We start from the raw sequence: 144,179 nt of genomic DNA on the forward strand, positions 1-144,179 counted from the left end.
GCAAATGATTATTTTGCATTTTTATCTTTTGTGTTTGATTTCTGTAATTCATTGAATTTTTGAAAATAATAATAATGGACTATAGTAAGTGTTTTGTACTGTGTGTATTTTATAATACGTGAAGCATCTTTCTGAAGTAAAACATACTTATTATCCTTATTTTAACGAACAATCTGCATGACATGGCATATTTCGATGATTTACAAACAAAGTTTTTTGGAACACTCTTAAAATTCTTAAGTCCTTGCTTTATTGGGAACCTGAATTCCCCAATGTAAAAATTTGCATTAATTACAATTGGTTTAGAAAATGCCAATTTTTAACTAAGATATTACATATATATATTTATACAATTTTAAAAATCATGCAGTACATAACACAATCAAAACAAATAACTATAATCATAAAATGACACAGCACGTAAAAATGCTTAAATATAAATGTTATCTTTTTGGCTTAACACAATCAGTAATCACACGACTGAGGTGTTATTCGAAGGCTGGGATAGGTTACAAAGGAGTAACGGAAAAATTTCTGTTAGGTTTTCCAACCAATTAACAGGTATGATAAGTTTTACAAAACTGGGAAACATTTTGAACTAATTTTTGACCAATAAATATCTCATAATTTTGTCACACGTTTTTTATACACCGAGACTGTGTATATCTGCGCTAGCCGTGCCTAATTTAGCAGTGTAAGACTAGAGGGAAGGCAGCTAGTCATCACCACCCACCGCCAACTCTTGGGCTACTCTTTTACCAACAAATAGTGGGATTGATTGTTAAATTATAACGCCCCCGCGGCTGAAAGGACAAGCATGTTTGGTGCGACGGGGATTCGAACCCTTGGTGCAAATATACCATTTTTCTCAAAAGTTCCATAATTTGCACTATCGCTAGATGGGCATAAACCATAAAACATTTACATAAATTCCCTTTCGATGTTAATCCATAAACTGATATGGAGTCTAGTTTATAAACGGCCTTTTTGTTTTATTTAAATATATATATTTACTGGGGAAAAGTGTTTAGGACTATCCTCGTCATGTAAACAGTATCTGTATAGTTCGTTTTTTCTCTAATTTTTGTCAAAATAATTTATTGTACAATGTTGGAGTCTATCTGATTTTGTTGCTATGTTTGCGTATTTATGCATGAATTCTGATGAGGTAGTTCTGGGTAAGTAGTGTATTTTGTATTGTTTGTAGTTTGGCTTGTACTAGGTTTTTACTTGCATTTATCCATGCATGAGCGACGTGGTCAAATTACGGGTCTAATGCATGTTTTATATATTTTTAAATTATTATCTGCTGTTGTTCCACTGTTTTTTCCAGTTAGATTCCTAGTATAGTTTGTTCTTCGCCAAATTTTTGTTCTAATATTATTAAGGTGGTTTATTCATGTTAATTTAGAGTCGAGTGTTTGTCCCAGGAATTTTGCAGATGTAGCAGTCTAAAGGAGTGCTCCATTCATATAGATTTCTGGTTGTACTTTGGTTTAATTAACTTTGTGAATATCACTAGTTGGATTCTAGCTGTGTTTATTTTGATTCTATATTTCTGACAATATTTACTTATTCTGTTTAATTGTGATTGTATATTTTTGGCTACTATTGTTGGTGTTGCTGCACTTTTCCAGACTGTTACGTCATCCGCGAACTGTGAGGAGTATCCATGATTTGAATCTTTCAGAAGCCGTACTTATACAACACCTCAAACCAAAATTAAACCTACATAAAGGAACATCCTTATTATACCTTATACCTATACTAATTAATAACCTAACATCTAACTGCAACGCCCTCTACAATCCGATGCATTTTACACTCTTGTTCCTAAGACATGTTTTGTACTTTATTTTAATTAAAGTTTTAATATCAGCCGTCTTCGAAATGATACATTTCTGAAACAACAATATGACATACTACAGCTTAATCCTCTAAACCTGGTAGATTTGGTGGTCTCTATTTTCTCATCATTTTTACAAAAAGTAATCATTTGGAACTTTTTCAAGCTCATTCTTTGGGAGTGCATATTTAAATAGTGAAGAGGCATGCGGGTAGTTTTCTTGCTTAGCGAGCAATTTTCTTTTCGCAAACGGAACTTCCCGTGTTGAATCAGCTCCCTCGCATTCATCATTGTCGCTAACTTAAGAATTGTCAGTAGCACAGTTATTCACAAGATCCCTAATAAGTCCACAAAATGACTGACACAAATCTATAATATCATTCCATGCAGAATTGTCTATCATTTCTTAAAATTTAATTTCTTAGCTCGAGCTCGAGTCACAGCACACGAGGGAAACATATTGAGACTCTCTTCAACATCATCATCCTTCGATGAAACAGAGACTAACTCGCTAATCATCTTTGGTTAAACAACAAATTCTCCCCCAGCCAAATCGTTTCCTAACGATAATAATAATACATTCTGAATTTACAGAGTTGGTCTCACCACTGGTCCAGAAAGTAGGTTTGATGTTAAATAAATATTATAAAGAGGAAAATTGACAAAACCACCCTCAATACCTTGAGCAATAACAGATTCATCAGTGGCATAACTCGAATCTGAGAGCAAGATACCCTCTAACAACAATGAATGTGTCGCCCCATACACATAGAATACATATGGGTTTATTAGTATCATTTGTCAAAGACACAGAACCAACAGACACGAAAGGTTTAATTTATTTTATAACTACATCAGCCTTTTTATCAGTGACACAATCAATAACACCGGGTGATCTGGTAAACCTACATCCATATATGGACACGAAAACACTGGGTATTGCCTCATTTTCTTTTTCAAACACCAATAATTGCACATATTTTGATTAGGTTTTTTTACAATAGCATACGGGCCTTGATGACTTTAATGAAGTTCTATCCCGTCTGTAATAAGATTTCGAGCTACAGAAACTGAATTTTTAAAAAAATTCTGAATTTTACTTAATTAAACAGGTACAGGTTTTTCTGAGTCAACAGAAATTTCTTTTTGTGAAAAGTGGTTTTATATGTTAAAATGTAATCATCTGAAAGAGCAATTGCTTTCTGTAGTGTTACAACTCTTCATACAAGTTTTTAGGTCGTTACTTGTACAGCGTTTAAGCTCTTCAATTAGATATAATTCTCTTAATTTATCGAAACTGCTGGCAATATGCATATAATTACAGCATCAATCAAAATAAACCTCTTTCTCGTAGGCGAATTACATATAAGTTTCTTTATCTTGCTTGCAATAACCTCAAAACTTTTGGCGATAAGCCTGTGGTACTAACTCGTATGCTTTGAGAATAGCTGTTTTAACCTTATTATAATCTGGATAATCTTCTAAAGAGATAGTAGCATAGGTTTTTATGCTTTAACAGTTATAACACTGTGTAATAATAATGACCATTTTTCAGTGTGCCATTCTATAGTTTGGACAACCTTTTCAAAGTGTTGGAAGTATTTATCAACTTCACTTTCATTAAGTGGTGTTACCTTAATATATCGATTGAGTTCAAAGTTGTAATTTCGCATTGGTCAATTAGAGTTAAGTTTAATTTCCATTTATATCAGCATAATGTCTTTGTCAGCTTCGATACAGTCTTGTTTGGTTTCAACACTTTTACTTTTTGTTTCCGCTTTGATATGGGTTTGCTGTTTTTCTTTTTCGTCTTCTACACGGGCTTGCTCTTTCCGGGCTTTGATGAGGGCTTGTTTAAGGTCGATTGGCAAACGATCATGTAACCCGATGAGTGGAGGTCTCGCAAAGTGCCATATCTTCACGTAGAATCGTCAGCCTTCTCATGGTCAAAGAATACTGACACAGGATGTTCTTGTTTCAGAAAGGCTTTTCTGATCAGCGTTTCAAGTCGAATCAGGTAGTCCACGGAGGAGTATTGTCGTCGGAACTCACACTAGGTGGGCGAAAGTTGTTTGATTCGAGAAACCAAATAAGACGAGCATTAATCATTATCTCTAAGATCTTACAAAGACAGCTCGTCAAAGCAATTGTATGGTAGTTTGAAAGCTAAGAAGAGGGGAGGAGAATAACCCGGTGCCAAGCATCACGAAAAACATTCACCTTCCAGATTCAGTCAAAACACAACCAGAAGAATTGCAAGAGAGACAGAGGAGAGATGGCGCAACGTCTCGTAGTGAATATAATTAAGTCCAACTGATGTAGTGCCAGAATGATTTAGAGCTAGCTTGAGATCAACCTATGTAGAGGGGCAATTATAGTCATAGAGATTATCAGCTCAGAAGGAAAGAGTCGATGACTCTGCCCGAGTTTTGATGGTTAAAAAGGTGGAGGATGAAGAAGAAGTGATACACGTATGAAAAAACGTTCACTGAGAGGTCATCACTAACTTCCTAGCCATCAGAGAGCATGACCAAAAGGGGGACAGACGTACACTACTCACTACCTTTGTACCATATGATTTTAGAACGGATAGTAGAAGAGATGCTGGTTGTGTACTTAATCTAAGATTCCTTCTTCCTTTGACGCCATACCTGCTGAACTAGGCCCACTGTGCACAGGCCCACTGAAAAGCAATGAAGTTTGAAAGATTGGATACCTACGAAAGGTATCCCAAGCCTATTTCTGAGCTTTCCATATCATGTGGTAGGCAAGATTCCACTATGGACGAGGATACCATAAAAACATGTGTTTTAGGAATACATTGAGCAGTGACGTGGACAATAAAGTCAGTCACTGCTGCAACACAGTCATCTATTGATGACTTACAGACGACGGTAGAATCTGAGAGAGCAGTGAAAGAGGGCTAGTTGAGTTGGTGCAGCTTCTATCAAGGCATCGACCACAACTAGTCTTTCTCAAAATGATCACTGTCCTGTGGCTCACTGTCAACTCTCCAAAAAGGGGAGCAGATAGCGAGATTAGCAGTAGTAAAAGACTGACTAGATGCATGAAAATAAGTATAAGAACCAGTATTGAAAAGAGAAAGGCTGTGATTCAAGAGCATACTCTTTATGAAATGACTCCTCCCATTACTATCAGCACTACACCCGTGGGATTAATGGCAGTAAAATATCCCAGAATTAAAAAAGGATACGGCAACTGTTCAATGACAGCATCAATGTCTGATTGATCACAAGTATTTCCAGGAGACAGGGAGAGAGAACAAACAGTGATGGTATGGCCCAAGGAAATATGGATTGGTAAGGCCTCTAAGCGTGTATCAAGTGGCAAAGACAGGGCTGGCGCATGTTGATCGACCAGCAGTGCCACCCTTCACGTATTCATTCATTCTCTACAAAGAAACCTGCCAGAAAGTGATTGCATCGACAGATTTCAGAAAACTTTCCTGTAAGGAGCGACAACAGGATGATAAGATTGAATCAAATCTTTCATGCCATTTTTGTTCAAACAGGAACATCTACAGTTCCACTGTATCAACGTGGTCATTTTTATTTAGGTGTAGAACTTAATGGAGAACCGTTAGGTTTACAAACACGTCGTTTTTCTTTATTAGAAGAAGGTCTTTCGACTTTTATGGATTCTGCCCCAGATTGAGTGAGTAGATATCTGTCAGTAGATGTAAAATCCAGTGACTGAGGTCAAGAACGAATAATCGTTCAATATCTTGGGACCAAATAATATGTGCCTGAGCATATGTGAGAAGCTGATGTCGAAGGAAGTGGACCCGACCAGTCTCTGTAAAGATTGGTGGGAACAGAGATTGGAGTAGATGTTGACTCGACTACTCTTTTTACCAGGTAGGACAAAATACTCTTCACATGGTTGTACAACGACTCTGTTGGAGTCACAGAAAAATATGTCTGCACTCCCACTGTAGCAATAGAATGGAGTGAAGCAACATTTGTCTGAGGTGGAGTGAGGGACAGTAACTAACTAGCCTTGGGATACAAAATATTGTTTGCAGTTTGTAAGCGTTGCACCTCTTTCTCTTCCACCTATTTAGGACAAGATCGAAAGTACGAGGGGTGTGAACCACTACAGTTAACATAGTGTGATTTCAGTTCACACTCGTAGGCGTGATGGTCCATACCACCACAAAGAGTACACAGTAAAGGTTTTTCCTACACATAAAGTAAATATTATATTCTATGAAATTTTGACGAGTTTTTTTTTTAAATAAAGACGATAAATAAATTTCCGCTTATTTCTAAATATATTTTTCCTTATGATTGATTTATTTTGTACATGGCATGTTTAAATATCAGTTGTAATGCAGAATTTACCCGCTAGGTGTCGCAAGTAGACTACGAAGACAAGAAGTGTCATCATGTTTAAGTGATTTACATATAACAATAAAATAAAATATTTTCATTTTTGTGGAAAAACTTATATAGTAGGAACCATGGGATGTGATGGAGGGACAATTCCCAGACGAGATGAATTGGTCCGTATGAAACAAAAGCCCGAACAGGTACCAACTCTTATAGTTAATGTTACAACAACTCTCGGGAGATCGCTTGAACTAGTTGAATATTTGTTTCGAAACAACCATTTGGTTCATTTGAGTTATCTGTGTTAATCTCTCTCTCTCTTTTTGTTTTGATTTTCTACTAATATATTTCAACTACATACATAAGTCTCTTTAATTTTATTCATCTGATCCAGCATCTTAAACTGTGTTAAATTTGTTCAGTACAAAGTTAGGCTTAGCAAGATGTGCAAATTACAAATCACGCCTAGACCTATATTTCATGGTATTGTATAATATGACACCATCCAGATCATCTAATAACAAACACAGTTCTGAAATCTATGCTTTTTTTTGTATATCGTGTTAATTAAAGTGAAACTGAACACCTACATGAATGGTTAAGTCATTGTCAGTTTTTGTTACTGTGGCAATGCCATCTCATTGTATGAAAGATTTATCGAACAAGTTTATTCGTAGATTTTAAAATATGACAAGTTTTTTAAGTGTTTTTTTTTCTTGAGCTTTCTAGACATTGTGTTTTATCAGTGAAAAAGTGATATAATTTTCAGATGGATCTGCAGGAATATTGAATGCTGGTATAAGAGCCCATAAGAAATGACAGGAAACCAAAGTGGGTCAAATTTCAATTACCTAGTATGCATATACAGTTGTGCTGCTCATAAAAAGATATAAGAAAAATTAAGATGTTTCTAACTTTGAGAAACCAAAGCCTCTTATAAGTAATATCTTCTTCACTAAAAGTATTTTCGTTGATCAGTTATTTTCTAATTGCATATACTGCATTATTGCAATAGTTGGCTTTGAATCACTTTTATTACAAATTCTTCATCATGTTTCAAACAACTAGCAAATTAATTTAACTCATTCCTTAATAAATCCTCGGTATAATAAATTTCTCTTTGACAAGCTTTTATATTGCAGAAAAAGTGATGAAAGTTAGGAGTGATATATGCTCGCGTTAGTAATTTAATTCAACTAAAATTGGCAATGAAAAGAGGAAGTATTATAGAAGAAAAAATGTAATTTGACTTGTGTAATTTGCAAAATTTGGAGAAATCAAGCACGACTAACTAACTGGCTTTTATGATTATAGTAAGTGAAGAGAGGTTATGTATTTGTACACATCTTTGGTTAGACCTCTTTTTTAGAGTATTGTGTTTTGTTTTGGGCTGCATAATTTAAAACTCTATAGAGATGTTGGAAAGGCTTGAAAAGAGGGATAGTAGAATTATTTCTGGAATGGAGGGGCTACAAGAACAGGTTAAGTTTCTTAAAAGAGCTTTGTGTTTAAAGAATAGAGGCCCAAAGTTACCCATCTTTGGGGCATTCATCATGAGAGGGTGAAAATGCTCAAGTTTAAAAAAGGACGTGTTCCAGTTCATACACTTCTAGCTTTCTCACAGGGTGATTGTTTTATGGAGTGAATTGTCATTGACATTTTTGGAGGTTAGCTTTGAAGAAAGTTTAGAAGTAGAATCAATATTGCCTGAAAAATAAACAGTTTTGAAAGAACAAATAGTCCCTAGTTGCCCATATGTTGTGCATATGTTTGGTACATTTAACTGCTGGAAATGAATAACAGTTTCTTTCTAGTTTGTTTGCCACTACTAGGTTTAGATTCTGCATTAGATTTCACACTAGCAACACGTATAAGTAATATAATGTAATATCCACTGTTAACTATAACAGTAGCAGGCACCATATGATCTTTAATGTGTTAGCTCCTACATGATCCACAGGTTAGTTGTAAACTGTTTTCTTTTTAAAGGGCTACTTATTGGCTGGGAGACAATGGTTACATATACACTCTTCCTGAAACAAATAATTGTAAAATGATTAGTGAAACCCTGTAAAGTATTGGCAAAATAGGCTTAGGAGTCAATGTGTTAAATAAGTGTATTTAATTATTAAATGAAAAAGGGAACTAGTAATAATAAGCCTATAAAAATGTGTTAACTTATCCATACATGGTATTTAGGTACATTCTAAATAAGGGTTTAAATTTTTGTTCTATTCCAAAAACTATTCTGTTGTGCATTAACTGTTTGAGGAATGTTCCATGATATGAAAGCATAAGAATTTGGTATGTTGTTGCATATGTGATGCATTAAGATTCTGGAGAAAGCAGAGTTCCATTTCAGAATGGATTTCTGTCAATTAAAAAAAACGAAAAAAAAACTGGTGATATTGAAAATCCAACTTCTTAATGAAAGTATCCCAAAATACTGGATGAACAGCTATTACAAATATATGCTTACTTTGCAACATTTCAGAAATGCTGTAGACCAGCATGTACATATTAATAATGTAGTTTATTGATAGTGTTCAGAAGTGAAATATGCATTACATTGTGATGGGCATGTTTTGTTTAAGATGCGAGATTTGTGTTTTATTTACAATCTAGATCTATATTTGTTTTGTTTTGTCTGCAATGGGCCTAAACTTGTGAGTGACTTAGCCTGTAACAACTTAATTTGTTAAACTAAACAGACTAAGGTTAAAATGAATAATAATATCATCATAAGCATGATAAGGTTAGGTACTAAGGAGGCTTGCTTGACTGCATTATTAGTAAGCCTACAAGGTCATAATGCCAATAAGGCCTAACCTAAAAGTTCTATACTAGATCTAATAGTATTATAATATAAAGCTACATCATAATTCCATTATTTTAGTAGGAAAACAAATACAAATAAAGTTAATATATTACATTCAGATGAAGTAGTTTCTTGTAGTTTTGAATGGTACTGAAAGTAATAAGAAGGTGCTAGAACTTTTAGAAGATTTTGATGTTGATGGAGCTCTCATTAAAGTGTAATTTTATGGGAAAATATTAGAAACTGGCTTATTGCTCAGATATTTTAATGGTAATTATCATTTAACTAAAAAATAATAATGTTCCTTGCATATTCTTGGAGAACAAATTCCTTTATTTTATTATGGATAAATTATGCAGTCATCAAGGAAGTGTTGTGTTCTTATAAGTAAAACTAACAGAATTTTGAGGAGAATTTATAGACATGTTGGAAGTCTCCATAAGTTTTGTGAGGTTTAATGAAAATTGTACTTTGTCTAATATGATAACCGTTTTGGATCCTTTACTGGTCGTTTGATTCTTATCAAGAAATAAATACTTTTAAATTCATATCCTGTTATTGTTTGGCATGATATTGGCCATGCATTCAGTTGTTGTTTATATACACAGAAGTTATGTAAATTCATGATTAATGAAAACTTATCTTAGGACATAGTTGCATCCCTTATATGTAATTGTAAAAAAAATACAAAAATGTCTATAAAAACCAAAACACAAAATGTAAAATTTTGTGTGTATCTCCATGGATCCAACAAACCTTCATGCTAGATTTGGTGAAGATCCATCACCTAGGGTCAAAGCAGTGTTAAAAATGCAAAACTACCTATAAAAAATCATAAATGTAAAACTGATATTTTAATTTATATAGATTATTGATATTACGTGCCTAGTAATATGACATTTTTGAAATATGTTGTTGTATACAGCCATCAAATATTTGTGAGAAACTAAGCTAGTGTTTTAACGTTTAAATTGTAAAATTGGAGATCAATCACTAGCAAATTAAGACTAACAGGAAGTTTTATTACATTTGATCATGATTTAAATTATTTCATGAAATCATGATTTAGTGACATTCTTTGTATATGCCTCAGTTTAACTTATAGCACAATTAAGTCAATACAAATTAATTTTTTTGTCCATTTTTGTAAACAAAAATTAAAGATATATGATGTCAACTCTCTGAGATATTTTATGGACTGTTTGTGAAGAGTTGTTTAGAGCTTTCATGCATTTTTTAAATCTGAAGGACTGATGTCAGTTACAATTCAAAGAAGGAAGTCATCTCTATATAAAATCGTTAGTTAGACATTACTTAAAATACTGTACAAATGTTTGGTCTTCTGATCAAAAAAAGAACATGTTTATTTGCATTGATATTTATATTAACTATTTCACGAAAGGTAAAAGATTGTTAATTACAGAGGAAATTGGTGTTCCTGGGACACACATCTGTATTTTCTGCTATCTGATAATGAAGTTTTACTAAAAAAAAAAAAGGTATTTTGTTATTAAAGATTATGGCTTAAATGCCAAAAGCTAGCAAACTATTAGCAGCCATTAGGCTTTAACTGTTATGGTATTCCTGAACCAATTAAAAGGATTGTAGAAAAAATATGCAGTTTATTTGATTTCTATTTTATTATCTCTAGTGAGCAAGCACTTCTGCACTATTTCTAAACATACTGCTGGTAATATTATATTGCAGAAGCATAATGGTCTGAATCTAGCTGGCTGGTTGTTTTAGCAAGCAATCAATCAAGTAGAAGTTGTGGCCTCACTATCTTATTCTCTGTTTCCTATATCTATATACTTAACCTTGTATGTCGTGCAGCTCAAATGGGGGATTCCAAATCTGATATGACATCAGAAAATGAAATTCTAAATTTTGCTAATAACAATTGTATTTACCTTCTGTACATGTTTAATGTGTGTGTGTTGCATATCTTCATGTTGAAATATGTGCTTGCATTTTTTATTTGTAGTGTCTAAGTTTTCTGTTATTAATTCTGAGTCCTGATTAGAAAATGTTCAAGGAGGACTACTAGGATCATTCTTAGTAAGGTCATCTTAAAGAGACCATTGAGATCTCTTTTTCTTAAGACAAGAATGACAAGATAACTATATTGAAGTTTACAAGATTACCCAGGAAGTAATAGGATGAAGAACTCAGATCTTTGTGCTGTATTCTAAATAGGAAGAAGCATGAGTTTAAGATATCAAAAAGATAGAATAGGCTGAAGTTAAGGATTTTGTTTTTCTGACAAGTTGATTAACATACCAAATGAATTATCATTGATACCAGTGAACAGATTCTTACAGGAGTTTAAGAGGGATATTTATAATTTCTCAAAAATAAGTGGTGGGCATGCAGGGATAACTTTGAAGGTTTAAACATTCTTGTTGTTTTTGTTATGTTTACTTTTTTATAATTAGTTTTAAGATTTAATTCCAGATACTTGCAAAAAAATTTTAGTTATGACTTGTGGTTTGTTGATGAGTTACAGGTGGCTCTTTAATACTCCAAAATCTAACAAATTTGATTTTGTAATAGGTTAATTTTAGTCTAAGAGATTTAGTTTTGTTAGTGGTAAAAAGTAAGATACAAATTGTTTTTCTCATTTATAACAAAATCAATTGATATGGCCCTATATATTTGACAGAAAGACAAAGATGCTGAAAATGTAGCTAAATGGAAGCATTGTGCTATCACCCAAGAAGAACTTCGAGCTCCTATTGTATCATGTGAACTTGGAAGGTGAGTCTTAACATATTAAAAACTGAAGTTTCATGTGTTTTAACTTTTAACTTGCTATTGTGTTGTATGAACTTGTGAGATGCATTTGAAAGCAGTAATAGCAAGATAGTTTTGTGTAGCTTTTAAAACTGTTCATCTGTCTTGAACATTCTTTCAAACGATGTGGAAATATTTTCATTTTATCTACGTCATTATATGCTCTTACATGCATCATTATCATATAATTTACAGTAATTAAAATGTGGTGTGAATTGGTAAGAAATTTGTTTATTAGAAAGAAACATTAACAAAAGTCACTATTTTTTCAGATTGTATAATAAAGAGTCTGTTTTGGAGTTTCTTCTGAATCGAGATGAAGCTTTGCACTTGGCTAGCCACATAAGAAATCTCAAGGTTAGTATGTTTACTGTGTGATATATATATATATATATATATATATATATAAAAAAAAAAAAAAGATTGTTTGACAAATTCACACTTGTGAAAAATTTGTCATAGTAACACACAAAATAGTGTATACTTGTGTGACATCATTCAGCTTTTCTGTATATTTTGAAATATCTGAATTATGAATGGACATGTGTTGTACTGCTGTAAAAATAAGACTGTAATAAGTGTTCCTTTATTTTATCATTATGCATCATAAATATTTATGTATTACTATGAAATTAAGTATTTCAAAAAAAGGATCACTATAGAATAAAAAGTGTCTATATAGTAGACACAAAAAACTTGACCTCTATTGCTTAATTATCAAGGTGCTAGGATGACATCAAACTTTTGCAAGTGATCAAGGAAAACTAATTCAAATAAACAATCAAAACTGTTCAGTTTGAGTCAGGCCAAAGATTAATCAAAAGTATGGTTTTTATTATAGCTGAAGCTTAAGCTAGCTTTTATTTGATACAACTGGGTAAGGTCAAAAGTAAACCATTGTTCTCTTTGTAAGTTATTTGGTTTTGGTGTTTAGACAAATCTACTTATGTAAATTTTAAAAATTGTGTAATGAGTTTTGTTTTTCCACATTAAACTTGAGGTATTCTTTTAATGTTGCTTATTTTTGAAGCAGGTGATTTTGCTAACCCTTTTTTTTTTAATTAACTTAATTCTACCTCATTATAGTTACCTTTATTTCATACATTCACCTTTTTGTACATTTCTGGAGCATGAATTCCTGAATCAATGTTATCACTTTGACAAGTGCTTTATCTCAGGCGTCAGGTGTGGATGACCCAATGGGAGATTTCAGTGTTCATTTGCAGGGAGATTGAACATAATCTGGGTCAATCTCTGTCTCCAGGCATTGCCCCACTTTCTCCTGCACATGTTGAACCTGTTCAAACTGAGGCCTTTGACTGTCTATTTCCACCTTTTCATGAGAATTCAGTTTAGTCTTTTTAAGATTTTATTTCTGAGGTATGTGATGTTTTATCCCTTACACCTATTTCTCATGACTCATTGCCTTCCTTATTGCAGGAACATTCTTCCCAACTCTGTGGTTTTTAATCCCCTTCCCTAACATTTGTGTCCATGCTGAACAATTTATCTGACAGCTAAATGACAGCATTAGTATATGTTGTACCTCCATAGACTTCAAATCAGTCTGCCTTCACTTATCATTGTGAACACTGTTCTTCTCTTGATCAGCAACTGGTACCCTTTCATCAATGATGTTTTTGTCAGAGGGATTTGAGATTCCATTTCTTGCCACACCTTCTTGTATCTGTTTACTTCCCTCCATATCAGGATCTTGTCTGTCAGCACCTGTAGGAGACATTTCAGGATGTCCTCATTCATCAGGCTATCAAACCTGTTCCTCATTAATCACCAAGTTTTTACTCCTGACTATTTATTGTTCCCAAGAAAACTGGGGACTAGAGGCTTGTAATTGATTTGTCCTGCCTCAGTTGCTTTGTTCACTTTATATGTTTCATCATGGAGTCCTACCTTACCCTCCAGTGAGTATTTTCTTTAGTTTTATGGATGACCAAGATGGATTTCATCAATGCTTATCTGCACATTCCTCTCATAACATGGCTTCATTCACATATTTGGTTTGGTTAGGTACCAGTTTTACACCCTACCCTTTGGACTTGTTTTTGTACCTTTGTTTTCTTTTAAATGGTCAGGGCTTTTTCTCTTCATCCCCCATCCCCTGTCTGTTCTCTTGGTTTTCCATGAATCGCTACTCTCCAAGGGCTTGCAAATATGCATTTCTTACAGTGGACTCTGCACAGTTAATGGAACCTTTCTTGGGATCCCTTGGCTGCTCCTATTACACTTCCTTCTTCCCTGGTGATGATCTGCTTTGGTTGTTGAACAAGATTTGCATATTGGCAAACTTCCTGATTACTCCTCCTCCTCCAGATTTACATTTGTTTATTGGTGCAGCTGGGGAACATGAGTTGATTACCAGGAAGTTTCAGGAGTTCAGTCTGTTGACAAGTGGTCCTCACATATTAATGCCCTTGAATTTCTAGCCATCCATTGTACATTAGATCACTTACTACATCCAACCTGACATTGTCTCATGATGATTCACTCCATCAATTTGATGGTGATGGCATATATCAATAACCAGTGTGTGTTTTTTACATTGGATCTTCTCTGTGATGCCTGCATGCACCACATTTGTTTAATTGCACATCAGGTTCCACGTACTTTTAATCTCGTGGCAGATTATCTTTCCCACCCCAACATGATCTATCTGATGGAGTGGTTCCTTGATCCTCATTTTTTGGTTGGGATTTTCTCACATTGATGAGGTTGTCACTGCCCTAAATCACAAATTATTTCTTTTGGTCACTAGTGCCTGATTCTCAATGCTTTCAGCCAAGATTGGTCCTAAATGTTTATCCTCCTTCCCAATTGCTTCAGAAAAAGACAAAACCATTTCACTACTGAGTAGGGCAGTGATGTGCTGCTTGTGTAGATGATGTGGTATCTTCCAGTATGCATCATACAATTACTATGGTGTGAAACTTTAAATTGTAGTTCACCCCTTTGGTTGGGAATCTTCATCCTACAACCTGTGCAGATGTTAGCACCCCATGGCTGAGTTTTGAATTGAGAGTGAACCATTAACATGAGCTCTCATGTACATTTAAGGTTGTCTTTCTCCCTCGATTGTGTTCCCACTGTGTTATGGGTCACAGTAGGGGTAAGGGGAATTATATGATTCTATCCTTTTGTTATCCACCTCGGTGTGGATTCCTGTACGTGGTGAGGGGACCTCCCAAGGAAGGTTCTGTTCTGTTTGGTTACCTTCTCAGGATCTGGCAGGAGAATGTTTTTCCTGATGCCTGGCACCAGGCTATTATTTTACATTTCTCTAAGCCAGGGAAAAATCCCAAGATTCCTTCAAACTACCGTCCAATTGCTTTGACGAGCTGTCTCTGCAAGACCGTGGAAAATATGGTCAATGCTCGTCTTGTTTGGTTCCTCGAATAAAACAACCTCCTCACACCCACCCAGTTTGGGTTCCGACGACAGCACTCCACCACAGATCACCTAATTCGACTTGAAACATCAATCAGAGAAGCTTTTCTCAAATGCCAACATCTTGTATCAATATTCTTTGACATTGAGAATGCTTATGACACAACAAGGAGGTATGGCGTTTTGCGAGACCTCCATACATATGGGTTACGTGGCCATTTACCCATGTTTATTAAAAATTTTTTACTGGACAGGAGATTCCAAGTTCGTGTGGGTGTGACACTTTCCTGTTCTTTTGTACGGGAACTTTGGGTCCCTCAGGGCTGTGTTTTGAGTGTCGCACTTTTCAGTATAAAGATAAATGCCATCACTGAACAACTCCCTCTCATTGTTGCAAATGGGCTGTATGTCGACGACTTTCACATCTTGTGTCGGTCGTCGAACATGAGATATATTGAGCGGCAACTACAAACTGCCCTCAATCATGTACTGAAGTGGACTATGGCAAATGGCTTTAATTTTTCTCTCTAAAATTGTTTGCATGCACTTTTGCCACCAACGGGGTATTCACCCTGATCCTGAACTTCATATCAGTGAAGTTTTGCTGCCAGGGGTCCTGGAGACCAAGTTCTTGGGGTTTATCTTTGACCGTAAGCTGACCTTTATACCACACTTAAACCAGCTACGGGTCAAATGCACAAGAGCACTGAACATCCTCCGTGTCCTCTCTACTGCCAGTTGGGGAGCAGATCGCTGTTCTATGTTAAAGGTATATTGTGCTCTTATTTGAATTATACATTCAACTAAGGATCAGTGGTCTATGGCTCTGCCAGACCCTTGGCCTTAAAGATGCTGGACCCCATTCATCACCAAGGACTTCGACTCTATTCTTTCCCTGCACTGGTCCCTCCTCCTAATTGATGTAGGATTCTTGCTAATCGTGTAAGGTAAGAGAAGTGTTGCGTCAAAAGTTATAATTTTCCTGTACTGTAAATGTATTTCTGATAGGTACATCCCAATTCTTACCCTTTTACTTTCTCTTCTTTTCAATGCTGTTTTGTTTTACCTTCATTTCCTTTCATGAATTTTGCTACATTTACTTTATTTTTACCTTTTTACCAGACATTTGGTGCAGATAGCTTAGCTACTTTGTGCCATAAAACACTAAATCAACCAATCCTATCCTTTCTCTTCACTCTTTTGGTGCCTCTGTCTGCTGCCAAACTCCAAAATGATAGTTTGGTAGAGGGAGTCATATGCATCATGTGAGTGTACAATGTTGCTGTTGGTGGGAAGGTGATGCATGATGATTTACATGAGTCACTTTGGAATCACTGGATTCTAGTAGGGTAGGGAAGTAGAAGGCTTGTGGCATGTGTGAACAAAAAGTTTGCTTATAGGGGGCAGCAATGAACAAGAATAGTGAATTTGTTAAAAAAGGGAAGTGTGGATATATATTTGCAGTATGGGAAAATTAATACTTTTATAAGGAAATGTTTTTAAAAAATTGTCATTCTCCCTCAATATGAAAATTGCGATATTTGCTTTCTAGGTTTTTCCTTCATTTATATTTTTTTTCATCTCCTCTCCAAGGAGTTCAGATTTTAATGACAGTTATTAATTATAATATAGGTATTACTCAGGCAAAGCATCATTTTTGTAGTTTTCGATCTTGATTGGTCACAAAGCCATAAACTAGAAACTTCGACCCTCCCCATCTCCTCTTGCCATACTCACTTGTCACATCCTCTCTTACACAAATTGTCAGTAGTTCTCCCTGATCTTTAATACTACATCATTTAAAACTAATAGAAAGCCAGAGTTTTAATATATAATAAATGAAGTATTACGGTGTGTTCTATACAAAGAATTCTGTTTTGCTTCCAATTCAAACTTTTTTCTCATGGAAAACACATCAAGGAGCTTAGCTGAATTTTTAACAGCTCTTATTGTACAGGAAGGATGCTAAAAAAATTGATTTATATTAAAATTGTCTGCTTTTTACGTAGTATTAAACATTATCAGATGTTATATTGAATTTAAAAAGATTTATTAGAGTAATACTATTAGGATAACAAATTATTTCCTAATCTTTCTGTGGTGGTTACAAGGTCTGTCAAATTGGCTGACCCTATATAAGGTCATAGCATAGAAAATAACCAATGAAATAAAATTTTACTTTGTGGTGGAAAAAAAATTTGATATTTATTTAGGAGGTTTTTAGGGCTTAAAAGTAAATGAAACATGAAAATTTTCAGATGAAGAAAAGTATTTTAATATTGACATGAGAAACACTTTCACTAGGAGCAGTCAACACCCTGACATAATTATGGACAAAGTTTTAGTGAAAACATTTAATTAAAAATTTTTATTTTTTTTTTATTTTTAGAAGACTATTAATATTTACTGAAAGCTTACCAAATTTTATAAAGACCTATTGAAAGTCATAGTATCTATAACTTTGCAGTAATGTAAAATAAAAGGTCCCTTAAATGATCTTGGCAAATTTTTTCTTTATTAAATTTATGTTGTTGTTTTTGGAATTTCGCACAAAGCTACTCGAGGGCTATGTGTGCTAGCCGTCCCTAATTTAGCAGTGTAAGACTAGAGGGAAGGCAGCTAGTCATCACCACCAACTGCCAACCCTTGGGCTACTCTTTTACCAATGAATAGTGGGATTGACCGTCACATTATAATGCCCCCACGGCTGGGAGGGCGAGCATGTTTGGCACGACTCGGGCGCGAACCCGCGATCCTCAGATTACGAAGCGCACGCCTTAACGTGCTAGGCCATGCCAGGCCCTTAAATTTATGTACATTATTATATAAATTTTGAAAATCATGAGATTTGAGTTAACATTTTTGCCTCATATAATTTTAATGAAACCTTAAGTGTTAGACAGTGTAAGCATTTTAAAAGTAATGTTTACCAAAACATGAATTAAAACTCTTTAACAGAACGAAATTTTGTTGAATCTATTGATTTTCTGTCTGAGATTTTTTACATTCCTATTTTTATTCAGCCTAGTAGCTACCATATCAAAGTGCAGACTGCACAAAGTCTTAATTCTTCTCAAAAACATATTTGAACTACTAATACATTTTGGAAGTGTAGCTATAAATTTTAGTTTAAAATGATAACTGGCTCATAAGGACTTTAAATTTTTTTTGTTTTTATTTCACTCTTCATATTTAAATATTTTGATGTATTGTGGGTCTCTGATGCATTAGATAATATATTTTAAGATTTGTCAAAATATTTAAAGTTTTTTTGAGGAAAGGTTGGATTAGTGCTCATTACTATGGTTACTCTATGACTTCTAAAGTTGATAAATGTTTTGTCTTTCCTCAGGACATCAGGGAACTGAACCTTACAGAGAACAGTGGCTACACTCAGAGAGGAGCTGAGAAAGGAGATCAGTACATTGATTTACAAGCTTCACGGTACATATGTCCTGTTGTTGGCCTTGAAATGAATGGAAAATACAGGTTAGATCAGGTTCTGTATATCTCTGTAATGGGAAATAAGCATAGTTTGTACTCCACATATGTTTGTACAATGGAAAATACAAGTTAGTTTGTACACTATACATGTTTGTGAGTACTGGTTTACTCTTTAAATTAATTTCTGGACATATTGCAAAGTGTTACTGAGTTGCATTCAAAATTTAGTTAAATTACTTTATTAGCTCAAACTTGATGTTTTTATGGGGATCTAATCATCTGAGACTACTAAAACCTTCCTCCTATGATCAGTTAGCACCCTGGAATATATCTTTAATCAACACAGCATTGCAGTCCATTGCACACTTATCATTGGCCACACACTTTACATCTAATATTTACTGTGATCCTTAACAAGAATGATTGGCAATTTTTCCAACTATGAACTTGAAAATTTGCGTCCTCACAAAAATATTTTTTGGTCCATTTTTGTTGTTGTTTACTTTTGTGATTGGCTATTAAACTTTCTTTAGTGGATAGGTTGTACCTTTATGCTGCTTTGTGCGTGTAGAATTTGTGTAGAATTTAATTGAGCATGAATGGCTGTGTGGTAGCACAGTACAGTGTATACAACTTAGTTATTTTTTTACCACACATTGTGCTGCGTGATGTTTACGCGTGCATACATGTATTAGTGAAAATTAATACATTTGGTGAAGTTAAGTGGACAAAATCACAAAGGACTGCTTTAAAAACAGTAAATCCAAATTCTGACTAATAATATTAATTTGTTATAACTTAAAAAACAAGTTGAAAGAAAAAATTAAACGAAAAAAGTTCCCAGGGTACAAACTGTGATGTAGGATTATAAAATATGTACCCTAGGTTTTGGAGGTGATAGTGGAAGTAGGACCCACATTGTGGTGGGGATACACCATCTATCAATCTTACCTCCATTCACCAGTCTCACATAAGAAATAAGAGTAGCAATAGATATAGAAATTAGGAGAGTGAGATGTGGGTGCTCAAGCCCACAATGCCCCACGTCTATATCACCCTTTGTGAACTGCAGATGTTTATGGGAAGGTGACTGCTCTCCAAAGTAAAGAAGAAAAATTAATTCAAATAAGAATAAGAAAATAAGGTACAACCATTTTGGGGGTAAGTTGAAAACTTACCTCTTGAAGATAGCATTCCAGCCTCCAATATAGTAGAAAGGTACTAATTTATAGCACGGAAGACAAATTATACTAATATGAAGTATTCCATCCAAACAAACTAGTATAGCTCTAAACCACCACTCATTTATTAAGCCAACTGTGATTATTATGCTCTAAACAAGCCTTTATACATGACAAGGTGTACATCCTCATAAAGTAGTGCTGAGTTGTTAAATGATCTTATTTATAACTAAAAATCATTAGTAGTTTTAAGTAAAATTTTTCTAATTTTTATATTTTTGTATTTAACACATTTTTACAGATTATTTATTACAGGATAGTTTAATAATTTTATTATAAGTTTCTCTAATAAATCTATTAACTATTAATTTTTATATCAGTTTTTCAACGTTACAGATAAAATATTTTAATTTAGAAATTTTACAATATCTGAATAATTCCAAAGTTGTAATGTTTATAACAGAAGTGTGTGGTACATTACTATTAAATGAGGGTAAACCATGAATTGGAAGGGTAAAATATTTTATTTTAAAAAATATTTACTTTGATATCCTTATTTATTGTAATTTCTAAATCTAAATAATGTACTTCTGTGTTAGATATTGAAGTATTTTCAATTTCTAATTCTGCTGTATAAATAGTGTTAATAACATTTATATATTTCAGGATTATTTATATTAATTAAATCATCTATATATCTGCAAGTTAGTGTAAAAATGTCTGGATTTGTGTAGTTTTCATTAAATATATTTTCATGATATTAAAGACCTAAATTTGCTATACAGGTAGAGTAGTTAGCTTCCATTGGAACTCCTATTACTTGTTTAAAAAGCTCTTTATTGAAAATTATATAATTACTGTAAACATGTGTGTGTGTGTGTGTGTGTGTAGTCATGTTATTTTCTGACATCTCTGTGGTTCATCTGTTGTTTATTTTGGTGTAACCTGGTTTATACTGAGTATATGTATGCCATTGTATTCAAAGATACAAGATAAAAATGCATTACTAATAATAATGGAGCACTTAGCACTGTAATTTATGTAATACGTGTATTTGTAAGTAGTTATAAATTGCCTCTCATGAGGTTTGTTTGAATTATTGTAGTGCTTTAGTAACTTATTGAGCAATAGTGATATTAACCCTTTTATTATGGGTTGGATGGATTCCACCCAGCTCTTAGCCACAAAAGTATTCTAGAAAGTAATTATATTTTTGACAATGTATGCACATGTTTATAAAATTTTGGAGGTTATTGGTGGAAAACTTTATAAGGTTTTCATTCACAATATATCAGGTTTTTGAATTAACTTCTGAGGTTTTATTTATAAGATGTTTTCTTTCAGAATGTTGCCTATCCAACATGCAGAGAAATTTTCATTTTAAGATTAAAAATGCTCTTATGTACATTTATAACATTCAAATAATTATCAATCTTTTTTTTTTAAACAAATAACTTTTAATATATTTAATATATTAGTTGTTATTTTAGGTATTGTTTCTCTGTATAAGTTAGATTGATTTGACAAACTTCATAACCACCATAAAAATATTAGAAAATAGTTTTTTGTTGTTTTTTTCCATTCCAGAATGACTGCAACTTATAACAGAAAAACCCACATGTTTAGTCTAAATAGCTTAAATCTTGTAACATTATACATCGTCGATATATATATTTTTAATTTATGGACACTTCAGTCATGCCTGATTAATGAGTTGCAGTGATGTGATGTACATGTGATGTTAATACATCAAAGAATATAAAACTGATCTGTACAAAAGTAACCAGTCTTGGTTGTGTTGTATTAGACCAGCATTTTGTAAAATAGTCACATTTCAGTTACAATACATTATATATGTATATACATTATTGCTACTTACAAACAAGTTCTTAAATTTATTTTTCTTAAAACCTAGAGTAAATAAACAAGTATAGAAAACTAATCTCTTCTAGTTATGAAGTCTGTACACAGTTGCTGTAAGTTGCTAAGCCTTATAAAATTTTGTGCAAGGAGGATGTAAAACAAAATAATTGTTTTAAGGTTTTATATATGCATTTGAAATAACAAAAACATCATAAAATATTATATAAGTATCACAGAATTCCATTATAATTTATCAAGTTTAGTAACTAAGCTGTATTTTGGGTCTAAAAAAATATGATTTTTCTATCTCACCTGACCATTTGGAATGTGGTTTGTAGTGTTAAGGAATATTGGTTACAACTGCTAATTAAGTTTTAAGGTGATTTCCAGTATCTATGCACATGGTATAATTGTTGGATCACTTTATACATATGAACTCATAGGTTACAGTTACTTATGTCAATGCACTCTTGCCAAGTAAAGTTAAAGTTGTATAGAGGGAGAAAACTGGTATCTGAATTTCTTGGGTAAAAATCATAGCCTCAAAGCTGAGTGTTTCCCAGTATCTAGTTCACCATTCTGTAGATCAGGAAAAAAAAAAGCTGCTGATTTGATATCCTTATAGAAATGGTTGAAGATATAACCATTTTGTAGATTCAAAGTTATAAATTAAATTCTGTAAATCACATCCTTATGTATTCCATATTTTATAGATTCTGTTACCTTCGAGAATGTGCTTGTGTGTTGTCTGAGAAAGCACTGAAAGAAGTCAAGTCATCGGTTTGTCTGAAGGTAAGTTAGTTTACATTCTTTGTTAGAAACAGCTGTCTGAGTTCTAATTCCAGTTTTGAACTAAAGAATGAAGTGACCTGAGTATGTTAAGCATGTTAAGTGTAAACATGAAAGCTTTAAATAAAGTTTTGTTTTCTTTTTAATTAATTCTGAACTTTAACTCCTGTGTTAAAAATAATACATTTCCTGGGAAGTATAATTTAATTAGATAACTGTTGATTAACTTTAGATGAAACAATTTAGAGATGTATTTTGTTAGTTCAAAGAGCTACATACTGTATGATTTGACATATAAGGTAACACCTTTTTATCACATTTTTGCCTGAGTCTTGACTGATACACCACATCGACTTATCCACTTCATAAGATAAATGAGTTTCTGTAGCTGTGAAAATCGTCATATGATGTGCTTCATAAAGCATGTTTAATTAACCAACCAACAACAAACCTGTGACCTCTTGACACTTTTCAATCTTCATCACAAGTATAAATTCTAAAACAAAAAACACTAACTCTACTTCACCTCACTACCACAGTTTTCAAGCTAGAGGTCTTGAAATTTGCAGAGAGAAATGGCAGGAATATTGCTGTACTTGACCTGTCATCATCTTTTACTCCACTTCAACTTAAATAATGAATGGATGTTGAAAAATGAGAAGTTTGGTCCAATTTGACTTGTATTTCACATTAACTTGCATTCCAAAAATGACAGTAATGGGCTATCTGTGCTCTGTCCACTGTGGGGAATTGAACCCCATATTCTTGTCATGTAAGGTCATAAATATACTCAGTGACCAACTGGGAACCAGTTTTATTATTTTAAAAATAAAGGCTTAACTTATCATGATCAATTTAAAGATATTTTGTCAGATTTTGCACACAGTGCTTTTTGGCCTTAATATCTTGTTACCTAACAAAAACTCAAGTTTATTTACCTTACTTTTATTTTATAGTCGTATAAAATATTTAAAAAAAAAATGTTACTCTTCCCCAGTAATCAGTTATATTGGGACTTGTGCATAGTCAGAGACAAAGATGCTAAAGTTTTAACTCATTTATTTACTTGAAGCAATCTGCTTTAAATAGAATTCCATTAACAGAAATATTGGTAGAATTTAGCTGGTTAGTTCACCCTTTGCAGTACATAGTTACCAATATAATCAAAAGTACTTTTTAAGTCAAAATTTACCAATAAACGTTTTTGTGATTTAAACTAATGCCTCGGTTGTTAAAGGAAAGTCACGTGTTTAAGTGTCTGATTTTTAAAATGAAAATGTAGTTGCTTGCTTTGTAACAAAATAATAATACAAGAAACTTGTTTGTAATAAAACTGATTTAATTTTTTTTCTAGTGTGGTAAGCCATTCGAGGAAGATGACATCATAATTATTAATGGGACAGATGAAGAAATAGAAATTCAAAGACTGAAGATGGAAGAACGGAGGGCAAGAAGCAAGTTGGAAAAGGCAAAGTTTATTTAAACTATCTTAAAAATCTTATTTTGTATAAGAAGCTTGTATACATACATGCGTGTGTGTGTGTGAAGATCTTTAAAGAAAGACATTGAAGCTTATTACTGGAGATTTTTGGCTATAATATTACAATAGCATGATAATCACTATTTATTCATCATGATGGGGAAAAAATCTAGGCTGTAATTATGTAGAAAGTAAAGGCTAAAATGAAAAACTAATGGCCTATTGTAAACTGGTATCGGGAGTTATTAAACGAGTTTTGTGGTTAAATTTCCAAACCACTGAGCTCAAAAGATGTCATTTTTACGTGACAGAAGTCATAAGGTTCTCACCTAATGTATTTCTTTCATGCAGTCTGTTGTATTCCATTTAAACATAGTAGTTGGCTTCAGAATGAAGGTTGTTTGCTGCTCGTTTTAACCAGTATTTTCTTTTTTTCCCACCCCAAGTTAAGTGATCATTTTAACTATCAGTATGTACAAGCTCCAGTTTCTAATGTTTTATTAAAAATATTTAACAATGAGTAAAAAATGTACATAGAAATGAGAATGTTAAGACTTGTTCAAGAAAACAAGTCTTCATACCTGAGAGCATACTTCAGTAAGATTACTTTTTTTTTTCACACTTAGTTGTTCATAAAGTTATTCATGTTGCTTTCAAATATGCATTTTATAACACAAAATATATATTGGACACAAATAGAATGTCTCAAACCTATTGGTAATTTTAAATGTCTTCTTATCTTATTCATAAATAAATTTAAAATATTGCCCCCCTTTTTTTTTTTCAGCAGTAACTTTAGTCAACAAATTTCTAGACTTCCTGCCAGTTTCTGGCTTTGGGTGAGAAAACAAAATAATTTATGTGGTTCAGGAACTACTTTTTCTCTTGATTATGAATATGTTACATTTTTAAATATAAAAGTAAACAGGAGGGGGTATTGTAAATATAGTAATATTTCATTAAACCAAGAAGACTGGACATTCAAATTTTGTATTCTGGCTTATCAGTGTCTACAGTTTAGTTTCTAATTAGTTACACTCTGAAACCTATAAAAGGATAGAAAGAAAAACTAAAATTAGGTATTCATAGTTGAGTGAATAACAATAATTTAAATATTAGCTGAAGTACCCATACCTTGGATGGAAATTATGTAAGTTTGTGATTAATGCTCTGAATACTTCTTACATTTTTCAAATTAAAACTTCCTATAAAATAAAGAAATAGAATTTCACATTTTATTTATTTTCTTGTCTATGAATTGAAATGGTCTGTTTCGAAAAATACTGATACTATGGTTGTAATATGTGCATTTAAATTTTTGCATTTAAACACTTTCATAGTAATAACTACCAATATTGATTTTCCTTGAAATATAAAAGCTTTATTTTAACATTGTTTTGTCTTAGATAAATTTGGCATATTTCAATTTGCATGCATGTGAAACTTGGTATGAAAATGTGACTTTGAATTAAAATTTGTAAATTTTCCAAGTTTAAATTTCTTAATTTCAAAAAGAAATATTTAAACATATTTAATTTTCATTTTTGTATGTTGTTTTATGTATTTAAGCTCCATTTTCTCTGTCAGGATTTTATAACACCAAAAAATAGGCTTCTGTACTTTCCAACTAATTAGAAACAAATTATGTGTAACTATAAGCAAAAATCCAAAATTTAAGCCTTTTACCTTTTTTGATTTACTGAGATGTCAATAAATTTGACAGATCCACCAAAGTAGCATTTTACCTTTTTTTTTTTTTTTTTAAGTTTTGAGACTTTGATATTTGAGGGAACGAAATAATAATTTAACCCAAATACCTACCTAGGAATAACATTTCACTGTGGCTTTATTGTGTTGATACTTGGATTATTGATCCAGTCATTCAAAGTGCAGTAGTAAAACCACAAAGTTATAAGAAAGTAGGTTTGAAAAGGGTAAAGTAAAGATTGAAGATGTTAAGATAAGTAATGTAAATCCTTGTGATCTGCAGTTGGTGCAGTGGTAAAAATAGTATTTATTTTCTTTCATATTTTTGTTTTTTATTCCACTGTGATGATTTTACTACAGTTAGTGTTAGGGTAAAGCATAAAAATTATACTGAAAAAAATTGATAATCACTTAAAATGTCCTAGACAATATGCAAATGAAATTCGATAAAAATAAAGGCTTCATAATCTCATAGGCTAATTTTTAGTGAAAGAACCTTATTACAATATCTGACCTTTTTGTACAACAAACTTGTAATGCTTATTGAAATATTTTCAAATTTTATGAAGACACAATTAATAGATTCAGAATTTTAGTAAACATTGTTATGTATAGCTTCACAGATACAGCACTGTGTAATTTGACTGAGCCTGTGAACAGAGGGTTTACTTAACTAAATGTCAAGACAGTTAAGTCAGATCTGGTGAAAATATATATAATTGTTTTAAAATGTTTGTCTTAAATCTAATTTTTTTCATAAAAGCCCTATGAAGTTGAAGCCTGGTTTCATCAACTACTCTCATTTTCTATCAAAAAATATCACCCAACTTCCACCCTTTTTTCGAAAGTACTAATAATACATTGCATTGTGATTATTAGATATGATGCTACAAACTATACTCCCACCTCTATAGTTATAGTAACACTACCTCTTCCCTTAACAAGAATTTAATATTTTAAGTAAATCTGGATAAATGTATCAAGCCCAGTTTTCAAAGTTCAGCCTTTTTAACCCATATATACTGAAAGTTTTGTTGTATATATTGCTAGTTTTATATCAAGATCTTGCATACTAGCATCTTCTAGAAAATATTTGAAGTTAAAAGTAACTGTATAAATGGTATAATTTATTCTGTTGTTGTGTGCATCTATAATGAAAATGTAATACACACACAAGTGTACAGTCACCTATCTAAATGCAAGAACAGGAATACTATGTAAGTATTCTCAACAGTCATGTGATACCTTATATGAAGAGTATAAAAACCTGTTGCACTTTCCAAGTGAATGATCAGCAGTACATTAAAATAATTATAGTTAACAAAATTCCAAAAAGGGAACAGTGGTTGCATGCCAGATGTTACAAATGTCTGGCACCAGATAGTATCAATTATGGATATTCATAGTGCAGCTGTGCAGGATGTAATTACAAGATAGAAGGGTTGGGATTATGCTCACAACTTTCCCTAATGATATGTTGATCTAAGAAACTGATACCAAGATCCTAAAGAAAATTCATCAGGGTACTTGTGCATTACCAATATTCCTGCACAACAGAACTTACTTGGGAATTTTTCTAGTTAACTGGAACTACTATCAGCATGAAGACAATGTGATAGGAATAGTATTAACTAAATTTCTGTGGTTCTGATGCAGTTTACAAACCTCTCGGATAATTAAGCAGGGTGTTTTGAACCTTAAACTTTGAAACTGGATGTGTAAAAAACATGTATAGATAAATTGTAGTTTACAGTATTCATATGCAGTGGGCTGGTGTGAGTGTGACAACAGTTGCATGGATTCTGTGACATTGATAGTGTTGGACTGGGTGTGAAGGGATCTGGTAGTTCTGTTTTGATATAGATGTATTTTTACTGGTGTGGACTTACTCCAACAGTTGTGAACAAGGATCATCTTACTACCAAGGAGTACTTGAATATCTTAGACAATATAACACTTCCAATAGTCTGTCAGTTTTATGGAAATAGGCCTTTTATTTTTCCAACAATGCATTGCTTCTTGCCACAATTCCCACATTGCTACAGACTGTTTTCAGATAATCACATGGATGTATCATCATGATTTTAATTCTTTCAAGCCACCATGAGGTGTTCTATATTAAAACATTGGTTTATTCCACAAGCAGTATTCTAGGAACCTGTTGCGAGTGTTGGCTAAAGGTTACAGGCAGTCATCCAAGTCAAGAGGCTCAACCTGATGCTGATCATGTATCTTGTAACCTCAAAATAATTGATGATATAAATGGCTGTACCGGTTACGTATCTTAGCTAGTGTTCCAGGTTCGTCATAAGAGAAATTGAGTTTGCGATATTTTGTTTAAATCAACATAACTTTGACATGTTTTTTTGTTTTCAGAAATCCAAAAAACATAAAATAAAGGATGGAAATATAACTGATACAACTGAAAAGAAACAAAAGATAGAGAATGGTGAATCAAGTGCATCAAAAGCTGACAAAAAAGGGAACCATAATGGTAAGATATAGTTAGTTTCTATAGAGGTTTTCTTTTTGCAAAATAGTAATTAAAAGGGATGAAAACAAAACTCCATAAATATATTTTTTGTTATTTCAATAAAACTTTGCAGTCAGTAGTTTAGTTGTCTCGTTACAACCTAATCATATTATAGCACTGATCTTTTAGTTCTTTGTTTTGCTAACATAGAATCATGTTCACGTTACATTGCATAACACTAACACCAGTGTTGTTGCATTGTGTTAAAAATGGACCATGTCAATCATCTATGAACTACATATAGTCTTGATGTTGATGTCCTTTGAAGAACCTTATCTGGTTAACTTGAACTCAAAATTTAATTATTTTGTATTGTATCACTCGCATATTTATTTAAACTACTGTCTACCCTTTTCTTTTGCTTAATTTTTCTTTTGACTTTTTACCATCTGTAACAATATAAAGTGAAACTCATTATAAAAAATTTAATATGACAAGTATATTGGCCTATTTAGATGACTGCATCTCAAACTTTTGGACATTATGGTCATGGATTTTTTTTTCTTTTGTAAAACTATGCATTTGGGCTAATAACTCATTAATGTAGGTAATCTGCAGATCAGACTCTTGTTGTAGTTGTGACTGCTCAGTGAGACTAGGTTTTACTATGTTATTAGTTTTATAATTATTCTAAAAAATATACTATATTTGTTTTCACTGTCTATTTCCCCTTCATGTTTTTATATTTTATATCCTTCCTGCAAAGGAATGAATCATTTAAATTTCATTCAAGACCAGTAAGAAGAAAATAGTTTTTTGTTTTTTAACAAAATCATGCTCACTCATATTCTTAAATCTTACCAGAAACTTTGACTCATAGTCAAGGCAAAGGTGCTACCACTTTATTTGGCAACAGTTTAACTAAACAAGTTCTTCCTTTTTTACGTAAAGAATCATTTTCAGGGTACTTCACTGTAGATTTTTAATTTTATTAGCCTTAAAAAGACAACATATGTTATGCTACAAGTGTTAGTCAAATACACATTAAGGTGATCAAACTAAACTTTCATTACTGAGCAGAAAATACATTCTTTAAGTTATGTTAATTAGCACTTTTTTTATATCTAAAATTTGGAACAGGTGAATGTTGTAATGTCATACAATTGCTGGAACAACCTGAATGGTACTAGATGTCAGATAGTCTTAGACCTAACAGTTTTGAAAAAGATTGGAATGAATCTGACTTTATGAATACAAGCAACTGAAAAATGTAGATGAAAACAAAGAAATTATAGTAAGCAATACTTTAGTGAAGAAAGTATGGTAGTAATACTTACTACCGTACCTGAAATGTACAGAGCTAAAACGTGTATCTGATTAAGTGTAGGTTACCCTAAATTATAATCATAAAGAGAAATTATTTTGCAGACTTAAACTCTATGGACACTACAATTTGAAACAGAAAATGATAAATTGTGGATGTGGTCTGTGTGTATCTGCAAGTATTATAGGCAGGATTGGGTTTACAAAGTTTTGTTTAATGTGTGCAATACCAAATATTCATATATAGAAACATATGGTTTTGCAGAAATACATCTTTCTCATCTGATAGTTTTTGAAATTTTATGAAAATTGTTTTGTAAAGATACTAAGCAACAATCTCATTTGTTAGGTAACATATCCCCTATTGGTTACACAACTCACTAGGTGTTACACACTGAAGTGATTTAAACTGACATAAAAACTTAACCATCCAATTAAAAGCATTTCTTTTGCATTTTTCTGTTAAGGTTTATTTATAAGCTATTTTAGTCTGAATATTTTAAGGATATTACACTGAGGTTAGCATAACAAATCTATAGTATTTTAACTTCAACATCCTGTTCCTTTTAAATGAAACTAATCTAATAGAGTTTTTATTGAATAATACTCAGGTGATATCAGGAACTGTAAGCTGGCTGGTTTAGGCACCAGTAAAAAATCCAATTCGTCATCAGCTGGGACTTCTACAAAGCTGACTGTACCTGACAAAGCACAGAGTAACTACAGCATTGCAAAAGACCCTCGTGCTAGTGAAGCATACAAGTCTCTCTTTACATCTCACAAAAATGCCCTGAACAAGCCCACAGCACACTGGGTTACTCATAACCCACTCTATTATTGAACATTTATATTCATTTTAACTTGTTTTTAATCTTACAAACTATAAAAAAAAATATATTATTTTGCTTTCTTGGTCAATGTCGAGAGATGCTGTTAATACTTTTGATACAAATTTCATAAGGAATGCACAGAATGCTGTTCATTGGAAAGGTACTTGTACTTATGTAAAGTAATAACTTTTGATGGAAAATCATAATTTCCTAAAATAAAAACAAAAGCTTTTAATAAAAGTTGCATTTTAGTATTTAGGAAAATTTTCACTGATTATGGACAACCATTAAATGATTATTAAAATATTTGTGTCCAATTATTCAAAAATTAACATTGTAGAATTACAGATCTCTTGATAATTAATATTGTTTAAATTAAAATAGTTGTGATGGAAATATACTGTGTATTAGATAGATTAAAATAAAAACATATTTTCAGTTTATTTTTATAGCGAATGTATTAAAGCTAGTTTCCACTATTTTATTGGCAACACTCAGTGTGAACTGTTGGACTAATCTTTACCATTGATTAGTGTGATTGAGTGTATTATTATAATGACTACACAACTAAAAGAGCAAACATGTTTGGCACCAGATTTTGTTCTCATGATTTAAAGTATCTGATTTGAGCAACTTAACTATTAGGTCATGCTAGGACCCCTGCTATGTGTATTTCACATTCTGTTATGTTCCTTTAATATGATATACTTAATAAATTATTCAAAAACTGATATTGTGTTGGGTGTTTTATAAAATTAATCATGTAAATGTTAAAGAAATAATTCGTTCATACTTTTCAAGCTGATTTATTAAAATTATAATCTCAGAAACATTCTGTAAATTCATGTATCATCAAGTCTTCCCATTTATTTTACCTTCCCTCTTTCACATTGTCTCTTCCAGTTACGTACATTGATAGTTAAATATTCTCAATTATTGAAATACAAAATTCAAATAATACTGAACAGTGTTAGAAGTTAAAATGTATTGGTAATTCTACTGGTAACTCTCTCTCTCTCTTTTCATTACGGCCCGGCATGGCCAAGTGTGTTAAGGCGTGCGACTCGTAATCTGAGGGTCGTGGGTTCGCATCCCCTTCATGCTAAACATGCTTGCCCTTTCAGCCGTGGGGACGTTATAATGGGACGGTCAATCCCACTATTCGTTGGTAAAAGAGTAGCCCAAGAGTTGGCAGTTAGTGGTGATGACTAGCTGCCTTCTCTCTAGTCTTACACTGCTGAATTAGGGACGGCTAGCACAGATAGCCCTCGAGTAGCTTTGTGCGAAATTCAAAAACAAACAAACAAATCTTTTTCTTTTTTTACAGTATCAGCTATTGAAAAACTTGTATAGATAAATACAAATTTTTTTGCAGTTTTCTATTTAAACAAATTGTTTTGGAGAATTCTTATTTGTAGGAAATTAGAGACAGCAAATTAAACTAGTGTAATATTCAGTTTCACGAGTCACCCAGTGCTATCATCATCGGATGGTTGGTAATAAGGTGTCAAACCGAGTTGTCATCCCAGATTCTTGGTCACAGGGAGTTGAGATGGAAGTTATTGAAAATCCATGATCTCGAGAGTGTAATTTGTGCTGAAACTAACAGTCTTGCTGAGCTATGATTATTACCTTTTTAACACAGTTACCTGATATTACATCTTGAAATAATAAAACAAGCAAATGCAAAATATCTATATACAATTAGACGTTGCAGTAACACTGTTGAAAGATATCTATGCCATATGACTGAGTACAGCAATATGGTTTTTCAAAAGGCAACAGTTAATCCAATTAAGGTAAAATTTCCAGAGCAGCTTATGAAAAAGAACTGTAGGTTTTTCCAGGATGAGGCATCAAATAAGCCTATAACACAATGTAACACAAATGTTATTCCTGGATAGTATGTGTTATTTCTTAATTGCTTATGTTGTAAAAGTACAAAAAATGGCCATTATTCCCTTCAAACTTTGCTTTTGTAGCCTGGATAATGAAATTTAGAAATTAACGTATTTTCTATGTAAAAATAGGCAAATTTGCACATTTTCATTTACATAGGGTCTGAATAAAACAACATATTAATCAAAATTTACATGTATTTATACTAAAGTTATACAAAAATGAATAAAATTGTTTAGAAGTGAGCAGTTTTTCGAGATTTGCGACTGTAATGTAAATCACTTTCACATATCAGCCCCCAAATATAGTCTCCCATCATGTTTTCGTTATACGCTCCCAGATCACAAAAGTAAAGTTTGAAGAGAAAAGTAGGCCTTTTTCATTTACTTTGGCCAGGTGGGTTAAAACAATATACAGGCCAGTGCTGGATGGAAGGGCCGAGTGGCCGATAATAAAGTTTTTTAATTTTATGAAAAATGTGCCTTTTTAAAACAGGTAATCTTAAAATTCATGGCTTATTTATGTTAAATATATAGTAATGTGTACAGAAGAAAGTAGTCTTACTAAACAAGAAGACTGAAAGTGCAATACAGTACGATACAGAATATCTAGATTGTAAATTGTTTATGTTCTAACACTATCACTAATAGAGTGATAGAACATTAACAACAGACCTAGTCATTACTCACTTAAAGGAACTTCGACTTACCCACAAGTAAGATATGTAGTCAGACGACTTTCAGTGGCAGATTTAAGGTTGTGTGGGCCCAGGGACTAATAATTTTTATGGTCCCTACATCCCACGTAATTTTGTAGAGATTAAAATTATCAATGGTATCCCCTTAAGACTGGGCTCTGGCGCTAATCCCATTCTAGCCCCTACTTGAATACGCCACTGACGTCTTGTACATTTTCCACAGTCTTGCATCGTTTACCCAGCCGGTCACAAAATACTTGAAAGCATCAAAGATTTTATAGGGCTTGAACTGTTTGCCGATATATTTATAAAGAAAAATGTTGTCAAGACTAAATAATTTACGATATCTATATTCTCAGTCTGTAGGGCTTTAACGTTTGTTTATAGGCCTGACTCGGATCCTCTGTTTGCAAATTCGATTAATATACTACTATACCATTTTATCTGTAGATCAGCCCTTATTCATGCAACTATGACAGACCAGTTTTATAATATTTTGACATAGTTAGGCACGGGAATTTTCAACAGAACTGACTATCAGTATTGACCTATTAACAGGAAGTTTAATGGATACCATATCAAAGAATATGGTTTTGTGCTTTCTTCAAACTCACGTTGACTTTTTCAACAAGGAACAAATTGTAAAAAGTAAGTATCATTATTAAGAAAAAATAGTTATTACAATTATTCATAAACAATATACATATATATTATACATAAACATTACAACAAAACACAGGTAAATGTTAAAGGTAGATATGTTGAACGACGAGAGAGATATAAAAATAAACTTTATCGGTTTTTCTCATGAGTCCAGTGTGAATTTCTCTATAAGCTATAAGAAAAGGAAAATGTTAAAGTAACCCTTGAAAATTAACCCTTACACAAATAAATATTACGTTAAAAGTGACTGAAGTGAAGAAAATTGTAAGACCTGCTTAACAGGTAACAACCTGACTTTGAAGAAAAACTCTGTAATAAAAGTAACCTCAACTTGTTCATGCCACGCTCCCTGCACACGTGACTTAGAACCACATGCATTCCAATATACGGACCTATAAGTCTTGGGTTATTACCCAGTTCATCAACAGGAAAGACAGCTGTTTATCTCAAAATATCACAACGGACTAACTCGAGGAAATTTTCGGTTGGAATAAATAAGCGACTCTGAGACTCTCTGATTATATTTTCAATAGCTTCCATTAAATTATTCAACACCACCAATAAGTTATCGATAAAGAAACGGCAATAATTTATTTTACAGGGTTTAAGCGGAAAATATTCGACAAACTCAGCATGGTTGAAGACATGGCTTTCTTCTGAAGAGACTGAAGACTGTAGATACTTTTAGTACTCCACTGGGAAACTGAGAGCAGATTTCTTTGGTGGCACAAAACTCAATTTCTGACAGACGTTATTTTTAGAGTTCCTTTCTCAGTTTGAGGAGACTGATTTTCTGGCCCAAAAAATGTGTTCTTATACTGAATCTTTCTGGCGTTCCTACGATTTTTCAAATAATGTGAACATCTACCAACAAGTAGGTCTGACACATAATTGGTCGATTTTTGCAATTTCATAGTGATTCTTGGAACTAGTTTGGTTTGATTTGAATTTCGCGCAAAGCTACTCAAGGGCTATCTGCGCTAGCCGTCCCTAATTTAGCAGTGAAAGGCTAGAGAGAAAGCAGCTAGTTACCACCACTCACCGCCAACTCTTGGGCTACTCTTTTACCAACAAATATTGGTTTGATTGTAACATTATAGCACTCCCACTGCTGAAAGGGCGAACATGTCTGGTGACGGGGGTTCGAATACGCAAACCTAAAATTACGAGTCGAGTGCCTTAACCACCTGGCCATGCTGGGCTATCTCGGAGCCAGAACCAAAATTACTTGACCACTGGCTGCAGATAAAGTCCGTAAATTGGCAACCTACTACTTGCTTGCATCTTTTCTCGCATTTTTGATATAGATCCTACATCAAAGTTCTGATGGATCCTTTTTTTTTAAGTGTGTGTTTGTTAATGTAAATATTTTTTGTAGCTTTCGCTCTGTTACAATGGCATCTGTCTGTAAATAATGATCTTGTTCTCAGTCTTTCTAATGAGGCTTTTATAACTGTTCTCTTGGCTAGGGTAGCATCAGTTTATAAACATTATAAGCATCTCATCCTATTAACGTATATTTTATTTATTTTTGGCATACTTTTTCATTTGGTCAATCTTTGTAAAATAGTTTTTTTAATGCCTTCACTAGGTGTACACTACAGTTCTCTTTATTGCATATATGGAGTACACATCTAACTTTCCTTAATAGGAATGTATCACAATACTTGAAACATTTGTGGCATTTTTTACCTTTTACCATAATTCAATTATTTCAAGTAAAGGGAGGCCCTTGTTTAACAAATTGGTTAATTTGTTTGCTTTGTTTTTGAATTCTACATAAATCTACATGAGAGCTATTTGTGTTAGTCATCCCTATTTTAGCGATGAAAGACAAGAGGAAAAGCAGCAAGCCATCACCACCCACTGACAACTCTTGAGCTACTCTTTTACCAACAAATAGGGATATTGACTTCACATTATAATGCCACCATGGTCGAAAGGGGTAGCGTGTTTGTTGATATAGAAATTCGAATCCATAATCTTCAGGTTTTTAGTCAAGGGCCTTAACATCTGGCCATGTCGGGCCTGTAAATTAGGATTGTTTGTTTGTTTGTTTTTGAATTTCGCACAAAGCTACTCGAGGGCTATCTGTGCTAGCCGTCCCTAATTTAGTAGTGTAAGACTAGAGGGAAGGCAGCTAGTCATCACCACCCACCGCCAACTCTTGAGCTACTCTTTTACCAACGAATAGTGGGATTGACCGTCACATTATAACGCCCCCACGGCTGAAAGGGCGAGCATGTTTGGCGCGACGGGGATGAATAAAAAAAAGACCCTGGTGAATATCATGGAAGATATTTAAAATATTTAAGTTTATTATTTTTACATACTTGTTTAATATTTGTGTATCGTGGATCATTCTCACAAAGTCATTAAAATTTACTGATTTCTACTTCCTTACGGTATAAGTATTGTACACAGATCATAAGTACTAATTAAATTACATAGATTTTTCTGTCCATCCAAGTGCTGTTTCCCTATCCTTTAGTCATTTCGCAACATTTAATTATTTGTGGGTATCAGTTGGTAAGTTTAGTTTGGTTTATTTGAAGTTAACCACAAAGCTATATAATGGGTTACCTGTACTGTGTACACCACAGGTATCAAAACCCAGTTTCTAGCGTTGTAAATCCGCAAACACACAACACAGTGCTACTGGAGAGGAGCTGTTGGTAAGTTGAATTACAGTCTAAACTAAACCATTTCTCAATTGTATTTAGCAACATTGATTAATTAATTTTTAATTATATCAATACATATATTTTATGATATTTAATCATTTTGCTATGCTACTTTAAAAAAGTATTGTGGTAACCTACATTAGGAGTTAGTTATCACCATTAGATTCCATCTAGGAACATAGGGCCGCAATCGCTTGCGGATTCTTCAACAAGTATTTAAGTGAGTAGGTTGTTAGCCCACTGCACCGAGCCGTCCCTAATTTAGCAGTGTAAGACTAGAGGGAAGGCAGTTAGTCATCACCACCCACCGCCAACTCTTGGGCTACTCTTTTACCAACGAATAGTGGGATTGATCGTCACATTATAACGCCCCCACGGCTGGGAGGGCGAGCATGTTTGGCGCGACGCGGGCGCGAACCCGCGACCTTCAGATTACGAGTCGCACGCCTTACGCGCTAGGCCATGCCAGGCCCACATTAGGAGTACCACTGTAATATTATTTTTTTATCATCATTTTGCTATTATATTTTTATTTTCTAATTAACTTATTTTGTAGAGTTGGAGTAAATAATAGGTTCTCTTGAACGTGTTAGTGCATACATGTTATGAATTTAAATGCTTGGCATGGCCAGGTTGTTAGTGCATTTTCTTCACAATCTGAGAGTCGCAGGTTCGAATTCCCATCTCACCAAACATACTTTTCCTTTCAGCTGTGGATACATTATAATGTGATGGTCAATTCCAATATTTGTTGGTAAAAGAGTAGCCCATGAGTTGACAGTGGGAGTTAATGAATAGTTGTCTTCTCTGATATTTTTCTCTGTTAAATTAGGAAACGCTAGCACATATAGCTTACATTTAGCTTTGTGCGAAATTAAAAACAAACCGAACCATAATTTAAAAATTCATCAGTTCAGCATTAGCTAAACCTTATCTGCTACAAACGTCGCCCTATACATAAAAAATATTCATAATTTACTCTTGTCTCTTGACCCTCCCCTAACTTACTAGATTTTTTATATTAAACACAAACTTTACACACATTATAATAATATTTTATTGTAATCCGCCATCTCGTCAAAATCAAAATTGAACGTTACGCAACTTACGCTTTGCCAAAATACCAATAAAGCTGTAGTGCTACTAGGTCTCGTGGTTTTAGCACATTATTTAACATACTGCTAAGAATATTGTTAACCTTTCAACTTTCTCAGTGAGTAGAAGGCGCTGCTACTTAGATATGTCAAGGAAGTGTTTCTAAGATATGTAGGGGTAGGGATAACAGATGCTATTTTCCGGTCTGTATTATGCAATGTTTGTTGTAAATGAGTCACTCTCCTGACATCCATAATTATTTACATAAGGTAAGAAGTTCACACATGAGGAACCTTTCCAAGTTAAATGAAAAACAAAGAAAAACAGTGTAAACGTAAAGCGTGATCAGCCACTTTGACAATGCATCGAGTTAATCAATTAAGACCTCGCTGGCTACTGGTATACAAAACCATATCGTATTATTCAATGTTATAGCCTTATTGGTTGCCATTTACGGGATCGTAACGTGTTGATGAAACACGCAATCGAATATGTAGCTGCTCATTATACCAATATTTTAATGTTCCGATGGCTTGGCATAAGTGTTCAGTGTATTACATTTATTTCAGTGGGATTGTTGAACAAAAATTTTATTCTTTAATGACGATTCTTTCAAAGGTTTTATTTTAACTTTAATAATGTCATTAAAACTTATAAAAGGTGAAAGAAGCTTGATCAAAACCTTATTAACCCAAATATAGACAATATGTAGTTAAAACACATTTAGAAATGAGATTTAATGCCTAACGCCTACTGAAGAAGCTGATTGAAGGCCGAACGGTCGACCTTTTATCTTTAGCGTAGGGTTCTTTCATCCTACATTTTATAACTGAGCCTACTCGAATCATTCGCATTATTGCTATTCAGATCATATAGTTTATGAATAACATTCCTATGTCTTCGAATAAGAGTGCTGAAACTACCAAGTATATACACCTAAAGAGTTAGAGTTCGTATGCAACCATTACTTCTTTTAGTGTGTTAACATTTTGATAGTATTCTATGTCTTGGTTTTACATTTTTGCTGAGGTATTGAATTACATATATGTTTAGGGGGAACATATTCAACTTAATTACTTTTGCTTATTGTTGTAACATTAAACTGGAACTGAAACTTGAAAATATTAATTAAAATGACTATGTTTTTCTTTTGTTTTTGCAACACCAGAATAGTTGGTCATAAAAGAAAAAGATGAATAGTGTTCCCACAAATAAAGTATGAAAGTTCGGCACTACAGTCGTTGTGTTCGTGGCTAAACTAACAAACAAGTAAACTACACAATGGGCTACTGGCTATGTGTTCACAAAGTATCAAACTCCGATTTTCCTCTTTGTGTTAAATGTCTCCTTCGGTACGTCAGCGGTAAGTCTACGGTCTTACAGCACCTAGCCCGGCATGGCCAGGTGGTTAAGGCACTCGACTCGTAATCCGAAGGTTGCGGGTTCGAATCTCCGTCACACCAAACATGCTCGCACTTTCAGTAGTGGAGGCGTTATTAAGTGGCGATCAATCCCACTATTCGTTGGTAAAAGAGTAGCCCAAGAGTTGGCAGTGGGTGGTGATGACTAGCTGCCTTCCCTCTGATCTTACACTGCTAAATTAGGGACGGCTAGCGCAGATAGCCTTCGTGTAGCTTTGCGCGAAATTCATCACAAACCAAACCAAACCTTATAGAACCAAAAGTCCGGAGTTGATTCTTTGCGATGGACAGTTTGTAGACAGTTCATTGTGTTACTTTGTTTTAAGAAAACAAAAGCGTTATAAACTCTCAAACTTATCGTTGCACTACTGGGGACAATATATTACATCACAGGATATAATAAAACTTGATCTTCAGAAATCTGACATGAAGAATGTTTTTGAGTGGCATTATTTTCTCATAAAATATTAATCACATTTTCTTGCAACACATATCGGTTATTTGTGGTACTCTTCTTCCGCATATTTTGACAGCCCACCATTTGAAAATCCTATTAATTTGACCAGAAGTAACAAAAAGGTGAGCATCTATAAATAATAAAATAAATTTCAGAAAATGACTATAGTTAGTAAGTGCTTAAAAATAATATTATATGTATCTAATTTTATAATTCACGAAGGGTGAAATAAAAACATAAATCACGAAACACAAGAAACCTGAGTGAGTTTCGGCAGGTAAATTTTCCTTCTTCCAGTTACATACGTTGTACTTTTCCAATGCTCTTTGGTTAAGGAGGTGGTTCATTGCTTTGTAAATTATATATAGATAAGTAATATTGTGAATACCTAAATAGTTTAATAAGCGTCACACCTACAATACAGGAGTTATGATTTATGAAATCTATGCACTACTTAAACCAAGCACGTGACTACAAATCATGAAATCGTATAAACGAGAGAAATATTATTCTCGTGATGACGTTATTATGGGTAATAGCAACATAAACGTAATTTTTTTTACATCACACTGTTTTATTGCTGATTCGTAATTCAAAATACTTCATTTTTGACAATTACGAATTTATTATAACAGACATTTATTTTCCTCTTTATTTTCTTACGGGAAACGCAAATCTTTGACCAGGAACGTGACATTCGACGAGTATGAATTAGACGCTGAATGTAGGCAAACTGGTCGGTTAAACTTAAAGCGGCTACGAAGAGAGAGAAGTGAGGTGGAACTTGGAGTAGTCGTTTTTTGCATTGAATTAGAAGGTACTGTCGCTTAAGGAAAGAACAGGTGAGCGCATGTATGACATTTTGACATTCAGTTGGAACATTATTATTAAAACGCTGTTATTATATTTTTATAACATTGCTATCTCTTCAGTGGGTCATAATCACAGTATTCAAAATTCCATTTCGTTAGGCCTAAACCGCATAAACTTAACTTGGGCACTTTGAATTTGACATCTGTCTAATTTTCTGTTACATTTAATATAACATTTGAATTGAACCGCTGTGTACTTTGTCTGAAAAAGTCAGCGTCGTAGGAAAGTGGTGAACCTTCTGTTCGAAAATTTATTTGACGCTGTGAGGAAATATTTAACTAATATTAACAAATATATTACACGGCCGATTTCTCTCTCCTTATGTCCGAAGAGTTTCAGTCTACTAGACGAGGAAGAGACTTTTGGATATAGCTTTACAGTAACTTTTCTTTTTGGCAAATTATGTCATATCATAGCTGTTAGTGTTATTACATATAAAGTTAGATATGAATAAGGTGCTTAACTAAAATATAATTTAAACGGTTAAAATTGCAGTGAGAAATTAAGAAAATTGGCTGGTTATAATGGTGTAATATACAGTTTTGATATTATTGAGTTGGTGAAATAAATTCTGTATAATATTGATGTAAGAAATGTTAAAGTATTTTAATGTGGTTTATTTTAGGGCTGTGTTGGAAAGGTTAAACCTTCAAAGACATGCTCTTTTCCAAGGAATTTGAACTTGAAGATAGTTTTAAGCATTTTAAGATTTGCCAGGTGGCATTTAAGTAGACTTAGTTTTTCTTCTTGTGAACAGAAACTGAGTGTTAAATAATAACTGCACACAATGTCATTCACATAGAAAATTCAATATTTTAATTTGTGTAATGCCTACTAGCACCAAAAGGTTATACAAAGCTATTCTTGTGAACAGAAACTGAGTGTTAAATAATAACTGCACACAATGTCATTCACATAGAAAATTCAATATTTTAATTTGTGTAATGCCTACTAGCACCAAAAGGTTATATAAAGCTATTTCGTTTGTGTATTAGAACATAGTATTATGGGAAGGTTGGGAATAGGTCTAACAGTTGGAAAGCTTAAAAAAAATGTGATTGATGTTTGTTATATAGGTAGAATAAGTACAAAACATAAGATGAATACTAACACTAATGGTAAACCTCCTTGATGAGATGTGTAGGGAATTAACAGTGTTGTTCTTTAAGATATTTCTGGCCCATTTTTTTCACCTTTATTTTTTAAAAAATAGATATTTGCTAATTTAAAATGTCTGTCAATTTTTTTTAACATTCTATCAGAACACCCTTACATAATTCTCAAAAATGGTGTGGAAAATCATAATGTTGAAGTAAAAATTAAAATCGTCCCACATCAGCCATCAGAGGAATGAAATTTACAGTGATTTGTAATCTTTTTAATATTAATTTTCTCTCTTTTTTTTTTTACACAAACTCAATAAAGTAGAAAATACTGTAGGGAATAAATGAAATCACAGCTTGTAAAAATTACATTCTAACCATAAGAGGTCTATAACTGGAGAATTGATTTGTAGTGTTGAAAATAAATACATATTTTCTTCTGTGATAGTATAACATTTGTTTGTTAGGTTCATGCTTTTTCCCTCTTCTTGATTAAGTTTTAAATTTATGTACAATTTAGTTAGGAAGTATATTTAATTTTCAAAGTATTGTGTTTTTAGTAATCTGAATCCAAACTCATTAATATGTACATACTAGTGAAAAATGTGCATGATTAATTGGGAGTGAATAGCTCTTTATTTTCAAGTTAATGTTTGATGTCCTTAATCCTTGAGTACAAATCTAGTAATGAGCTATAAATGCACCTTAAGGTGTATAGTGAATTATATGTGAAATGTTCTCTGTTAAAATATTTTCATTTTTGAGTTTTTTTGCATTTTTGCTGAAGCCAGTATTGGGCAACGGTGTTAAAAAACAAAGGTAACAGGTGATAGTATTATTGAAAGTGTTACTGTAGTTAAAAGTTTATTTTCAAATTGAACTGTCAGTGCTATTCTTTTATGGCTTGCTATTATTAGATATGTTCAATTAATTTAAGATTATATTAAAAAGATTATAACTGTTAACCTGCTTTACTTGATGAATGTTAGGATTTATTTTGCTAAAGTTAGCTGTAGTTGTTTTGTTAGTGGAATAGGGTGCTCTTGTAATGTGTACTTACCATATTGAACATAGTATCATATGTGTTTATGAAAAATTAATATAAAAATATGATTACTGTTCGATATGTATTTTTATACAGTGTTTTATTTCATTGATATGGATTACCAATAGAATGAAAAGATTTTCAATTAAATATAAACTAGAAGTTAGTTATGCCTTCAGTTAAGTAACTAAATTAATATTGTCAGAAGTGTGAACTTTTGTTTAATGGTGTTTCTTGAACTTCAAGGGTTAAAATTTACCCTCTGTTGCAGTCCCTAATTTGTTTAGTAATAAGTAGTTTTTTTTTTAAAGACAAACATAGCATGGACAGTGAGGGACCATTTGGTTCTTTAAGGCAATTTGTATACATCCATGGCTGAGAAAATTTAAATTTGTGTTTATTTTTAAGTTGAAGGAAGTTGTGATGACTTTCCTGTAAACTCCTCAAAGAGTTGGCTTCCAATTCTGTTGATTATAACTTACTCTTTAAGTCAGTCAGTGTATTAATAAAAGAGAACTTTGTAGGAGCTCAACTTTTCTTTTCCAAATCTTTGTTACTACACTGTGTCATTTTCAGGAATTAGCTCAAAGTAATACAAAACCTTTATTTTATGATTACAGGAATAAACTTGTGAACTTCAGTAAGATAACAGTATGGAAATTCTTGATGGGTTGAAAGGATCATCATGAGTATAATTTATACATATTCGTAGTTGCCACTATAAAAAAGTACATATGTAACAATCTTGAACAGAGCCAGTGAAATGTAAAACTAAAGTTCAAGCAAATTATGCTGTGAGATGAGTATGTAAGAGGGCTGGATCTTACAATTTGATTTTAAAACTGTCTTGATCAATGTAATAAAAAGATAAAGTATTAGATAACTAGTGGAAAGCTAATAGACTTTCAGCATTTGAAATGTAACTTAGGGTACAGTATATTTTGGGAAACACGTACCTTAAAGAACTTAATAAAATTAGAAAATAATATCGTCAGTATTCACTGGCATAACACTTGCTAAACCTGTTTAGAAAGTGACCTAGTTTTCCTGATGTGAGAATAAATTAGCATCATATCATTGGCAAGTTTAAACATTTGGACAGAGTAATTTATTTGTATCATATGTTAAAGAACTGTACATAAATAATGACAAACATATTCATCAATTAAACCTTTTTAATGAGGTTTAGTGATTGGAAGTCTTTACAACAATGCTTGTTTTAAAACGTAATTCTGATGATGTTTTTTTGTCAGATACTTGAAATATATTATAAACAGAAAATATATAACAATTATCAAGAAAATTGGTGATTACCAGTGGTTTTGGGCATCTTCAAAACTTTCCAAGAGTTTATTTACATTTATGTTGGAAAGAGTGAAAAGATGAACTAATATGGTATATGGTTTAAGACATTCAAGCTGATGATGAATCATATTAAAAATAGCTTCATATAGAAGCCTGTCTCTAACACACCCAATTAATTTTTTGTATTTCAAAATCTTAACCAAATTCACATTATTTTTCATCAGGGTATCACCACTGTTGTACATAAATAGGCCTAAGAATTTCAACAGAGGAGAAAAATCTGCGATACTAGAATACAAGTGGGTAAAGTTAAAAAAAAAAGTATTTTGTAACAGTATTAGAAACAGCTAAACCAAGCCTTAGCCAATTATTGAAACTATGTGAACCAATTGAGCTGTTTTTAATTGTTTTCTAATCCCTAAAATATAAGATTTTATTTCATTTTTTTTACCCATTTGTATAATCTGTTTTACAGATATATATGATAATGAAAAAGTCAAATGCTTATTTAGGAAGTTATTTGGTACTATTTCTAAATTGTAAGACTTTTTTTTATATGTTTATGTATTTTTTGCCTTTTTTCCCCATTGTATTTTTTTACACTTTCTATTTTACCCTTGTCTTTATTAATGCTATCGACAATATGTACATATGGTCAGAATTGTAAATGAAATCTATAAATAACCAAGGAAGTATAGCACAATATAAGGTAGTAAAAGAACCTTTATACTTGTATAATGAATGAATTGAAGATGTGAAAGTATTGTAACATTTGATTGGCTAGAGACTTTTAGTATCCTTAATATCTGTCTTGGGGTACAAAAATTTACTAACTATATTGTACACCACAAATATGGAAGTAATATTTTTAAATCTTTTGATTTATTGAACTTAATGTAATAATATTTTCAGTGTTCAACCTCTTGTTAGAAAGTTTTAAAATCCCCAGTTTATTATCATATCAAAATAAATAGCAGCCTGTAAAGAATGTACATGCTAGTTTTTTTATACGTAAAACTGTACACTTTATAATAATGGTTATTACTAATAGTTATTATGATTAATGGTTTATATACAACAGTTTTACAAACTTTCAGACAATACTGAATCTTGAACTGAATGTTTTATTGATGATCGAGGTCCACAACAAGAAGATTAGTTCACAGTTGATATTGTTACACCTTGCTGAATCTAGCTATGTTCATTGGCCTCGCACAGCTGACTTTTACCGATGATATTTTATGTATTTGTAGAAATTCTGACTTCCAAAGTAATTCCCAAAGTTGAATGGTTTGTGATGTTTGAAACCTGTAAACGTTCCTGGTCTAATTCTGTAGTTTTCTAATTGATAGGCATTAGTTACAGTTACAGCCTCTGAGGTCTATAGCACATTGACTGTAGTTTACTAATAATATTCATTGGCTCTTATTGTGTTTGGTACATAAAAACAATCATGCAAGTTTTTAGTGTTTTTCCATAAATAGATATTGTTAATTGTCCTTTTCAAGAGTTCTAAAAGTTTCAAGAACAGGCAGAACTTGTATGTCACATGCAAGAAAGAAAACTATACAGAAACAAGTGTAGACACTAAAAAGGTACAATGCTAGATCTGTTACAATGTGCAAAGTGATTTTTCATGTCAAGATTAAAAATATTTTTCTTCATCTGAAAGTTTCCAGATTTAATTTACATAATCTCTTAAACCTTTCAAACAATATACAATGTATTTTATCCATTATTTTCTTTACTCTTACTTTACATGCACTTGTGTGATTTGACTGACCTTGTAACAACCATAAAAATTACAAAAATATTCCAATATAATCACTTCATGCACAGAAAGCTGTTCTTTTCAAAGTTGCATTATCTGCCTAGAAACTTGCATGTCACCAGCTATGTGAAAACTCCTGCATACAATTAATGTGAATTTGTGCTACTATTTAACATTGTACAGTAAAATTTTCTAACAGTAGAAGTGCAACACACCTTGTATATATGTCTTGTTCATTCACCTGTGAAAACCCCCATTCTTTTCCTCGACACTGTCATGTGAAGATGTGTTTAGTTTTTCTGAGACTTGAAATATTTTTCGTATTTGTTTTTGAAACATTATGTCCTTCTTGCTTTACAGTGTCTTCCTACTTAATCACTTAGTCTTTCTCCATTCTAGGACATTTATTACATGGAGTCAAATTCACACCATACATGATGGATGCTTTGTTGGCTGTGTTACTGTCCAGTGCCTGAATTTTCTTTTTCCATTTCTTAATATCTTTTTCCTCTCATGATGATGAACTTCACTATTCCCCTAAGTGGAAATTCATACTCTCTCTTTTTTTTTCTCTCTCTCTTCCATGGCGCCTTTAGCTTTCTCTGTACTTTCACTTCTAACTTGTTTCTTTTATTGTTGACACCTCGGATATAGACACTCTACCTTTCCATGCCTTTTAACCTTCTCTTTTCTTCATGATCTTCATTTTGCCCCCATCCTCCATTAAGAGATCCTTGATAATGTCACTGATTCCCTTGAGCAGCTGGAGCAGCCTGCCATGGGTTTATCCTTCCATCACTAGTTTCAAGTTTATCCCAGTCTCATTCCTTTTCATCCATCACCTTACCTCACCTCTTCCTCCTTCCATTTCAGTTCCAGTTTCCCTGTCTTCTATCTCTTTCTGTTCTTCCGTCCAATACCCTTCCTATTCTCCCAAAAGTCAGTGACCATACAATTGGTTCAGGTTCCATGGGGTGCTGTCTGTCTTAGTTGTTCATTGTGGGCTCATTTTGCTACAGGGAGATAGATCTCCTTCCACTCTTTAACCCTCTGCCTTACTTCCCTCATCCTCTCTTATTTTAAGTATGACTTTTTATCCCTCTTAAGCTCCAGCATATCTTCATTGTATAGATGAGGTGGTTTTTAACCTATTGAAGAAGTAATCTATAGCATAAATTCCCTATCCATCTACAGGCTATTATTCTCATCTTTTCATTGTTGCCATAGATACCAGAAACTGGTGTCCATTTACTTGTTTCTCCTGTTGTAGGATATTAAGTTACCTTTGTTTTCATGTTGTTACTGCTTTTTTTTTTCTTTGTACTTAAATTTTCTGTTTTTCTACTAATATTGCGTGACTGGGATTTAATTGTTGTTCTTCATGCCCTCACTGGGACTTTTGTCAGTCTCTCACTGCTTGGTTTTTCTATTACTTTTCTCATAAATGTTTCCTTATTGGAAATGCTTGTTTATCGTTTTGACTTCTGCCCTGTTGACTCTTCCTAAATTCATTTTCACGGTTGGAACATTCTTCTATACTCTCTATCATCCTATCTTTCCTAAGTCTTCATGTGTTCTGGAAGATGATCTCTCATTTTTCCCCATCCTTTTGTTTTGCATATTTATGGATGTTTGGCTGTATAGCCTTTTTGGTCTGTTCTGAGTCATCCATTTCTTATTATTCCTGTACTTTTCCCTGTAGAGGTTCCTATCACTGTATTTTAGATCCTTTGCTCTTGAGTTATGGGTAGTTAGTGACTGTTTCAAGTCTCGCCAGATGTTTTTTCTAATAGAGACTTTGGCAGCTGCTTGATGATATTCTCTGGACTGGCATGTAGGCTAACCAATACTCATCTCTCTGTCTTCACCACTAGGGTGTTTTATTTCTGGTAGCATATAGACTTCCTCCGTTGGCCATTGTCCAGTTGCTCTGCATCTGTAATGGTTGTGAGGATTCACATATTCATTCCGTCTTTGAATTCCAGCAGCTAATGTTGTCTCCAAGGCAGGTCTTGACAAATATTTTGAGATCTAGGAGTTAGCTCAAAACTTGTGATCCAGGTGTGATATAGAAAATTATGGAATATATTCTGAGTAAGTTCTGTGGTTATGGCACAAGAATAAGGTTTTACACTATTAAGAAAACAAAGGATTGTTTATTAAATGCTAAACTTCATTATGCACAGCTTAACTACCAATAACTTCATGTATAACTGCTTTTGAAGTCCATCTCTTTTGTAAGTGGCCTTTTGTGGCCATGCACCTGTCTAGAAGTTTTATTTGATAACTAAAATATCAGTGATCTACAGTTTTTTAAAGCATGCAAGTCTTCTAGTGAAGGCCTATTCATGCTATTACACATCGTAATTAAAACTATCCACTTCCATTGATGATCTCAATTTGCTTTTAATGAGATTCATCAAGATAATTCTTCTTTCACAACAAACAGTGCAAAGAAACAACACTGACATAATAGACAACAATTCCCTAAATCTGGAAACTTTTCACTGTTAAATAGAACTTTATTCAAAAGTTCAATGAATTTCATTTCTTTCTCAAGGAGTTTGAATACATACTACTCACTGAGATGATGATGTGTAAGTTTCACCACATATTTTTGGATATGACGGTTGGTTTTTAAGATGTTGAGCCAGTGTTGTTATTTCTTCTTTCCCAAACTTTTACAAATCCTTTGTTGGCCAAGCCCTTCAGTGTGGATGTCTATATGTGGTGAGGGGACCTTGAAGTTTACTTCCTCTGGGATATGAACATCCACCCACGTTTTTACCATGTAAGGCGACCCATGAGGAGGAGAAGATTTTGGTAGTTCAGGGGTTACTGCTAAGAGGGATCTTTTTAACATCAGAGATTTTCACCTGTCTTCCAGTCAAGGAGTTTTGGTTATGCAATGTATCACTACTTACTAAGATATAGTATTTCAGCCTATCAACCTTCTCATTTTGATGTTCACTTTTTCATGTTCATCTACATCTGTGAAGACAGGTATCTTGCATTGTAAAGTTTGGCTCTATATTTGTAACTCTTTTTTTGTGTTTCCAGTGCCAGCAGTTTGCTCATTCTAAGACCTCTTGCCACAGCTCTTTGCCACCACAAAAAGCACAGCACAAAGACTATGAGGCAGACCTATGTGACCAGGGGCCTAGCTTCAATAACTGTCTCCCACCTCTTCCTGTTCTTTTCCCAAGTGGATTTAGAAAAAAGAGGTACAGTACCTGAAGGCTCTTAACAACATCTGTACTGAAGGGTGGAAACCTTTGTCTTTCATGCTAAAAAAAGACATGTTGCTGCCCTCCACTTTGCCACCTTGGTAGGTGTGCAGGCTGACTTTTCTTCCCGAAGTCTCTCTTTTTTTTTTTTTTCTTTTTCTGTTATCTTCAGAGGTTGTTACTGTCTGTGCAAAATGGATTTGAAAGGTTCACACAACTCTTTTGGTGGCTGCTTGGGTCTCTTTTTGTTGGCCTAGAGGTGCAAAACCTTTGAATGGTCATGCTCACATTTACTAGACTCATCGTATTCTGACAGAGATCTGCCCAATCAACCTTGAGTAGAATCTAGGGAGGTCAGTAGACTTCTGTTTTCTAAAGAGAAGCAGTGTGGTTGCAAACCAAAGAGCTCTCCACCCTCATCCCCTACTAACAATAGCTGCACTAATACAGCAGAACTTTTGAGACTTATGCTCCAGTTTGGATGACATTAAGGCCCTGCTTGATTCAAACCATCTAGCCCCTCTCTTTTTACAGGACCTTGCAGGAATCTTTCCTCCACCCTGCTAATGCCATTACTCTTTGGAAGTTTTCCTATATAGAAAAGAGAGGTTGTGTGATGGTCAAACTGATGGTGGTGTAGTTTTGTTTGTTAGACCCAGCACATGCCTAGCCACTACACTTGGTTGTGACAATTTCTATTTTGGGTTGTACCATCAATATCTGTTTTATTCTGTTCATCTGATGCTGTGTCATTCTTGTGCAGTTGAGCATAATACTTAGAAATGATCAGTGATTCTAAGTGTGGCTTTCAAGTCTTATGAAGAGTTTATTTCTACTTATGCTGGAAGAGTGAAATGATAAACTGTTGATATTATTCTTGGTAAAAATATGTATTTTTTTTTCATACCATGTTTGGGTTAGATGTCAACAAAAGCCATGTGTTCTATTATATTCATGCATTTTTAAAAGTTTATTACCTTTGAAAGCTCATTAACTGACATTATTGTTTTCAGAATTCAAACAATAACAAAAAAAAGAGATGTTTATCCTCACAGTTTTGTGGAATTAAATAGGATCCTTCTTTTCTCAAATGTCTGCAAATTAATTAATGAAACCTTTACGTATCCTCATAAAAATAGGCTTGGCACAGCCATATGGCTAGGGAGCTTGACTTGCAATTTGAGAGTTGCAGGATTAAATTGCTGTCACACAAAATATGCTTGCCCTAACAGTTGTGGTGGAATTATAATGTTGATAGTCAGTTCATTCCACTATTCATTGGTAAAGAGTAGCCCAAGAGTTAACAGTGGGTGGTGATGACTAGCTGCATTTTCTCTAGTTTTTTGCTGCTAAATTAGGGATGGCTATCACAAATAGTCCTCTTCTAGTTTCATGCAACATTTGAAACAAATAAAATGAAATAACTTTTTCATCCTCAGAATCATCTTGTATTACTTCTGAACAATTTCCAGAAAATTTATTTTCAGATTTCCAGCAGAGTATACATATTTACAGATTTCTTAATACAGTATTAAGAAAACTGAAACAGGCCTCAGGGTTTTGATTGAAATAAATAATACATTTGTTACATAAAATAATAGAAAAATGACTTTTTTTTTACTTTGACTAACCCATTTGATGCTGATGAAAGATGTGGTGGTTGAGATCTGAACCACTTGCCTTCATCTCTGAGATACCACGATGTTATCTTTTTGAAGTTTGGTGATGAAATGATCAGTATGTGAGTTATATAAGCAGATATACATGAACAAACTTCTTTGAAGTTGTTTAGATTGTAATTAATAGTTCTACTTGTAAAACAAACAAGTGAATTCTTAAGTCTTCAAAATTAACAGAAGTATTCACTATGTTGAAATGTAGTATAATTACTAGTTTAATTATTCAGTAAGCAAATACATGTCAAAGAAACTTTGTTCATGCTTCCAATGTAAATGTTTAATATGAATTTTCACTCATGCCAGTAAAATCAGTTGTACTTACATTTGTGGTTGTGGTTAATACCCTAACTCTTAGATTTTGATGGAGATATAGATTATTAATCATCATAGTTCGGTGTTTGTAATATTTAATAAAATGCAAGACGTCTGAAATTTGTGGTGAGCTCTCTGTTTAGTAATAGTCATAACTTAAAATTCCTCTACTGCACATTACTTCATATTTTATGTCTTTTTGTCTTTCAATGTAGTCAAAGATTTTTGCTAGATCTGCTCACAAAAGGTTTGTTATTATCCTCATAAAAACGTTGAGGTTCTTAATAGGTTAAACATGAATAATGTAGGTCTGTTGGCAGTTAAGCCTAACAGAAAGGCTTTATTGGTAATTTTCTCTTGTTTGTTATCAATTTTTGTGAAGTAACTATTGGTGGAAATGGTTACATATGTAATACGTAGTTTAGGCTTAGTGTTTTTGGTAAGTTTATTATAAAAGTTATAAGGTTTTAAAATTGGGTGTAAACACAAAGGTACATAGAAAAGCATGACAAATATACACACATTAATAAAATACTACTTGTAATTGATCTATAAATGAGGAATATTACTGATATATTCATGCATTACATTATATTGCATATATAATTTCTTTGGTTGAAAATAATGCCTTTTTATTAAGATGCATTTAATGAAAAAGTTTTACTGTTCATTCTTTCAAGTATATCAATCTCAAACGGAGCATCCTTGTTTTTTCAAGATTGAAGGCTCCCACCCATTATGTCGGGACCATTGTGCGTGAATGTTTATGCCACTAGTGCAACGACTGAAAATCTGAGTCGTCATGAAATGCTTAGTTGGGTTAATGACTGTCTACAAACCCAGTATGGTAAAATTGAGGAACTGTGCACAGGTAAATACATCTAAGTTTAATCACACACTCTTTATTCCAGATTTCTCTCTAAAGAGTGCAGTTGAGTGTTTTATTGGAATATGCTAATTTATTAATGATAGACTTGTTAGTTGATTTAATTAGACTTGTAGATTATTCTTACGTGAGAGTAGGATAGTTGGAATAATGACAAAAATATTAATAATAAAACATCTAATTTTAATTATTTGATCATTTTGTGACAAACTGATATAACTGTTTTATGTGACATTGATATAATTGCTTAGCAGTTGACTACACCAGTTAATCATCAAGCTCTCATAAATAGCTGTTTAATTAAAATACATATATAAAATACGTGATTTCAATATTTTTCCCTTATTTTGTAATTAGCAGATGTTAATGTGTATTTTGGAAATACTTCATGCAGTATTGCTGACCTTTAATAATATTTTAAATGTTTCTAAAATCTTTAAAACTGGTGATGTACTTTTTCTATTTTGCATCTTGCATGATTAATAATTTTCTAAAGTAAAAGTTGGTGTTTCTTTAGTCAAAATTCTGCACTGCAAATAACCAGCTGAGTAAAACTAAAAAATTGGATATGGTTCATCGTGGTATTACTATATCTTTAAAGAAAGACAGTATTTAACAACTGCAGGGAATGAAGTGTGAATGTGTGCACATGTTAAGGAGAAATATTTGATAGTTACAGAATTATGGTGAAGTTAAATGGTTTTATAAACTTGCATTATGTAACAAAGCACATTTCCAAGTAAGATTTAAGTACTAAGCAATCTGTTTTATGGTTTTGGTGTTTCATTGATGACTTTAAATAACAACCAAGTCATTCAGAGATTATTGACAGGTAGAATACAATTAAGTCTGCATTAGTTATTTCAGTATGATTAGTGATACCGTTCATCAGTGTGAAGAAAATAAGATGAAATATGAGAATGGGTTTTCCCAATATGGCATATTGTGTTATGTACTACTATGTAGCTTACCAAAAAAAGATGGGGCAAGTTCCACCACCCCAACCCTGTAGCTAACTGGAATAAACACCTTTTGTGAAATTGAGCTTGACCAACAAAGAGGTAGTCATATGTTGGTAAATTCCTTTGTGAGCCAGTCAAAATTAAGATCATTCCTATAATGATTTTGTGGTGTATTCTTAGAATAGTTATTGATAAAAGCTGGGTAGATTAACAACTTATATAGAAAAGTCAGTTTGTTTTGATAACAATATGTTCTAAAAATGACTTTTGTCATGTTGCTTGGCAACAAAAGTGTATAACCTAATATTGTTAGTACAAAATGAAAGCTATGGACAACAAAACTGGAAAAATATTTGTTACCTTCTTAATTTAGTCTCAGTTGATTAGAAATGTTTTTAAAATTAAAAATGTTTATAACAGAAAACAGCTTAATTCAGAAACTATTTAGATTTAAAACTGAATATATTTTTACTTTCATGATGAATTTCATACATTAGAAGATCCAACACTGTCTTTAATTTAGGCTTATTATGACAACACTTGTTTCATGGAACACTCACCTCTTATAGCCCCTGTTACAAAATTTGTAATGGGCAGACAGTAATTGAACTATTTTGGTTTTTATGACTTCTCCAATTTCAGTAAATCAAGCATGATGTAATATTATGCACATTGGGTTGTATATAGGTCAGATTAATTCAGTAGTTGAGTACTTCAGTCTCTGTGGTAAAGAATATTAAATTATTACTCGAGTAAATAAAATATCAATTCGAAACACACAAGAATTTTAGAGTTTTTTCCAGAGTAGATAACTAGTCTGTTACAGTCTTCAAAACTGATTAGCATCAATTATCCCATCCTCTACTTTAGGAAGTTTGTAAAGTATTGTTGAGAATGTGTCCTTTGTGTGATTTGTGTTACTGAGAAAAAAAGGGGGGGGAGTACATAACACAGGTGCTTAGGTCATAACTTAATTGCTTTGTGTTTTCTTATCTTTATGGAAGTGATTTTTTATGGTTTTCACACACAAAGCAGATTTACAAACTGTTTGTGTTGTGTACCTTTTTATTTTGGCCAAAAAAAAAACAAATAATCATGCATATAAATGAAGTAAATAGTTTTACTATATTATTGTGAAATAATGTGTATTTGAAGTTGACTAACCCTTACATTTTTTAGGTTTTTGTTAAAGAATTGTGATATTAAATTTGGGAAATTTGTGGTTTCTCCATCAGGTGCTGCTTACTGCCAATTTATGGACATGCTGTTTCCTGGTAAATTCTATATTTCCTATATGATTTAACTATTAATTTTTGAAGTTTGAATAAATAATTTAAAGAATTCCAATTGGAAGTTCAATAAATTCTTTATCGTCCATGATGACGAGAAAACCCACTTGTAGAGAAAAATATATATGTAAAAACGGCTCTACATAGAGCTTTCTCCACCCATACCTGCAGTTTTTACACATAAATTCTTTATCAATTGATTTAGATTTCCCTAATATTCAGTGTCTTGGTCAAATTACATATCCAGAATTTATAGTTAAATATGCAACATCTGATTAAGGTTAAATTGAATACCTTGTGCTATTTCAGACAATAAGAATGTTTTTTTGACTGTCTTTCCTTTTGCTGGGTGTTGTCAGGTTATTTTAAATAGAAATTGCATCATTCTAAAATCATATATAGAAAATATAGTTATAAACAAATTTTCTTGTTTATTTTCCAAACAAATTTTATGTGCACTTATCTCTCTCTACAAGTGCTCGGTCATGTCGATCGACCATGTGACTGCCTTGCACTGATTTATGTGCACTTATCTCTCTCTAGACGTGCTCGGTTGTGTCGATCTACCGTGTAACTGTGTTGCACTGATGTAAAGTTAGTTTTTATACTATTAACTTTTAATATAGTATGTGTATCTTCACAAAATTTGGCAGACTTTCAGTAAACATTGCACATCTTTCACAAAAAAATACAATTTTATAGTGAAGTACTTTTAATAAACTAAAGATTTGTCAGTGAATGTTTTTTTATTTTATTACTAGTGTGAATACAGAGTGATATGCTTGATAAAATTACTTTATCTGAAAAATCTCTAATTTTCAAGAGTATAGTTACTAAACCTTCCAAAATACATTGCAAAAATTTGTTTCTAGGAAAACTATATTTTGTCTGTTTTCTCAACCTCAACTCTATACAAGGTTAAGCAACTTAACTGTTTTCATAACAAAATTGCAATAAATCTAAGTTACCCTCTTTTTAAAGAATGACTTGAATAAATTGTAACATGAAACTACACTTGTTTATCCTAAGTAGTTTTAAGTTGATAATAGTATACATCTATTTACACTTACTTACATTTTATTACCTTTTGAACTATAATCTGTGTCATTAAAACTTGTAATTCACTTGGGGAACATGGGGCTTGTTTTACCTGTTGAATTACCACATTACCCTTGAGATGCTTGTATGCTTACCTCTGAAACATTTTAATTGTATTTTTTTTTACCTATTCTGATCTAAAGATTTTCTTATTTTGATATTATTGTTACTTTTGTAGTAATAAATAATACACATGAAAAACAAAAAATAAATTCCTCTAATATTTTTCTTGCTGTTGATTTTTGATAACATTAAATAATTTACCAAAGAACATAGACTAATAACTTGCTAATAATAGACAGTGTTTCATAACTATCTCAGTTTTTAGCTTTGTTGTGTGTCACAAAAGCTGTTATAAATTCATCCAAGCTAGTCAGTATGCTTCCTGTGGAAATGAAGCCTATACTAAAAGAGAATTGACTATTCTCTGTTCATAAAATGATATATTTAATTTGATAGATGAAAGCTTTGGCTTTCTATTTGTTATAAGTAATATAATATTAAATGTAAAGAGAGAACTATTAACAAATCCTGAAAGAGAGGATGTAACAAGAAGGTTTTGATTTTCTATTTGATGGCTCTGTAACCAGTCAAGATTGGAGTGATGATGACATTTAATGAGTAATTTACATTAAATGTTCTCATATTTATGAGATGGGTGATGACTAAATTGTTAGAGGGGATACCTAGAAAAAAAATGTAATGTTTCTCACTGTAGGGCAATTTCAGAATTTTTAATATTGCCTTATCAAATTAAAAACTTCAATGCTTTTTGTATACTATATTGATATAACATAAAAAGCTGTTTTATTGAATTTTGAATGCAAGTCACTAAAAATCTTGTGATATGTTCAGTAAAGAATACCTGTGCAGAGAGGGTTAAGGAAGTATCATTAAAAATAATTTTATTAGCATTGTTTCAGAATATCTAAGTTAGGTGTACAGATTTAGAAAATGTAAATTTTAAATACCTACATTAAATGTGATACTTTTGATTAAAATCATTATTCATCTCATTGTTAGATGTACAGATTGTTGTTTATAATTAGTTGCTAGTCTCACTCACTGTGTGCTTACTTTAAAAAATAATTTGGTCATTGTTGTGTATTGTGTATTTATGAGCATATGCATTCATTTTGTTTTGATTTTTACTTTTAGCAGCTGTCAGGGCTCGATTAATAAAAAGGTATAGCAGACAATTACCTACAAGTCCACTGTGTCGAGAAACCTACAGTGTTTTGTTCTTTTGAATAGTGTTTTTTGATAATTTAAGTTAAATTTTAAGATTTTAAATGCATCAATGTTGGTAACATAAAATAAACTCTTATTGAAAATGAATGTTTTGTTTCAAGAAAAAATTTTGTTGCTGATTTGATACCACTTAATTATGACTGTAATACTAATGTTGGGTGCATGACCCTGTGGTTTTCAGCTGTGATTTAAGTTTTAAAAAGAGGTGATGAGAAGTTGTGTAATTTTATATAACACAATTTTTTTAACTTAAATTTCATCCAATCAAGAACATTTTCTTTAAATTAAAATTGTTGAATATAACTTTTTTTGAAATTATTTAAATGATAAAACATTATCTTAGTGGATATAATACATTAATTTTGTGCACATGGTGAAATATCTATCTTAGCAAGTGTGTAATAATTATGTGAAAGAGAAGTGTATAAAAAGACAGAGGATTGAAGTGAACAAATAAATGCTAACAGAAAATTGTGTAAACAATAGGGAAAGATAAAACTGTAGATAAGCAATTAGTAGATAGAAACTGTTACAAATGTATTTCAGTTTGTTGGAATATATAGATAAATGTGACACTTGCATGAGTGGGGTTAAAGTGCATGTTGATGTTTTACAGAGCTACATTCAAAATTTTAAAAAATTATCAATTTATGTCAGTATACTTACCATCAAAACAGTGTTAATAAACAAAGTTTTATTTTCATAATTGTAAAAGGAAAGTATGTATTTTCAGTCTTCTGTGTATCATTTGATGCTTATTTGCTCCAACTTGTTCATTTAAACATTCTTTTCATCCTACTTGAGTTGCTGAATTTTAATACAACTTGCAGAGATTAAGACCAATCTAATTGTCTTGATATAGAGATATAAACCAGGAAGTCAAACCAATATGCTAGTCCCTCCAATCACACACTGTCTTTCAAAAAGATGTTGGTAATTTTCTTACATTTACTGTTAAATTATTTATAACTAGTAGGAGAAAATTCCTAATTTACGGAACTGCATACACTGCTAGCTTGTTCTCATGATAGCTTTTGTATTCAACCTACAGATTCAAATGTGCTATTACTAAGTTCACCTCGTATATAGTAAAGAAAATTATTCTAATGAATTTATAACTTAGTTTAAGAAGCCAGTTAAATTATAATAGTTATAGAATGTTGTATTCTTTGTGCAAGTTATTTTGTGTTCAAAATTGTATATTTGAAGTAAATAAAAATTCATCAAAATACTAACAACAACCATGCCATAAATTAGGGCTAACTTTTCTTGAATTTGAATGCAGAAAGAATAAGACCTACATATTTATACTAAATTGGTTTTTATGTATTTTTTACTTATTGTTAAAAAAGTAACTATAATATAAAATAACTTTTATTAGGTTGTGTAAGAAAACAAATTACAAAGAAAATTGAATAAAATTTTTTGACAAGATATGCATATACATTATTTAATTTAACATTGTATTTATCATAACTTGAGCTTTAGTCTACACTAATGTGGTAATTTATATTGTTACACAGGTTTAATAGGTAGCCATTGTTCAAAGAGTTATAAAACAAATTAAGAGATATAAATTGCTGCTAGCCTTATGCTGTTTAGGGATAAATAATTGTAATTTTCTGTTTCAATGTGCAGTCATTCTAGAAAGAAAATGATAATTGAGATTTATTTTACACTACTTGTAGTGGTTGTAATGTCAGTCAAATTGATTGAGCCCATACAGTGTTAAAGTAGAGAGAATAAGGGATAAAAAATTAAGTTTTACGGACAAAAACAATTACTTAAGATCTAGAAATCATTTAAATGAAAATTATATGATAAAAGAAAAAATTCTTTACATGAAAATCAACTTGCACTTGGCCTAATTACACCATGACAATTTTATTAATTCTCTTTTAGCTTTTAACCCTTTAAATTTTACCTAGCACATTTCTGATAGCACTTGTTTCTTGTCTTGCACTTGGCCTAATTAGATGACATAGAAATTATCAATGAAGATAAACTGGTCTTTTACTGTCTTACATTCTGATTCCTTTTATCCTGTTACATTCAGTCTCTTAAAGTTGTGTTTACATTGCATTTGTAGTAATGATGTTGATGATTTTATCTTCAAGTGTGAAGAAGTGACCAATTTCTTTTCCTCTTGAAGATATCCTAAAATCTTGCAAAATGCTTTCTTTAAAGCTGTCTATAAAATTCTTAAGAATACTTTTGAGATATTATTAAGAAAGACAGAGCATAATAAGATTACTTTAATCCTATAAGCACAATGTGCTTCAGTCTGAAACATGCTATATAAATCTCATTAAATTTTATTTTGGTAATGAAACCAGTAGATAAAATTATTTAAAATTTGACAAGAACTCTCGTGGAAGTATGAAGGCAAGGAAAATAATTTTTTTCCTACTATTTTTAATAATTTGTTATCTTGGGTGTAAAATTATATTTTAATAATAATTTTACCCATCAGTGGGTAACCTTGGGTGATAGAACAGTATGAATAATGGATGATTTAGTCTCCAACAAAATCTTTATTTTATACACATTTTGTAAGCCTCACAAAATGAGGGGAAGATTTGGTTATTATATAAAGATTATTAAACCTTTCAAATTTTAAAATAGAAATAATGCATAATTAATTGAAATATAAAAGTAAAACCTAAATACAATTTAACTTTCCAAATATAACATATTTGGGTAAAAAATGACTAAAGGGTTGTCATGAACAAAGCAGCCAACAATTGTAAGCAGTTACAGCTGCCTGAGGAGGACAATTTAGTGCCAATTTCAAAATAAATATTTAATTATAATGTAAAATGACCTTTTATTATTGCTTTTGAAATAAAGGGAAGAAACTAAGATAATGTACAACTTTGAACTTTAACATACTTCACAATAATTTCATTAAATACATTGATAGTAAAGTGCTTTAATTAAATTTTCAGTGTAAGTTGGCAAAATTTTCAGAGAGAAGTTTAGAAAGTGTTAGTGTTACAGGGCTAACTATTCATTATCACTGGGTTATGTTCTCTGAAATCATCAAAATTATCAGGGATAACTTTCACTGAGTAACCTCCTGTTGCTTTTAGACATAATTAGTGCTTTCTGGACTCCCTTATTCATTCGAACTTAGGCCGGCATGAACAGGTGGATTAAGGCATTCAACTTGCAATCTGAAGGTTGTGGGTTTGAACCCCCATTGCACCAAACATGCATGCCATGGGGGTGTTATGATGTGATGGTCATTCCCACTATTTGTTGGTAAAAGAGTAGCCTGAGAGTTGGCAGTGGGTGGTGATGTCTAGCTATCTTCCCTTTAGTCTTACACTGCTAAATTAGGGATGGTTAGTGCAGATAGCCCTCGTGTAGCTTTATGTGAAATTCAAAAACAAACAAACATTCTAACGTTACTAATTATACCTATTCCAACAATTTTTTGTTTGTTTTTTTACTGCAATTATGTTGTCTAACTTGTTAGTACATTGACAATCAGAATTCAGTGACACTTTAAAAATCGTTTTTACATTAGAAATACTTTTACCTTTTTTTCATAAACTACTTTTGAGTTATAGAATTAAGAGTGAACATTAATTAGGATTATGGTCTAAGTCTAACACTAACCTGATGCATGTAGGGTTGATAACTGTTCTTTGTAATTTAAGATGATAATTAGAATAACTAAGTTTCAAGGCCTATCTAAAAAATAAATTATGTAATATATGATCATTGATTGTATACAAGTGTATGATATTTACTGATTAGAAAGACTGGAAAATCCTCTTTTTAGTTATTCTTTCTGGAAGTAATACTTGGTGATGTTTGAAGGTTTAGCATGTGTGTTTAGTATATTTATTCTTTTGATATAGTCTGTGCAATATCCTCTTAGGTTGTGTACCATTAAAGAGAGTCAGGTTCAAAACCAATCTTGAACATGAATACATAAACAACTTCAAAATCCTTCAAGCAGCTTTTAAAAAAGTTGGAGCAGACAAGGTAAGCCAACACATGTTTTTTTGTGCTTGCTTGTTAGATAAATAGTCATGACAGATACTGGGGAAAGTATTTCTGTGGATCTGATTTGTGATATGTCTGTATTGAGACAGAGAAACCCTACACCTCTTTTGTTGTACATGTTTGTTGCAGTTTGCATTAACTTGGGCTTTGACAAATAAGAGATGCCAGGTTGCCATGGTGACTAAAAATTTCATTGTGGCACCTAGTACTTTTCTCCCATTTTATTTGTATGTAGGACTGTGCTAAATAGAATTTGAATCTATATCATTTCTGGACTCGTGGAAATCCAGAACTATTTTTTCATTCTTAGAGTAATTGAAATTTGTTTATAGGATTTTATTAGCAGATTCAGTATACATGTTTTTCTGATATAAATGAAAAGTTGCAGTTGCATAACATGTTACTAGTTTCACACTATTTTGTGTGGCTTCTTTCTCTCAATTCAACCAATCAGTGAACATATTTATACTCAAATGGGAACAAAGGCAATTAGTTCAGGCAATACAATCAAGTGGTTGTTGATACCATGAAATTGTTAGCATGCAATTGTTACTTGTTGCTGTGAAAGTAAAAAAAAATATACACTGGTGCTCAATTTGCTATGCTGGTCCATAAAAAACAAAAAAAATGAGGATAACAGAAACATCAAAGCACCAGTATATCTTGCCAGTCAACTCATTGTTTAGTTTAAATTACATTTTTCAATGTATTCCTTGGTTAAGTTATCTTTTAAATGTCATTTAATCAAACAAAATTATAAAGGTTGTAACAATCATAATCGTAAAAGCCAAATGTCAGTCTGTCATGCAACACCTGACCTTTTGCAGCCAACATCAATTTGAATGAAAATTTCTCCAAAACCTGTAATTTGTCTAGAATTATGATGATACAATAATTTTGAGAAAACGTGAGGAAAAACAAGAAAAAAATTAGGATAATTGAGGCATTAGTACCTCCCCCACTTCCCTGTACAGACAGTAGTGAAGTTAGGTTAGGCACACCTGGGCCCTAGATCTAAAATATTTGTTGAGGCCTGCACATCAAACCTTGGTATATATATATAAAAAAAACTGTATTTTCCATAAAGAAGAAAATAAACTTCAGGTTATTAACAACAGTTATGTAAGTAGTACTATGTGGTATCTGACATCCATAGTTACCTTCTGCAACAGAACATGTTAAATTCAGAAATCAAAACCTGTCTGAGAACTACGTAAGTAGCATATGATACATTCAGATATTTGTGCAGCATCCAGTAGTTCCAGGCATGAAAATGTCTGTCACAGCTGCTTTAGCAGTATATACTACCAGAAATTTAGATATCTGTACACTTACATATAGCATCCAGTAGCATCAGATATCAAGTTCTGTTTAACAGATAATTAGCATCAAAAAGGAGTATTATTTAACTCTACTTTTGTAGAAGTATTTGTAATATAATTTAGGAATGACACTTTTAAAACTTTTTAAAAGAAATATGGAAATTATTATTATTGGAATGCTGAGCTATTTTTCTGAATATTGTGATTATTAAATTCTGAGTACAGGTAGTAACCACATGAAATGAAATTTTGTTAAAATTAGAGCAACATTATTGTGTAATATATAATGATAATAAACATTTATTAGGTTTGTTATATTCATTTTAAATTCTTTCTTTTGTAGCATTTGTTTCACTTAAGAGACTAAACATTCTTGATATACTAAGCTACAATTGTTTCTTTAAAATCTGGTTTTTAAAGATTATTTCTGTTTAAAAAAAGTACTATTTCATAAATCTAAATATTCCTTTTGCAAGATTTCAACTCTCTTAAAATTTTTGTATTTTCATATTTAAGAGGGGCTAATTTATCCTAATTTTTAGATTGTACCTGTTGATAAACTGATCAAAGGAAGATTTCAAGACAACTTTGAGTTTCTTCAGTGGTTTAAAAAGTTCTTTGATGCAAACTATGATGGACGAGAGTATAATGCTTTTGAAGCTAGAGGTGGTGTGCAAGTTTGTAGTTCAAAAGGTGGAAAAGCTATAGGAGGTGGATCAATGTCTAAACCTGTTGGGAGAGCAGGTAGTATCCATTAAAAATGTTCTATTGGCAGGAGATCTGTTACATTTTCAGCATGAATCATTTTGAATTGATAAGATGTAAGATATCCCTGAGTAATCATGTTGAAAGTTGGGTTAATTTTATACAAAAAAATCTTGCTTTAATATCACATAATAAAAGTGCAGCATAGCATAATAATCTGAAAACACAAGTACGTGGTTAAAATTATTTGGTCCCAGTAAAGGTCATTTAACTAACATAAAACATTTATTACATATTTTTTTACATAGTAATTTTCAAAATTCTTTGTAGTACCAAATATTTAGTGTGATTTTACTTTTTCAATGAAATTCGTATTGTTTTATGTTTGGATGCATTTGATATTTATAATTCAGCCTTATGCAATAAACTGCTTTACTAACTGCTAGTCTGTAAGTCAATGTGAAAGGTTACTAAAATATGAGAAGCCTCATTTCCTGTGACTTAAATATTTAAGATTTGTTAATTCTTAGTGCATCTGGTGGTGTCATATCAGAATTTTGGCTGTTTGTTAGATTTTTAAAAATAATATACTTACAAGATAGACTAGTGAGACTTCACAAATAATTCTAAAGGTACAAACTTCTGATTTAAATAGGTGGGTCTTAATAATAATAATTACTTAATTTTTTAATTTTCTTAAGTAGACCAAATCAATTTAAAAAAAAAAGTTGTGATGTTAATTCTGGTAAACAAACATTGTGCATTTATAGGAATATTCTAGAAGCTGTATGTTTTTTTCTGTCTAATGACTACTTAAATTATATAAACTTAAGTGAAAGATGATGCTGTATGATGAAAGGGCTCATTCATCAGTTTTGGATTTTCAGTCAGTTGGTTATTTTTTAAGGTATTCTGAAGCATTGTGTCTCAACACTAGTCTATAGACCACTATTAACTCTGGTTAATCAAAGTCACCTTGCTATTTTGTGAGATTTTACAAAAAAAAAAAAAATTTCAATTCATATCCTCCATGTTCAAAATTTTAAAAGGTTTAACAACCTACATCAAGCAGTAACTGAGTACAAAGGTCATAGCTAGAAGAGAATTATTTGCTTTACGTCTTTATTTACCTTTCTATATTTTAAGAAAAGTTTAACTTTTTAAATGGTAATAATCTATATACATTTGTATTACAATTGAAATGTGACTATCTTACAGAATACTAGTCTACTAAAACATTGCCAAGACAGATCACAGGTCAATTTTATATTACTGGATACAGTAATGAGTGTACATGCTCCATGTCAGTGTAAGTTCTGTAATGTTAGCCAGGCATGACTGGAAGGTCAATATAATAATTATATATTGTCATGAGACTTAAGCTATGGGACTAAACATTTGAATTTTTGTGTTATAATTTGTAATCATTCTAGAATAAAAGAAGCGTAATTTATATCTTTTATTTATTCTTTTTATAATGGTAACAAGATTGGTCAAATTTACAGACTTTACATAGTTAGGGTAGAGAAAATACCAGACGAAATATAAAGTTTTACTGAAAAGAAATGTTTGAAATATATTTAGAATTTAGAGATCACACAAATAATTTGATATTTTTGAGACAAAGAATAGTTTTTAATTGTAACATTTAAATTGTTGTGAATTTTGACTAGTAACAAAACACTTTTTCTCAGACAAATCTTCAGTAAAAATATTTCATTACAAATCTTTTTTTTATTTACAAAAACTTGAAATCTTACTCAAAATGTACCAAATTATGTGAAGATACACTTCTGGATCAAAAGTTATTGTATGAATACCTAGTGTGCAAATGTGTATACATGTTTATATTATTACTGAGCCCATTGTGAAAGAGTTAATATGTCCATCATTGTTGGAAGTATAATGATTTGATATTATTTGTGTATTTTTTTTTAATGTTATTACAGTAAAATATTGAGAATAGATCAAATATATTTATCTAAATTCCTAGTTGAGATTAATTTATTAAAAGCTCAAATTTATTTAGTGCATGAGATGCTGGGTTTAACAGTTGTTTTTATTTGAATAATTTCAGCACCAACACAAAGGGTCAAGACAACCCCCCCAAAACCTACAACAGTAGGAAATAGAATAACCACCTCAGGTGACACACACAAAGTGGAGGAGTTGTCCAATCAGGTACAAACATATAAATATAACTTAATTTTGGATTTCTTCAGTTTCAGTTGGATGGGTATTTCCTAGTAACAAGATAAATCTCATTTACTATTCATGCAGTCTCAGTGTTACTTAAACTATGGAATGTTTGTGTTAAAAAGATTGAACTTTATTTTTAGCAGTTTCTGATATGTAAATGTTTTAAAACTGGTAATACAAACTTAACAGATTTATCTTAACTGCTGAGGTATCTATGTTCTAGAGAAGTCTGTGAGAGATTTTGCTTCTGTTCTTGCTAGTTAAATTTTTTGTAATTACATATAAGATTGTATCTGGATATATGTCTTAACACATGCCACAATAATTTCTTTTGTGTAAGTACAGAATATTTACATGGTTGAAAAAGGGATAAATCTTAAATATATTGCAAAATGTGTAGTACATTTAATATTTCTAGTAGTGTAGCAGGTTTCAGTTTGTCCTTGGTAGTTATAAAATAATAACTTTCGATTGACATTATGAAACTGAAATAAACATTCAGTAGAGTAGGTAAGATTAAAGAATATTATGTGACAAAAGTTTTGTGTTAAAAACATTCTTGTAACCATGTGTAGATGAACAAACTAGTAGAGTAGTTAAAAAAAGTTCAAGTTGGTATAAATGTTTTTGGTTTTCTCTGCTTTTTTCAAAATATGGTTTCAAAGGTTTTATATTTCTAGATGTGGGTGTAGAACACACAATTCTGCAACAAATCAATACAAAGACAAGTTAAAACAGTTCTGAAGATGGTTTTATATCATTTTAAGGATTAATGTTCTTGGAAAATATTTGTAGTCAGTGTGGTTACGTGCTAGTGGTATGTTTAGACGAGAAAAAAACCAAGATAATTTTAAGCAGGTGTGAGAATGTGTTCAGTGATAATTAGTTGTTCTAATCTGTTTAGCAATTACCTTTCTTCCTCAGGTTGCAGAACTGAAGTTTACAGTGGAAGGTTTAGAAAGGGAGCGAGACTTCTATTATGGGAAACTCAGAGATATTGAACTTATCTGTCAAGAGTTTGAGCATGAAGGAGAAAAACCACTCATTGTAGAAAAAATACTGGAAATACTATATGCTACTGAGGTAAGTTAAGGTATACTTGGAATTTTGCTTGTTTTGTATTAATATTTCGAATTTTACTCTGAACACAGACCTGAAAATTTAGATGGTTGCTTTACTAAGTGACTAGGTGGTTGTATGTATATATACTTTGTATAACATGACAGATGGAAGTTAGATGCTTCTACATTTTTTCGTGTAATCATAATTAACCCTTATATTCGTTGCATATTGGACTGATCACATATCTGTGAAGGTATACATAGTAATGTTTACTACAGTTGTGATTTTACTGTATATATTAAAAAATATAACAGGCTTTTAGTAAACATTTACAAGTCTGTTGCACTGAAAAAAATCCAAATTTTCAGTAGAGTATTTTTGCTAAATATTTTTTTTGTAAATTTTACACTTGTAATTTTTCTACCATTTAAAATGTGCCAGAATCATAAACGTACAGTGAAAGTTAAGAATATCAAATAAAGTAATACTTTTTCTCTTTGAATGCAGCATTTCACAAGATTGTTAATGTACCTTCATAATGTTTTCAATACTTAGCCTTTTCATGTCTGTTTTACTCTTATGATTTTATTGCCTGTATTTTGGACCACTGTCCTTAGTCAAAAGCAATAAATCAGAGGGGGGGGGGTAATTAATCAACTGTTATGTTCAAAACATATGCTCTTGTATGAATTTTACTTGGGTGGTAGAGAAGACATTAAATTAGTTCTTTGAATCAAAATTAAGATACCTTTCACAACATAATATGTATTAGGCAGTAAATCAGAATGTTCCAAACTTACTGTACTTTGTGTTTGTAACTAATCGAAGCTTGGAGCTGAACAACAATTATTATAGAAAAGGAGTAATTATAAAGAGATTTTCATAAAACTTTCATAAAAGTTTAGATAACTTCTTGGAAAACTTATAAGGTGGGAGAAACTTCACTGGTTGGTTTGACAAATTTATTAGCTAAGGAAGCCAAGAAGGATGGAGGTTCAAAACTTTTATTCTTGCCTGTTAATATTCATATGTTGTGTTTAAAATTGATTATATACTATGAAACCCATATAATAAAAGAAAGCAAATCTATACAGAATTCAGAGGTCAAATGCATCATCTGAAATTAAAGTGAAGGTTGAAAATTTATCCAAACGTTTTCTTCTGGAATTAAGAACTTGTAATTTAATAATATAAATAAGTACAGTCATGAATTATATTTTGATCCCAAATGTATTAACATATTGATGATAAAGTTGTTTCATTAAATTTTGAATATAAACTCTTTTTACAAAAACTTCTGACATACACTATGACTGAGCTTTGTTTCAAATTAAAGTTGTTTGCTAAAGGAGCCAAAAACATGTTGTTGTGTAACAAATAATTTAGCTAACTCAGAAATAAAGACTTTCTGTAGTAATAATCAGATTACTAATCAAAATATATCCAGTGCAGTAATTGTCAAATAGTTTTCATAATCTTACTTTGCTTTTATATTAAAAAAAAAAAAATGATGAATGCATGTTTTATGTTTTAAAAGGCATTAAGTGTTAAAACATTATTTCCAAAATGTATATTTAGTAAGTAGTTTTACTGTACACTGAACCCTCAAGAGGATTTTTTTCTTTCTAACAGGAAGGCTTTGCAGTTCCTGAGGAAGGTGTGGAGGATGGAGCACTGGTTTCACCAAATGATGAAGAGGAGTATTAGCATCATAACAAATATTTTCATGTACAGGAAAATTAGTTTTTTTTGATGAACTTTCTGGTCATCATTTATAGCAAAGATGAATCACATTAACGTACCACATGTATAGGTAAAATTAGTTGCACTTTAGTTCTTGTCTGCTGTTTGGGGATGGATATGTTGCCTTGGAAGTTATTGCAATATGTATGTAACCACAGACAAATGTTGATATAGAGAATGAGTATAATTTATACTTTTCTTGGGCATATAACTTTTATATACACTTTACTTCAATGTCTGAAAGTTAATCCTTTTATTTCACTTTGAGGTGCTCCTGACTCTTCTTTGACTAACGTTATTAATAAGTGGGAGCATGTATTTATGCTTGGATTGTTTGAGTGTTGGCAGATGTGTGGTACACCTATTTCTAATTTCCAGGTAATTTGCTGTGGTATCCTTCTGAAAATAATTCCTGCAAGCAACACACCAACACTACCAAACAAATAATAGTTCTAATCAAAATCAGAACTTCTGTATGGAGAATAGTGTTTTCTCTTCATATCCAGAGTTGTTTTTCTTTCAGGAATATGTGTCATTGTTACAAGAAGGTTGCAAAGATGAAACCAAGCGACTCATTTTGTCACTTTATCTAATTCTGAGTAGACTAAGTTATTCTGTTAAGATGCACTCTTCCTGCACTTGTTTCAAACATTTTGATTCCTTAATATGAAAAGGTCTCTTAGAAACTAACACTGGGGTTGATTAATATTTTAAATTAAGTATATTCTTACCTTAATTTGAAAACATAAGCCATGTATATTGAGAGATTTTTGCATTATCATAATGAGATGATTCCTGTCCTTCAAAACAATATTTTTTCATGCAACAGACTAAATTATAAGCTATTTTCTATTTTATAAAATCTTTTAAAAATTGGAAACATTTTTAATACAGATATTTATAAATGACAATTTTAATAAACAGAAAAGGTATTCATGGTAATTTTCACTTTTGGTGAGAGAGAGAGCCTAGGATTTCTAGAATTATAGTTTAAGTTTATCTTTTTTTTTGTAAGTTTTTTAATCTTTCATTAAAAAAATTTTGTCATTATGTGAAGGTTTCAATAAATTTTTTTGTAAACTTGTTTGAATTTTCTCATATCAAATTATTATTTTTAAAAGAATTACTCTCAGTATTAAATTATTGGTTCTCATGCAGAAAATATTTTTTTCTCCTTTTTTGATAATGTGAATTAAGTGTAAGTCATGACAGCCACTTAACACCTTGTAGAAAATGTTACTTTTTGGCATTTCAACTTTGCAGTACTTATGGTCTCAAGTGCAAAAGTGGAATTGAAATTATCCAAACTGTAATTTCTTCCACTACCTCATGTGCTTGTTGAATGATGATCAAAAGTATTCAGGTGTTAAAAAGAGCAAATTGTTGGGAACCAATGTTGCTTTTAAGGGTAGTGTCTGTGGATAGTAGATAATTCATACCTTTGAGCTAAGACTGAGAAAAATCCATAAAGAAATTACATAACATTTTATATGAACATGTATTGTAATACAGGATTGTTCTTCATATAAAAAAGTCCAGTACATGTATTCATTAAAGTACATTCTGCACTTGTTACATTTCTCCTTCTCAAGTGACAATCTCAGTATCACATATACACAGTAGTGCTTTACAAGTTGGTTAAGTGTAAGTAACTTTGCAATACTGTTTTTAACTTTAACAATAAGGCAAAACTAGATATAAACTTCATATGACCAGGAAAAACATTAATAGAAAATTAACTGGCATAAAAAAAAGTAATTATGCCAGTAAACACTTAAAACACTTTATAAAGTCATTTTAATAACAATTGGATAAGACCTTGCACTAAACAAGACAGCTGTTAAATCTCATTTGAATCGTATCAATTATTAACAAAATATCATGATTCATAGTATATAAATACTGGAAAAGCACAATTTCTTTCAGGGTAATAGGTGAACAGACATTGCATTGAATTCTTTGTTCAAAATTTTCTTGTAAACTTGCACAGGGTGTATTTGCATATATTTATCTTATTTCTAAATAGATAGAGGGAAGGTAGTTACGTACAAGAAACTGCCCTTTTATTGGCAAAAGTAAACTTATTGTAATATAAACTTGAACACTAATTACAAACTACATAAATATAAGCAAGCTACTTTTATTCTAAATTATGTATCAGCCCTGTTATGAGATAACAGTAACATAGCTCCCCTGGAGTGACTGGAGTAAAACAATGGAAGATAGGAAGGGAAATTTGAGTAATGACTATTGAGATAGAAGAACAGAACATTATTTTAACTAAATTAATTTGTTTATACACAAGGGGTTTAGATCCCCATCCCTCTAAACATGTTTGCCCTTTTAGCCATGGGGGTGTTATAATGTGATGGTCAATTCCACTACGGCCAGGGGGGTTAAAGCATTCAATTCGTATCCTGAGAGTTGTGAGTTTGCATCCCCATCGCACCAAACATGCTCGCCTTTTCACTCGTGGGGGCATTATAATGTGATGGTCAATCCCACTACTTGAGTAGCCCAAGAGTTGGTGGTGGGTGATGATGACAAGCTGCCTTCCCTCTAGCCTTACACTGCTAAATTAGGGATGGCTTGTGAAGCTTTGCATGAAATTAAAAACAAAAAATTATCCTCAAGACCTAGTAATACAATTTTATTTCCTCATTAAAGTCACCACATAAATACTAGTCCATATTAGTGTCTATAAACACAGCTTGCATAAAATTGATATATAGTTAGTCACTTCCTTTAATAAAAATATTAAGTTGCAAAAACCCATAAATACAACTATCTTATCAACCTCACTAATTTGGTCAATTAATTAGTAATCAGTCAAACATTTTGCATGTGTTTAATACTGAAATAAATAAAAGTGACCATACGTTTCATTGTGATCTGTCATCAAACTTTTTTACCAATAACTTGCAGACTGGAGATCTTTGCAATCTTAATTTTTATGTGGTATGAATTTTTCAACTGAAATCAAATCACAGTAACATTACTAATAATACTCAAGACAATAGAATTTAATGGCATAATTTTATTAAGTGAAAATCAATTTTGCATGAACTGAAATTGTACATGGTCTCTAATTTTGACTGGAAGCTTGGAAATAAAAAACTCAGGTTTTCGTGAACGTTGCCCATGATGTGCATTGGGAAAAGTATAATACTAGTTACACACAAATTCTTGCATCAAAACAGGAAGTAGGCCAGTTATATTAATCGTAGAAATGAAGAACAGCAATGTCTCAGTGTAACAGTTATTGGATACTGTGGTGCAACCAATAATCAAGACTTCAAAATGAAATAAATATCAATTACAACTGGTCAAAACAAAGACAATTACTTAAGTTTTAAAATCATTTTATAGTGTTGTATCCTGTTTGAAATAAACTTGCAGTAGAGTTTAATTAGAAGCACCTTATTTTCCTAACTAACTAAAACACAATGTCTTGAAAATGCAATACAACCAGTATTAAGTTTATTAGATGAGTCTTTTCAATATAATGTACAGTGTAATATCTCTAGCATAAATATGTCCAATAAGATCTTACTGAAGGATGTAGCAAACAAAGTTTAAGCTGCTCCAGAGGAAAAAGAAGATCAATCATCGAGTAGGAAGATCAGTCAAAAATTAATATTTTATGGGTGTATTCTACTCTGTTTAATAGTTGTCTACCTTTCAGTGCTGTATGTTTGTAATATTTTGTTCTAGTAACAGCAAGTTAAGAAAAATAGTCATTATAATTAATTTACCCAACAGCAGTACATAAGCTCTGTTCTTAGGGAATTACTAACTTTCAACTGCCAGGAGCATCAGAGTTCCAATAATAAAATCTAAGGAATCTAGATCCAGTTTGATGCCCACTGAAGCACTGGAAACATTTTTAACTTCAGATCTTCATTGTAAAGTTTTATATTAAAAGAACTACTGTCTCATTTTCTAAAAAAGGAGAATATGGACGATCTCTTGGAGCTGGTTGAAGAAGTTTCTGAAATTTGTCGCTGGCGTACAGGTTCATGAACTGCTTTGGGAGTGGCTGGAGATACTGAACTACCTTCATGTGGAAATTTGTCTGTAGAATCTGGTGTATCAGTTTCAAACTGGAGTGAACTTGAAAGCCTGTTCTGATACGGTCTCTCTGTCCTCCTTTAGTATTAAATACAACTTTAAGCACATGATATCAGTTAAACTGTTCATGCCATGTCATAAAAATGTTAATGTTGCATCATTGAAAGTAACAATATGTTACTTGACCTATTTTGCAAAAAGTATTTGTTTTAGACTAAAACTAATGTTATAAATGACATCTTAACCATAAGATATGAGCATAATACTAACCCAGTTCAATGAGTGAATAAGCATACTGAAAATGTAAAAAACATTAATGGATATTATTCAAAACAATATTAATTTTGTGTTTTTGTCCTTAATATCTCACTTTCTACACTGTTTACCTTGATCAACAAACATGTATACTTGGTTAACTATTTTACTTTTAATTCATGGCTCATGAAACAACTGGTACAAAAATCAGATACTTTGTTTGAATAGAATTTTCTCTTAGGTACTATTAACTACTATATCACCAAGTTTATGTTCATTTCAATAGATTACTAGTATTTTTGTAGTTTTTAAAAGTTTAGTTCAACAACTTTCTTTTCCATGAAATGAAGTTAATCAAGTTATGTTAAACACAAACATAAGAGGCAATGGATCAAATTACTATGTTTCAAAAATATGAATAGATTTGGTGAAGCATATGCCTTTCCTGGTCTCTCATGTAAATATTTTGTGAAAATTTTTCTGCAACTCAAAACAAAGACAATAATCACTTCTTTTATGAAGAATACATATAATTTAGTTATTACAAAGATAAACTGGCAATGTTGGATAGTGTTACTATCATAAGTACTTATCAGTATTCCGTGCATATACAACAATCTACTAATGTACTGTACACCTTGAAGTTCAAAATTCTACTACACCAACCTTGTAATCACCAAATAAATATAAATTATCCTTTATTGTTTGGAATAACTTCAAACTGTAACATGAAACATTTGTTTATAATTAAATTTTACTATTTTATTGCCCTTTAGACTGTGTAACTATTATTCATTAAATTACAAGTTGTAAATCACATCAGGAACATGGATGTTACATTCCACTGTTAAAATACATTACTGATGAGCTGCTCTCAAGTGTCTCATGAAAAACTTCTGTATTTTTGTTAATATTTATTTCACCTAATCTAATTTTAAATAACAAAGAAATCCTTATTTTTACATTTTAATTAACTTAATAACAATAAATAAAGAATATACAGGAAAAACAAGAAATACTTATCCAAATGTTATTTTCTCTTGTTGATTGTCAATGATATTTAACCTTAATTTTTATACTAATCTTAGTAGAGCACTAAATAAGTTTTATTTAATTAATACACCAAATATAAAATAATAACATACTAAAAGCAGAAAAAAATCCCATTACCAGAATATATTTTTCTGATTTTTTTTACTATGTGACAAAAAACTTTACAAAATCATCTAAGGTATTCATCAAGTATCTTTCCAACAGGAATGAAGCTTGTACTAATAGCAAAATTGACAATTATTTGTTCAGAAAACAATTTTATGTAATACATCATTTGATAGATGAAAATCTTGGTTTTATATTAGTTATAGATATTATAAATTTAAATGTAAGACAACTATTAAATCCTGAAAGAAAGGATGTGTCTTTGTGTTTTCTTATTGCAAAGCCACATTGGGCTATCTGCTGAACCCACTGAGGGGAATTGAACCCCTGATTTTAATGTTGTAAATCCGTAGACTTACCACTGTACTAGCAGGAGGCAGAAAGGATGTGACAAGATAGGCCTAATTTTCTATTTGATAGCTCTGTAACCAAATAAAATTGAAGACTATAAAAATTATGATCTGTCTGAGCAATGATGATTTTATAGTGAGTAATTTACGTTGCATTTTACACTTACTGAAGGGGTGGTGGATAAAACTGAAAAGAGATGACTACAGAAAATGTGTTTGGATTTTTTAACTATTAAAAATTAAGAACTGAAAACTCACATACTTCTAAAATATGAATTATTAGCTAAGACTTTATGCTATACCAACTAGTATAAAATAATCAAAGAGTATATTAATAACACTTTGAATGTAAGTCACTTAAACTTTGTGACATGACCAGTAAAGGATGCCTATCATAATAGGGTTAAGAGGGCCAGACCATGAGGTTTGTCTGTTTATGAGCAAAAAAGGAGACAAACAATGTGTAACATATTCTTGTCATTCATGCATAGACTCTGGAATTCTTGACTGTTGGTGTATGCACTCCATCCCTGAAGCAAGGAATTTGTGAAGAAATGGAGTTTTGGAAGAGGTGGCTGTATAGGAACCCAAATCATAGTAGTGTTTCAACATAACAATCCCTTCAGATCAAAGAATGATCACAACTAAGAAAAGTGGAAAAATAAGTAAATATATGTGTATGATCCTCAACCCTATTGCTGCAGGTATCTTTTACTGTGCATGACACAAGGTTTTAGTGTCTTATTTTCAAAATTTTGCCAAACTTTGTTTATGTTACACCATATTTCAACAGCATACAAGTTTTAAGTTCTCAATTTAACCAATAAAAAATCAAGGTTCTTGTCTATCAACTAATGTATTGTATAAAGTTACATTCTGCAATAGTTAAATGTCAATTTCATCCAGAGTACCAACATTGTTCCTGTGATAAAGTTAACAACTAGCTTTGATGAATTTGTAATAACTTTTTGCATAGTTAGAAAACTAGAATTTTGAAAGATAAGGGGATTTGTCTATTTTTATCTATCTGTTATGACTTAGAGCTACTTATGATAAAAAATGTAGTTTCATGTTACAATCTGAAGTTATTCTAGAAAGGAAAAAAAAAAAGAAAGAAATTTTGATTTTTTTGTAGTTATGAGGTTGGTCAAATTGAATATTCCATTTTGAGATGGGTTAGAGAAAATAACAAATAAACTGTAAAATTTTACTGAGAAAAAGACATGAAATGCATTTAGGAGGTTTTAGGAATTATAAAAGAGAAATTTAGAGATTTATGAGATGATGAAAAATATTTTTAATTTCAACATGAAAATTACTTGGCACACTGACTATTCAAAACAAATCCTCATTTTATTAAAAATAATTACCTAAAAATATGATTTTTTGTATGTGAAAAAATTCTAATATTAACTGAAACACTGCCAAATTTTGTAAAGATATATGGATTATATTGAAAGTTAGAAGTATTAAATCTGAAAAGACTTTAAACAAGTACAAAGAGGTAATGTGGTCAATTATATAGACCAAGCCCATATGGACAGAGTTAAGGACCAATAAAAGAACTAATTGTGTTCTTGTCCCAAAGACACAAAGAATTCAAGTGATGCTCACATTTCTAGAAGAGAAAGAAACATCTGTGGAGTAGGAGAAGAACGTGTAAGTAAGAGTGTGGCATCCTATTCTACATCATTTAGCAGGACAGAAGACATCTGATCCCAACTGAGAGATGAGATGAAAAATAAAAGATACCCTGACTAATGGCATATAGAACTGGAGTAAGAATAGCTGCCACAGTCCTGAAAGGGAAGCCTGCCTGGGGATTGTATGTGAAAGTAGAATCAGGATGTGATAGTATAACAGTTGACAAGATGGTGACAACAGTAACCAGTCATTTGTGGTGTGCACATGGTGAAACAGAATGAGAAGAAAAACTTGTACGATCCAGTGGAACCTGTGTGAAGCCTATGTGAGTCTGCAGAAAAATCTGGAACTGCAGTGGCTGACCCTTTTGCACAATAAGAGCTGATAATGGTGGAACTCCACGCCTAAGGAAAACTGCAGATAGGAGCCAACTACAATGAAGCTTGACATCTACAATGCCAATTTAAAAACCTTAGAGAATCTAGGCATTAACACAGACAAGGATGTTCTATGACTAGACACCAATTTCTTTGTTTGTACAGGCCCCACAACTGACAGAAAGAAAAACTGTTGAACTCACCCAACTCTCTCACTATCCCCAGATCACACAAACTCAGATAACCCTAGGATTAAGTTCCAAATCCTGGGGAACTGTGGGAGATAAAAACCCTGCAGGTTAAGTGGATAATAGGGAGATGTGATCTGAACAACAAATTGTGACCCAAATATCTGCAAAGCTCCTGAATCCATTATTAAGATTATCACACATCCAGAAGTTGTTGGAACCAAACCTCCAGGAGACCCTGAAGGTATACAACAATCAACATTGCTGCTGGTAATCTGAAAAACGAATTGGAAATCTTGGATATAGGCAGAATCTATTCTGAGATGCAATGTACCAGGAAGCTGATGTTGGAGGTAAGGACTCACAAATAGGGGTGTAACTGTGATCTCCATTAGGATAAGATGAGTTTTGAAACTCCAACAACAACAAAGAGGAATGTAGAAGCTAAAAACTGAACAAGTGTACATGCCAACAATGGATTCAGCTCATCATCAATAAAGCTGGTGATCTGGAGAGTCTTTTAACAAAGTGAAAGGAAAAAAAATAGAAATATTGAATTTGAGTTTTAAGCCTAATCAGGGGACATAGGCCAATATAGGTGAACTAAAACCTCCACACTAGAACCCTGAAATCTGAGCACATGTATTATCTGACAGTCAAAAAAACTAGCTCTACTTAGTGGTGGTAGGCTAGATAATGAAATTCTGACAATGGATGAAATAAGGCCTAACTGTCCCTACACATAAATCAGAAGTAAACTTTCAAGTATGAACCACAGCATCCATGTATGGAGAAAAAAAATTTAAAAATTTGCTCCCAAACCTTTCAGCCATCAAGTGAAGTGCAGACTCATAAGCAACTGAGAAAAGCCCAAAACATCACACACTTGAAGAACCAACAGAAGAAAAACAAATGAAAGACAGCTTTGTAATTATTATTATGAAAATTAACTAAATAAATTGATATAATTCAAAGTATCTCTGAGCAATCATAATACTTGGAAATCCATTAGTGATGCTTTGTTGAGAAGTGAATAAATTATCTGAATAATCTGAAGTACTTATATACAGAACAAGGACAAAGGCTACATTAACATGGGTGGAGAGAATCACAATAGAAATATTGCCAAAGGCATCTGAGTGGAGTATAAAAGACTGGAGCAAGTGAGATAAAATCATACCAATGCTCAGATGGGCAAAGAAGAAACTCTAGCACTCAAGTAACAGCTACAAATGTCATGAGATAAGTATGTTTTGGAAAAATTGTCTTTTCCAAGTTATAACAATTACAGCTGGGCAGTTACTAGACTTTTCTAATTCACTAATCATTGGGCTCATCAATCAATTACGTTCAACTAAACCATTATTCTCACATGTGACTTTGACAAATGAAATAATAAATAAATTAATAATTGGTAACAATAACTTTGATTACTTGATTATTTTTGCAAGTTGCAACACTGATTAAGCTGAATAACCTTGAATTAATCAAAAATAATAATGATAAATTACATTTACTCATCTTCATCTACAGATTAGCAAGAATCCCACATTGAGATGATGGAGGGACCAAAGCAGCAATTATCTAGATGAGCCTCCATTCAAAAGCTTCAAAAGGAAGCTTATGAGGTTCAACACTCTGTGGTAAGGATTCCACCAGAGGCAAAACTGTAGGACAGAATCTCATATCTTTGTCCAAGTGAAGGACAGGGAGAGGTGAGAGAGGCTTGAAAGGTGTTACAAGGATGAGTACATTAGTACATAACCATCTAAGAACTTGCACTCAGATCATTGTATAGCCAATAAATGTAGTAATGCTGGGGCACATTAGGGATCTCCAATAACACAGTAAAAGTGCCATAACATTTCAGTTTGATATATCAAAGCCAAAGTTTATGTTAATCTCTGAGAAATTTCAGCCAAATAACATATACAGTATTTTGACACTTCATCATGTGCATATCACTTACATTTTGTAATACCCTATTTATGATATTTGGAATATACCTAGTTGGCACCTGTAGCCTAGCCAACTATATACTAGAGTACATACACATAATTTATGCACTTTACATTTATCATTGAACCATATATAAACTCTCTCATTACAGATCGGTTCCAAGGATGAATCATGTGACCATTTTTACTTGTTTATAGGCTTAATACTATAAATTTTAACACACTACATATATCATCACAAAATTTGGCAGACACTTGGTAAACATTATGTCATTTGTATATAACATCATTTTTGTTTTCAACAAAGTATTTATACTAAAGATTTGTCCATGAATATAGTGGGTCTTTTTATAACTGGTCTGAGTGCAAAAAGATTTATGTTAATATTAAAAATATTTTGCTTTATCTCATAAGTCTCAAATATCATTTGAGTAATCTCTAAAACATCTTAAAATCTTCACTTGTTTTTTTTTGGTAAAATTTGATATTTTCATTATTATTTTCTCTGTGCTAACTATATACAAAGTTGGTTTATTAGATCAACCTTGTAACCACGAAAAGAAAAAAAAGAAAAAGTCAAAATAAATCTACATTATAATTTTTATTACAAAAAATTTATATTAATGTATATTTATACGCATATGCCTCTTTGAAGCTGTGGTGCATGACAATTATTAATACTTAGTGATAGTAGTATATTACATTTTTTACCAGCTATCAGAGAATTTATGTTATTGTATATTTATATGTATCTTTGTTTCAATCTATGATGTACTACAATTATTAATATTTACTGACAGTGATGGCTCATTAGAATTGGGTGTGCTGTCTAAAATGATTGAAAATCACTAGTAGCCAATACTGATGTAATCAATAAAATAGGAAATCCATTTCTACTCACTTTATAGGAGCAACATCACAGCACACGTCAGAATCATCCATCAGTCTCTGCAGATTTCCTCCCTCCTGTGGTTTAAAACCTGAAGGGAAAAAAAACAACTTATTACAAATATTGCCATCCATTATTCATATATAATGCCAGCAATTAAGTTTTAAAGTTGAAGTCAGCTAAACCAGTACAACGAGAAACAACGACATTAAATATGACTAAAAATATTGCTCTTATGATTTAAGTCGGCTAAGCTCATAAAATGAGAGAATTTAAACAAGTGCATCAAATGTGACTAACAGTCGGCCAATTTTTTCACTTTAAAAGTGAATAATTTTGATGAATATCACACTTATCTGTGTTAGTCATCACTAATTTAGAAGTGATAAGACTGCCAACTCTTGTCAGATTGAATAATGGGTCATTCTTATAATGCATTATGGCACTGCATTTTAAATAAAACTTCTAAAAATTAGTTTACTAGGATTTACACTCAGTCAAAAGTTTAAGACATTTTATGAAATTTATCCTGAATTATGCCCCATTTTTCATTTTGAATTAGAATAAAAATAGGTTTCCTCCAATATTTAAAACATCTAAAAGCTTGAAAACCTTTTATTACAAACAATTAAAGAAGATATGCCTCAGGTTTAGAAAAAACAAACTATTTTAATAAAAAAAAGTTTTACTTTTCTGATTAAAACTGAAGAGATCTTCAGTAATTTGTACTTCATTAAGACAAAAAATACCCTTAGTTAAAAGTAACTGTTTAAACTTGTGGTTTCCATCCTTTCTAATCCTTACAATGTTGTTCCACTTCCAAAATACATCTATTAAGCTAGAGGCCAATAATGAAAGTTTTGAGGAATAATTGAAGAAAAACGTGTCATTACCTTTTCTTAGAAAGTCATCACCTTCATTTTTGTACTTAAAGGCAACAAGTACGTTCTGTTGATTTTTAACCTCATCATCTTTTTCATCCACATTAACTGAACTTAACATCAGTGTTGATTCATGATCGATAACACCTCCACCTTCCTGATTGAAGTTCATCGATTCCTTGACCAGCAACAACTGATGATTGACAACATTTTCTCCCTTTTCTGTTGACTCCAATGATGACTGCTTTTTCATGATAATGTTTTCTTGTCTTGATGTCATAATCAGCCAAAAATCCAAGTTGCAGAAATTTGGTTTATAATCTATCTTATTTCTTTTAGTTTTAAAAGTTCACCATTTTAGCAAAGTTATTTTGAGAGTCCAAGACAATCCAAAGCTTCAATAGTTTGTAAAATAAGAAAAAAGATAAAATTATACATACTTTATATCAGTATTATATTACTAAAATGAAAGATTATTATACTAAGTTTACTTGCCAATGCATTTATTTTTCACTTAACTTTCCTTCCAAAAATGAAACTGTTAACTTTCATTGCCATGGGAACAAATATATTTTCTGGAACACTACCATGAGCAAAAATAAAACAATGTAATGAACAAAGAACATTCTCCTTCAACTTTTACAAATGAAATGTTAAAGCATTTTTGTTTTTGTATTTAAAATAGACCTGACATTCATGGAGTCCTTTATATATAAAAATCACACCAAAAAGAGTTAATAGCAATGAATATGTAAAAATTTCACACTTGAGAAAAATAATTAATGTTTTACATTTCCTACAACAACAAACTAATGAAAGTCAAGATTTATGACAGTTTAATGAAAATATAAATTTACAATGAAAGCAAGCTAAAATACTTGAAGAAACATCTCGAACATAGTATAATGAACTAGTTTTTCTTCCTATTTAAATATGAACATTTGAAAAATGTAACCAACAAAATTGAATAAAGCTGTCCATATTTTATTAGCAATAAACATACAATAAGAAGTATTGCTGATAACAACTATATCAGTACTGCAGTTTAAGCTAAACAATATATGCCATGGATCTCTTAAAAGAAATTGAAAGGAAAACATTTGAATGTTTTAAATCACACATTCAACTTTTTTCTGAATATTGCTCTATTAACCTTTTCACAACAGTATAAAATACACGAATTTCTACATATCTGTACCTGATACGTATCTTCACTATACCTTTTGATACAGGATGTCTATCTTCACAAAATTTGGTACAGCTTTAGTAAAGGTAATTAGGTTTTTATGAAATAGTTTTACTAAATATTTGTTTGTGAAAATATTGAGTCTGTTTTGTCACTAGTCCAAGTGTAAAGTGATTTCATATTATGATAAAAAAAGACTATTCTTTGTTCCAAAAATCTGAAACATTATTTGCATAATCTCTAAATACATTTCTAATGTTTGTTTTCTGCAAGACATTATAATTGATGTTATTTTCTATACTCTAACTGCATGTGGTCTGTCAACTGACCAACCTCGTAACCATCACATAAAAATAAATATAAATTATGCTTTTTTCGTGCTAGAACATATTAAGATACAAAAATACAAATGTTTATATATGTAGCTTAAGTCTTATAATGCTGTATATTTATATATATATAATTTTTTTGTTATATTTACCTTCTAGTTATACCTTGCTAACATTATATAACTCCCATTGATATGGTGCACGTGCACCCATGTTACATATCCAATAATATAAAACTGACTTTTGGTCCTGCCTGTCTTGGCTGTGTTTAAACTGACTAGTATTTCATAATATATGGTCACATTTAAATTATTACAAATATGTATATAGATTATTACTATTTAAAAATAAATTGTCAAAAAGAGATAATGACCTCTGTCAACAAATTACTAGTCAAGCCACACTTGGAATACTATGCATAGCTTTAGTCTTCTTATTTAAGCAGTGGCAGCACCAGGATATTTTCATTGGGGGGCTGAGGTAAACTGTGGAGGGGCTTCCCAAAATGCCATCAATATGAAATACAGATGGTAAATTATAATAATGTAAATACCAAGGTACATTTCAGAAAAGTGTACTATTTTGAACTGCATTTTCAATGCAGTTTTCATTGGAAACTCATACTCTGATTAATAATTCATTATTACAAATTAGAAATAATCTGTTTATGAAAATATACATATATGTAAAAGAGGAAGCTCACTTGAATTCCACCCAAGGTAATACATAATAATAAAGAAAATCAAGATTAGTTTATATTGAACATTTAATATACCATTAAGAGTAAAGCTACAAATCAAAAGAAATATAACATAAAGACAGTTTACATAACAGAAACAAATTATCCCATGTGATGTTAATACACTCTGAGGAAAAGTAAGGTCACTATCAGGCGAACTATCTTTCATCATGTTGTGTTTATAGTCAATATTACTTCAAAACAATGCGCTTGTTCTGGTGATTGGCAGCAAATGTGTCTATAACAGTATCAATATTGAGTTGTTTTGCTCTCCTGGAGTTTACTGATAAGACAGCAAGGTTGTTGGTGCAGTTGCTACCACTGCTGTTGCTCAAGTATGTTTTGAGAAGCTTCAGACATGAGAAACTTCTCTCACAGGCAGCTGAAGTGACAGGCAGGGTCACAGCAATGCATTCAAGTTTGTGGAGATCCATGAAGGTATAATTATATGGCTCCAGCATGGTTGCAAGCTCCAATGGTGTGGATACTTCCTGCCCCTTGTCTTTCTTCCTGGCAATTAGCCAGTTCAACTGGTGGACCTCCACTGCAAGGTCATCCTCTATCACACCATAGTTTGCTGCCATTCCTAAAAGTGCTTGCTTGTCCAGAAATGTGGAGTGTTTGGGGTTCAATGCAGTTGCACCCATCAGAACACTGCAGGCATCAGAGGAGAATCTTCTATTCAGCTCTTTGAGCATCCTGTCTATGATGATATAGAAAGTGTGTCTCCTGGCATCTAGTGTTGGTTCATCTCTTTGACCAGTACTAGGTGTGATTATGAATTTGTCCAGGTGTGTGGGGGCAGAATGCTGTCCACCTTGATGCACTGTCTCAGTGCGTATTCCCACTTTCTTACATATATCCTCAGCAGACTCTTCCAAGTCTTTCCATGCTGCTTCATTTCTCATTTCTGAGAGACTAGAGATGACAGATTGTACTAGGTCTTCTGCAGAGGCCAGCTGCAGGTCAGGTAACTGGAGGTGGTCTGATAGTTGTTTTGTCATCAGCAGTAGTTTTTCTATGGCCACTAGACTGGTTACTAGTGCTGTGACGATTACACGATTAACCGGTTGCGTTAATGCATCCAACATGAAAGTCACTGCGAAGGAGGCCAAATTAGAACATATGTTTTGTTTCTCATATAGCTTACAGCTGTCTATCACTGATGCTCTTAAGGAATCCAACATCGCCAAAGTTCTTGCTGCAGCCAGACATTGTGTAAGCCACTTCGACCTGTCCACTGTAGCTACCCAAGCCTTTCATGACCACCACAAAACAAAAATCGGTGTTGAACCTCGTATGCTCATACAAGAAGTTGCCACAAGGTGGAATTCCACATATCAGATGTTAACTTGACTTCTTCACCTCTGTGTGTCTGTTATGGTAGTGCTTTACGATGAAAGCATAACAAAAGCAAAAGATCGTGCCAGCTTGGTGTTTGACGATACCATGTGGAGTGTGATGGAAGGGGCAGTAGAGGTCCTCAAGCCTCTTGCGCAGGCGACCGAGCTACTGACAAAGGAGAAAATTCCCACATCGAGCAGCATTTACACTGTACTCAAGCATATACTGACCAGGTTACATGAAGGTCAGGATTCTCAGGGACTTCAAGAAATGGATGGCAGGGATGCAGATGTGCTGACAATGCTGAAAGCAAGAATCGTGCAGGGAATGATGACTCGATTTCAGGTAGACAACTCCGGGGTTCCGACCACTGAACCAGGATTGTGGTCCCTCGCTGCAATATTGGACCCTCGCTACAAATGGCTGAGTTTCTTTCCCTATGTCCTGAGAGAGAAGGTAGAGGATTATCTGAAGGAACAACTACTCCCTGACAGCATATCAGAGCAAGATGCCACCCACAAACAGGAAAGCCCAAACATTTCGCTCACACAAGAACCAGTGGAGCCACAAACGGCAGAGAGCCTGTTTGACTGTATCCAAGGTGATATAGCCCAATCACCATCCAATTGCCCCTATGCATCCATTGAGCTTGAATTGGAAGCATATCTATCTGAGCCGATCTCCACCTCTGATCCACTAGGCTGGTGGAGGTTTCAAGAGAACAAATTTCCGAGGTTAGCTGTATTAGCTAAGAATATTTTGTGTATCCCGGCGACTGAAGTTTCATCTGAGAGGGCATTCTCTGCTGCAGGACTAACAATGTCAAAACTCAGATGCAGTCTGGACCCACAAAATCTGGATAAAATAACTTTTCTGCACAAGAACTTCACTTTCCCAGAAAGACCAACTCGGCCTCTGGCTGCCGCCCTTGGTGGATCTACTACCGTGGAAACTGACAATCTGAAAACAGCCTGGAGCTCTCATGACAATAATTCAAGTTCCAGTGATGAGTATAATTAATTTTTTGTTCTAAATGTTCATGGCAATTGATGAGTTTATGTCAGCCAACTGTTGCTGTTTTATTTTTTTCAGGAATGTTTTCAATTAATATTCATAGGACTTGTTTGAGTTTGCTTGGTTTGCAATAGCCAGTCATATTGGTAATGCAGAATATTAACTTTTGGTGTAAAAGCAAAATTGCTTCTGTACAAGGTCTACATTAGTTTTCTGAAAAGAATTCATATTGGTTCGTTTGGTTGATATGATTGTGCAATAATGAATATCCTGTTTGTTTAATAAAATTTGTTGTGTTCTTTGAATAGTTGTTGTATTATCATTTCAAACATGAATAACAGCTTTCAATGACCACCTGCCGGTAGTCTGCCACTTGGTCAGAACACTGAGGACAGTCCAGCAAAAAAAGTTCATGGATCTGCAGTTTGCAATTTTGCATAATACATAGCAAACTTCCAGCAGGGGGATCATCTGGGTCTCTCCTCTTCTGTTGGTGTCAGAAAAATCGTTCTTTTTCCAAGACAGGAGCGAACTTTTGAGGGCTGGGCAATATAGTATGATTAACCGGTTACGGTTTGGTTATGAGGCAAAGATTAACCGGTTACAAAAGTCCGTAATCGTCGCAGCCCTACTGGTTACACACTGCTGATGTAGGAAGATGCACAGGTCCTTTGATTCAGTGGCTCTGTAGACATTGTCCCCCTCCACAAGATGCTTTAGGGTTGTCACAATGGCAGGGAGGGTTCTTTTCACAGCCAGACAAGCAAGATGTTGGCAGGCTCATCTTGTGTCTGACAGTCACTTCAACTCTATGTGCTGGTTCATGGGTTCAAGCTCCTTCTGTACCTTCAGAAATTCTTCATGCACAATTAATGCAGAGAAGAATTTGTACAGCTTCTAAATTGCCACAAAGAACTCTGCTGCAGCCTGGATGTTGTGCACACAATCAACTAGCACTAGTCGTGTCCGCATTCTCACCATTACGATCACCACTGTCCTCCTCACTTGTACCACATGTGTTTGTAGGACCATCTACTTGCTGCCTCTTCTTGAGTAGCAGGTGGTGTTGCATAATCAACCCTATGTGTAGAATGACCAGTTTATGTTTTGGTGGGTGATGTCTGACTCTTGTCTTGTGTGTTGGTGTCCTTGTTTGAAAACGAATCACTGATTTTGATTTCCTTTTATTACTCCAAACTGAGTGTGTGTTCCAGTGTGAGGCCGAGTACCAGAGAGAGTGAGAGCTGCGTAAAAAAACATAACTCCCTTATATACAGAGCGCGTGAACGTCAAAGTGACCCCCGAGCAGGCTGATTGCAGGTACCACTTCTTACTTCCAAGTTGTGTTAGTTTATGTGAAACAAATGGGAATTTCTCTCCTTATATTGGCATTAAGGCTTACAAAGGGTATTCATTTTAAACATCAAAATCTAAGGAAAAAAGATGTAACATACATACTATTGGGTCATTTCATGAATAAGGAACAAATAACAACTAAACATAGTTCAACATTATGAACAACTGCTCTGCAGCATTGAAATCACCAAATTATATTAATAGCACATGAAAATTCAGAACATATCTGTGAAATACTGTTAAAGTGTTTATCTTTAACCATACAGCACAAGTTCTTAATTAGAGGGTAGTGATAATGTAAATTACAGGGCTAATTATGGAACACAAACACAGCTTTGATAGGGCATGTTGTAAAACTGTGGGTAGCTAATGGGAGTAAGCGGGGGGGGTTGTGGCGTACGGCCGGCATCTGGATCTCGATTGGGCCGAGCCAATCGTTAGCCGAATGCAGAGCGTACACCATGGTCAGCGGCTCGATGATCATACGTTTGAGGCGTTCAAGGCAGGAATTGCGTGTTCGAACAAAGCAAACTTGCAGCCTGGATACTGAATGGTCATAGTAGCACCAAAACAAAATGCCTAAATTGCAGTTAACCTTCACAGAAAGGCTGGTTTCTTCATAAGTTCACATTATTCATACAGGCCAAACTGTGATTGTGATATTGTTCTTATTATCATAAGTGTGACAAGCACCTGTTACAATAATATAACTACTACATTACATTAAATTAGGCACTTCTAAATAGCCCAATGACAATTTCAAAATTCATTCTAGAATTGTTTAGAAATATTATTTGGTCAGTTAACATGTAAGGTTATTATCTAATCATTAGTATAACATTAATTGGATTGTAAGTCACAATTTTAAGTGTATGCCATAATCATGAGTACAATTTTGGATGGCTGATACACAGTGCAAAATGATCTCATGGAGGACACAACACTGGCTAAATGCATCATAGTTTTGACCTATACACAATACACTTGTACATGCATGCTATGTTTTACATTTCAATAAAAGATAAATGAAATTAATGGGTAAATACCTGTGAAACCTTTGGTTTATCAAGTAAAATCCCTGATGATTTGTTGTAACTTGAAATCAACGTGGTTGTCTAATCTTCGTCAAAGCTCAAGATAGAATGGCATTACACAGGGAGCAGCAATACAGCGCATGAGTTTCAGTGCATTCAGTGCGTTGTTATGGGATGCATGACACATACTTCTGTCTTAATGAAGACGTTGAGTTCTACAAATCTATGTCTCTTTGATGTTAATTGTTAAGCAATAATGATGATTGTGTTTTCCATATTTTATGAATATATGTAGGTAATGATATTGAGGGGCTGAGGAGGGCTTGGCTCATTTTGGGGGGCTCAAGCCATCCTGATGAAGTGTTAAAAACATATATACAAGAATGTAAGAAAAAGCAAAGTAATAGAGGATCATGTTCCAGTTGACCAATCCCTTAAACTAACCATCAAATTAATGTGCAGTTGCTGGTAGCAGGGAAAATACATCTTAGACTGCATTTATATAAGTACTGAAAACAAGTTTAAAGAGGCTATAATAATATAAATCACTGGTTAGGTTACATTTGCAATACTGTGTTCATTCTTGAGTCTTTTGTCATAGGAAGAACATTGAACTGTTGGAAAGGTTTATGAGGAGAGTTTCTAGGATGATATCTCAGATGGAAAAGTTTTTGTATGAGGATAGTTTAAGATCTTTCAAATTCTTTGCTCTTGAAAAAAAAAAGAAAAGTTACAGTGTATCTGATTTGGGTATTTAAAGATTGTAAAGTGTTGAGGTATCATATCTTTTTCTGATTAATGGAAGGACACAAGGACATGAATACAAGTTTTAGCAGGATAGTAGTCATCTTCAGTTAAGGCAGTAACTTTAAAGGAAATTTTGATAAATATTTGAATAACAAAGGCTAGCTCTGAGTTGTTCATTTAAAATTTAGCTTTTTGGGTGGAACAGTAGATGAATCAATAGGTTTCTTATGCCCTTAAATTTTGTTTCTAGATAATTCCAACTGACAAAAATTAAAGCTTTCTAGCAAATGTTTAGATATGAGACATCAAGGATTTCATGACAAGTATGCTCTGTCAAATCTCAAAGAGTAGCACAGCCTAACTTTAAAGTTCTGGACATGTGACCTAAACATTTTCACAATACAAGGAGCACAATAAACAACATTCTTTAGGAATGTTTTTCTTCACAACAATTTATTTTTTTGAAAACTTAACGAAACTAGAGGCTACTAAGAAAACTAACTTTTTTTTACAAATGATGGAGTATATTAATTCTCAAATGAGGTGTTTTTAAATTTTACTAATTTTTGTTTATTAATTCTTGCAAGAAAAGTTCCTGTTTTTTGGCAGTTATTACTGCAAAAACCTTAAGAACTAAGAGATGAGGGGTTGAAATTATAGGTATCTACCAAAGTGTGTGGGTTTCTGGAAAATATCTATCTCAAAGTACTAATGTAAAGAATAAATAAGCTATGTAAAGTTTGTTTTTTTTCCATTCAGAATTGAATATGTGCATCAATACTATTTAAATGAGAATTAACACCCATATGTTTTATTGTTAATGCTCTAAAATTATCATCAACGTCTACCACTTACATATTTTAGGTGGCCATGTGTAAGTCTGTTCAACACACTTCACTGTTAAATTACACAGTACACCTGAAACCATTAAATCCATAGAAGTTCCATTAATGTGCTAAGAGAACCATTAACCCTTGATAATCCATGGCAGATTATTTTTCATTACTGTAATTGGCTTAAATGTACAGGAAGAGATTATGTCTGGGACACATAGACAAGTCTTCATTGGTTTCTACAAATTGTTTGAGCAGTGGAGTGATAGGTTTAAGCGTTGAATGTTTAGCTGCAAGCTTATCTTTTCCTTTCCGTTTCAGAACCATCATGTAAATTATTAACTTTATAATTTATAGGATGAACTGTCACATTATTTGGTTCATGCTGTTAGTGCTTAATATATTTTTTACATAAAGTGCCCTTGAAGGATTTAAATGCTCTTCTCAAGTTTCTAAATTCAAGCTGTCACTTTGCCATTTTTTTTAAATAACTAAGTTAAAACTTGTATGTCATATTTTGCTAATAATGATGTTCTATTTCTTTTATACCATTATTAACTTAATATTTAGCTAACTTACTTAATTATTGTCCTAATAGTAATACCGCTTAAGTTATAAGATCTAGTTCTACTACTACTACTAATGGTACTTGTACTAGCAGTATCGCAAAAAGTACTCAAACCCAACATATGCCCGAATCAAATTTATGAGAAGACCCACTGCAAAAACAATTTTCTTCGATATTTCACAAAACATTAAAAATAAATTCAGTAACACAAATATAAACTTACATGCACACGGAAGTTGGCTACTTTTCGAGTGAAACATGGTCTGAAACAATAAACCTTTAAATAATTACACTATCTGATAATAGCACACAATTTTCGTAAACCACATACCTTGAATTGAAAACATGCCACATACACTGAAGATCACCTGACACTCCATCCGACGCAGTACTAGTAGGCCTAAGACTAAAACTACCCACTAACTTACCCTCCAGTGGTAATTCCATTGGTAGATCCAAAATGGCGTCGAAATCGAATAAACGCATGAAGTATCGATGTGCAATTAATTCTTCAGAAAACAACAAAAGCCATAATAAAAATAATAATATTAACAAGGAAAATGAGTAAATTGCTGTTATGATTTCTGCCATTTTGGTGAGCAACATTAGCTTTTCGTACATCTTATTGATAGGATTTAAAAGTGCGTCAGACATATGGTTTGGTTGAAGAACCATCAATTTCTTTTGATTCTTCTTTGTCTGATGTACATAGAATGAAATCGATTCAAAATGGAAGAAATTAGCGGTAATATTGGCTGTGTTTTACTTTCCTGAATCTATTTAGTATCATAGTTTGGTTTTGTAAGACATTATAAATTTGAAATTAAATAAATCGAATCTTAGACCTTGTGAAGACCCTTCTGACTTTGGTTTTTAAATAGGTCTTCTAAAATCATTCATTGCTCATGTATTTGTTTCAACTATTCTTGTTTTGTTTGTTTGTTTTGGGAATTTCGCACAAAGCTACTCGAGGGTTATCTGTGCTAGCCGTCCCTAATTTTGCAGTGTAAGACTAGAGGGAAGGCAGCTAGTCATCACCACCCACCGCCAACTCTTGGGCTACTCTTTACCAACGAGTAGTGGGATTGACCGTCACATCATACACCCCCACGGCTGGGAGGGCGAGCATGTTTAGCGCGACGCGGGCGCGAACCCGCGACCCTCGGATTACGAGTCGTACGCCTTACGCACTAGGCCATGCCGGGCCTCAACTATTCTTAAAAACATTGGCGATTTTTGTAGTAAAGCTACTGTCAAGTGCAATTTAGCCTGATTGTTCGGGCACATTTTACTCGCTAGTGTTTATGATGATACTTTTCAATCTAAAAACAAACAAATAAATACAACCAAAATACCAGACGTTTGGACTTTGATAATGAGAAATGTATGATTCAGTACTCACTATATGATGGTCATTTTGAGGCGAAGAGGTTCATGTTGTGCATTCTCAAGTTTTTTATGAATAAAATGGAAAACGACTCATTCTGAATGGGGTACTCACACTTTCTGGCGTATGAACTAGATTTACCATTACTGAGAAAGGCAGGTCATTGCGAGTTCTGACCCACCCAACAAGAAAGTTCGGAGAAGCCTCTCTCTTAAAAGGTCAGATTGCCTCGTTATTGCTCAATTCTGGTAAAGTATTTTTGAAGACACATTTGTGTAAAACTGATAATAGGTACTTGTGTCATAGATGGTACTACATATGAATTGTTTATTCTTTTTTGATTCTTATTAGAAGTGTGCTTTTGCTACTGTTTGTGGTTTTGATAATGAATATCTCCATAGTGCGATGCAATAATTTTCACTGTTGTACACTGTATTTTCAAGACAGCTGGTATAGGTATTAAAACTTTAATCAAAATAAAGTACAGAACAACTTTTCGATCTTCAAGTGAGTTTCTCATCATCACAAACTGTTGTACACTCTCAAGCCTTTTATATCGTAACTGATTTACCGATTCAAATTGATTCCTGTGATGTATATTGTTGGATGTGTATTGCGCAACTCCTACCTAGTCTCTCAATTTGTAGAAATTTTTCGAGAGTAAGAATCAACAACATTTGTTTTCAAAAATGCTGTTGATTGTTCGAGAATCTCACGTAAGTATCGAAAAGCAAGCCAACATAAAACGCCAAGAGATAATATATTTGTTTGTCAGCTATAGTCAGTATATTATAAACCTCGTAAGTAAAATTGTGATTAATGATTATTAATTGGAAAACTACAGATTTTGACCAGGAACTTTTATAGATTTCATACATTACGAACCATTCAACTGCAGTGAATTAAATTCTGACGTTAGTATTTCTACTGGGATCTAAGATATATATATTTCTCTGTAAAAAGTGAGCTTAAGAGGGGTGTGTGAGACCAAATAATAACAAAGATTGCTATCATCACCGTCAAGTCAAATTAATATGTATCTACATAAAAAAGTTTTTTGCGCCTCGTGGACCTGGACCGTTGATAAAATATTCAGTTGCACACCAGATAGAAGACTGAATTATGTTTGTAATTCTTTTTTATTTAAATAATTATTTGGAATAACTATTAGTTATAACCGTGATTATAGATTTATTGTTTTTTTGCATAATAAAATATATTTGTGTTAAGAAGGAAAATTGTATCAACCTTGTTGGCAAATATGATACATATCGAAATTCAATTAACTTCTGAATTAAAATTAAAATTCTCGGCTATTCGAACTCGTAATACATAATACATGTAATATAATAAATCGGAGACTCGTCCGAGATAAATTATAGTACGTAACTATGCTCAGTTGGTTTTTTCTCTGCTGCATTTTGTCATGCACAATCTCAAGGCATAAAACGAGAGGCATCACATCGCAATTTCCGATGCATAAAAACAAAACAAATACGTAAACTGCAGTTCATATTTAAAACCATTCAACTAATTAAGAATCATCAGTAATTTTTATCCTATGAAAATTTTAATTATGACACATCTCGCAAACACAACCAGTAATTTTTTTATATAGCAAATTGATACAGTCCTATAAAAATAGTTAGTGTCTTGCAATGGAAAATGTGTGTTTTACGTGTTATATGTCTTCACAGAATTATATTCACTCCGGATGAAGCTTTGGATCAATGGTACTCTGCTTCAAATGTACGCTTTTTTGAGAATCAGTTGAATTCAAACATATGGAATTGTAGGTAGCGAGAGAAGTATAATCCCATGCTAACATGTCACGAAGAAGATGACAAGACATGTAAAAACTTTTCGTACTAAAAACTGGGATATGAAGCAGAGAATGGTTAATGCAAACAGAAAAACTATGTCTGTGGCAAGTAAACATTTAGAATAAATAATTAGAAAGGCAAATGGATTATTAGATGGCTCAAGAGGAGTATTTCAACTCAAAGATACCACAAAAATACTATAATCCAGTGGAAGATGAAATAAAATGTTTTGTAAGTCACAATTTTTAGAGCACTTTGAAGAATCAAACAAACCACATACTAGCTTTATGGTTCACGCTATGTTTAGTTATTGGAAGCAATCGACTTTTCGAATGACAATACAAAAATTGTTTATTTGTTTTTTAGTTTCGCACAAAGCTACTCGAGGGCTATCTGTGCTAGCCGTCCCTAATTTAGTAGTGTAAGACTAGAGGGAAGGCAGCTAGTCATCACCACCCACCGCCAACTCTTGGGCTACTCTTTTACCAACGAATAGTGGGATTGACCGTCACATTATAACGCACCTACGGTTAAAAGAGCGAGCATGTTTGATATGACGGGGATTCGAACCCTCGACCCTCGGATTACGAATCAAACGCCTTAACCCACCTGGCCATGCCAGGCCCACAAAAACTGTTGATTTAGAAGTGCTACTTAAAATATATCTTACCAGTTTAGATGAAGCTGGAATGAATGAAAAAGCTATTATTGCTGACAGATAAAGTACAAATAAAAGTCTGATTCAGAAAATATTGGTTGCCATAGTAGAAAAAATAGTTTTTTTATTATAATTTCAATTAATATTTTGTGATATATATCATTCACTGCATTTACTTAAATATCTGCAGAATAATCTCAACAAGTAATATCACTGAAGCATATCAGAATTGCACGATACTGATTCAGATAAGCATGCTGTTGAGCTTGGTTTATAACTAATAACTAAGTAGACAGCTGAGCATGATTAGAGGGGCACTATTTTGAAAATGAAGCACAAAATGGTAGCTCAGATATCTATTAATATTGTTTCGTTTGCCATATTATGTTATACCTGTTGTGATAATTTTTCCAGTGATCTTATCCATACGATTGCCTTTATTGACAAAATCAGCAAATTGTTTGTCTCATCAGTTTGTCACCCTGAAATAGGAAAAATGTCAAAAAGACTATCAATTTCAACTCATACAATTTAAGCAATCAACTTCATTATATTTTTTGCAGTGTGTCTGTAGTAGGAGCTACTCGCAATATATCATCTATTTTAGATCGGAAGATTTCAATTAGCTCTGTATAGGCGCCATCTTTTGTCCCTATTCATCTGTGCTCGTAGTTGTTCCATGAGAAGAGCTTCTTTGAATTTTCTGTGCCTGTACTTGGTGGTTTTGGTGAAAGAATATGGTGATCGAAGAATGGTGATTTCATTTTAGCTGTTACTTGTCTATGATTAGTTAAAAATGATCTGCAGTTGAGCTTTTCTAATGTTATTTCTGTCCATATGCTCTCCTATCCTGCGTATGCGGTTTTCTTTTTTTCTGATGGTAGATGTTACATGTACTCTGATAAACAACGTTGGACAAAAGACTCGTTTTTGTAAGTCAAACGGTTTTATTACACTGGAGAGTAGTGTACTAATATTTGGAATTTTATCTTTTTTAGGGTTGGACCCGCCGTTCTATAACTTTAATTGGCAGTTTAGGATGCATGATTATTCTTGCTTATTATGCTAGCTAACTTTTTGAGTTATTTTTCTAAGATATTGAAACGAAAATCGTGGACTTGAGGGAAGACATAAAAAAAGTTTTGGAAAGACAGAAAAAGCGACAAGCCAACCCCATCTTAACTTTCCAAGAAGGTTAACTGTTGTTACACACTTTATGTATTACGATTTCAAGTATCCAGGAATTTTAATTTTAATTTAGAAGTTAATTGATGCCTATATGTATCAAATTTATGTACTTGCAACAACACTGATACATGCAATTTTCTTTCTTAACATAAACATATTTTAAAATACGAACAATAATGTAATTTATGATAACGATTATTACAAATAATGATTTATATACAAAAGTTACAAACAATACTGAATCTTCTATCCGGTTTAGAAATGAATATTTTATTGACAGTTCACCATGAGCGAGTTAATTTTATGTTGATACACTAATACATTTTATGTGATGGGAAGCTATCTAACTTCTTCACAGTGAGTATTCTTTCCGACGAAAATATTTAATGTCCTCGTAGAAATACTAACGTCCGAAGTTAATTCACGGTTTGTGATGTTCGAAATCTATAAACGTTCTTGGTCAAATATTTGTACTTTTCTGAATAATAAGCGTTTATTACAGTTATAGCTTCCGACATTAATAGTATATTAACTGTAGGAAACCAATAATATTAAAATGTCTCTAGGTGCGTCGATTTATAAACTTTTAGAACGAGGTCCTGGAAAGTTCAGTTGGCAATAATATTTTAAGATAATCTAATGCTTTGGTAAAACATATATTGTTGATTCTAACACTCGAGAATCTTCCATAAATTTAGAGAATAGAAGGGAATTTTGCAACACATATTTAACAGTATAAGTTACATGCACATTTAAATATTTATTTAAGTAAAACAAACATTGATACTAAAATAAATATTTAATAATAAATTTGTTACATTCTTAAAATGCATAAAAAGTAGTAACATCTTCATCAAAGAATCGAGCAAAATTAAAGGTTTTGTAGTTATGAGCAGAAACATTTACGAACAAAAAATATTTGATCAACTTGATCCGTGATGACGAGAAAACTCACTTGTAGAGAAAAATATGTATGCAAAACCGGCTGGTATGGATAGAGAAAGCTCTATATAGAGGAGCGAACAACGTTTCGACCTTCTTCGGTCATCATCAGGTTTACAAAGAAAGAAAAAGGTAACTGACCAATAGCTGACCACATGTTTGAAGGCGATTGTGTAACTGAGTGCAGAAATGTAGAGGGCGTCCTTAGATTTTTGATTATATTTATTAATATAGGTATAAAGGTGTTCCTTTGTATTAGTTTATTTTGGGCTTGAGTTGTTATATAAGTAAGGCTTCTTTAATTTTGCGTTTGTTTATGTTTCTTTATTTAGTATTTGGGTGTTTTCTATGGAAAATTAGGTGCGTGTTCAAGCACATTAACACTATACATCCCAACATTAACTTCACATGTGAACAGGAAGAAAGCAATCAAATATCATATCTTCACCTCAAAATTACAAGAACCGATACACAATTTAAAACATAAATCCACCGAAAAATCACCCGTACTTGACTATACATTCCTTGGGACTCAGCGTATGAAAGAAAACAAAAACTCAACATACTAAGAAACCAAATAAACACAGCCATAAAACTATACTCACCAGATAAAATTAACGACGAATTAGACAAAATAAAACAATACATCAATACATGCCTGACATGGCCTAGCGCGTTGAGGCGTGCGCTTCGTAATCTGAGGGTTGCGGGTTCGCGCCCGAGTCGCGCCAAACATGCTCGCCCTCCCAGCAGTGGGGGCGTTATAATGTGACGGTCAATCCCACTTTTCGTTGGTACAAGAGTAGCCCAAGAGTTGGCGGTGGGTGGTGATGACTAGCTGTCTTTCCTCTAGTCTTACACTGCTAAATTAGGAACGGCTAGCAGAGATAGGCCTCGAGTAGCTTTGTGCGAAATTCTAAAACAAACATACATCAATACGTTTGCTCCACAAACCGTAGAAAACATTATATGCACACACCTAGACAAAAAGCAAAATCAACTAACAAAAGTAAATATACCCCACGATTAAAAAAATCACAAAGCCATATACTGCTGCATACCATATATTCCAGAAAAATAACCAACATTTGGCAAAAACTAGCAACAAAATATGACATTGCAGTTAATACCAAATGTATTTAAAAACCAGGCACAAAACTAAGGTCTATACTACGTAAAAACTGCATTGACAAACACCACACCAACATTATTTATAAAATACAATGTGATAACTGCCACGACTTTTGTAATGGAGAAACAAGTAGAAAAATGGAAACCAGATTCACAGAACACAAAAGTCATCTTCACACGGTTTCGAACATTGCAAATCAAATAAATACTACATAACCATAGAAAACACCCAAATACTAAATAAAGAAACAAACATAAACAAACGCAAAATTAAAGAAGCTTTACTTATATAACAATTCAAGCCCAAAATCAACCGATACAAAGGAACACCTTTATACCTATATTAATAAATATAATCAAACATCTAGGGACGCCCTCTACATTTCTACACTCAATTACACAACCGCCTTCAAACATGTGGTCAGCTATTGGTCAGTTACCTCTTTCTTTCTTTGTAAACCTGATGATGACCGAAGAAGGTCGAAACGTTGTTCGCTCCTCTATATAGATCTTTCTCTATCCATACCAGTCGGTTTTACATATATATTTGACCACCTTGAAGACAAGAATATATTTCAAATACTTAATAGTGACCGCACCAAAACATTGAGACGAAAGCTAAAGAGATTATCTGTGAATGGATTCATGAAAGGGAAACCGAAGTTTAATAATGAAGATGTGAAGGATGACAAAACACACATTTTATTTACAAGTTTGAACGTTTCAGAATGACTTATTACATCAGCAGCGAAGTCTGAAAATTATGTCACAAAGATGTTTATTACTACAATTATAATTTAATCTAATCATTAGTTTATTTAGTTATTAGGAAAAGCGGAAGAGGGTGGATGAAACAATTTATATACATATGACACTGTGACTGAGTTACATGTGAACATTTAGAAAATAATTTAGGTCCAAAGAGCCTTGTGAACATTAACGGTCTGGCGGAGGAAACTTTCCCTAATGTATAGTTCAAGGTTTGAAATAATGTGGTGACATTAGAGACATCGTTAAATGAGATGTTGGGACCTGTGGTTTCAGATTACTGTGATGTTATATTATATTATAATTGTAATAATAATCATCTTTGTAACATAAGTTTCAGATTTCGCTGATGATGGAATAAATTATTCTGAAACATTCAAACGTGTAGATTATCTAGGAACATAGAAAAACATTTAACCTCCCTAGAAAGATACTGGATGAAATTAAACTTCCAAATACAGCATTACTATCAACACATAAGAACATAAACCGGATATTCTGCTAAGACCCATTGCCTCAGCATATGGTACTGAAAGTCTGTCTTAACTTATGCATACAATTTTAGTTCCGTTGCTAAATTACGTTCCAGCTCATTTAAATAACACACAAAATCCGCTATCGCGAATGAAGGAGATACCTCACTTAGTGACCAACACAAAAATAGGCTTTCATTGGATGTCGTAGCTCTCTACCCACCTAAACAAACTTAGAATGGCGTCAGTGCAGTGTATAAATTCATGTCGAATCACATAAAGATCTTAGAGATGAATGGACTAAAAACAGACACTGTCAAAGAAATCTTACATATTATTTTTCACAATGGATATTTCCATTTTTATGACAAACTGTATCTCCAACTCAGTGAAGTCTCAATTGGTAACAGACTCACTATAATTTATGCCGTAATATTTACGCACGTTTTTGAAATAACGGCACTTGGCAAGCGTGGTCAGAATACCAACACCTACTGAGATCTCTAGCCTCGTTACATCGATGAGTTGTTTAGACTATGTAACCACAATATTCCTTCTTTAATAAAATTTTCAGACTTTCTAAATTTCATTGACCCTAATTTACGGCTCGCTCTGAATCATTTGAATGACAATTGGAACATAGCTTTTCTTGGCATTATCTTAAGGATCGACAGTAACAATAATAAACAACTTAACTTGTTTCACAAACCAGTAAGAAAACTTCTTTTCCTTAATTTCAATTCCCACAATCCCAAAGCTTCTAAAAAAAGTACAATTATGAGAGAATTAAATAGAGTCGATTGCAACTATATTCATATTACGAATTAAAATCACTTCTTCTGAACAAAAAACATCTACTACATACACCAAACATATTTTTAAGGACTACGACGCGCAAGTATCAGCATCACACTTCCAATTTCAAAAAACACAGATAAATAAAGAGGATAAAAACGATTTTTTTAAAAGTAACACAAAAATATTACTTTTATAACAACTCTCATTGACGAAACTATCTTCAAGAAAATAACAACTAAAATAACGAAAATCGAACTGTCGATTAAAGTTATAAAACGGACAGATTTGTCCCTAAAAAAGATAACTTTCAATATTTCGGTACATTACCCTACAATGTAATAAAGCCAACTATCTTACAAAAACGTGTTTACAGTTTAAAGTTAATTGTCGTGTCTCCAATATTGTATACCAGCTTACATGCAACATCTGCATCATAGATAGATGAGAGGACAGGAAGAACCATACACACAAAGATAGGAGAAAATGTTGACGTTCCTTATAACCAACAACATTAGAAAAGCTCATTTGCAGATCATTTTAAAGCTAACCACCGAGAAGTCACAACTGAACTGAAACAACCATTCTCTGGCCACCATATTCTTTTACCAAAGCGACTAAGTACAATAACAGAAAACTCAACAAAGGCTCTTCTCATGGAACAACTACGATCACCGATGAATAGGGACAAAAGATGGCGCCTATACTTTTAATTATTTTATTTTTCTATCTTCCAGTTATTTCACTCTATAACTTTGACGGAACTTTTGTTTGCTACAAGTAACAGTTAATTATTTCAACAATACTTTTATTTTAACAATACACTTTCTTACTAGATATATCAAAAGAATGCTGTACAAGTGTACATTTTAGATTCCAATATAATTTATTATTTAAACCATTTGTATTGTTAGTTTCGGTTTGCGTTCTAGTGAACGCTCTTGAAGAAGCTATAAAGCGAAACATCAACTATCTAATTATATAAAAATAGCAGTTTGGTCATATAAGTTGGGTTATTTTTAAAATTAACGTTATTTCTTGTAATATATACCATCATCTTATTCCTTGCCGATCTGAGCTCAGTCTTTTGATACTTGATACAGTTGTTCGATACACAGCACCTGGTGACAGACTCTCCCACTAGCGACACTGGGACCTATTCTTCCTTACTTAATGACCGTCACTGTACAGGCACAATAATTGTCACAAATGATTTGTGAGAATGAGGAAGAAGTTGGTCGTAATTTGAAACACAATATAATTTCTGTTTGATGAAAAACGCGATAATGACATTTGAAGAAGCTATTCTTAAAGTAAAAAGGGAATTAGGGACAACCTAAAAGGCAACAGAGAAACAATTATACGTAGCGCAGTTATCTCGTTTTATAATATAGCATACTTTTTGTTTAGTTTCTGAGAACAGCGACATTTTTAGATTGTTAGTAGCCCCCAGTGGCACAGCAAATGTCTGCTATCTTACACCGTGAGAAACCGGGTTTTGATACAGAGACGATAACATTTGTGTAGCTTTGCGCTTAACTACAAAGAAAGAGACAAACAAACAGGTCGTTAGTAAGCAGTTGAAAATGTATAATTGCTTTAGACATTACTTAAAAGCGAAAAAATATAAAAGTATATTACATTATAACAACACAAGGAGACTGCAATACTTCCAACTGCCTTAACACCATAGTATATCCAAGTGAAACTAAATTTATTTTAAAGCTCTATGAAATGACTCTGCTAGATAACAGGATATTTACTCAAAGTGTCAATTATGGAGTAATACTAAACCTTTTAGTGATTCGACGTAATGAGAGTAAACATAAAGTGTATTACAAAATAAATCAGCTTTATAACACAGTGTGTGTGTATAGCTATTACAGAGTTTATCCTCAAAATCAAAAACTACAAATAACGATGTGGTCAAACGTACGTTTTTAAAACTTTTCTGTTTGCTTAGATATTATTATATATCATTCTAACACATGACAGAAGTTCTGTCCGCCTATCCTTAACTTTTAAGGCAGTTTTCAGAATTACGTGTTCTTAATTGATGTACATGTTCACAATCAATCGAAATTGTTCTTTTCTTCATTTAAAGCTGGTGACTATCTTCTTGATTTTAATGGTAATAAACGTTAGTCGAGAAGAAGTGGTTGACACATGTGTAAGTATAATATTGTTCATAGACGGAATTATTTGTAGCTTTGTTAGAAAGTAGTTAAATGATAACACTGTTTGGGAACTTTATTTTAGTGAGCAATATATTTACATTTCTAAATCGTGTAGTTGAAAGATACACGAATTTATGTTTTAACAATGAATTTAAATAAAAAAACTAGGCCTATTTAGCTGAGAGTTTGAGTGCAGATTTTTTCTGTCATGCAGTACACAGATGTATGAGACTTTGTTAATATATTCTTGCTGTGATGTATGAGTTTATTGAACAGATAAACGGCTCAAGTGGTACATGTTAGGTTGTAAAACTGTAAAATTAAAATGGTTAGAAACTGAAATTATGTGATAAATATCATTAGTAGTGAGACACCGTCCAGTGAGGTTTCCTTTCTCTCCTAACATCTAAGGCTCGGTATGGCCGGGTGAGTTAAGGCGTTCGACTTGTAATCTGAGGGTCGCGGGTTTGAATCCCAGTCGCGCCAAACATGCTTGCCCTTTCAGCCGTGGGGGCGTTATAATGTTAGGTAAATCCTACTAGGATTAGGGACGGCTAGCACAGATAGCCCTTGGGTAGTTTTGCACGAAATTCAAAACAAATCAAAACCAACCATACTTAACATCTATGACGTGCAGCAGATTCACTTAAATTAGTAGCAACTGGTAATGTAAAAGAGGCTTAGAAACTCAGCTATAAGAGCATTGGGCCCTTAGCTTTCTGAGCTTTTTGTGGTATGGTAATGTAAAATGTATCCTCTACATCAGGGGTGTGCAACATTTTTCGTCGGTGGGCCATATAACCAACTTCATCAATCAAGCGGGGCCACATAAAAAACAAGCTTATTCGTGTACATGCACAATAAATTAAAAAAATTCTCAAAATGCAAGCAATAATATTTTATATTTTTGCATGAGTGATCATTTTAGTGCGACACTTGAAATTTAGAGTCCTTGCAGAGCTTGTCAATATCAGCTTTGACAGAAGTGGTTGCCACTCTTAACTGACTGGTCAAATGTTCATCAGTCAGCTGACTTCTACATTTGGTTTTGATGAGCTTCATTTTGGAGAAAAATTGCTCACAGCAGTAGGTGCTACCAAAAAGGGAGGCAATTCTTTGACCATGACGGGACAAATTGGGAAACTTTTCACGTACACAGAGTTTGTAAAAGTCTAGCAAACTGTTTTCAGAGAATTTCCTTTTAGTGTCCATGTCAGCCTGCAATTCAATGAGTTCCATTTGGCAATCATCAGGACTGTCTTCCACTGCCAAATCAAAGGTTGAGCGAACAATTTCAATCTAATTTCAGTTTGTCTGAAATCTGGAAATCTGTTTGCAAACTCATCACGCAGCTTTTGTACACTGGTTCCATATTTGGTGCAATCCAGATTAGGAAATTCCAGTTTCCTGGTTGCAAGACATGTAAAATGGGTCAATATGACTCTTCTCAACTGAACCTGGAAAAGTTCCAATTTCTTCTCAAAAGCACAAATATGCTCAAACAACTTATTCACAAGTTGACTTTTCCCTTGTAGTTTTAAGTTTAAATCAGACAGATGCTGTGTAATGTCTGTGAGGAATGCTAAGTCATTCAGCCAGTTCTCATTGCTCAAGAAGTCCACATTCTGACGTTTGCTCTCCATGAAGAACTTAATCTCCTCTCGCAGATTCCAGAATCTCTTCAAAGTAGCAGCTCTACTAAGCCAACGTACAGCAGAGAAGTACAAAACATCTGAATACTCACTGTCCAGCTCATCTAAAAAAGTTTTAAATTGTCGATGATTTAATCCTCGTGTTCGAATATAATTTACGCATTGGACGACATTTTTCATGACTTCTGCAAAATCCAGAACTTTGGTGCACAAGCTCTCTTGGTGAATAATGCAATGGCTTACAACTACGTCTTGTGCTCCAATTGCAGTTAGAAATTTCTTGGTGAATCCATTTGTCCTACCTGTCATGGAAGGAGCACCATCTGTTGTAACACCACATAATTTATAAGGATTCAGTTCAAACTTTTCTACAACCTTAAGCACTTGTTCACAAATATCCTGTCCTGTGGTTGTGGAGGAAAGGCTTGCCATATTTAAAAACTCTTCGAAAACATCAAAGCCTGCAGTAACAGCTATGATGAAAATGACAAGTTGGGATGTGTCATTGATATCAGTGCTTTCATCCAAAGCCAGATTGAAAGCTTCACACGAATTCAATCTCTCTTTCAAAGTTTCTTTGATGTCCTCTGAAAGATCTTTTGTCCTGCGTGAGACAGTAAAGCGGAAAAGGCTAGTTTGCTCCACCAAATATTTTTTCTCTGGACATGAATATTCTGTGAATATTGTTAAACAATTTTTTAATAAATTCTCCATCACTGAAAGGCTTTCCCTTTTCTGCCATACATTCACAAAGCTTAAAACTCAGTTTTGTCACCAGTTCTGAATTTTTCTTGAAAGTGGTAAAAACACCTTGTTGCTTTTCAATGGATGTTTTTTAAATGTTCAATTTTGTCCTTTCGTGCCTGACCAACAATATTATCAAACTGGGAGGAGTGCTTAGTTGCGTAATGTCGCTTAATATTGTACTCTTTCATGACTGCAATTGTAGTTTGACAGACGAGGCAGACAACACCTTGATTATGTGAGACAACAAGATATTTTGTGCACCATTCACTGTTGAATAACCTTCCCTCATCATCAATTTTTCGTTTCTTAACTGCTGACATTTTACTAGCCCTGAAATCAAAACAAAAATTATTCTCACGAAAATAGCAAAGTAGAAAAAAACATAGAATTTATTTACACACGGAACCTCTTATGGACAGAAACACATGTTTTTAAATTGGCATCCCGATCATAGCCTTCCGGTACTTAAATTAATTGAGAATAGCAAAATACAGTGTGACCTCGCCTATTCGCGGTTCGCCATTCGCGGCCCCGCATATTCGCGGGTTATGCGCGAACTGCGTTTTGTAGGTCACAGAGACTGAAAGGGCTTTTCGAGGAGATTTCTGTTGTATTTACTCAATCAAGCCGTTTTATCAATTGTCGTCTTCACCAAACAAGATTGGACTGCTATTGGCTGACTGCCTCAGCTTCCCCAACAACGCAAACGGCAAAGCACAGCCCGGTAACGCACGGTACAATTTAGTGAAATACATAACAGTATGCAATATTGCTACATTATTACTGCATCAATGAGTATAAGTATCATTAGTGTTTGGGAAGCATTTCATATAGTATATAATCGCATACATATACGTTTTAAAACTGCGTCCAATATTCGCGGTTTTCGCTATTCGCGGGAGGGTAAAGAACGTAACCCCGCGAATAACGAGGTCACACTGTACATAGAATCAGATGCATCTGAAAGCAAAAATTTTAATAAATTCAGTAAAGTCACAACAATATGCTAAATAATAATCAATTTACCTTCAATATCTTGTAGTAACTGTAAAAGGTAATAAAATTTTCACCAATAATGAATGACGGACAGCAGAGGTTAGGGAAAATTGTCGCCAGCGGGCGAAGGCGAGGTTCAGGACATGACGTTGAGTCGTAGACAATAGTGCTAGTGCACGTCACCTATTCATGCCCTAAGGAGGCCGACCAATCGAATTCGGCCTGCTCCTCTCTAGCAAAGATAATTTTAGAAGTTTGTCGAGTCGAAGCCTGGGAATCCCGTAGGATCGATGCTTTTAAAAATATTCCATTTGCGTTGGATTACAGATCAGGCCACATGGTTAGATTACAACAACTAGGGCCACACTAAATGGCTTGGCGGGCCGGGTTGTGGCCCGCGGGCCGCCTGTTGCACACCCCTGCTCTACATTGTATGATTGTAACCCGAACATAGTGTTAGGATGGTTTGTTGATTGTAAGACCAGGTGCAATGAAAGAGTTGTATGACTCTTTCTTTTTTGAGTTATCGATCAGTTTAACTGAAACAGGTATTTGGTAAATGTTAAATAAACAGCTGCTTAATTAACATAGTTTAGGATAGTGGTGCCAGTACATGTAATACTTAGTGTATCAACAGTTTGCATAACTGAAAATCAAAGTTAGGAACGCTCAGTGGATGTTTGTCAATGTTAAGACAAAGGCATCAGACGTGCATAGGGAGATATCTCTGTGAAATCTAGATAGGCCAATTTATTATAATAATGAGAAGTACCTGTTCAATCTGTACTTGTGTCGAAATAGTTTGTCTGTGTAGACTGACTCATTACTCCAACTGTATGGGGAAGGTTTACCTTTATCTTTAATATCAGGTACACGAATTTCTTTTGCTTATACTATTTCTGTTTCTAAATCTGGCATTTCCCATATCGTACGTTCCAGGAAACATCGAGGCACAGGTATCGGATACAAATGTAGATGAATATTCCAACATACTCACAATGTTGTACTTTACATTACAGTAAATCAACACAAGCTAAGTCAGGAAGAATTAATGTGGAAGTACTTTTTACATTTTACAGCTCGTTGATGAAACACAGATCTTACATTTTAACTTTAGTCGCAACTGCTAATCAACATTTTTAGAATCATGGCTTGATCTTTTCCTGTATAGATATTTAAACAATTTTCCGTTTGACTTGTATCTAAAAAGCTCAATATTGCAGAATATCCAGATTAAAAAGGTTCCTACCCTTTAGTATGATTACCTTGAACTGTCTTATTTTTTCATCCAGTATTAGTCAAGAGATTTGATGGAACATTTCTGTCTTCTTACGACGCAAAAGGAAAACATATGAAGAAAATGGTCACTAACTTACTAAATAAGTGTAGATTTTTAACTTTTAAAAACTCTTACTTATTTTATGAAACATGAGAATTTTGTGTTTATTACTGGTAATCAATAACACATAGATTTAGAAATAACTTTTCTTTCTTATTGACAGCATATTATTTTCTTGTTGTGCCTCTCTTGATTTATTTATTCTCTCTCGCATCATCTGGTATTCTTATTTTTTATTATTTTCGTTTGTATTTAGTATTTGTTTCTCAATCCTCTACATAACTGCTTTATTCATTTCTGACTTTTAATTTGTTCTCGTATATAGAACAATAACGTTTCATAACTACAAAAGGTCTTGCAGTCCCAATAATAACTGAACTTCGGAAAAGAGCCTCTATTCCTATTCACAACAATCATTTTCTACTATCGCAGAGAACTGTAATCCTTTAGCACATTAGATATTGACAAAATATCTGCCTTTTTTCATTTCATTCAACTTCAACCTACATTCCTTACTTTTAACTTAATAAAGTAATAACGAGCTGCAACGTGAATGTTCGTTAGAATGAAATTCTGTATAATTTCAACAACAAATGTAATTAAATGACTAATGTGATGTATCTCGACGGATTTGATTCCTGATTGGTTAATTTGTTTATGAGCTATCTGTATGGATTATTTGTTCGAATATATTAGAAAGCGATCTTGTACAAATAAAACATATAGGTTAAAACTCTTAAACTATGACAATAAATTTGATCAATTTGGCTCTGGTTAGTCAAAATATATTAAAACCTAATACATAAAAACGTTTTAAAAGCGGTATTATATGTTGGCAAGTTACAAAAATGCTTAATATGAAAGGTGGTTAGGGCGCTTGACTCGTAATGTGAGGGTCGGGGGTTCAACTCCCTGTCATACCAAACATGCTCGCCTTTTAAGCTGTGGGGTGTTATACTGTAACGGTCAATCTCACTATTCGCTGGTAAGAGAGTATTCCAAGAGTTGGCGGTGGGTGGTGATGACTGACTACCTTCTCTCTAGTCCATTGCTAAATCAGAGGCGGCTAGCGCAAATAGTTCTCGTGTAGCTTTGCTCAAAATATAAAAGAAATGAAACAAACGATAGGGATTGCCCTACTTTAGCCCAAATAGAACGTCTTTTCTACTTAAGTCATCATTTTTTCCAGTATTTCCATACATGAGCTCTGAATAATATTACACACCATCATTATTTCGATACGATTTTCAGAAAACCTTTCTACTATACTATTATTTTGTGTTAGAAGGTGCATAGTTACTATTGTATAGAAAATTTAAGGTTCAGTACTTGATTATTTAAAATTGATTCCGGTTAAAAGCAACTGAATACTACCCAATGGATAAATAAAAAATGATCCATATAGACATGTTTCTTGTCTTTAATGTGGCCTTAATGGTTAGGACAACACTCGATTTGCAATTTGTAGGTCAAGCGTTCAAATGCTATACTTGAACGTGTTCGCACTTTCATCTGCGGAAACGTTATTATGTGCTGGTAAATCGCACAATCACTATCAGGCCTTTTGGTGAAAGAGTAACCCAAAAGTAGATGGTGTTAACTAGGTACTTTTTAGATTAGGAAGGTTATAAAGATTAATGTGGAATAGGTTTGCGCGAAATTCACTAACAAAACTTTTGTCTATATGTAGTGCCATCTTTGGGCTTGCTAAGTGAACTTTTGTGATTTAATTTTCTCTAAACAGAAAGAGCGAAATCTAGACCAGTATGCATTGGAGACTGCTCATTTTTGATTTTCATATTATATATATCATGTACATAAATTTTATTTTCTGTCATCTTGTTCCTGTACAACATGTTATTCCTTCCAAGGATAAGCCAAGCCACAGATATGGGATCAAAACGTAAAGGAATCTTTCAACGTATCTGTGATGGTCTACTTGAAATTAGGGCGAATGAATATTATTCAGTCAGGAGGAATTCAGGAAAAGCCTACATTTTACAGCTCAATGGGGAAAATCTTACATTCTAAGTTTTACTTTTAGTTCATCCTTAGCTAGCAGTTTAATGTATGAGGGGAACCTATTTACTTATCTCAAGCACTCAAGAGGAGAGGGGGAGGTTTAGTGGGTAATCGTTACGGTAAGGATTTCTACTCCACTGTAGCATATTCAATATGCATGCCTGATGATGAATTTAGGTTCAATGATCTTTAGCTGAAATGGAACGTAGAGTTAAACAGTGGCTTTACCCATCGTTCATCTTCATGTGACGTGGGGTCATGATAGAAACATTTATATTCAAGCCCTAAACTGAACGAAGAATGGTTATTTTATAAATACAGTTGATTTAAAATTTCGAATTTAATAAAAAGACTCCGATACCACATAACGGGTAAAGATTTTATTCTGAACTTTATTGGGGATCAATATTTTTTAAAATTACAATAAATGGTTTTCTGGTTCTATAGATATTTAAACATTTCATAGGTCGACTTTTCCATCACTAGATCTTGTATAAATCACTTGCTCTTATATCACTACTGTTGATTTCCTTGGTTGTTTTACTAAAGCCGGTGTTTATTTAATAATACTAGTCTTCTAATCTGAAGAAAAGAAATGTTGAAACGATTACAAATAACGACACTAGTATTACTTAGATTGAACGCTTGACAGGAACCAACATTTCCAGTTAAGATATATATCCAAATCTTTTAACTTTCAGCTGGAAAATAACAGACACATCACATGTATTGAGATAATACATACAAAGGTAGTCATTGATAATGCAGAGAATGTGGGATTACAAAGCTACACCTAACATGAAAGAGCATTACGTTTTCTTAACCAGAGTTACTTGTTTGTTAGCCCGGCATGGCCAAGCGTGTTAAGGCGTGCGACTCGTAATCTAAGTTTTGTGTGTTTTTCTTATAGCAAAGCCACATAGGGCTATCTGCTGAGCCCACCGAGGGAAATCGAACCCCTGATTTTAGGGTTGTAAATCCGTAGACTTATCGCTGTACTAGCGGAGGGCATTGTTATATAGAAACAAGAAAATATGTTAGCTAATCTCTTTGCCGCCTTACGTAAGTTTCAATCTGTCCTAATTTGTTTCTCTGTACAGTTCTCGCGTTCTTTCGAACCTGTAGCTATTCCAAACAGCTCTTTGTTTCATGGTTGATCTTAGATAGAATTTAAGTTTATATATATATTTAATTCTACCAATCCCAATTTATTTAAAACTTATTCATTTGACAATAATATCATATCTGTCACTTTACCGAGATTGAACTTCGAGGGTTCTGAAAGCATAACAAAGGTTTAAAACCATTTTAATGAAGCGTGTAATGTTTCCTATACTATATTTTGGTAGCTTTGGTAAAATTAGTTTTTTATTTTGTCTTTAGAACTAAGATGGATAAAGAATTCGGTCAAGGGATTTGGTGGAACATTTCGGTTTTCTAACGAAGAAAAACATATAAAAATAAATATTAATGGTAAAAAATTCGCCATTTTGTAATGTGACAAATCGAATGATCGTTATCACCTGTTCTGTGTGGCTTAAAGCTGGAGCACAGGCGAACAACGCTTAATATTCCTAGCAGCAGCTTAGGTATATGATTCTATATCTTGTTGAATGTTTCTTTAGGATGTTCTTTATAGATAAGGCTTACAAGTTTCTTGCATGATAAACTTATGATAGCGTCAAACATGTTCAGATGTAAAAGATGTTTAATGAAGTCCAGCTTCTCATTCTCTACACTAAGAGTAATGTATTGAGTCTGATGAAACTCTAACCAAAGCAATAAGTATTTTGAGCATAGTTTTCTGGCCTTTGTTTAATCAGTCAAAGATTTTTCCACATCGATTGTTTGAATTTACTTCACTTGAGATTCTAATTGTTTCCATTTTTGATATGTCTCGACTCAAAAGTACTGATTTGATCACAAAGAAAACGTTATTTGTGCTGAACGCCATCCAAAAAAGACAAAATGTTGAATCACGTGCAACCGAATATTGAATCCGTTGTCTTAACTTTTCTTCTTTGTTGAATAATAGAATAACTTATTGTAAACGTCCTTCCATTATCGTATTTACCAAAATCAAATGCCTGTAGTCGTACTGGACACATTTAGACCAACAGTTCTCATGCTTTTAATTGCCAGATTTAGGTCCGTCTACCATTTCGACATATTATACACATTTTTATGTTATTTGTTTTTATTTCTTGAAACAACAAAAATTATATTTTTGGCCATTGATTATTTTCAAATGATGTAATTTCTAGTATCAGTCTTTTTTTTTTCTCTCAAGTGGGTGTTTCAAATTTTATCAAGATCCCCTTTCATAATATGATACTGTATATATTTGTGTTTGATACTCATAATAAAGCTAGTAAGCCCATATGACAACTTTCTTAATTATGAACGACTGACTAGAGCAAAGAGGGCCAGTTATCAGAATCCTAATACATGCAATACTCACTAAATGGTTGGCTATTATTTATAGCTAAATCATAAAGTGATTAAACTAAAGACAAACCAGTTCTTAATTTTTGCTGATATATTAAATGGTGATATTACCTTAAAAGTAAGTAAACATGTGAACTATCTTTATTAAATTTGAATGTCCCTCAATGGGACAGCGGTAAGTCTACGGCGTTACAACGTTAACATCCGTAGTTCGATTCTTCCAGGTGTACACAGATGACAACCAAATGTGGATCAAAAACAAACCATAAACTTGAATATGTATGTTAGAACAAGCTTTATTCGTCATTCCAAAACTGAAAGACTACAGACTTGGGGTTTATCCAAGGTTTGATTTGCTGTAACGAACAGAATGCAAATGGCTGTTTATACTTTCCATTAACACAAACCCTTTGCTTGCGTAAATCATTCTTTTCAGAGGTATGGGATGATCTGACATTTCAAAACTGAAATAATAAAGAGGTAAGGTACCACTGAAAATATGCAATAAACGTGAATATAAAAATCGGATAGAATAAGCTATCTATCTTTACTTTTTCTGAATGCCAGAATGTTGAGTAATTAAAGTCGTGACTTGTATTTTGTCAAGAACGCTACTGTTGTTCTTGTTGTAACATCAAAAGGAATATCATACGAGAGCTGTTCAAAAAGTACGCGGACTGACGTCATAAAAATAAAATGTAGTTTATTTAGAAGTTACAGGTCTGGGACCCCTTCAAAGTACTCTTCTCCCCAACGCACACACTTATCCCAACGGTGTTTCCACTTGTTGAAACAGTCCTGGTACGCTTCTTTTGTAATGTCCTCCAGCTCCTTCGTCGCATTTGCCTTAATCTCGGGAATCGTCTCAAATCTTCTTCCTTTCAAGGGTCTTTTGAGTTTGGGGAACAAGAAAAAATTGCAAGGAGCAAGGTCAGGTGAGTAGGGGTGGGTGGGAAAGAACAGTGATTGAGTGTTTGGCCAAAAACTCACGAGTTCTGAGGCACAAATTTCGCAGCAACGCGGTGCATCTTCAATTTTTCGGTCAAAATCTCGTAACAAGATCCAACTGATATCCCACACTCTTCAGCAAGCTCCCTGACAGTCAGACGTCGATTTGTCCGCACCAGGGTGTTGATTTTGTCGACATGTGGGTCGTCAGTTGACGTGGAAGGACGTTCAGGACGCTCATCATCTTCAATGGACTGTCGACCATCCTTAAAACGTTCATGCCACTTGAAACATGCCGTACGTTTCATAACAACATCACCGTAAGCCGTGTTAAGCATAGCAAAAGTTTCAGTCACAGATTTTCCAAGTTTAACACAAAATTTCACAGCAAGTCGTTGCTCCTTCAGGTCATTCATTCTGAAATCCGCCAAACGAAAAAATCGCACTTCACTTAAAACCGCGTAGCTAATACACAAATAAAGATATCTGCAATCGGGAAATGGTGTCGTAATCAGCTAATCTGTGCGAAGCTAGCGACACCAAGCGGATTCCTCTGAAACCAACTGGAGCCGCGCAATTAAAACAGTCCGCGTATTTTTTGAACAGACCTCGTATGTATGATTTTTAAACGGTAACTAAATGAATATATTATTAATTGCTATAGGAAAATGTCGATAAGCAGGATTTAAAAATTAATTTTTGTTAACCGAAGGGGAAAACGAAGTGCTGTTGAATGTTGTTCGTTACACAAGGAAAAACCCCTAGTGGAAGAGTGGTAAATTTGAGTACTTACAATGCTAGAAACCGGGTTTCAGCAGATACAGATAGCCCATTGTGTAGCATTGTGCCAAACTACAAATAAATTAAAGAAACACAAAGAGATATGTGAGGTAAAAGATTATAAAAATAAGCAGGAAACATTTATTGCTTTTACACACATCATGATTGCTGGAAAATTAAAGGATTTTGGAATTTTGAAGCTTTATTCGAAAAGTAATGGTTGGTAAATGTCAGAAGACAAGTGAAAAACTTTTCCATTTTGAATAGTATTCCTTTACTAAATATATTGAAAAAAATATTGAAAGTGTCATATTCATGAAGCCTCGAGATGATGACATCTTTGTGGTTACTTAATTGTGGAATAACCTGGATGACTTACATTACCTTGGGGCACCACTTCTTTCCGATAATTATTTGTTGTTTCAGCATGCTTCTTTTCTGAAATTAAGTTGAACAGATGTGGCAGAAATAATGGAGGCTTCTCGACTCTTTCACATTCATCTGTCTTAAAGATTGATATAAAAACCCTTATATAAAACATGCCCATGTCACCAGAAATTCTTTTGATTGTTATGTTTCTTTTTGTTAGCACACGAAGAGATTGGGAAATCAAAATAAAGCCATGTTTTTCTTACTTTTTTGAAGGTTTAAAAGAAGGTAGAGTCGCCTATGGTGATTATTTTGACTATTTGTTAAGATAGTATCCTTAAACGACCTAAATGTTTTGTTTGTTACCTATGAAGGAATGAAGCAGGACCCAACAGGATGTATAGTTTATTGGTAAAGACGCTTTTGAATCTCTAGGAAATAAGAAAGATATACTTGAAACAATTCTGAAGAACACTGGTTTCTCAATGTGGAAACAAAATAAACATTTTATGTTTCTAAAGAAACCGAACAAAATATGTCTGTAAGAGGTAAGAGATTTAAAAAGAGTCATCCGAGCAGAAGAAAGTGGATTTATTCTGGAGAGGAACTGTTGAAGATTGAAAAAAAATATCAGAACAAAAGAAAAATTTGAAAAAAAAAGAATTATAGAGAAACTGGGTAAAACAGAAATTTATTTATTTTTGAATGACATTCTCTAACAAATATGTTTTTACATAAGAATTAACAAATACCGTTCTCGTTGAAATACCGTTAATATGTGTTTTTTTTTTTCGATATTTGATCAAATTAATCTTATGAATATTATCATTGCCATTATTATTTCTAAAAAATTATTGTAATACCAATTTACCAACTGATAAGTTTTAGGCTTAACTGAGATACAAAATGAGTGAAAACTTCGGTAAAAAAGATTCTATTTAGCCAAATATTATGTTAAAATGAATTATATTTATGAAGGTTCAATGCTTGTTTGTACTATTTACTTATTTTTTGTCCCTGCAGTTTTGTTACATGTTTAATATTAAAAACTCATTTAATGAACAGTACGTCATAACGTTTCCAAGTATAAAGATGAAATGATTTAGTGTCGTTTGTTTGCAATTAATTATTGTTTTCCAAAGTTGTAAGATAGAAAGCAGGACATGACGTAAAATCATGAGTAACCACGTAATACTAAGCAGTACAAGCTCACGTTTGTTCTTATAACTGAGTAGATATAATTTAATACTCTATCCAAAAAGGCTGTCCGCTAGTACAGCGATAAGTCTACGAATTTACAACGCTAAAATCAGTGGTTCGATTTCCCTTGGTAGGATCACGAGATAGCCCGGTGTGGCTTTGCTATAAGAAAACACACCCATTCCAAAAGATCAATCAAACATGTATAAGTTTAACTGTAACAAGTCTCTTTCAACAAGACTTATTTCAGTGATATGTGTTGAATTCATTCAATGAAAGTTCTGTTTGTTACCAAACTAGATACTTGTTCTTTCTATAACAATAAGGGCATTTCAATGGTGTATTAATACAAAGCAATAATTTTAATTTCTGTGCTCTGTAAATGATTGAAAGAGAGAAACTTTGAAGTTTATTATTGAAAATTATATTAAATCTCTATGAAAATAATTACTTTGACATTTGTGAAATTTTAGGTAATAAGGAAAGATAAACATCTTAAAAAGCGTAAATTCGTCATTTTTCTCGCTCTCTCTATATATACAGGTAACTGATGAATCATTGAGTCCAAAAACAGAAAACGAAATATTTCATGACACCTCAACACGTTAAATATGGCACAGTGAAGATAGTTTTAATAACAAAAACTTTTACCGAACAACTCGAAACATTATTATTAAATGTAGGGTTAGCATCACACATAGTGCTCAATATAGTTTCAAGAAATAGAGTGTTGTTTACTAAACCTGGCTGTAAGAAATATGTACACAACATAGCTGCCGTGTAGAAATTAAACTTAGCATGGCCATAAGAACCAACGGGGCTTCAGAGGAGAGAAAGTGTCTTACTGATGGTATATGTGGCAAATTGATCAGGAAACGGGCTATTTTTATAAATGTAATGCAAATAATATTACAAAACATTTCCAAGAAATGCATTATAAAACAATTTAATCACAAAATATTTTGTTCTCATTTCAATATGTAAACGATATAGGTTCGTACTGATCAGTTGCCAAAAACAGTTGCCATTGTATCTTGAATATGTCTGTAACTCCAATGCCAGTTTTGGTAGTTATACGAGATCTAATACTTTCTTGAGTTGTAAGAGAACTGGATTCGTTATGAAATGAGTACATAGCTTAAATCAGAAACGTAATTTTTGGTGTTGCTAAACAGAAATAGGTACTTCTTTCGTGGGCACTTTTTAAATAACATTTGAACTCTGAGTAGCACACTTCATGGTTGTTTCAACGTAAGGTCTCGTAAGAATAATTGAGGGGATAAAGTTATTGGACGTTCAACATTTGATCTCTATGATCTGTACAATTTATGGTCAGCTGACAGGTGATTAAGATGAGATGATAGCCTCTATAGAAATAATCGTTTTGACTGACGGATTTTAAACCTATACATATTGACTTTCACATGCATCATTAAGTACCGTAGTACTTAATTGGAAGGATCGTGATGAAACAAAGTAGCGGTCATACAAAATCGCCCGTTTAAAACGACCTTTAAAATGCCTTAATAATAACAATGACTATTTTACAGTTTTAGCTGAGCAAAACTAAATCTATTGCTTTTATAAAGCTGTTTAACTCACCATATACGTGTTTATGGAATGAGTCAAAGTTTCATTATTTCAACAAATTTTCATCCAAATATATCATTCCCCAGAAAATCGTACAGATAAAATGACGAACATTATCGCTCTAATTCTCTCACAGTACACTTCTGTCTTGGGTCCAAATGATCCCTTTCTTAGTGCTTATGAATTTATGAAACGGACGATGCGCTACTTTGGGTATGAAATTACTTTAGAGGCCTTGAGTAATAATAAAATCGAATAGAGTATACACGTGCTAAACGCTTGATATTACTGGCGCATAAGATATAGCTAATAAAAAAGAATAAAACAAGTCTGAATTAACTTTAATTTTGTAAAGAGAATTACAGATTGATATACAAGTAGGTAGTTATAGTAATATAGAAAGTCTTAATTGTATATGTATTGAAAAAGAAAGCTAAAACTACCAAAACCGAGTTACTAAAAATTTAATTTTAATCTAATTTTAGCTAAAAGTAACACAACTACAGCGATTTGCAAAATTAGGTATTTTTTATTTGAAGTGATTCAGTTTTTGTAATTCCAAGTTTCTGTTTCAATACTTCTTGTAAGATTAAAACTTTCTATATTATTAAAGTTATCTAGGTTACTTACATATCAGTCTCTACTTGTCTTTATAAAATTAATTTTTTAATCATACTTGTAATGTTACATTTCAGTAAAGACACCAATGTAGATAGCTTTCCTTGAAACATTGTGGAAATAGGTTAAATATTCTCTTTTCTCTTAAGTGTTTCCTATTTTGTATATAAGAATTCTGAAGAATGCAAAAATTGGTATTAACTTCGTCAAACTTAATCTCATGATCATTCTTCCCTGGTGGCAGGACTTGTTGCTTTGTGTTTAACTTCAAACACGAAACGTTTCTGCCATCTTGAAACTTCTCTCAGTAGTTTCAGATAGAGGGCCTTTAAGCTGACTAACAGCGTAAGTTTTTCTCTGTATATGCTAGCGAGTAACAGAACGTGATATTTATCACCTCGTGACAAGGAAAGTACGTAAATAATCAGATAAGTACATCATGTGTCCTTGAGCTGAAGAGCAGAAACTGTAACCCTATTCGTTCAGATTGAAGATAGGATTTCTTGTTAGAAACATAATAAAAGACATTTGAAAACTGTTATACAGGCTAAAAAAGACTTTGATAACTGCAGGACTTCAAATTTGTAAAACAGTAAGTACAATAAAGTTTAAAACTATATATCATTTTGAATGTACATTAATTTTTAAAATATAATCTACACGCGAACTTATTTATTGTTCATTATATTAGTTAATTAACGACAAATACACAAAACTGTATTTGTTACATCACGTTAGAATTAAACGAATGAGAACAATGTTAGTATTAGTTGCTGACTTTATTTTAAACATTTCACTTTAAATTTCAAAATTGATAGTCCAGATAATGTGATCTTGACCTAAACAGAAGAAGCAATAACTTATTTAGTTGTGATATTTTGTACAATTAATTAGAAATATAATTAAAGAAGACTTTATGAGTATTTGAATCAAATTATAAGTGTTTCAAATTTAAAACAACAACTTTTGTACATGTGAACGTAATTATATACATTCGCGGTTATTCATCACCATGAAAATGTTTATTTCTCAATTTCTTCAGAGAAAATTTCTCGTTAACTAAAATATTAATGCATGATATATGTTTTACACGTTCAGCTAAACATCAGTAAGAGAGTGGGATATTCTTTTCCTTTTATTCTTATTTCAATTATGTGCCTTTGGCACATACTTTTAAAAAATAATTATTTGTTAATTTCTCGGAAAGGTTGTATATTTTTTATAACTTTTCCAGTTAAAAAAGCAACTTGCTGATGCCCGTGGATGATATGTTCAATCGAGTTGGTTAAATTTCATTCTCTCCCTGATAACGAGCAAGTTCGCTCTTACAAAGATACTTTATTGATTTTAGATAAGATGTTAAAATAATTTAAAGTAAGTAATTACTTCACACTCAACTGAGGGTGTTTTGAAACATGCTTATCTGGTTTCCTTAAATCCAAATGTTATTTTATACATTTTGAAGTCTTCTCGTGGGGGATCCAGTTATAACCTTGTCTGTAATAAGAACTCGTAGTTCTAAGAACCCGTGAGCGAATACATTGTGTCAACCACACTAGATATGGAAGATCTAGTGTGGAAGAGGCCTTTCGTAATACTAGGGCTTATCAGATGACACAATTGACATAATTAGTTGACAAACCACAATTGAATCTATAAGCCTAAAGAAACACTACAGATGACATTTTGGTTTAAAAATAAAGAGTAGGATACGTAGTTTTTTAACATATAAATTAAAATAATGGCATATTTCTGGACATCATGGATTATTGATTATATAAAGCCTCGTTTGAACTATTCATAAGTTGTACTATATTATTAATTTACTTTTGTTATAAAAAAATCAAAAATAACATATTATTTAAATTGAAATCTTAAATCGTCGCTCGATGGATAAAACCTATTCCTGTTTTGTATTTTTTGTATAATTGGTCACGCCGTAAAGAGTCGATAAGCAAATATATGCGCACATATGGTTTGGTTTGTTTTGAATTTCGCGCAAAACTACACGAGGGTTATCTGCGCTAGCCGTCCCTAATTCAGCAGTGTAAGACAAAACAAACCAAAACAAACTTGGAAGAATCGCTTTAATGCAAATATTACTGCGTTAGTGAATCAAATAAATATGAAAGACAATATACACTGGGTTTCGAAATCAGAATTAATGATTAAGTACTTCATTTATTATTATAATTTACCAATATTTTCAAAAACAAGTACTTTCAGCACGAATATTTAAATTCACTAGTAAGTAGTAACGGTAATTAAATTTGTGATATTTTGTTTTTATTTACAGGAATTAAAGAAATTTTGAATTGAAGATTTTTTTTGAACAATTAAAATTTATAAAATAAAAAAGATAAAAGAATGGCGACTTCGGAAGAGAAAACAGTGGAGTCATCACTCTATTATATACACGGTATTTACTTTCCTGCGATGTTTAGAAAGGAAAACATTGAAAATATCATATCCATGAAGCCTCGAGATGATGACATCTTTGTGGTTACTTACCCTAAGTGTGGAACAACCTGGATGACTTATATTATATGGGAAATACTTAATAAAGGAGCACCACTTCCTTCCGCTAATTCTTTGTTGTTTCTTCTTGCTCCTTTTCTGGATTTAAGTGGAACAGAGGTAGCAGAAAGAATGGAATCTCCTCGTCTTTTTCGCACCCATCTACCTTACCGATTGGTCCCAAAAAATCATTCTACAAAATACGTCTATGTCACGAGAAATCCCTTTGATTGTTGTGTTTCTCTTTATCACCATATGAAGGGAGTGAAACGGCACGGTGGAAGCTTTGAAGATTTCTTCGAAGATTTTATTAAGGGCAAAGCTGGATATGGTGATTACTTTGATCATTTGAAAGAAGGATATTGTCACAGGAATGACCCGAATTTTCTTTTTGTTACCTATGAAGGAATGAAGCAGGACCCCAAAGGTCATATACTAAAGGTTGCAAAGTTTATTGGTGCAGAGCATCTGAAATCCATACAAGAAAATGAAGAAATGTTCGAGAGAATTTTGAAAAATACTACTTTCTCAAATGTGAAAGAAACCCAAGAAATGTTTGTTCCGAGAATTCCAGGTCACGTTTTATCCAAAAAAGATGATCTATCAACTCATATCAAGCTAAATTTCTTCAGGAAGGGAGTAATTGGAGACTGGAAAAACCATTTCTCTCTGGAACAAAAAGAACGGTTAGAAAAACGGATGAAGGAGAAACTGGATGGCACAGAAATTCCTTCTCTTTGGGAAGGGATTCTCTAAATTATAGTATATTATTATTTGAAAAGGTCAAAACATATCTATAATGCATTCGTTTGACCTTTAATGATTAACAGGAGATTTCTATGATTTTTATTTCTTGTTTAAGTTAAATTTAATTCAGAGCAATTGATTTTCATTTTTTAATTATTCTACCCAATTTTTACGTGAAAATAGAAATCACGAAATCATCTACATTTCAAACTTTCCGTTAAGGTTAAGTTTAGTAGTCGTCCTCTTGGATAACCCGATACGCAAATTTTGTATTACAAAACCAGTAAGGTTAATATAATTTTTATGGACAAATCAAAATATGCAGATTATATATTTGTATAAGTTACTGCTCTTATTTGTACTTTTCTATTTAACTATACGAAGACTTGTAATGAAATGTAATAAAGGAGATCGATATTTCAGATAATCTTGTCCTATCAAAAATCATTAAGTAAAATATTTATATTTTCCCTCATTTCAACTGTGTTTACTTATTTTTTAAAGAACTTCACACACAATTACGTGAGGGTTACTTGCGCACAGCTCTGATTGATTTTAATGATATACAAGAGAATAGCCAATTAGAGTCACCAACACACACCACCTGCTCTTGTGTTGTTCAAACGAAATAGTGAATATCGACCAAGTCTCTTATGTCCAGCCCAAAGCCTCAAAACATGGAGTGCTTTCATACGATAAACGGACGCAAACCATAAATTTTTGTATGTAAAGTAAGAGAAGTAACCATTGGACTATGCCCAACATATTTATTTCATTTGTGATGATTAACATCTTATCTCATTTTTCACTGCCATATTATATATAAAGCAGTTTATTCTATCAATAAACAGCAATCTGTATAAGTATAAGCTCTAGATACTACTAATAGCGTAAAAATCACTTCTGGCAGAAGATATTGAACTGAGCTATACCTTGTTCAGTTTTACAAACATCGCTGGGGTGACTTACATAATAAAAGAAGACGGTACTAGAAGACCAATTTTTTATTTATGACAAAAGTAAGCATTTCGTCGCTAATTCGTCATAGTACATTTTTGACGCCAGTGAAAACGTTCAATAGCTCTACCAATGAAAGAAATTGACGAAAGCATCGTCTTGGCTCGGCATGGCCAAGCGTGTTAAGGCGTGCGACTCGTAATCTGAGAGTCACAGATTCGCATCCCCGTCGCCCCAAACATGCTTGCCCTTTCAGCCGTGGGGCCGTTATAATGTTACGGTCAATCCCACTATTCGTTGGTAAAAAAGTAGCCCAAGAGTTGGCGGTGGGTGGTGATGACTAGCTGCCTTTCCTCTAGTCTTACACTGCTAAATTAGGGACGGCTAGCACAGATAGCCCTCGAGTAGCTTTGTGCGAAATTCAAAAACAAACAAACAAGCATCGTATTGTATTGAAATCTTTTTTTTTTTTTTAAATCAAAACTGGGGCGTTCTCTTATAAATATATTTTTATTCTATATTGATTATCTGTTAGAAATAACAAGAAAAATTCTTACCAATTACGATATTGTTGCTTTGATATATGAGGCAACAAAGAACCAGTGGTATCTACATCAAACATGTATTTGTTTTTACATAGCAATGAATCATTATTGTAAATGAGAAATAAGAGCATAAATTAAAAGAGCAATAATGTAATAAAAATGACCCTCTTTTTTTTATTTGCTACTCGTTTAGATGAATAATAGAGATAATAAAAGTCCCTTACTTTTGTTGAGATCTATCTTCATTCCTATAGGAAAATATCTCGTTTTTATTTTTTAATATTTAATAATCAAATGATACAATAAAGAGATTATTTCTTAATTTTAAACCTTCTGGTTTATTAGTGATTTTAGTATAAAATATCCATGATAGGCTACAGGTTTGAAAGTCATCCCATAATTTACTGGAGGCCCAAGATACTGCCCCAGCTCCTTAGTTACATCTGTTGCTACTCCAAGTGAGGTCCGTTTTCGAAAATAAACAGCCCTTTAGGATACCATCCATGGTATTTGAGTACGTGTACAAAATTAATTCCTGTTAGGTTCTGAGAACGAGTATGAATTCAGTTTCAAACATGGTGTTCTCAGAATCCAGAGATTCAGGCTCATAGACTCTGAATTTTTTTCAAGATCAACATTACTCTTGAGTGACCTTGCAGGGTCATTTGAGCGCTCTCGTTAAGGGGATTTATGTTATATAGATAAGGAGGAAATCTCTCGGATTACATCGTTGCCAAGTATGGTCACGCTGTCTCCTAAACTGTAGGAGGAGTTAGGACAAACTTACAAACACAGAGGATGTGTCTCTAGAGAATTTTTTGTCGCTAGTGTTCCACAACTTTTTCTGTATTGCGGTCTTTCATAACTGTTTGTTTTAAACGCAAATTTTCTCAAGAGCTATCTGCACTGGGTTCATCAAGAGAAATCGAGCTCAACTTTCAGGGTTATTACAAGTCTAGTATAAAGTTGAGCCTTCGGTAGACATTTACCGAGAAATCATCTCCTGCCTGCAATTGCATTTTTTAAATTTTTCTTGTAAATTTGTATCTTAGAAACACTGAATTACATTTAATTGTGCTGAGCTCCTTTACGCTTTTAAATCATAACTTAGAAATACTGAATTACATTAAATTAGAGCTCGGCATGGCCAAGTGGTTAGAACACTTGACTCTGAGGGTCGTGGGTTCGAATTCCCGTCACACCAAACATGCTCGTCCTTTCAGCTCTGGAGGCGTTATAATGTGACGGTCAATTCCACTATTCTTTGGTAAAAGAAAAGCCCAAGAGTTGGCGGTGGATGGTAATGAATAGCTGCCATCCTTCTAGTCTTAGACTGCTAAATTAAGGACGGCTAGACTCGTGTAGCTTTGCGCGAAATTGAAAACAAACAAACAATACATTAAATTGTGCTAAGCTTCTTTACGCTTTTAAATCATAACTTAGAAACTTCTGAAAGCTTGAGGTGATGTTGACAAAATGTGAAAACAGAACTAACTTGTCGTTTAGTCCAAAATTATTCAATCAGTGTTCTTACACACATCTGTTTGTCCGGTAATTTAGCGGTAGTTTGAAGGTTAACTCTAAATATTGGGTTTCTAAATATTTGCCTTCGATGAAAGAAGGCAGAGCACAGATAATCAGTTGTGTAGCTTTGTGCTAACAGTTAACTAACACGCCTGGGATCTGAATATGAAGTAGACAAATTAAGAAGAAGTGGTTTAAAATATCCGCGATCTAATGCGGGACATAAAGGTCACCTCATGATCCACAGAAGTCCCAATGTACTGATCAAGTGTCTCCATTATCCATAATTACTTCTATAGTTAGTCCATGGGAGATTTGTACTCCCAAAAACAGTAATATATAAGCTGATTTTTGGTGTAATGTTGGGGTAATGAGCACAATTTCCAACATGGCGCCTCTGGTAAATCCGATGCCACTTTCAGGTTCATCGATCTTACAAACCTACTACTAGACTCTATCATATCTAAGTTTTGTTCCTCATTGGTAGAGCAGCTGCGCCACATAGATGAAAACACCCTCGGGCCAACCCAGTTCCATCTGTCAAGTTTAGCGTTGTTAGTTATAAAGAGTGGGAGTTATTTTTGAAAAAGCAAAGAAACACACAGCGTGAATTAATAAAGGTATATAAAAAATAGCTTAAAACATCTGAACTTACTTGATTTTCAGACGTATTAGTAACTTGATAGTTATTCGATACAACTCTCTCGGTACGTTTCATAACATAACAAGTCTGAAAGTATATCCAGTTTATGTGGCTGAATCGTACACAAAGGGAGTTGGTGATCATGTGATGTAAATATAGCTTTAGAACTATACAGAGAACATAATCTGGTAAACTTTAGAAGCAATCTGAGCTCATGGGTTTACGATTATAAAAGTTGAATAACAGACTAAGTAATATTTAATGCAGGGCTTAAATGTTGGATCGACAAAATTTGCATCAATCAGCATAGAACATGATACTAATAAACTGATAGAAGACAAATCATACGTTATACACTTTATGTGCCCACTACAAATTTGTTTTTTTATTTGGGACTAGTAATACTACATAGATTCTGTGAACTATGAAACTGCTGAACGTTTTCTAAGCGAGATAGAAAATTGTATACCTGTATACCAACATCTCACCCGTTTGATGGTGACGTAACGTGTTAGAGATGAAATAAATAATAATAAAAAGAAGGAGCAGATTTCAATTCTGATCGATATGAACACGTGTTTCGAATTGTAAAACTCTGTAAGAGCAACATCCTTGTAACGAGGTGTTAGGCTGAGATATCAGTGAGAAACTCGAATATCACGTGATCCACTGCATATGGAGCAGATCGGTTATGAGTGCATGCGTTTTCTTATAGCAAAGTCACATCCGGCTTTCTGCTGTGTCCACCGAGGGAAAACGAACCCCCGATTTTAGGGCTGTAGATTCGTAAACTTACCGCTGTATCAGCAGGGGACAGATCAGTCATGAAACATTTGTTTTTGTAAAGTTATATTTACTGCGAGAAAACATGTTTATATATAGCACAGAAAATATGATAGAAAACGATATGAAGAAATGAATAATATCATGTCATCACTATAAGTGTTTAAGGTTCTTAACCCTTAATACGGATAATTTGCACGTAGCACAAAAATATAACAATAATCGACATAAAAAATAAATAATTTCGTTTTTTCTCTTTTATGTCGATTATTGTCATATTTTTGTGCTACGTGCAGTTATCCGTATTAACATTGCTTTATTTTGGAAGCTGTGGTCTTAAATTATTACCTACGTTACTTCAATAAAATATTATAATTTATGACACGAAAAAATAACAACTAACATTCCTGTAAGGAAGCTAGTCTTGCATTTTAACAAAAGTGTATAATATATAAATAATCATTGTGTTATTTGTATCTGATTATTTGTAAAACGGTGGTGATATAACAGACGATAGACACCAATTAGGACACTCTTTTACGTACACAAGTTAACAATACATAATCCACAATCTCACACAAACAATGCTATATATCACGTTTATCACGCAGGAGCTGTAATACTTTTGCTGCCTGCGTTAAAAAAAACTTAGCACCGAATCTAGAAAACGCACTAAAACAGTTCAGAAAGAATAGAGACACAATACAGTATTATGTATCTAATCTATGTAGGGTAACTTTTCTGATTATAGACCTTGAAGAGGCGATATTTCGTCCACATATACCGGAAGACTGAAGAGCGAATTTATTTTTGTTGCGCTAAAAATTACATTTATTTATTTTTCATGCTCATCTTCAAAGATAACATCTCATGAAAATGTAAACTTTGTATAATGGTAACGAACTTTGCCATCATCATTAAGTAGGGTCCGGCATGGCCAGGTGGTTAAGGAACTCTACTTGTAATCTGAGGGTCGCAAGTTTGAATCCTCGTCACACCAAACATGCTCGTTTTTTCAGCCGTATTGGCATTATAATGTTACGCTCAATCCCACTATTCGTTGGTAAAATAGTAGCCCAAGAGTTGTTGGTGGATGGTGATGAATAGCTGCCTTCCCTCTACCCTTACAGTGCTAAATTGGGGACTGCTAGCGTAGATAGCCCTCGTGTAGCTTTGCGCGAAATTAAAAAAAAAAAAGTCATAGAGACTAAAATGGACGTTTACAATCTACGCAGGTATTGTCTAACTTAGGCGCGGCTAACTAAACTATAAATAATATAAAAAAAAAAAAAAAAGACCGGTGCGTTAAACAGATGTCAACTAGCTGAATGATTTGTGTCACGCCTGCAGACGGTAAGGGTGTGTAGTTGGACTCAAAATATTGCGTGTTCGAGGAATTGCGATCCACCCATTATTTGATTCTGTATTTGAATGCTAGATTTTTTTTAGCGACTCGTTGAATAAGTGGATAAATCGGGTATCCAACGGCTTATGGTTGCAACAGTCACGCTTATTACCTTAAAATTTTGTATATCGCTCTTTGATCATTTTACAAGTTTCTTTAATCTTTGTTTGCATAAAGTTTCAATTATTACACCATAAAATTGGTTTAATGGGGCAATTAGTTTTATACAAAATGGTTATTTTGTTTCTGGCACTTAAAGATTATTAACCTATTTTAAGAGTAACGATCATATCTTATTCTCAGAATAACTTTAGATTTGGGGTCAGCGCTATTGATATCTCTACTTTCGCTCTTATCTGTCAGTTCAAAATTGTGGATAGCAAATTCAGATAACTCTTGAGTTGAGTTGCACGAATATTCGAAAGAAAGAAATAAACTTTCTAAAAACGCTCAACTCAAAATATACAACATTAAAAATCATTATCGACGTCCATAGTGCGAGTAAAACAAGCTTAACATTTGGTCAGTGTCATATGTGTGTTTCTAGAAGCTAAAATGGCTCTTTTGTGCATTACCACATGGATAAATTAACATGATTGGTTTGATGCCAATTATACCTGAGTAAATATATATACGTATATATACATGAAAATTCTAACGATTCGTCTCAGATATAGTTTTTTATCTTTGAATTTATAAACAGTACAAAAGGGATAAGGGTGTAATCAGAGATTTGTTTTACATTATATGTTTCGTTTATTTAAAATTTTCGTGCAAATATACACAAACGGTATCCTGAACATTGAAGTCCCTGATATTAATCTGATAGAATTGAGTGATGGCTGCTGTATCTGCACATTGAAGTCCCTAATATCCACTTGATATACTAGAGGGAATTCAGTTATATCTGTACACTGAAGTCCGTAATAATTATATGATTAGAAGGAAGACAGTTATTCAACGGCAGCTATGTTACCTAGCTCTTAAACTGTCTGATCAAACAGCGAGATTTGTCTCCTGTTCTTACAGCACATTCATAGTTCTAAAGTGTGAAGTGTATTTTAGTAGCAGCAGTACATCCATAAATTTCCTAGGTCATAGTCTGGGCAAACGAACTGGTAACTCATGACTCTTCCTACATGTTTGAGGTCAAAGGGCTTTACCAGCCATGATGTTTTGTTTTTTGTAATTGTTCGTAAACCCGTTTGTTTTGTGTTAGGCATAGAAAAACTGGATCTAGGTCTCAGAATTTACCTTTTCTTATTAGCTCACACGACAATCAAATCTTATTGACTTTTACTTGACCTTACAACTCTTGTCGAATGATACAATAAAAATGTACTGTCTCTCCATCTTCGCTCGTGTCTACATTTCAACTTTGTGGATTATCCTTGTGTATATTTGTTTTCCCTTGCACCTACGTGTGTGTACAAACCTGTTGCTCTGCTTACGCGTCTGCATGAGCGTATATGCACAATTCTTAAATACATTCATCAATACAACAGCAAAACTAAGCACTTAAGTTAAAAATAACAAAGCAGCAATAACCGCTGAAAAACAAAGTAAAAAACACAATCAGAAATATACGAGGTGCAGAAAGTTGCCAAGAAAGATACTGTAGTAACTGTGTCCGAAACGGGGGAAAAAATGAAGTAGATGCTACATTTACAGTACTGAAAAATCAGACAAAAACATGGATGCTACCAAACTTGATACTTCTATAGAAAAGCAGCAAAGAAAGAGTTAGGGACATCCTGTATCATCTGCATCTACTCACGGCAGACAGAAAATCACACAACACGGGTAATTGAAAACCTCGCTGGATACTTGCATGGTACAATTTACGAAGTTACTTTGAAGTTACGTAATATGTAAAGAATAACTCTTCAGTTTAGGGTAACTCAAATTATGTACGTTAAATACGTTGGACTAGGTTGTTTTGAATTTCGTGCAAAGCTGCACGAGGACTATCTGCTCTAATCGTTACCAATAATTGTCTAGATGGAAGGCAGCTAATTATCATCACCCATAATCAGCTTTTGGATTATTCGTTTACCAACAAAAAATGAGATTGATCATCGCATTTTAACGTCCCTCGCAAATGAAAGGTGAACACGTTCGGCGACACTTATTCGAACCTCTGACCCACAGATTACGAGTCTAAAGCCTTAATCAACATGTCAAGGCAGTCTTTTCAGCAGTAAGTCTAAAGCCTTATGATCGTAACATACAGGTTTCTATAGCTGTGATGGGCAGACCACGGATAACTCATTGTGTAGCTTTACACTTAGAAACAAACAAACTATTAGACTTAACTAGCTTCCATAAATGTTGAAAGTAATATATTTTATTATAAATGAAACCAATATTACGATTAGCTCTATCTACTGATGTAATAAGACATAATTTTTGTATATCGTTAAATTTACAGCAAGATTAATCATGCACTTCACTTTAGTTTACGTATTTGGTAAAGTGTGGTGCAGTTGATTGGATGTTTTCGTGTGTTATTGCGCTGACATGGCTGGTTGGCTGTGAGTTGTTTTAGTGTTGTACTGAATTTGAAGCTTTGTTAGATGTTTTCATGTGGTACTGTATAAGGATGGTTGGCTTGTTGAGTATTCCCAAGTGATATTGTATTAGCTGGCTGACTGGTGGCCAGGTTAACATAACACTGTATTAGGAAAATAGATTGGGTGATTTTGTGTGATACTCTACAATGTGGTTGGTTGGGTATATTCGTGTGGTCGTGTATTAGGGTGACTGTTTCGTTGGATGTTTTCATGAATGTAGTGTATTAGGGTGATTTTAGTCATTTCTAGTTTGATGTTGTACTATGATATCAATATTATTAATGTTACTTCAGGGGTTAATACCATGCCCACAACTGGGCATGAAAGTGGGTGATAGTTTGATTCGGGATGTTACGTGTCTTGGCACCTTTGTCAGAACCTCTTTCTGCTTTTTTGTTATATACTTAATTTTTTTGGGGAATGTTGATAGTGCAGTATCTATTTTAAGATTATTTGTTTGTTAAAACATAAAGCCGTAATAGGTTATAAATTTTGTGTTTATCACAGGGCACGAACCCAGAACCGGAGGGTTTATAAGCTCATCGTTGAGCTAACAAAAATATTGTGTTATTTTTCCTATAAATGATGTAACTGTGGTTTCCATGATATTGTTGGTTTTGTTATATAAATTACTCAAGTTAAATGTTAAAAAAAAGAAGGACCGGATCGTGATTTAACGTGCTATTTATTTAAAAATGACCATACTCTTATCCACATCTGGATAGAAGCCAGTTTTGTCATTAAATTTGTACCGAGGTCGAGGCAAAATTCACTATCATTATAATAGTCTATAAAAATATTTATTCATATATAAGAAAAAAATCAACAAAAACATGAAATTTACATACAACGTTTACTGATACACAGAAATCAGATGCGAAAACCCGAATTATTTGATTATCTGTTATAAAAGTATAATTCACAGCAGATCTATTTTACTAGAGATGCTGATTAGCCTGTGGTTTATGTATCATTGGCTACACAGAAATCAGATGCGAAAACCCGAATTATTTGATTATCTGTTATAAAAGTATAATTCACAGCAGATCTATTTTACTAGAGATGCTGATTACCCTGTGGTTTATGTATCATTGGCTACACACTACACACTACCACGTCAAGAAGAAATATCTTTCTAAGTCTATGAAAGAATAAAGTAACTTTAGAGCAACGAGGTATTGAAAACTGTCTTAAAAATTGAAAATTGTGAGTAATTTCTACTTGATATCTATTAATCATCGTTTATTTTGTTTTGTACGTTGAACTGTACTGAGTCCCAAAGATTTTATAGGAAAACGTTTAGAATGAGTTTATTTTTTGAAACAATGAACAAGAACTGCGAAAATATCATTGTACAACAGCACAATTACTTATAAAATTTATATGGTTTCATTTAACAGTGGAAACAATACTGTGACTCCAGAAAAACTTTCAAACGTAATCATACTTTTAAAATTGTGTTAAAATAACTCATCGAAGATGTCATTGTCCTCGTTTTAGGCTATTATTTTAGTTGTCTGTCATTTCGAGTTTATCCTACAGTTTCAAACTGGGAATATATGAGGTCAACAACACATTAAAGTGATTAGATAAAAACGAACTCGTAAGATAACTTTAAGTTCAATAAAAATATTCATTTAGAGTAACAACCAAACCAAATTGTGTACACTTAGCAACACCGTAATAATTCTATCCCTCTAGAGGCCTCCAGCCTTCTTAAACAGTGCACTGACTGAGTGGTGCACGTGCTGCTCAAGATAGGCAGTGTTGTTTAAAAACAAACAATACTTGTTGGTTTAAGTTACTCGAGATCTACAAAGTTTAATACGTTTAAGATCTGGGGCACAGAGAAATTTGATCAAACTTACGTTTAACAGTTATGTATGTACTTTCTTATTCTCTAGTTTCTAACATTAGTCTTAAAAATCTGTTGATCGAAAGAAACGTTAAAATAATCTTTTTTCAACAAGTACCACACCGTAGTAATGAGGCCACTTGAGTACAAAGTTCATTGCCTGAATCTATGAAGAGGTAATTCGTTGTAAATAACTTACGGGAAATAATAGTGCGTTATTATAAAATAAATTAAAATCAGAGGTACTACGATGTGGAAATAATTTTAATTTCTTTTATAGTTTATATTAGACTCTCACTTCGAGCTTGTTACTATTTTATGTTGAAATCACCAAGTGTTTAGTATAAAAAATCGCTGATATGTTGGCTAGGAAGAATTTAAAATTTTAGAGACTTCGATATAAATATTTTTGAAGAGGAAGTTAACTATTTATAATAAAGGTCTCTCCTACATTAACATTTAAACCTTGGCTCTAACCCTAAAACATGCTTGGAATCTCTATGAAAATGCTCTTTTTTTTTTGAAAGTGCATAAGAAGTTTTAAAACTAAAAAAAAATTGTATTATTACATTATGTAACACAAATTTTGTTCCTGGATAGTATGTGTTATTTATTAATTGCTTATGTTGTAAGAGTGCAGAAAATGGCCATTATATCCTTCAAATTTTGCTTTTGTGACCTGGATAATGAAATTTAGAAATTAACCTATTTTCTATGTAAAAACGGGCAAATTTGCACGTTTTCATTTACATAAGGTCTGAATAAAACAACATATGAATCAAGATCTACATGTATTTATACTAAAGTTATACAAAAATGAATAAAATTGTTTAGAAGTGAGCAATTTTTCGAGATTTGCGACTGTAATGTAAATCAATTTCACGTATCAGTCCCCAAATATTGTCTCCCATCATGTTTTCGTTATATGCTCCCAGGTCACAAAAGCAAAGTTTGAAGAGAAAAATAGGTCTTTTCCATTTACTTTAGGCATAAACAATTGGGAAATAACACTTTCTGCCCAGGACAAGAAAAAGTAAAAATTTTGTGATATAGTGTTATTATTATTGTATAATGTATGGAATTATGGATTAAACTACCAGGTTAGAGACGTGTGAGATTCAAGTAAAGCCGTTTTTCCATAATTTTGAGAGGTAGCAGCCATTTAACAGAGTCAACCCCCACAATGGCTTTGGCCAGTTTTGAACCGAATAGGGAACTGACTGTTACTCTTATAATGCATCCATAGCTGAAAATCCAAAATTTATTAATCAGCATTGTACACGAATCGTAGACCTTTGACCTACAACGCAGCGCTTTAAACATTATACCATGCCCAGTTCTATTTATTACCACTTTTATTGCAACTTAAATATGCGACATGATGCTGCTGTAATCAAAGCTTACATGCAGCAGGCATTTTAATTGTAATGGAATAGTAAGGATAAAATTTATACTCCTCGACCATGAAGGTGATCAGTACAAATTTGTCAGAGAATATGTTACTCTTAATCTTCGTATCTAATAAAACATTTCAGAGTAGAAAGCAATTCAGAAGTATTACTTTTATAAGAACGAATCAAACAAAAGAGCAACCTATAATAAGAAAAATATTTGAAAGTATAGATAAATAATTTTAACTGCAAAAACAATCATCAGACAAAAACATCCTTAACCGAAAGAAATCTTATCAAAAGAATTTTTGTGAAAAAACAACAACAAAATGTTTGGAAAATAAAACATTCCTAATAAACGTGGCGAGATTACATCAGCATTCAAAAATTAATTACCAGAATACTTGGAAACATTCTTATCAAGTAAGCACGTTTTCTTTAATAACTTTTCTCTGTGTGCAAAGAAGGGTCAAAGACCCACATCTTGTGAAACGAATATATGTTTTTTTTTCTTCTTTTATTTTAAGTTTTCGGTCACGCAATTATAGTACTGGGATCTACGCTCTATTATACAAATAATAAATCAAGAATTTTATTTAGAAACTTTTGAAACAAAAATACCTCTTTTTTTTCCTAATTTAGTTTTTAGAGGCAATCGTTCCAGTGACTTACAATATCAGTTCCTGCAGTAAGAGCTTTAACTTTGGCGTCGAAACGTCTAGACTGTTCATGGGTAAAATACTGCCTCCAGTCACCTACCTGACCTTTCCTAACAAAATCGACTTTCTTTGGCTTCTTTAAATCTCCAAGACCGGCTCTTAACAACCCGAAGCGAAGAAACGATGGGGTAGAGCGTCCGAAAATTATTTTAAATGGATTTGTGTTGAAAAAATCTTCCAAGTCTTTGTTCGTTGACTGCTTCATGTATTCTAAACTGCTGTAGTGCAGAATACGTTGTAGAAGTCCTTCGTTTTTAATCAGCATTTCGTGGTATTCTTTACCAATGAAATCAGCCACTTTTAAAACCGCTTCGCGATGATGCTCTTTCATCCATTCATAAGTTAGAAAGAGAACGTTGGGATTACTTCGATGAGGATACCACGACAATAAGTGGTCAAAGTAATCCCCAAAATCTGTTTCTCCTTTGATAAATAGTTCAAAAAAGGTTTCAAATGAGCCTTTCTGGAAGCGGTACATGGGGATCATCTTGGTGTGATGGTAAAACGAGACACAGCAATCCTTAGGGTTCCGAATTATATAAATATACTTGGCTTCTGAGGAGTAAGGTATGAGGTGGAACGGTAGATGAGTTTTGATTGGACCACGAGCGGGCATATCCATGATACTTTCGCTACCCATTGCTTCAAGAAATGGGGTCCGTTTAACAAAATCCATGTAATTTTCGTGTCTTTCCCCTTTGTTGAGAATTAATAATACAATCTGTTGCATCCATGTTGTTCCGCTCTTGGGATAGGTACAAATAAACACGTCATCAGGTTTGGGTTTATACTTTATAGCAGTATACCAATAGTGACTTGGTAACAAGGGTGGGTATCTCCTACCTTCGATAATTTTGTATTTAGGGAGAATATTCTTGGATGTAGGGTTGAAAAGATTCTTCAGGGTACTGAAATAAAAAGGAAAACGATCAGAATTGTCATATAAGAAGCAGAGAATCGTTTAATTCCGCGTGACGCATATAGGAAGTAATTTAGTTTAAACGCATTGCATACATAAGTGTAGTTACATCAGCGTGGCCAGTTGGTTAAAGTGCTTGACTCGTAATCTGAAGGTCGCGGGTTGTCACACCAAACATTCTCGCCATTTCAGCTGTGGGTGCATTATAATGTGCGTTCATTCTCACCATTTAATTGGTAAAAGAGTAGTCCAAGAGTTGGCGATGGGTGGTGATGACTTGCTGCTCCTTCTCTCTAGTATTGCACTGTTAAATTAGGGACGGCTGGCGCAAATAGCCCTGGTGTAGCATTGCGCGAAATAAAAAAACAATAAAAAATATTTCAGTATAATATACAGTTTCAGTAATCTGAGCTTGGAAATAGACCCATATTTTAAATTTCAACCTTATGAAACATCAGTTAAATAGCCAAGACAGAGAACCCTTAGATTTAAGTATAGCATTTTCAATTATAACTAGAGATAAGGTAAGCAGTCAATAGCTCACGTCACCACCAGGTTCTGACAGTGAACTGAATAATCGGTTTAACTATAACTGTTGTAACTAGTTCTCAGCTGAAAAGTTAGGTCGTGTTCACGGTCATCGCAGCGCAATCACTGGATTTCTCGATTTGCATTTCCTTGCACTCTAACCACTATGCCACGCCTCATTTCAGCTAAGAAGCAAAAGTTGTTGTCGTGACTTTTAGAGAATAATTAATGAAAATATATCACTCTGTAAGCTTCGTGATCAAAAAATAACAAGAATCCTGTACTATGAACACAGGAATTTACCTTATCTTTTAATCTCAGTAAAACTTTAAACTACCGATGTTTGGTTTAATAATGTAACTGTAACAACAACGGTATTACCTTTCTAAGATTATCTATCATAATATAACTGTAACAACAATGGTATCACTTTTCTATGATTATCTATCATAATATAACTGTAACAACAATGGTATCACTCTTCTAAGATTATCTATCATAATATAACTGTAACAACAACGGTATTACCTTTCTAAGATTATCTATCATAATATAACTGTAACAACAATGGTATCACTTTTCTATGATTATCTATCATAATATAACTGTAACAACAATGGTATCACTTTTCTAAGATTATCTATCATAATATAACTGTAACAACAATGGTATCACTTTTCTATGATTATCTATCATAATTTAACTGTAACAACAATGGTATCACTTTTCTAAGACTATCTATCATAATATAACTGTAACAATAATGGTATCACCATTCTAAGATTATCTATAATGATGTAAATATAACAACAATGGTGTCATTTTTCTGAGATTAACTATCATGATGTAAGTATAACACCAATGGTGTCACCTTTATAAGATTACCTATCATAATTTAATTTTAACATCTAAGATTACATATCAAACGCTTTGCCTTGAGAAAAAACAAACAAACAATAATTCGAAGTTTGTAACTTACAAATGTAATTTTTATCTCGTTTGTGTAACATATAAAGCAGAACCCTAACGTTTGATTTACAGTTATAGTAATTTCTTTTACAATTGCTGAATCACAAGGAAACGAGTTCATGAAATATGTTTAAACGCATACACGTGATGTTATTTTGTTATTATTAGCGACATACTCTTTACATGTAGTTTCTGTGATGAATATGAAACACTGTTCGTAAACATAGAAACTCCTATTTCATGCTCCAGATTTGCAGCATAAGTTGCAGATACTAATCAAATAACTCTTCGACTTTGTACAGAGATGAATGAAAATATCGTAGGATTATTTTCGGTAGGTGACAGAATTGTTGTATGTGCTCTTCATGTGTATATGTTCCAAGCACATTTGTTTGTTTATTTTCGAATTTCGCGCAAAGCTACACGAGGGCTATCTGCGATAGCCGTCCCTAATTTAGCAGTGTAACACTAGAGGGAAGGCAGCTAGTCATCACCACCCACCGCCAACTCTTGGGCTACTCTCTTACCAACAAATAGTGGGATTGATCGTAACGTTATAACGCCCCCACGGCTGAAAAGACGAGCATGTTTGGTTCGACGGGGATGCGAACCCGCGACCGCCATATTACGAGTTGAACGCCTTAACCCACCTGGCCATGCCGGGCCCTCCAAGTACATCTATTGCAACAATAGAGACGAATACCATTCCCTCACTCAACATCAGTATCAAGATGTCCTCCCACTTGTAAGGGTCGAGAATTATGATTCTCCGTTTTCTTCACTTATATTCCTCGCTGCCTGCACCATCTTTCATAACTTAAGTTTATTATGTATAATTCATTTTGTAACGTCATCGAAGCAGGTATGTCTCCATCTGCCTCTCGCTCTTCTACCTTTAATTTTTCTCTCACGGGTTCGAATCCGAAAGCAAGATGTGGCTGATTAATAGGAGTGACAATCAGACTCTTAGCATATATAGTGGGTAGTATGGTGCTGCTTAGTGAATGCTTCTCCTGTGATTTGTAGTTCAAATCTAGGGACGGCGGCAAATGGACTTAATGGCTTTGTTATGAATACACAAAAGTGTTTTGCACATATAAAGATTTTGAAAGTCATTAAACATTTTTTAGTATTCTTCAAATACGAAAGTTATGTCTAAAGTGATCAAAATCCTCATTTGTTAGTTCGATTGCTTCTATGGCATATCTTTACACTTCCAATAATTTTTTTTCTTTCTACCAATTCAAACATGGAAAACACAACCTGTTTCTGCTTAGAAGAAACACAACATCGGTACATTCCACTCTAGTCTACCGTTGCTAGGGCAAAAACGAAGGTCTGGAAGATACAAGACACTAAAAGCAATGTAAAAATATAAGCCACGCGGAATAGATTGCATAAAAAATCGGTTAATTGGAAGGGTAAAATAAATGACCAGGATAAAAACTATTCTCTTGCTTGTTTATAAGGAAGCCCATTACTTCAGCAAAAATGAATAAGTATTATAAAAACACAATGATCAAAAGTATTGGTAAATCATATCCCCAAAACTCGATAAATCCTAATATTATCTAAGTGACAGATCTGTGAGAGGTGAGCAGTATTAAATAACATTACATTGTTATTTGTTATTATTTTGTTTATTTCATAAATTCGCGTGAAACTACACAAGGACTATCTATATTATCGTTCCATAATTTTATACTGAAAGATCAAAAAAAAAGAAACTAGTCAAAAACACCTACCGCCAAGCATTGGGCTACCCTGATAAAAAAAATTATAGTTTGATTCCTCAATGTTATGAAGTATCCAAAGCCACAAAGTGCATTGCGGGATTCTTAGGCCACAGGCTGCCAGTCCTGATCGGTAGTCACTATAGAATACGCTCCGCCTAAAATATATTTTCACAACACCACCTAGTGGTACAGTGGTATGTCTGCGGACTTATACTATTAGAAATTGGTGGTGGGAAGAGAAGATAGCCCATTGTGTTGCTTTGCGCTTGACTTCAAATAAACAAACAAACAAACAAATATTTTCACAACAGTCACAGTAACCCAACTAGCAGCTTTTACAATATAACTAACCTGCACCAGTGGTCGGCGTATTGTTTCAACAGATTCCGCAGGCGACAAAAAATATCCACGGGAATGGAAAGTAGAAAATAGATAAAAAGACACCCAGCTGTAAAATTAATCATAATTTCTGCGCTGCCAAATTGCAGATAGTTGTTAATTAGTTTTCAGAAAGACGTTCTTTAAAAAGATGAGAAAACGAACGATGTCTTTGCTATAGAGATCTTATTCTTACTAAATGAAATTCACATGGTTATAAGAAATAGAATATTTTAGTTTTAACTCGAAGGATCGACGCTTTAAAAATAAAATGTTTCGCTTTGCAGTCTCCAATTTTACGCTGCTGCAAACTGAAATTCCTAACAGATGATTGGCTAAATGTAGGTCACGTGGCTAGAAGTTGACATACTTTTAAAGAAAGCCGTTCGTCATAATTTAGTATAATTAGGTCACATCATTTCTTCTTTTATCATTTTCATTATCGTATACGCAGACATAGCCTTCTTATACGGTTTAGAAATAAAAGACTGGTGAAATTTCATGCTACGATACAGGTGTGTCAAAGGAAGGTTGTGATAAAAATAGAAACACTGTGTCCCGCGTTTTTAACCGGGAACAATAAGAGTTATTTTACAAACAGCCAGCACTCTGGCGGCTCTCTCAGTTTGATAGGTATGTTTGTTCATAAGCACAAGTTAGGGAACGTGGGTTGTCGGCCCACCTCATACTTACTGAAGGAAACTTGAACGGAAGGACTAACCAAATGGCATTTTGTATTTATCCGAACTTAAGTTTTAATTAAAAACATTTTTTTTTTTAAATTTTGCACAAAGCTACACGAAGGCTATCTGTGATAGCCGTCCCTAATTTAGCAGTGTAAGACTAGAGTGAAGGCAGCTAATCAACACCACCCACCGCCAACTCTTGGACTACTCTTTTACCAACGAATAATGGAATTGACCGTAACATTATAAAACCCTCACGGCTGAGAGGGCGAGCATGTTTGGTGCAACCGGGATTCGAACATGCGACCCTCGGATTACGAGTCAAACGCCTTAATCCACCTGGTCATGCTGGGACGGAAAGAAAACAATGGAAAACTCACCAATGATTTATATATTAGTTACGTTTGTGTATGTATTAATTATGTTGTTTTACACAGTTTCTTAGATTTTATTTCTTGACACTCTTGAAACCATTTATCCGCTAAAACCCAGAAATATAGTTCAGACCGTAGGCCACAAACCATCTCCATTTATTAACCTCAAACCTTAGAAACATAGATCATAATGTGACATATAAATCTCGTCTTATTTTTAATATCAAACTCACTATCACCTGTGGATTTTGTTTTCTTCGAATCTCCGCCGCATCAAACATGCTCGCCCTTTCAGCTGTGGGGGCATTATAATGTAACGGTTAATCCCACTATTCGTTGGTAAAAGAGTAGCCCAAGAGTTGACAGTGGGTGGTGATGACTAGCTGCCTTCCCTCTAGTATTACACTTCAAAATTAGGGACGGCTAGCGCAGATAGCCCTCGTGTCGCTTTGTACAATATTAAAAACAAACAAACAATGTCAAGATAATTAAACTTATATTGTTGAATTTGAGAAATCAATTTTCAGTGATCACTTACTTTTATTTGAATGTATGACGTAGATTTTCTCATAGTGGCTTTATAAATGTTTAGGGATTCAGTGTACACTTTTGTGTAGGTAGGTAGTATTCTTCGTTTGTTATTTTTAAACTTTATGTTCCTGTCTTTGAATCAGCGACGTTTGTCGAATGTGATGTGAATATATTCAGGTTCGTTTGGTAGTAGGCTGGAGGCGCTAAGGAGTAACAACTGGTTTTATATTTGTGGCTATTGAAAGTCTTCACTTTTTAATATTAGTTTCTTTAATGTGGTTTGTAACCAGCAAAAGTACGAAGATGACAGCAGCCCACAGGGGGGTCAGACTCGCTCGCTAACCTCTTTACCTCTCCTTGTAAGTATACCTGTCAGGTTAAAGTGACTATCTCGCTAAAAGCGAACACACACATACATACCTTTATTTTCAAATAATGGTCTAGAAAACTCGATAATAGTCAATATATTTCTGATATTATTATTATTAATTTTACTCCTATGATATTTTAATTTTATATTGCTATTTTACTATATACATATGTTACTAGCCTAGATTTTGTAAGCTGGTCCAACATCGTGAGATATTATTATTAAACATGTTGTAAACACCAAAAATACCTAGTTTTAATTATTTTAGGTTTCGTTTACCTGTATACAGATTTATGACATTATGTGTTTTTCTCATTTTGTTTTGCAGATTCGAGCGCCCGAATCATCTAGCCATGCTGGTCGTTACTGGAACAGTGCAATAAAGTGAAACCCATAGAAACAGGGATGACTAATGATTTTAAAGTAGTGCAAATTTCATGTCCTAACTTTCGTGTAGACGTCAATGAACAGATAAATAAAGCAATAAGATATCATGTGAAACTTTCATATAAAATGAGTGTTAGGTGTTACAGCATGTAATATTTGTAGATGACAGCAAGGCGCAAATTTCAGCCTCTAGGATCACACAGTGATTACCTGTGTTTCATAAAGCAAATAAGAGTAACAGGTTTCCATTAACTGTGTACTATTCATAAAATAAAGAGATTTTACAGTTTTTCACACCTTGCACCATTAACTGTGTACTATTCATAAAATAAAGAGTTCTTACAGGTTTCCACAGCTAGCACTATTAATTATATACGTTTCATGAAATAAAGACATCTTACAGGTTCCCTATCACAGATAGCCCTCGTGTAGCTTTGCGCGAAATTTCAAAACAAACAAACAAACAAGCTATTTAGGTCTTGTTTGTTTTTTGAATTTTGTGCAAAGCTCCACGAAGGCTATCTGCGCTAGCTATCCCTAATTTAGCAGTGTAAGACTAGAGGGAAGGCAGCTAGTCATTACCACCCACCGCCATCTTTGGCCTACTCTTTTACCAACGAATAGTGGGATTGACGGTAATATTATAACGCCCCACGGCTGAAAGGGTAAGCATGTTTGGTTTGACAGAGATTCAAACCCGCAGCCTTGAGATTATGAGTCGAGCACCTTAACCATCTGGCCGTGCCGGGCTTGAACTGTTAAGGAACAATAGAGGTGTATATATTTCTGCATGTGGCAAATACGTTAGGTACATATTTTTACTGTTTCATGACTTATGGAATACTATTTTTTTTAGATTATGAAACTAGGGCATTATAGAAAGCTATGATGGTGAATGAACTTGAAAGAAGTTCCAAGTGAAAGCCATGCTTGGTTAGAATCATTTCAGTAACAGTAATTACTCTGTAATAATTCAAATTGTACTTTTCTATTGCACAAGAAAACTGAACAAACTGACAAAAATCGTCTAAACCTTGGTTTGTTGTTGTACAGTTAAATTGAACAAACTGAGAACTTCATGCGCTGTTTTTCGATGCGATTTATTTATTTGTTAGTTAAATGATTCCTTTGTTTCAAAGGTAACAATTGTTGTGCGTTATCTGTTTCTTTTACTCTGTATACAAATTACGAAAAACTTGTAGTTCTGTTGGTTTAAGATTTACGTGCCAGTTTTAGATTTACTTGGAAACATAATAAAGTTCAACAGCTCATACCATCAACTTTTTATATTTTGTAAAGCAGTGAAAATGCACTGGTTTTAAAAGCAGATTCGGTTAGATTTCGGTACTTAGTATAGCAGTGGCACAGCGGTATGTTTGCGAACTTAACAGCGTTATAACAGGAGTTTTGATACCAGTGTTTGGCAGAGCACAGACAGCCCATTGTGTAGCTGTGTGCTTAACTTCAAACAAACAAACAAACAAACAAACAAAAAATCATCAATTACATATATTTTATAAAACAAAGAGAAAATCTAGGGTTCCGTAACTGACACCATCAACCCTAAAACAATGAGAAACTCTACGTCTTAAAGACGTTATCTTCATTTTTCTTAAAGAAAATAGAAATTATGTGTTCAAAAATGTTATACATCAACCCTATGCATTTCTCATATGCTTCTACAGCTGGAATCTCCAGGATTGCATATTTCCTTTATTTTGAATCAAAGACAGCTTATAGATTTTCCAACTTTTAATATTACCTTTGCTTGATAGTTGAAGTGTACGTTATAAGTTTCCACGCTGTGTTCTGCCTTCTCAGATACTCGTTTTTATGCGTGTATACCAAGCTTAAAAAAATCTTTTCAGTCATCTGTATTTTAAAGTTTTCCGTTAAAACACAGTAGGAGACAAATAACTCTCGTTGTTCACCTAAATAGTTGCTTCGTTATTAATATTATGTTTCACGGTAATAGGCAAGCATTTCCATGTTAAATTTCACACAAATGTATTAATGAAATATAACCAACGTTTAATCGTAACGAATATTTAATATGAAACTGTCCAAGCCTCAAAATACAGTAAAATATTTTTACTCAATGATTTTACTGTATAAGCATAAAATAAAGTATTATGAGAATACACACTCATACATTGCGAATTATGGAATTATTTATATAGAACAAACTACAGTAAAATGGAAATATAGGTTAAATGTACAAAACATAAATGATACAAGGACTCGTCTTGAGCTGAACTATTTAATTAGATTCCTCAGTATCTATGATTGTCTACCTAATAAACGTGTCTATATAAAAATTCGTGTCATTTTATATGTCGAGATACATGGAAAACATTGTCACTATAGTTACTTATTCTAAACGTAACTTATCCAATTTCGTGAGCGTGAGTAGAATGTTAATATACCTATCCAAAAATAATATTTATAAAAACGTTCAAGGTTTTACTGCGTTAGTTTGTTGTAACAATAAAAAATATATATATCAAAATTTATGTTATGTTTAAAAGAGGATACCTTTTCAGAGTAATATTATAACATCGACCGTGTTTTTCATAACCTGTAAACATCAGACTTAGAATTGTTGTCAAAAATGGGGAAAAAAAATGAAGATAAATACAACAGCCACAGTCTATTTCTCTAAACCCAAACATGAATTTAAAATCAACGCCAGTAGTTTAGATAAAACCTTTAAAACAATGCATTTCTCAATTACGTTAAAGGACTTTAACAATGTGGCGAAATCAACAAAGATTGTCCTCTTAGGCCAAAAAATGGCAGCAAATATTACATAAAAGTTGTTTTTTATCAAACAAAAAGGTTTTAGCGTGTATTAAAATGGACTTGAAAAGTACCATTTCAATAAAGCTTTCGTTTATTGTGAGCCACTATCACCACGATTAAAAGTTTACATGGTTATTGTGCAACATGTGCAAACGTTTTAAAAATAGGGTATAAATAAATTGCCGTATTGGTAAACAATATTAGCCATCCCTAATTTATCAGTGTAAGACTAGAGGGAAGGCAGCTAATCACCACCACCCACTGCCAACTCTTGGGCTACTCTTTTACCAACAAAAAGTGGGATTGATCGTCGCATTATAACGCCCCTACGGCTGAAAGGGCGAGCATATTTGATGTGACGGGGATTCGAACCCGCCTACCTTGGATTACGTAATGCAGCCCTTCATTTTGTTTTACTTCACTGCTGAGTATTAATACTCTCTCTATATTTATGTTTTGTGTAAAGTAAAGATTTTGTGTTTCAGCAAATCGAGAAAACACATTATGTGAAATATATTGTTTATATTTGTTGTCTACTTAGAAAATAGTAATTGTTATAAAACACATTATGTGAAACATATTGTTTATATTTGTTGTCTACTTAGAAAATAGTAATTGTTATAAAACACATTATGTGAAATATATTGTTTATATTTGTTGTCTACTTAGAAAATAGTAATTGTTATAAAACACATTTTGTGAAATATATTGTTTATATTTGTTGTTTACTTAGAAAATAGTAATTGTTATAAAACATATTATGTGAAATATATTGTTTATATTTGTTGTCTACTTAGAAAATAGTAATTGTTATAAAACACATTATGTGAAATATATTGTTTATATTTGTTGTCTACTTAGAAAATAGTAATTGTTATAAAACATATTATGTGAAATATATTGTTTATATTTGTTGTCTACTTAGAAAATAGTAATTGTTATAAAACACATTATGTGAAATATATTGTTTATATTTGTTGTCTGCTTAGAAAATAGTAATTGTTATAAAACACATTTTGTGAAATATATTGTTTATATTTGTTGTCTACTTAGAAAATAGTAATTGTTATAAAACATATTATGTGAAATATATTGTTTATATTTGTTGTCTACTTAGAAAATAGTAATTGTTATAAAACATATTATGTGAAATATATTGTTTATATTTGTTGTCTACTTAGAAAATAGTAATTGTTATAAAACATATTATGTGAAATATATTGTTTATATTTGTTGTCTACTTAGAAAATAGTAATTGTTATACTGTCCTTGTTATAAGTTTTATAAACACAAAGCTACACAATGGGCTCTGCCCACCACGGGTATCGAAACCCGGTTTTTAGCGTTGTAAATCCGCATACATACCGCTAAGCCACTGGGGGTCTATTGTGACAAAATAAACCCGAACTTGTTAAAAATACTATCGTCTTCGAATAATTGAAACTGTCATTTCTTAACATTTAGCTTGGTTGTTTTTGTTTCGGTGATTCTAGATAGTTCATTGTCCCTAACCTCAAACAAACAATCAGTTTTGGTAAGGAATACAACATTTTACCTTAAAATACAAAACAAATTATTATTTCAAACTATGAACCTACATTCAAGGCAGCAACAGTTCACACTTAAGTTCTGATCTTCAGATTAACAGTCACATTATCTACGCCCCTCCGCTAGTATAGCGGTAAGCCTACGGATTTACAACGCTAAAATTAAGGGTTCGATTCCCCTCGGTGGGCTCAAGAGATAGCCCGATCTGTCTTTGATATAAGAAAAACACATACACACACAATATCTACAGAGTTTATCAAACAGTCAGAAAATATCATTTTGGGGCACAACATTTCTTAAATAAAATTGCATTCGTTTCTTTGTTTGCTTTTTTCTTAAACACCAAATTAAGTAACCGTTTTGACTATTTCAATTTAAAGTGTCAAACATTTTTGTGTGAAATAATAAATACTTTCGATTGACTGATAAGTTAAGGAAATGAACAGATAAATCAATGGAAAATTTGAAAGTGTTCATACACATTTGCACAAAGCCTTAAAAACAGGTACAAGTTTATAACAAATGCACACGTACCAACAAGGCTTAAGAATTCTTCACCGCATCTGTTTGGTAATGTGATATAATTCCTGATGTCAGAGAACAGTTCCATTTTTAACGTGCATTTTCTTGGTAAAGAAATTAAACACTTCCTTTCACAAAGACTAGAAGTACAATTTCACAGAAGGCTGCTTTACTAGTTAATATTGTCTCTTAACTACAAGTATGAGAGCGGGAACAACCGAACCATATAGGAACTAAGTCTATTGCGTCCAGTTCATTACTTCACGACAATAAACCGGAACTGTGTACAGGCTCACACCTGTTTTCAGCTAGTTACATTGTAGGGAAGCTTATGGTAACTCTGTGGTTCAGCGGTCAACCTGTCCGATTATAGGTTTGAAGTTACGCAGTTTGCGCCATGTCACAAAAATAGTTGATGCGTTATAAGGATAACGAATCAGATAATGAGCCATTCGCGGCTTCACCTTATTTCCGCGTGTACTTGACATGCATGGCGTAATCTTTGAGATTAATGCTCCGAAAAATAGGTCTTTTGCTCGTATCATTTTCTTCCCTTAAATATTAGACTAAGAGTGTGTTTTTTCTTATAGCAAAGCCACATCGGGCTATCTGCTCAGCCCACCGAGGGGAATCGAACCCCTGAGTTTGGCGTTGTAAATCCGGAGACATACCGCTGTACTAGCGGGGGGCTAGCCTAAGAGAAAAATAACTGTTTATAAACCTTGTTGCTGTGAAAGTTGTTATTTGTTGCTGGAAGTGTCACTACGCGTTAGAATAATAGGCAAAATAAGACAGTCGTGTTAAAATAAATAATGTAAGATAATGTTTCTCTTCGTATAAATACACCATAGTTGTTTTGTTTGTTTGTTTTGGAATTTTGCACAAAGCTACTCCAGGGCTATCTGTGCTAGCCGTCCCTAATTTAGCAGTGTAAGACTAGAGGGAAGGCAGCTAGTCATCACCACCCACCGCCAACTCTTGAGCTACTCTTTTACCAACGAATAGTGGGATCGACCGTTACATTATAACGCCCCCACGGCTGAAAGGGCAAGCATCTTTGGCGCGACGGGGATGCGAACCCGCGACCCTCAGATTACGAGTCGCACGCCTTGACACGCTTGGCCATGCCGGGCCACTATAGTTGCAAATAAATATAGTAATATAATAAAGCTCTTTCTAAATACACCACTGTTGTACCTAAATAAGGTATTATGAAGCATCTCTTTCCGTAAATACAAAATTGTTACAGCTAAATAATGCATTATAATGTTTCTCTCCTTTTTAAATACACTAGTGTTGCAACTCAGTCTATTACATTGTCTCTCTTCTTGTAAATACGCAACTGTTGGAAAAACTTAATGTAATATAATTTTGTTTTTCTTATAAATACATTATTGTTGCAACTAAATAATATATAAGGAAGTCCCTCATTACAAAAACAAACCACTGTTGTAACTACATAATATATCACTTTGCAACTAAATCATATATTATAATGTCTCTTTTCTTGTAAATATACCATAATTACGAGAAAATAATGTATTCTAAAGTCTTTCTTTCTGTAAATAATTACACCACTTTTCCAACCAATATTTGTATTATTATTCTCTCTTCTTGTAAATATACCACTATTACAACTAAATTATGTATTATAATGTATTTCGTCATGTAAATAACCACTATTGCAGCTATTTGACGTATTACAAATCGTCATCTTCTAAGTACACACGGTGGACTCAGCAGATAGCCCAATGTGGCTTTGCTATAAGAAAATACTTACACCTATACCTACCCCTAAATACATCTGTGTTCTGACTAAATTATGTATTATAATGTCTCTGTTCTTGTAAATACACCACTGTTACATATAAATAATAAACTATAATGTCTCTCTACTTGTAGATATTCCACTATTGCAACTAAATAATGTATAAATATGTTTCACTTTTTGAAGCTACACAAGTGTTGGAACTGTATATTGTATTATAATGTCTCTCTTCTTGTAAATAAACCACCGTCACAACTAAGTAATATATTATAATATATATTTTCTTCTAAGCACATCACTGATGCAACTATATAATACATAATGCCACTGTTTTTTTAAATACACCAATGCTGCAACTGTATAATTTGTTATAATTCTCTCTTCTTGCATATAAGCCACTGTAATAAGTAACTAATGCCTTATAATGCCTATCAAGGAGAGACAATATAATATTTTACTTAGTACCAGTTGTGTATACAAGAAAAAGTGCTTTAGTTCTAACTTTGTAGTATTTACAAGAATAGAGACTTTATAATATATTGTGATAACTGAATAATGTATTATTATTACGATATCTCTCTTGTGATAAATCCCACACTGTTACAATCATATGAGGTTTCCGTTCTTGTAAATACACTACATTTGGAAGTGAACAGTGTATTATAATATCTCTCTTCTTGTAAATAAAGCACTGTTGCAATGACTAATGCATTATAATGTCTCTATTAAATAAAATAATTTATTATAATATGTATCTTCTAGTAAATACACCACTGTTATAAGAAAAGAATGTATTATAATGTCTATATTCTTGTCAATAAACACTGTTGCAACTAAATAAGGAATTGTAATGTCTTTCTTCTTGTAAAGACACCAGTGTTACAACTAAATAATGTATTATATCATCTCTCTTATTGCACATACAGTGGTGTTACAACTAAATAATGTCTTATAACATCTCTCT

General features: G+C 33.0%; 5 protein-coding genes and 1 long non-coding RNA gene across 13 annotated transcripts in view; 4 read left to right on the forward strand and 2 right to left on the reverse strand.

The window, feature by feature from the left end:
• Window positions 1–88, forward strand: part of LOC143235419 (uncharacterized) — a 3,816-nt gene extending 3,728 nt beyond the window's left edge. The window contains exon 3 of the long non-coding RNA XR_013019182.1: window positions 1–88. This exon is cut by the window's left edge and continues 2,779 nt beyond it. This is a non-coding gene — a long non-coding RNA (uncharacterized LOC143235419).
• Window positions 89–6,202: 6,114 nt separating this feature from the next.
• Window positions 6,203–31,034, forward strand: LOC143235420 (replication termination factor 2). The gene is made up of 8 exons (XM_076473570.1): window positions 6,203–6,398; window positions 11,679–11,773; window positions 12,082–12,166; window positions 18,564–18,700; window positions 22,413–22,491; window positions 23,843–23,956; window positions 28,052–28,169; window positions 30,083–31,034. Exons 1-8 carry the CDS (start codon window positions 6,330–6,332, stop codon window positions 30,310–30,312), a joined length of 927 nt encoding a protein of 308 aa, XP_076329685.1. The 5' UTR covers window positions 6,203–6,329; the 3' UTR covers window positions 30,313–31,034.
• Window positions 31,035–39,301: 8,267 nt separating this feature from the next.
• On the forward strand, window positions 39,302–68,150 carry LOC143235418 (microtubule-associated protein RP/EB family member 1-like). Of its 4 annotated transcripts, none has more exons than XM_076473569.1 (9): window positions 39,302–39,339; window positions 39,904–40,059; window positions 51,213–51,403; window positions 53,616–53,654; window positions 59,908–60,014; window positions 61,900–62,101; window positions 64,140–64,243; window positions 65,186–65,344; window positions 66,956–68,150. In XM_076473569.1, the coding sequence occupies exons 3-9, from the start codon at window positions 51,271–51,273 to the stop codon at window positions 67,028–67,030; spliced, it is 819 nt and encodes a 272-aa protein (XP_076329684.1). In that variant the 5' UTR covers window positions 39,302–39,339; window positions 39,904–40,059; window positions 51,213–51,270; the 3' UTR covers window positions 67,031–68,150. The 4 variants fall into 4 exon arrangements, with proteins under 4 accessions (XP_076329684.1, XP_076329681.1, XP_076329682.1 ...); XM_076473566.1 differs by lacking the exon at window positions 39,302–39,339 and adding an exon at window positions 39,468–39,494 and having other exon boundaries at window positions 51,251–51,403; XM_076473567.1 differs by lacking the exon at window positions 39,302–39,339 and adding an exon at window positions 39,731–39,749 and having other exon boundaries at window positions 51,251–51,403.
• A 386-nt stretch (window positions 68,151–68,536) lies between these two features.
• Window positions 68,537–88,488, reverse strand: LOC143235417 (uncharacterized). 5 transcript variants are annotated; one of them, XR_013019181.1, is made up of 5 exons: window positions 88,319–88,488; window positions 78,850–79,106; window positions 77,969–78,047; window positions 72,910–72,972; window positions 71,076–71,215 (listed from the first exon to the last, which is right to left on the reverse strand). XR_013019181.1 is itself a non-coding variant. In XM_076473561.1 (4 exons), the coding sequence occupies exons 1-4, from the start codon at window positions 88,471–88,473 to the stop codon at window positions 71,002–71,004; spliced, it is 705 nt and encodes a 234-aa protein (XP_076329676.1). In that variant the 5' UTR covers window positions 88,474–88,488; the 3' UTR covers window positions 68,537–71,001. The 5 variants fall into 5 exon arrangements, 4 of the variants coding, with proteins under 4 accessions (XP_076329676.1, XP_076329677.1, XP_076329680.1 ...); XM_076473561.1 differs by lacking the exon at window positions 72,910–72,972 and having other exon boundaries at window positions 68,537–71,215; XM_076473562.1 differs by lacking the exon at window positions 72,910–72,972 and having other exon boundaries at window positions 68,537–71,215; window positions 78,850–79,232; window positions 88,319–88,470.
• Window positions 88,489–116,405: 27,917 nt separating this feature from the next.
• LOC143235416 (sulfotransferase 1B1-like) lies at window positions 116,406–117,729 on the forward strand. The gene has a single exon (XM_076473560.1). It carries the CDS (start codon window positions 116,406–116,408, stop codon window positions 117,309–117,311), a length of 906 nt encoding a protein of 301 aa, XP_076329675.1. The 3' UTR covers window positions 117,312–117,729.
• A 9,261-nt stretch (window positions 117,730–126,990) lies between these two features.
• Window positions 126,991–134,501, reverse strand: LOC143235421 (sulfotransferase 1C4-like). The gene is made up of 2 exons (XM_076473571.1): window positions 134,201–134,501; window positions 126,991–130,605 (listed from the first exon to the last, which is right to left on the reverse strand). Exons 1-2 carry the CDS (start codon window positions 134,311–134,313, stop codon window positions 129,624–129,626), a joined length of 1,095 nt encoding a protein of 364 aa, XP_076329686.1. The 5' UTR covers window positions 134,314–134,501; the 3' UTR covers window positions 126,991–129,623.
• Window positions 134,502–144,179: the final 9,678 nt, after the last annotated feature.

The sequence above is a fragment of the Tachypleus tridentatus genome, chromosome 12, assembly GCF_004210375.1.
Source record: "Tachypleus tridentatus isolate NWPU-2018 chromosome 12, ASM421037v1, whole genome shotgun sequence".
Classification (NCBI taxonomy): domain Eukaryota; kingdom Metazoa; phylum Arthropoda; class Merostomata; order Xiphosura; family Limulidae; genus Tachypleus; species Tachypleus tridentatus.

Bases quoted from the DNA above. Each gene is read 5' to 3' on its own strand.
- LOC143235418 (XM_076473569.1), top strand. From the start codon at position 51,271: ATGTCGGGACCATTGTGCGTGAATGTTTATGCCACTAGTGCAACGACT. The intron at 51,404-53,615 runs GTAAATACATCT...TTTCTCCATCAG, and splicing joins AATTGAGGAACTGTGCACAG to GTGCTGCTTACTGCCAATTT. The intron at 62,102-64,139 runs GTAGTATCCATT...GAATAATTTCAG, and splicing joins TAAACCTGTTGGGAGAGCAG to CACCAACACAAAGGGTCAAG.
- LOC143235417 (XM_076473561.1), bottom strand. From the start codon at position 88,473: ATGCGTTTATTCGATTTCGACGCCATTTTGGATCTACCAATGGAATTA. The intron at 79,107-88,318 runs GTATGTGGTTTA...TATGACATCAAG, and splicing joins TGGCATGTTTTCAATTCAAG to ACAAGAAAACATTATCATGA. The intron at 78,048-78,849 runs GTAATGACACGT...TTTTCCCTTCAG, and splicing joins TGATGACTTTCTAAGAAAAG to GTTTTAAACCACAGGAGGGA.
- LOC143235421 (XM_076473571.1), bottom strand. From the start codon at position 134,313: ATGATTAATTTTACAGCTGGGTGTCTTTTTATCTATTTTCTACTTTCC. The intron at 130,606-134,200 runs GTTAGTTATATT...TTTTTATTTCAG, and splicing joins TACGCCGACCACTGGTGCAG to TACCCTGAAGAATCTTTTCA.
- LOC143235420 (XM_076473570.1), top strand. From the start codon at position 6,330: ATGGGATGTGATGGAGGGACAATTCCCAGACGAGATGAATTGGTCCGT. The intron at 6,399-11,678 runs GTACCAACTCTT...TATATTTGACAG, and splicing joins TGAAACAAAAGCCCGAACAG to AAAGACAAAGATGCTGAAAA. The intron at 11,774-12,081 runs GTGAGTCTTAAC...CTATTTTTTCAG, and splicing joins GTATCATGTGAACTTGGAAG to ATTGTATAATAAAGAGTCTG.
- LOC143235416 (XM_076473560.1), top strand. From the start codon at position 116,406: ATGGCGACTTCGGAAGAGAAAACAGTGGAGTCATCACTCTATTATATA.